Source organism: Rhinatrema bivittatum, chromosome 9 (assembly GCF_901001135.1).
Source record: "Rhinatrema bivittatum chromosome 9, aRhiBiv1.1, whole genome shotgun sequence".
NCBI classification, from domain to species: Eukaryota; Metazoa; Chordata; class Amphibia; order Gymnophiona; family Rhinatrematidae; genus Rhinatrema; species Rhinatrema bivittatum.
In genome coordinates this window covers 53,641,895-53,786,073 of record NC_042623.1, presented here as the reverse complement: position 1 = coordinate 53,786,073, position 144,179 = coordinate 53,641,895, and the positions used below count along the sequence as shown (strand labels likewise).

Below are 144,179 nucleotides of genomic sequence, written 5' to 3'. Positions count from 1 at the left end.
AACTTAAGAGGGAAAAGTCACATTAAAATAATAAAGACCAGTTAACAAAAGTATGTTTGCACTCTGACTTAAAGGTTGCATTTTCTCAATGTACAAAACATAATATATTTGTTTTAGCTGTATTAGCTGTTACCCAGAGAAGGTGTTTTATGAACATCAAACTGTATGGTTTTTTTTCCTATGCCGTCATCAGAAAATCTGTTTCAGTTTTCTCATGTCAAGAGAAGAAAGAACAGCTTTAGTTTAATAAATTGGAGCCGTTTTGCCCTGTTCAGTAGAGATTTCTTCCATTTTGTTCCTGTGGAGGAAAGTAAAGACTTGTTTCATCGAAATTAAAACTATTTATGACTGGAAGTGATTTGATGAGAATGAGGAATAAAAGCAGGCCCTATCCTGTGCATATCTGAAAAGCTGAAGAAATGCCTTCTGCCTGCCCTTTCAGACCAGCCCTCGTTTGGAATCACTTTTATTGCCGTGTGCAAAAGTCCCTTAATAGTTTTTCTGATGTGGAGCCTTTGTAGGTTGTTCCTTTTATTGCTCCTGAAGAAAATGTGAGGAGGTAGTACAATGAGCTTTTCAGACCACATAGGTTTGTTTGACTGCAGGGCTGAAGAAAGAAAGCTTTATCTATAGCTAGAGAATGCTGTAGCCAGGATCTTCAATTTCGGTTTTGGGTTTTTTGGGGTTTTTTTTTTTTTAATTTTTCTGGCGAATTTATCAGGGTTTATTGCGACAAGAAAAAAAAAAAAAAGGAGCAAATCAGTGGAAAAATTTGACTCTTTATTTTTCTGGGTAAATATCAGAGTTTATTTGGGTGGACAGAAGCCAGTAAAATAATACAATATTAAACAGATTTTCCTGTTCAACCATTCAGCAGCATCTCTGTCTCTCCTCCCATTTCCTCTTTCTCTCCTCACACCCCTGGGAATCTCCCTCTTCCCCACCCCCCGCTCCCATTGCAGCCGCATTTCTCCTTCTTAGAGATGGCTCCAGGCCTCTCCTCTCTCGCGTATTGGGGCCCCCTTCGCTCTCCAGCGCTGCACCTCTGCTTTTGTGTAGCGCCAGGGGAGCCTGCCAGGAAGTGCCTCTGGTGTGGGCATGGCCCACTTCAAATGCTGCATTGGCGGCAGCAGGCACTTTGGCTGCTTGGAGGGGGAGGCAGTGCCACATCAGCAAGGCTGAAGAGCGAGCGCTTTTGCTGGTGGAAGGTGGGACTTGAAATGCTGCAATTGCTTTGGCCCACACTGGCTTCCAGCAGTTGCTGTAAGCATATGGAGGTGCCCTTTAATCAGTGTGAAATTAGGGTGAAAATCGATCTAAACCGATTATCACTTTCAGAAAAATCTGGGAATTTATGAGTGAAAATCTGTGTAAACCTCGTAATACATTCTCTTCACCCTGAACTGCATACCCTCCTCTTCCAACCTAATAATGCTCTCTGGACTTGATATGCTTTTTTCTGATATTGTTCAAATTGTTTTTTATTGTTGCACAACTGCTAAGAAAAATGTATATTTTTGTAAACAGTTATTATGGCTCTACCGAATGACGGTATATAAAACTCAACAAACAAACAAACAAATAAATAAATAGATGAACTGAAACAAAGGACCCCTGCTTGGGATCAGAAATTCCCACAATAAAGGTCACTAGGAGTTGTTGAATAGAGATTGGATTAGCATCGGTTAATATGAGTTAGCGAAAGTTTGGTTGCTGAAGGTGCTAGACATATAGGGGTAGATTTTCAGAGCCCTGCTCGCCTAAATCCGCCCAAAACCGGGCGGATTTAGGCGAGCAGGGCCCTGCGCGCCGGGAAGCCTATTTTACATAGGCCTCCCGGCGCGCGCAGAGCCCCGGGACTCGCGTAAGTCCCGGGGTTCTCGGAGGGGGGCGTGTCGGGGGGCGGGCCCGGTCGTCGCGGCGTTCCGGGGGCGTGTCGGCAGCGTTTTGGGGGCGGGTACGGGGGCGTGGCTACGGCCCGGGGGCGTGGCCGCGCCCTCCGTACGCGCCCCCAGGTCGCGGCCCGGCGCGCAGCAGGCCCGCTGGCGCGCGGGGATTTACGTCTCCCTCCGGGAGGCGTAAATCCCCCGACAAAGGTAAGGGGGGGGTGTAGACAGGGCCGGGCGGGTGGGTTAGGTAGGGGAAGGGAGGGGAAGGTGAGGGGAGGGCAAAGGAAAGTTCCCTCCAAGGCCGCTCCGATTTCGGAGCGGCCTTGGAGGGAACGGGGGGAGGCAGCGCGGCTCGGCGCGCGCAGGCTATACAAAATCGATAGCCTTGCGCGCGCCGATCCAGGATTTTAGTGGATACGCGCGGCTCCGCGCGTATCTACTAAAATCCAGCGTACTTTTGCTTGAGTCTGATGCGCAAGCAAAAGTAGGCTGATCGCGCTTCTTTTAAAATCTACCCCATTATGAATAGAGTATTATGGGACTTCCAGCAGGTTAAAATCTAATAGATGGATTATGTTTTAGTTCCCAAATTCTTTTTTTCTGCGTGTTTTTAAAATTGCCCTTAAGAAGCCCCAGATACTTTGGAGACTATTTGAAAGAGGTGTGTTGGTGTTTGGCTCTAATATATAGCATTTCACTGGTGGTACACATGGTTTGCTAGGCCTGGCTGGTCTTTCCCACATGTTGCTTGTTTGGATGTTTCTGGTATTGCTGCATTTTACAAGAAAAATGATCCATGTACTTTCATGGGTTTGTGGGACACTGTGGGAACAGTAGATTATGTGCACACATGTTTGTAGAGTAGATGGTGGCAGAAAAAGACCAATTGACCCATTCAGCCTGCCCAGCTCTTCCCACGCAAACTGCTACGGATATAACCCAACAGCCAGCCGCCTAGCATGACCGCTCGTAAAATACCACTCCTTACTTGGGATATCTTTTATATTCTGCCACAATGGTTCCCAACCTGGGGTCTGTGAGACCATCCCAGGGGGTCCTCCAGGAGGGATGCCAGGAAGTTTAGGTAGGGAGAAAGTGAGCAGGCTGCTGCTACCTGCGATTCGCTGAGCTGCTGCCATAGGGCAGGAGAGTGAGAGCGGGCCCTGTTGTGGCCCCCCAAAACCTCACCCCCACATTGCTGCAGACCCAGGAGGAGGAGGGACAGAGAGGGGTCATTCACTCCCACGAGAAGCCTCAAACCGCATTGCGCATGTTTAGCAGAGGTGGGGAAGAGAGGGGACCGATTGTAAACCCCATTGCTGTACTTCATGAGGATGTGGAGAAGAGAGGGGGCTGAATGTGGCTGTCAGAGCTGTGTAATGAGGAAAGCTGGCTTATCAGAGCAGTGACAAACATTTCCCATTACTGCCCAGGCTCTGCCTCTGGCCTGACAGAGAGAGAGGAGACGAGAGCTGCACTTCAATAGTGATTAGAATGGCTTCAAAGGAGGAAATGGGACTGGGGTTGACAGTATGAGGGGGGAAATAGGAATGAGGCAGGAATGGAGGATAAGGAGGGGACAGGAAGCTATGTTTGACCTGGCTAAGGGGAGTGAGAGTGGATGGCAATCTATCATCTGACGATCACAATGGACTCTTATAACTCTCTCCAGACATACCACAACCACTTGTAAATTTCCCATCAACACTATGTAATTAATTGTAACACTTTGTAAATAAGTTAATTTATTCTGTTCATTCTTATTGCCTAAATTATTCCAGCTACTCTTCTTCTTACCCAAGTTCAAATTTCCCTTGTTTTATTGTAACTTTTTATATCTACCTATAAACACCAGTTTTTCGTTCAATGTTATCACTCCCCTGTTTCCTGTAAACCAGCATGATGTGATTTTATCATGAATGCCGGTATAAAAAAAGCTTTAAATAAATAAATATAAATCATGGGAGAGAAGGAGAGGACCCCCAGGAATCATACTGGACAGAAGCAGAGAGAGAGGGGGTGGGATTTAGGGCCATGGAAGAAGGGAAGGATGACCGCCAAGGAGGAAGGAGGACGAGACAACATTAAACACATTAAGTTATTTAGGGGACATACAGACAGACAAGGGAGCCTTCTTCACTTTGCAAAGCAGGCTAGTGTTTTGCTTTTTCTAAAATGTGAATTATTTTGTGACTATCATTTTCTGTATGTGTTTTTAAGAATCATAAAAGAAAAGCAGGCTAAGGAGAGGGTCAATGTTTAGGGAGGGAGAGTTTCAAAACCTTTGTGGGCAGTTTCCCTTTGAAAATGAGATTGCAGGTCTGCAGGTGCCGGTGCTGATTTTCTGCCAGGTCACACACAATTGTCAACCCGGAACGTTTTTGAACTCGCTTCCTTTTCCCAAGCGCAGCTGGACTGGAAGGTGACGTGGCCTCAACCTTTAGTTATGAGGGCAATTTTTAAGTAGCTTTGGAAATTGCCCTCTCTATGCATTCAGTTTAGATCAGAGTTTTTTTTACAGTATGAATGGTTCTGGAGTGCATCCTGTTATTTGTTTTGTTATGGCATGAAAAACTTAGAGACGTGTGCGAAGGTCTGTGAAACCTTTTGAAGCTGAAGAAGGGGGTCCGTGTCCTCTGAAAGGTTGGGAGCCCCTGCTCTACCGCCCTGGGCAGATGAGCATACAAGATCCCCTGTTTAATTTATCCCCAGCAGCCCTCCCTTCCCCATGTCTAACCACAAGGCTGTGGAATAATCCAAACTGCTAACAGTACTAGAATGGCTGTGGGCCCTCTGACCTACTAGATCCTCTGCTTAGCCTGCCAGACAGACCCAGCCATGTGAGCACCTGCATTTCCGCTAGGACGTCTGTACTTGCAGCCTGCCAGACGAACCCAGCTGCTAGTTAGTCCTGTCATTTCAGCCTGCCTGAGAGAGCCAGCTCCGTGGTTGCTTGCATTTCTTCTAGGACTTCAATCATTTCATAGTGTTCACTTGCCATTCGTTGTGGCAAGCCCATTACTAGTAGTTGAATTGTTTGAGTAAGGCAATCCATTATTGTTTTAAATTCACCACTTGCTCCAGGAGGGCCGTTCCACAGAGCCATCCTCCTGATGGAAGCTAAAACAGGAGGTCTTGCATTTCTTCTTAGCACAGAATAGAGTACCTATTGGTCCCGTTGCTGTTTGGATGATATTTTGTTCCTAATAAGTGGTTGAGAGGTTGTTTATAGACTGATAGGTGACTCCTGAATATTTTTCATGGTTTTATCCAGCATAGGTTAAATATCCTTAATACAGTCTTTAGTTGTAATATTATAAGTTTGTAAGTAATAGAGAGAACTCAATCTATTTTTCTCTTTGTACTAAATCAGGGTTGCTCTGGAAATCTGTGTGACATGTTCCATTTCCGTAATAGTCTAGCAGAAAGGGGCCCTGTTAGAGAGAGGAGAAGTGTCTGTTTCTGGTGTCTTCATCATAATAAATTCCAAGGTAATGAATAGTCCTGTACATCAAGGAAACATTCAGACAACTGCTGCTAGTTCCTCTCCCCTTTCACTGCAGAGAGGTAGTTGAAAACATGGCTCTTTAAAAAAGCCTTCACTAAAGAGTCTGGAGGGTAGAGAATGAAAGTACAGGGTAATGCAGATGAGAATGAATTTACTCAATCCTACATTTAAGAAGTAATATCTCAAAGAGATAGTAACTCAATAATATACCTGGACTTGACCAACATTACTCAAATAATGATTTTATTTATGAAATTGTAACTGAACTTTATTGGCACCTGTTAGAATGTACGATATCCTAGATTTACTAATCTTAGTCTATGTGCCTATTTGTAAACCATTGCGATGGTATATAACTTAGCGATGCTATAGAAAAGTTTTTAAATAAATAAATAAATAGTAACACAAGTGAGGCAAATAACTCTCTATTTAAGCTGCCTGGAAGAGCATTTAGGAACATGTGAGTCTGAGTATGACAGAGGCAGAGTTGTATGAGCGAACGAAAGCTAGATCCTAGAAGACCTAGAATCTCAAGTTTGGTTTTCATTCTTTCTAGATAGTAGTTGAGCAGGCCTTTTGGAAGGAGACAGGAGTTTCCACATATTTGTATATTAAAGACAAGTAACAAACCTTGAATTCAGCAAACTGTAAGAAAAGGTTCTGTTCAGCCTTTGATGTTTCAAAGGCTTTTCTGGGGTAAAATGATATAAAACTGTTGTGTGCATGTCATGTTCACAGTTAAGTTTACCCGGACTGAACGAAGACATTCCAGGGGGGCAGATTAGGGAGGGGCTTGCACTTATGTGCACATACTCTGTCATTTTGAAAAGTAAAATGCATGTAAAATTTCCCCAAACCGTCTCTGCCCAATTTAGCAGATGCGAATTGTATGTGAGCAGTTTGTGTGGAATTGTTTTCAAAAGGGAAAGCATGAGTGCATGCACATGTACGTTCCCTTCGAAAATCAATGTGACTTAGCATGCGTTTGCCATTTAATTTGTGCAGGATGTTGCAAAATTACCTCTGTCATGTAAATAACTTTGATATACCCTTAAAGGAGTAATAGATAAAGGATGTGAGTTTGCTCTGAGGAAGAAATTCTGATGAAATGGGGTAGACCTCTGCCTCCTTGTCACATCCAACTACTGTACATCCAGAAATAGGAAAGGGCTGCATGATGCTCGGCCATACTGATAGCAGCTGCTTGGAAATCCTGAAGTTGAATATTCAAAGGCATTTAGCTGGGTAACTCACAATTTATCTGGCTAAATGGCCCTTTTTGAATATTGGGCCACTTATCTTGCTAAACTTTAGCCAGATAAAAAAAGGAGGCGTTCTGGAAGTGGATAAAGTTGTCTGGCTGACTTAGCCAGTTTTCAGCTGTAAGTCATTAAGTAGCTGATTCACTAAGGGGTTTTCCCATAGACACAAAATGGGAGAAAAGCCTTAATGAAGCTGGCCCTAAGTTAGCCAGATAACTCTAGGACTGCTTCAGAGCAGTTGTAAAGCTTTAGGGCCACATATGGCCACTTAACTGAATGTATTCATAAGATGGCTGGTTAAGTGGAAGCAAACTAAAAGGGCAGAAAAACTCCTGGGGCCTTCAGACCCTGTCCTGCAGCCCCCTACCCCAGAAACACTTAAAAACAAGTGCAGGCCCAGTGCCAAATTCCCACTCCCCTCCCCCCCCCCCCCCAGCCACAAAGCCTACCACATACAAAATTAGAGGAGCCTCTTCTACCCTGAGGCTGGCCCCCCATTCCCCATTTGTTTTTCATAAATCACGTTCACTCCTGCACCTCCCCATTCTCCTCCCACCCACCCACAATCTCTCTTTCACCCTCCCACCTCCGGACCTCCTATCCCGTCTGATACCAAAACCCCCAGCTAAGAGTGAGGACTTGACTTGCCCACTTCCAGCATTTGTCTGACAGCAGCACTGGAAGCATAGGCTAACAAAGCACTACTAACAATCCCTTCAGTAAAGTCAGCAAAATTAAACCAAGTGAAAGGGCTTTATCATTGTCTGGGCCCATACTATGGAACACGATGCCCCCTGAACTCAGATTACAGAGTAATCTCAAAACATTTAAGAAAAATCTAAAAACATGGCTCTTTAAAAAAGCCTTCACTAAAGAGTCTGGAGGGTAGAGAATGAAAGTACAGGGTAATGCAGATGAGAATGAATTTACTCAATCCTTCATTTAAGAAGTAATATCTCAAAGAGATAGTAACTCAATAATGCACCTGGACTTGACCAACATTACTCAAATAATGATTTTATTTATGAAATTGTAACTGAACTTTATTGGCACCTGTTAGAATGTACGATATCCTACATTTACTTACCTTAGTCTATGTGCCTATTTGTAAACCGGTGCGATGGTAAATAACTTAGCGACGCTATAGAAAAGTTTTTAAATAAATAAATAACAGGGCTGTCATCAGAGCAATGCTGGAAGGGCCAGGAGCAGGTAAGTCAAGACTTTGCTCCCAGATGGGGTTTTAGGGATCCATTTGGAGCGTCCCGAGGGGGGAGGAGGAAAGGTGAGAAAGAGGTTGCAGATGACTGGAGAGTGGGCAGGAAAGATTGCAATTAATGAAAAATGAAATAGGGAAGGGAGAGGCTGGCCTCAGGATAGTGCAACTCCTCTTTGTATTTGGTGGGTTGCAGGGTGGCGGGGAATTGGGCACTAAGCCCACACGTGTTCCTGGATTGGGCTCCCAGACTTTTGTTTTGCTTTTCCTTTCAGTTTGCTGCCACTTAACTAGATATTGTTTGAATATATCCAGTGAAGTTGGCACACGCAGCTTGAAAACTTAAAAATTTAACCAATAGCCGATTAGGTTTAAAGTTATCCAGCTACATGTAACCGGATAACCTTAGGCAGGTGTATTCAGCAGGACGTTTATCCTGCAGAATATCTGGGACAAGTTATCTGACTAAAGTATTGCTAGATATCTTGTCCACTGGCCATTTTATTGAATATTGGCCTTCCTCTCTCCCCCTCCCCCCAAAAAGCGGGGAGAAGCTTGCTTGCTATGGCGGTTACTACCCCAAACCAAATAAGCTGATACTTCACTTTCGATGCATATCCAGCATAGCTCTCTGCTTCAACAGCAGGGGAGAAATTCTGATACTACGTGCATATCCAGCATAGCTCTCTGCTTCAACGGCAGGGGAGAAAGTCTGATACTTCGTGCAAATCCAGCATAGCTCTCTGCTTCAATGGCAGGGGGGATGAAGAAAAGTGGATCTATATACAGACAACAACCAACAGGGACTGAGTCGCATAGTCTGGGTAGACAAATGGGCAAGGGTGTAGCTTGCTTATTGTGGCGGTTACTACCCCTAACTAATTAAGCTAGATATTACACTTAGATGCAGCTCCAACACTGCTCTTTGCATTAATGGTGGGGGTAGAAGGGAAATAGAACCAAAGGGTTACTAAGAGCCAAGAGTAACAGATAAGTATGAGAAAAAAAAAAGAGTGTGAAGCTTGCTGGGCAGACTGGATGGGCCGTTTGGTCTTCTGCCGTCATTTCTATGTTTCTATATGTTTCTATGTTTTGGTGCATAGAATGACTGTATCCTGAGGTTTATAAACATCTTTTTACTGTAATTATCTAAAATCTGTCCATTCAGATAGATGTTCTACTTTGTTATAAGGGGTCAACCTTCAGCCAATGGACTATTTTTGTTTTTTTTTAATTATAGATGGAATTGGCTATTGCCCCACTCTGCAGACGTGTGTCTGATCTAGGAAAGTCCTACAGATTATTGAGATCATTCAGGTATGTAACGCTGTCTAACAGAAGTGAAGATGAAATGATGCACATTCTTTGCCTTTTATTTGCTAATTCTTGGCTAATTCTTGGCTCCATGCTTTTTATTAATAATGTTATCCTGGTGAAGTCATAACACAGATTACCAGCATATTCTTTTTCTTCTGCTTTATAGTAAATAGAATTTGGTGATTTTTTTTTTTATTGCTTATGTCTGCCAAGTCATAGTGTGCTCTAATTCTATTAATCATTGTTTTAGGAGCCTAGTAGGGTTCTTTTCAAAGAGCAAGTGTAGTGGTGAAGAATAAAGTCCTTTTTTTGTACATTGTAAATAGATAGAAAATATAGAAATAACTTCTATTGGAGCAGTGATATTACGAGCTTATAAGCTCTGAGCATGCATTGTGTCAAAAATACTTTTTAAAAGTAATTTCCAATAAAATATTCTTTAAAATGGTGAGAAATTAAATCTTCTTTTCAGACTGGTATACATGAAATAAGCAAATTGTTTGCTATCTTACCCAAGCACTTTTCATCATATCAATTATACTTTTGTAAGGGTCCCAAAGGTTCAAATGACCATATGTCTCCATCAGGGGGTATATGTGTTAAGAGGAAAAGCATTATCTCCTACCCCTATGCCACCTCCTCTCCGACCTAGGCCTGAAATTCTTCCTATATGCAGATGACGTGCAGATCCTCATCCCGTTTCAAAGGTCCATAAGCGAACCTTTGCAACGCTGGGAATCCTGCCTTACCACCATAAGCGCCTTGCTATCTGAGCTCCACCTAGCTCTAAACACTTCAAAAACAGAATTGCTCGTTATCTCTAATCAGCCTGAACGTTTCACCCTCCCCACGCGACAAAACACTCCCCAGAATTCAACCACAGCCCTCTCTCAGCCCCAGTCTGTAAGAGACCTAGGAGTCTCCATAGATCAGCACCTAAGTTTTAAACCCCACATCAAAGCTCTCCTAAAGGGAGGTTTCTATAAGCTAAACATCCTAAAAAAACTCAAACCCCTCCTCCACACACACGATTTCCGCACAGTCATACAGACCACTATGCTCACGAAACTAGATTATTGTAACTCCCTGCTACTAGGACTTCCTGCCACCACCATCAAACCCCTGCAGATTCTACAAAATTCCATGGCGAGAATCATAACCGGTACACGTAAAAGGGACCACATCACCCCCATACTAAAGGACCTACATTGGCTGCCCATTTCCTTCCGCTCACAATACAAAACTCTCACCATCCTTCACAACTCCCTACATAAATACAATCACACCTGGCTCGATGAAATGCCTCGTTTCCACGCTTCTGACCGCCCTACAAGAACAACCCAGACAGGCACTCTCCACACCCCGTCCCTCAAATCAGCACATTCAACTTATACCAGAGGAAGAGCTTTCTCCGTCGCTGGCCCCACCCTCTGGAACTCCCTCCCCACCTTCCTACGCCAAGAGACATCCCTCCACATGTTCAAGAAAGGAGTCAAGACATGGCTTTTCCGACAGGCCTACCCCGACACTAACCAAACTTAATTTCTCCCCCCAGCTCCACCCGCCTGACCTTTCTCCCCCTGCTCCCACTCCTCTCAGCCCCCCCCTGCCCAGTCATCCACCCTTACTCCCCCTCCGCCCGACCCATCCCCATCCCCTCTCCCCCCCCCCCCCCTAGCCATCCCTAGATCCCTGGGCCTCCCGGCCGCCACCTTCTCCCCTAGTACTCCTCTCTCCATTTACACCTCCAGTTTCCCATTAAATAAACTATATCCTAGTGAATACCGTCGCCCAATTGATACGGCCGGTTTCCCAACACTTCCGTAGGACTACTTAAGTTAATAGTACCTGTACATACTTCAACTGTACATAGTCTCCCTCTTTTCTATTTTATATTTGTTTTATACTTCATCTAGCTATGCCTTTCCCCCTCCCGCTCCCCATCCCCCCTTTCCCACACCCCCCTACCCTCCCTCCCTCCCCATGCCCTGCCCCCCCTGCCTATCCTCCCCCACCTCTCCCTCCCCCTTCCTCCCCCCTTTTTGTTATTGCTCCTTTGGTTCATTTTGTATTCTGAATTTTGTTTCTGTTATTAATGTTATATTGTTATATTGTTTTATTGTATTTCCCGCCTGAGTTCTTTGTAAACCGGCATGATGTGTTTCACGAATGTCGGTAAATAAAAAGTTAATAAATAAATAAATATTGGACACACACCAATGGATGGTGTCTTGGGAATAGAGAAATAATAAAAATAGAGGCTCAGACTTGTACTAAGGTAGTTAGCAATTATGTTTTATTTTAGGGTTGTAATTCAAAGCCTTTAAATAAAAATTAAATTGTGGGAAAAAAAGAGGCCCAGAATGTTCAGGAGCCTCTTTACGGTTGTACCCTAGAGTTCCTGGAGGGAGCCTCTGGGTTTTTGTACTCTAGAGATAGCCTTGTGTTACCTGGTGGAAATAAGACACACAGTTACTGGCAAGTGTGTGTGTATATATATATATATATATATATATATATATATTCTGAAACAGGCAGTGATTATAAACATGCAATATATGCAGCAACAATATACTGATAAGCGGCATCATTGTGATTATGTAGGAACACTCGTGTTTGGTCAGATATATGTAAACGTTATCCCTACATAAACTAATAGCAGTAATATAACCCTAACAAAAACTTCCCACAGTTTTAAACAATGTAATTAGTAATGTAATGCAATAGCAAAACATCTAATAATAACTTAGCCTAGCTTGTAATCTGAATGTAACAAGAGCATATAGATATGTATACAGGGCCACTTATGAGAATGGCTCAGACAGAAAGGATATATACAAGAGTCACTTCTCTGACCAGTAATCCCCCCTGGCACCGAAAGCAATGTCTCTGGAAAAGATAGTCTCGATAGGGGATGGTTAACACACTGGACATAGGGGTCATCTTGAACAGGTCTTGGGGTTGTCGTTCAAGCTGTGCCAACGGTACGTCACTGTGATCTCCTTTTATGCTTCTTAGACCGGATCTGGCTTGATGCAGGTACAGTTCTATTTTCTTTGTTCTCTGCTACTCAGAGCCACCACCCCAATGAGTAAATACTGTGTGGGGGCGGGGGGCAAGAGAGAAATACATGGGTCCAGCAGCTACATGCTAGAAGTCCTGTACACTTGCTTATCATTTCTTACTAAGGCAGGAAAAATGATTCCTCCATTTTAAGCTAAAGTGACTACCTTCCCTTTTCTGAAGTACAGTATCTCTTAAAACTTAAAGAATTTCCTTCTAAAATATATTTAAAAGAAGTTTCTGTCATTTAGTTATAATATTTCAAGACATTCTCTAGCTACAGAGTCTCTTCCTACCTATCTAAGCTTGTGTTCAACTATACTATTCCTTAGACAAGCATTTACTCATTCTTTAACTTCCAATGTGTCTGTCAGGGACTTATCTTGTTGCAACAGAGGAGCTCAGCTGAAACAGTCATTTTTCAAAATAGCTGAAACTGTCACTAAAACTGTCATTTCAGCAACTGTTATTTTCTGGGGGCCTACATGTTGGCAGTTACATTTATAATGGTAATGATGCTGTTGTTTCCCTGATCAGGTCAGGTCATCGTATTTGTACTTCTCTCTCATTATTATGAGATAAAACTGTCCTTCTCACATAACACTAAATTTCTTCACATCCTCTCACCCTAAGACAGTTTTCAAATATTAAGCTTATGGAGCAGCCTGTATGGGGTTCCAGGAGGAATCTGGGAGGCATTCCTACAAAGAGGAACTGTAGGAGGCTCCATGCTGTGCTGGGGATTTATGCTTTATGAGTGATTTATGAAAGTTGAAGGGACATAAGGGGTTAGTGGGTGTCCAGTGTTTCTGAAACTGTGGAAAGTCTGCAATCAAGTGGAAAAAGGCAGCAGGACTTTTCCAGTTGGTGATTGGATCAAGAGCAAAGACAGAGGAGAATTTAAGGAATGATTAAGCCTCCAAGTTCTTACCCCTTGTTTGAATGTAACTTTGCCTCTTCCACATCATTTGCTTATTTATTCTAGTTGTCACTCCAGTTTTTACCCTGTTCGATGTAAACCGATCTGATATGGTTTTTATCATTCTTAATTCTATCCTCCTAGCTTTCAATGTACATTATCTATATTTATATTAACTATAATCCTCATGTATGCTAATTATAATTGTATTTAACTATGTTTTTATGTTAACCCATATGTACAGTATAACCCTGGTTTCCCACACCCTCTAATCCCACTCCCCCTCCTCCCTGCCCCCTCCTTTTTCATCCCCTCCCTTGTTTATTGTATCAGGTTCATTGTAAAGCCCTGTTGGCTATTTTATTGTTCTATGGAAACCGATGTGATGTTTTCCTAACGAATGTCGGTATACAAAACCTTCAAAATAAATAAGTAAAATAAATAAATCATGAAGGTCGGTATAGAAAAGTGTTAAATAAATAAATAAGGAAGAAAGGAGTAAACATCTTGTCCAGGGTGTCCTGCTCTATAATTTGTTCCTATTTCTGTATCTCAGAAGAGTTCACATAATTAGAGTCCAGGAGATTCAAGTACAAAGGGGAGTCCCAAAGAGTCAAAGATAAATTCCTGAAGTATCTAGAGTCCAGAGAAGCCTCTGCGTGTCTTTATTCTGTGCACATGGCTTTGTAAATGTGCTTCATGACAATCACAAGGACAAACTGTGTGTTCTGTCAACTGATCTGCAGCAATGTCGGTGATTTAACAATTGCTATGCATTTCCAAGGAGGAGAGAATAGAGTAAATTTCTCTCTCTAAGTCTTGCTGAGTACCTTAATGTGGTGACTTTGTTGGATAACATCTAGACTAAATCTCAGCAACTTGACCACTACTATTGAAGTATGAAAGGAAGGAAAATTCATGCTGGTCACACGTCACCCAGGATTTAAAAAATGCCCACCCTTAGCCTCAGCACTTGGACTAACAAAGGTGGTAGTGATAATCCAAACCCTTCAGATGAGGGTAATACCCACATCTGAAGGGTTTGGATTATCTGAAGGGTTTTGGATTATCTGAAGGGTTTTGTCTTCTCCTGCACTGGGTTCACCATGGTCTGGTGAACCCAGTGCAGACAGAAGCTAATGACATAATACATTTACATAGAGACCTGAAGATAAAAAGGCGATATTATATGCCACAAACTCTATATTTAAATCAAGAGAGTTTACAAAGAGATCATGTCAAAAACCCAACGGATCCAATTTAAGATCTCTAATTGGAAAAATCAAAGCAAAGGCGTACGTAAGTTATGATATCTTAAAACAGTTGAGGGCTGGTGCAGAAAGAGAGTGAGGTTTTGAGAGAGGTGCCGGAATAGCCAAGGACCACCAAAAGAGGTGTGCCAGACCAACTGGAGGTGAGAGACAAGTGAATGATGATTAGGGCTTCTGATTTTAGGTTTTAACTGATAAACCCGGATAAAACATCCCAATGCAAAAAATATATATCTTTTTTTTTTTATTTAACATCGGAAAAACACCACTTTCCCTAGTACTCTCTCAATCCTTCTTTCCCTACTCTGGATCCTTCTCTATGGGGTGATGTAATAAGACCACTGTGAAATCTGGGCTATTTTTCAGTGCGTATTTTCTTTTAGCATGCATGGCAAAAGCAGGCCCCTCCACAGGATGTAATAAGGAGATGGCATGCAAATGAGATGCACACAGAAAAATCTGCACAAAACAAATAGCTGCAAAGATATGCTCACTACAACGTTGTGCTGAAGGCCCTATGCAATAAATCCACATTAATATGGTGACCCGTGATTGACTCTCTGTTGAAAGCCTTTAAGTCAGTAGTGAGTTAGTAGTTTGGGAGTGGTTCTGAAGGTGGGTAGAGCAATGTCTAACCCCTTCATGATCCATCACCGACTGCATGTGAGCTATAATGGCGGGAACTGCAGCAGAGATTTGAAAGGGCTACAAAAAAGCAGTTAGCATTTCTAACATGTGCCTGTTCCCTCTCAGACCTCTCTTCTGGCTTCTGCCACTTAATTTTGCCTACACCTAAAAAAACCTGCATTAATGCCAGCACAGCTCTGTGCATTGCCCATGAATAGTTAATTGCCTCCTTTGTATGGCATTAGCATGGTCTCATGCTAAAGCAGCCGCGGCTTTTTCAGCAGGTTTGTGCATGCGTTTTTCCATGCTAACCGCGGTATTACATACATGCATAAGTTTCGCACAGGAAAATGCACATAATACCATGCTCAGAAACCAATGGCAGGTGTACAGCGGCCCCTTTTCTTTGTATCTTTTCCACACTAACATCTCCTCAACTGCACAATTGTATGGATTTCATTCAACTGGAACAGGTACCTAGCAATAGTACCTGTGATGGGAAAATACTGATTTTTAGTATCCCCAGGGAACCCCTAATTAGCTGGAAAATAAACATCTAAATTTACACAATTTATAAATAGAAGCCCTAACGATAATAATGCAACACAGTAGGGCAAGATGAATGAATATGAACCAGGAAGAAGAGTGAAGAGAACAGGCAAGAGCTGGCATTCAGTTCCTGGCCTATGTGGAGACAGATATGTGTGCTGGGGTCCAAGAGAGGGAAAGACCTCCCGAACTAAACCTGATATCCAAAGTAAATCTATTGCCCTCTTCTGTCAGATCATATAAAGATAACACATTTTTCAGGAAGCAACGTAAATCTATCTTTTTAATGCAAGCTTATGCTGGTAATTTGTGAAACACAACACAAATATTTTAGGAAAATTTTAAAACAGGATCTTTTTAAACAAGCTTATGGGGAATAATATGAAAAATGTTAAATACTGCAAAATCTTTGTGGTATGATAAGTTTATGTATGTTTTGCACTGTAATCCGCATAGATCAACAATGTTGGATATTGCGGATAATAAATGTAACAAATAACTAGTTACCATGCAATGTCCGTGAAGAAATATGTTACATTCTGTTTTTATGAATGTTTGTTTTTGTTATCCTCACAGATCAATGTGTAATTGGATTTTGTGGGTTACAAGTATATTAAATAAATAGAAAGCATGATAAATGAGATCAAGGCCATAATCTGCATAAGAAGATCTATTGCTATCACGGAAATAAATTGGGTACAATATGGTACAGCAAAAATCATTGCTGAGAGAGTCTTAGCAACTAGGATGCAAGGCCAGAAGAAAAGGCAAAAGGCAACTCTTTGGGGGAAAAGGTGTAGAGTAAAAAATGAAATCACTGAGTGCAGAGATGCCAATGATAAACAAGTACATTAAAGAACTGACCCCACCAAATATAATGAGAAAAATCCAAAACATCAAGCTGAAACATGCTGCACTAACCGAAGGAGACCTTAGATTCATATACTTGATAACAAATTGAAAATAACAGCAAAAGCACAATATGAGATTTGAAGGAAAAAAATTCATTTAGACATAACCCAAAGCAATTCTGCAGGGAACACGGAAAGAATATTAGTGCAATTAAAACACCACAAACCCAAACTGAAACAGAAAAGGTCTGGAGAAATGTATATGAACACAACAGGGAAGCAGAATGGCTGCCTAGCATACTGGAGAATATGAAAATAGCAAACACCAAAACTATGGAATGGCCCGCAGTAACAACAAAGGAGCTGGAAACCAGATTCAGAAGAGCTCCAAGTTTAAAGAACCCAGGCCTTGATGTGGTACCCAACGTTTAGCTGAAACATATAGCACCTCTTCATGAAAACCTGGAACACTGCAAAAATCAATTAATCAGACAGCCAGAATTAACTCTGCAATGGCTAATAACAGAAAAAACGTCTCTCCTGCCAAAGGGAGACCTAAGTAATACCCCCAAAAACTACTGGCCAATGGCTTGCCGATCCAGAAGCTGCTCACTGCAGATAGAATAAGCAGTCACATAGACTTTAATATATCCTGGCAACAGAACAGACGGGCAATGAAAAGGGACGTTAGGGATACAAATACCAGTGGATGTTGAATAAAAGCCTTCCTGGCTAGTTGTAAGAAAATGCAAAACCTTGCTGTAGCATGGACTGACAAAAAAAGAAAAAGCCTTTGATAGCATCCACTCCTTTGGATAACAAATTGACTTGAAATCCAGAGTGAACCCCAAGGTGATCAAATGCATCGTTTATCATGAAACTGTAACAGACCACACACCATCTGAATTATGAAGATGGACATTGTCATTCCTAACATTAATATGCAGCAAGGACTCTTTTAGGGAGATTCCTTTTCACCATTCCTATTTTGTTTGGCATGAAATCCTCTAAATGCTATTATGGCCTGGGCTATGGGTTTAGCCTTAATCTTAGAGACGCTAATGATCAACAGATAACATTCTTTGTGTGTTCACTGCCTGCAGATGACTTGAGCATCACTTAGCGGTATATCTCTGCTGCTCAGAGGACAGGATGACATTTGGCCTGGACGAATCTATTAAGGCGATCTTGCTTAAAGGGAAACCAAGTAAAACTGACAAACATCTCTTTTATTACCGTAGAAGAAATCTTAGTCATATATACTTTTGCCAAGGTGGGCATCAATTCTTCAATGAGAGGGCACCTGAATTAGATCTAGATCTAACACAATTTTTGGAATCATCAAGGGAATTAAAGATTAGTAAGAGAGGAACTTTGTTTATACAATGTGTATTTGCACAGGATAGAGAAATGATTCTAAGAGCTTTTTTTCGAAATAGGAAGTTACTTTTCCTGGGTCAATCTGTATGGATTTTCCCAGACATCACTCGTTCCACTCAAGACCGAAGGAAGTGTTTTCTAGCAATGCGTGACGAGGTAGTTGGTATGAGAGCCAAGTTTAGTCTTAGATTCCCATGTCAATGTGTAGTGAATAAGCAGGGTGTTAGAAATGTATACTTTGAACCTGATCAATTACGTAAATTTCTGGATTCAAGATCTGCGGTGAACCCAGGTTTAGAGTTATCTTGATTACGGTATAAGTAAGTGATAAGTAACACTGTCTCCTTCTAATCCTATTATTTTCCATTATTGAATTTATTTCCAATTACTGAATCGCTCCTATTAGGATTTGTCTTTTATTTCATTAATATTACATTGGAAGTTGTTGCAGATTAGTTTAGTTTACTTTGGTAAAGATTGCACAATTTGATTTGAAGTGTTAATCTGCACAATCCATATGTATTTTTCTTTAAATGTACCTGTATTAATGGTCAAAGCTTAATAAATAAATAATAAAAAAACAAAAAAAAAAACCATCTCTTTTAGTGTAGACCAGGGTTGGGCAATTCCGGTCCTCGAGGGCTGCAAACCAGTCGGGTTTTCAGGATATCCTTAATGAATATGCATGAGAGAGACCTGCATACACACTGCCTCAGTTGTATGCAAATCTATTTCATGCATATTCATTAGGGGTATCCTGAAAACCCGACTGGTTTGCAGCCCTCGAGGACCGGACTTGCCCACCCCTGGTGTAGACGGTAACATAAAAGCTCCTCCTCCCCCCTCCCCCCCCCAACCACACTCAGAGATGAGGAAAGGGGGGGGGTGCAAACTGGAGATTGAGAGATGGAAAAAGTACCCCAGCCATACACATCCACCCCTCTCCCCCACACTCAAACACCTCATCTACAGCACTCCCCACCCCCCACCCCCACACATAATGGGGGTGGGAGAGGTGGAGAGAGCTAAAAAGTGAGAGTGTGAGGGGGAAAGAGTATGCACACACCCCCCCCCGATCTCCCATCATCACCATCACCTTCCACTCCCTCCCCCCGCACAGGTGAGTAGAGGGAGAAAGAGTTACTCCTACCCATATACACACCCACACTGGGGGGGGGGGAAGGGGAGAAAGTGGAGAATACGAGGAGGAGGTGGAGACCATGTGGAGAGTGCAAAGGGGTGAGACCCCTCACCACACAAACACACATAAGGTTGAGAAAACAAGGACAAAATGGAGAGTGTAAGAGAGCAAAAGAATACCCCAGTCATACATAGACACATCACTTAGTCACCCCCCTCTCCACACCATCCCCACACCCCTTCTGATAGGGGGGCGAGCAGGGGCACAGCCCCTAGTAATAGCAGAAACGTTCTCCAAATCCATGCATCCTTTGTACTGTGTAAAGCATGTCTGAAGTGAAGAAGCTGTTCTTAATGAACCAATGCAGTCCTGATAACAGTATTTATCATATCTTAACATGATTTCAGGCTTCAATCAAAGGTAAGGCAAGAAAAGAGCAAAAGGACCTACAAAGTCCAATTTTGTTGCACAATTTTGAAACAGCACATCATTTGCCCAAGGATTCAATGGTCTGCATCCTAGGGAGAAAATAAAAGCTACACAGCAAAGACAGTGACTTTAAAAAAAATAAAACCGCTGTGGGACTTTTGTCCAGAAGTGCTGCATTTAAAGATTGGACAAATGTCTCTCAGTGCTTTGTGCACATGTTTTTACTTACTGTACATGGATTCTTCTGCGGAATTATTTTTCCTTAAAATTTAAAGCTTTGAGCAAAAGATGCACTCTTTCTAAACTGTGCGAGCAAATGGATTTTGCAGGCTGTTTGCACTTTTTTGCCTGAAACTTGAATCTGGCCAGAAGTTTGTTTAGGAATACATGTTAGGGATGGGTGAACTAGTTCAAATTTAGACCCATTCTGCTTCCGGTTCAGATTTAGCCTTCGTGAACCTCAGACCCATGGTTGACCTGCTTTCCTCAACGTGACCATGTCGAGGCTTTCTAAAGGATCTTGACGCTCCAACACAGACTTTCAGATTTTTATTTCCCAATTCATACATCAGACTTGGGTTAAGCTGGTGCTACATTCTGACCCGCATTCATTATCCTGAGTCGGATGTGACCCCCAAGAATTAATAATCAGCGTTGCAAACAATCCAGCCACTCATCTGTGATATATTTACTGTACCTGCAGATTTATTTATTTCTAACATGTTCAAACTGCTTTTCTGTAGCAAGGATCAAAGCGGTGTACACTGTACAAACAAGTAAAGCAGAACAATAATAGCCAAAAGCAACTAAAATACAATAAGAGCATATTTACAACATTCCATGAACAGTTAAACATAACTAAATGGACCTGAGCAGGTGCAAGTGTTTGCATGTCTTTAGTTTTCTTGACCCTCTCTTTGCCCTTCTGAAAGCAAGTTTCAGTTCGCCTGCAGAAGTGCAGAGTCCACGATATTTCTTACCTCTGGACTTTGCACCAGTTTTTGGACAGAAAACGTTCCCTTTGCACCTGCTTTTTATGCAGGTGCTTTTGCCATGTCGGTACGCCAGTGCTTTTGAAAATGTAAAAGAGTTGGAAGTCCCCACCAGGGGACATTTTCAAAGTCTCCATTTCTGTGCATAAATTTCTCCTTGGAAATGGGTTTAGAAAATTTCCCTCCCTGTATTAAAAAAAAAATATATATATATATATATATATATATATATATATATTTTGCTTAAGGTAAACTTCAGTGGTAAGGAGGCATTTCAGTGGATCGAATTGGGATAATTGTGAGTTTTAAATACTCCCCAGTAGATGTAATACTAAAATACAGCACTCTGAACCCTCAAAAGGAAAATGTAACTTACAGCATGTTTTCTTTATTTGGGGCTGAGCATACTCCAAGGGGATTTTTGCTTCCTCCTCCAAGATCCTGCCGATCCTCTCAGGAAGCCGTGTGTGAGGCTTTGCTAGGGGTTAGAGGGCAGCCAAGGGTAGGCCTGTTATTTGTTTTATTAAATTTTTGACCGGCAGTTCCCTTCCGTTACTTTGTGCATCCAGCTCAGTTGGCCTGAGCCGCTGTTAGCTTATGGTGCCGTGAGCCTTCATTTGTAATTACCTGGGGTATTTTCTCCAATTTTATAGCCTTTTCTCAACAAACTTAGCCCAGTCATTGCATCGACAGTCCTCAGCCCGTGGCCACGCACCAGCCTCCTTTCGGAAACCTGCAGTCATGATCCCTAAGTCCGGCCAGAAGCATTTACCCAGCTAACACAGAAGTTAGCCAGCTAAATTAATATTTGAGTACATATTCAGCTGAATTCTAGCCGGCTAATAAGTTAGGTGCTTAGAGTTTAGCTGAATAAGTTGGGGCATCTGGGGGCATGACTGGGAAGAGTTGAATTAGCTGGCTAAGTCTGGTCGGGCTAAAGAGCTAAAGTTATACGTCTATAGTTAGCTGTCTAACTTTAAGAAGGCCAGCAGCTACACTATTGAATATACCTCCAAAATTAGCTGGATATGTTTATCCAACCAATCCCTAGATTCATCAGAATGCTGTAATATTGCAGGCCTAATGCCCACAATAAGGAAAAGGGGCATGTTTAGGGTAATTTTTAGAATTACCACACCACGCGGTAACATAGCGCTTCACATAGGTAGTATCACATGATAGTCTCTCTCTCAGCGCAAGATACAATCTATAAAGCCTTTTCTATATTCAACTATTTATATGCCTATAGGAGGGACGGCTAACAGCTCGAGGTGAGGTGTTGGTGGTGGTTTTGCGTTTAGGGGCCAGTTTTTCATGCACAGTTAGATGTACGAACAGCACAGTACACCTCGGTGAAGATTTGACGTCATTTGGAGTGAGGAAAGTCTCAGAAATCTGACATTTCTACTATGTTCTCTCGCCCTAGCTTGATGGACTCTGTAACAAGGTACCATCAAGCTAGGGCGAGATAAATTAGTACAAAATTTCATCTTTGTGAGACTTTCCTCACTCCAAATAACGTCAAATCTTCACTGAGGTGTACTCTGCTGTTCATACGTGTCACTATGCATGAAAAGTTGGCCCCTAACCCACCACCTCACCTCGAGCTACTAGCTGCCCCTCCTATAGGCATATAAATAGTTGCATACTGTGAAGGCCTCCCCAGAGGCACACTCTCTCTTTCTCTCTCTCTCTTTCTCTCCCCCTCTCCCTCTCCCCCTCTCAAGCCCAGAAATGGCCGAAATGCAATTAAAAAAATTTATCGTGAATTGCATTACAATCGTTTCAGTCATATCGTACAGCTTAACACTAGGAAAAAAGGTGTAGTTATTTCCAGCATTAAAACAGTGCGATATCATGGTGCGATACTGCCCATTTTCATAAATCCTGCCCATTCTCAAAATTTGCATTCGCACCGTGCGCTAGTGCTATTATCGCATGCATTATGGCATTGACGCGTTATCGCTGTAACACATTTTGTTGAATGACCCTGTTACTTTGCTATCCGGACTCTAGCTGTCTCTATCACATGTTGGCTGATGCTCCCTCCTGCTACAGGAGCTGTGAACGTTGCCTTCGGAGCACCCCCATCCCCAGCTAACCAGGGGAATGGAAAGCCTGTCTCAGGAATCAAACCCGGGTCCTTCATGTTCAGTTTGAGCCGATTTTTTTCCAAAGGTGATAATCTGTTTAGACCAATTTTTCACCCTAATTTTAGGCTAATGAAAGAGCAACTCCAGAGCTGCGGATGCAGTGTTTCAAGACCTTCTGCCACTGCTGGAAGCCAGTGCAGGCCTAGGCAGATGCTGCATTTCAGTTTCTTGCCCCCACCTCCCCCAACATGTGAAAGCACTCGCTGATGTGAAGGTTTAAGTCCTGCATCCTCTCCCCGACAAGTCAAAGTGCCTGCTGTCCGGTGCTGCCAGTGCAGCATTCGAAGCTCTCCTGGCCCCGCACAAAAGCAGATGAGAGTGCTAGAGAGCACAAGAGCCACAGCAAGCATCCTACCAAAGAAGGAGCCAGAGTCAAAACCAGAAGTCAGGCAGAGGCAGACAGACAAACAAGGACTAGACACAGGGGACCAAAACAAGGCAGGAATCAGCAGGGCAAGACAGGACAAGGCACAGGGAGGCAGAAACCACCACAAGGGGCCTGGAGCCACCACCAGTAAGGATGGGGGAGGGGGAGAGAGGGAGATTCTTGGTCAGTGACTAATTTAGGATTTTGATGTCCCTAGGCACTGTTGGTGCTGATGATACCCTTTTTACCCACATCTCCTCCCCCCCACCCCCCACCCCCTACAAGGGACAATAGAGCAGAAGGTATAAGGCACAGGTTGGGGTTTTTTTTTTGTTTTGTTTTTTGCTCTCCTCTGTCTGCTTCAGGATTACCTCCTCCCCTCATGTCCCTAAATAACAAGAGGAGACGTGGGGTGGGATTAAGGAGCAGAGTGGCTTTTCTTTGCTTCCTGCTGTCTACTGTGGCTTCACCCTTCTCTTCTTGCTCTCTGTAGAGACCAGGAAGGGATGGGATGGACTAGGGAATAGAGCAGAGTTTGTCTCACCCCTCCCCTCCAGCAGGACGCGGAAGGCTGTTCTCTGATGAGTGAGATTCAGCACAACTGGGAGGCCCTGCTGCCCCTCCCAGACTTTTGCCGCCCTAGGCACAGGCCTAGTGTGCCTGTTGGGAAATCCAGGCCTATTCTTGGTGGGTATAACCAATCACACAGGGGCTCTATTCTCCCGTCACTGTACTGTATTATATTCTCTAAAATTATTTTTACAAAAGATATTTTTGGTTATATATGTGTATATTTTAAGGATAACACCCACTGTGTTGTCACCATAAGAAAACTTTAAAACATTCTTTAGTGAAATTTCAAAAAGAAAATATATTTTACTGACAATTCTTTTTTTTTTTTTTTTTTTTTTACCTTTACTAGAGTCTTTAAGAGTATAATCCCATCAACCCTGATAATAATCCTGGATAGATGTAAAAAAATCCCAACATGTACATGTTTCAAACAAACCGTCCTTCCTCAGGGGATGTGTAGCCTCTGTAAGTGCTGCAAAAACAGGTCCTTGCCATGCTCCTGCATTCCTTCAAACAGCCAAGCTTGATGTACCTTCTGTGTTCAAAGAAGACGCCAGGGAAGTTAAGCAAATTCTTGGTGGTGGCACTGAGAAAGAGCTACATTCTAGGCAGGGGTCAGAGATAGAGAGGGATAGGCTGCCGAGTGAGTGAGAGGGAGAAGCTGCTTAATATTGTTTTATAATCCAGACTTCTTTTTCTTTGTAACTCTGTTTATTTGAGTCATGTGCAACAGTATAAAATCAGTCAGGAAACAACAAAACCAACTGGAAAAACGAACAGAACCATTACAGAATATATCAGTGTACCCACATATTCTCAACTTAACTTGTTTTCAGTTTCTTCTCCCCCCATACATACTCACTACCGCATCAACACACAATTATAGTTCAGACTTCTGGCCACGTCACATGTAATTTCTAATTTTCCATAGTTAATGGTTACCCCTGTTCAATGTAAACCGATGTGATATCCCCATGAATGTTGGTATAGAAAAAGTTTCAAATAAATAAATAAATATTTACACAGAAAAATAGTCATTTCTTCCCACTGATTCTCCCCTGTTTTTGCTCTTCTTATTAAAAAAAAACAACCCCTGATAAATTTCTGAGGAAAATAGAGATCCCTATCTACAGTGTACAGAATTCTATAAAGCCACCAGTCTGGCTTATGTTTTGTTTTTGTTTTTTAAGTTCGTGAAGCTGAACTAACTCTTTTAAAATGATGACTCGGTGATGAATGATGCACATTGCTAAGCAGGAGGCCTGGCTCAAACTCTTTCCCTGGAATTGCTGCTGAAATAGTAACTTATGTGACAGGGTGGGGCTTAGCTAAATTTGCCTTACATGTAGGGTAAAACACAAAAAAATACTAATGGTTGCATGTAATTAGTTTCGTCACAGGAGCTGGATGGGAAGGGGCCTTGCAAGCAGTCACATTTAGGGAGATTATACAGAGCCTCCTTCAGACTTTCGCTGCCAGTGCATGTTGTCAGATTATTTATACATTTCTCCTTTATGTGACTTCAGAAGGCTGAATATGTCCCACATGGAGTTCAGATTTCCATGTGGTAAATTAATTTTCTAATGTATACTGAATTTGCATGAGTATTTGCAATATTCTGTTAAAAATATTATTAGACATGATGTAATGCAGTTTGGAGGGGCTTTTTCCCCAGCACCAAAGCTTTCACACTGAGAGAGTTAAGCGCATTCTGCTCTAATTATTCTAGACCACTCCTGTTCCAGACAAGCGAACATATTGCCAGCAGCCCCGCTGTTGGAGACATCATTCCGTTCAGCACGATCCTTCAGTTCTTTTTTACAAGAGCGCCACCTGAACTGAAATCTCCATACCAGGTAAAAATGAATCTGTCTCTGCAAGCTTTTTTTGTTCTTCTTCTCTTTAAATGTATCATGTTACTTGATCTTTTCTGTTGAATATAGCCAGAGATGTTAAATGCCAAAGAATCAAATGTAAAGGAAAATCTTGCAAATTGCAAAGTATAAAAATAAAAACTTTGCTCTCCAATTTTGTCTTCACTGGCAATTTGATGATCTTCTGATGCCTTGGGGCCAGTGCATTAAAGTGTGTTGCATCTAACGCAGTGTTAACACAGATTTAACATGCATTTATCACTATGTTAGACTTCACACATTGGGGTAGATTTTAAAAGGGTTATGTGCATAAGTTATGCGCGTAACCCTTTAAACACCCCCTCCCCCCCCCGCGCACGCCGCGGCTCGGCGGCACGTGCAAGCCCCGGGATGCATGTAAGTCCTGGGGCTTTGCTAGGGGGGCGTGTCGGGGGGCGGCGCAACATTTGGGGCATTCCGGGGGGCGTGGTTCCGGCCCGGGGGCGTTTCGGGGGCGTGGCAGAGGCCTCCAAAATCTCTCCCCGGCCGGGTAATCGCGCGGCAGCAACCGACTGGCGCGCACGAGTTAGGCAGGCGTAACTTTCGCGATAAAGGTAGGGGTGTGGGGTGTAGATAGGGCTGGGGGGGTGGGTTAGGTAGGGGAAGGGAGGGGAAGGTGGGGGGAGGCCAGAGGGAATGGGCAGCACGCGCAGGGCTCGGCGCGCGCAAGGTGCACCCCCTTGCACGCGAACAAAAGTATGCGCGGGCGTACTTTTCTAAAATCTACCCCATTGTGCGCTAATCTCTGCTAATGTTAAAGTGGACTAACATAATAGAAATATGAGCTGTGAAACATGTAAATATGTGCAAAGCAGCCTATTAATATTAACCTGTGATTAATGTAAATTACGTAAAGCCATGCAATTTACATTAACCTGTTGGTAAGGTAAAAACATATCCAGAGCCCTCTAAGATATAGTTACATTTTTACATTAGCATCCAATAACACAAGACCTGATGTGGGCTGCATTTGCCTCCAGTGGCTAATTCAAGGCCTTATCAGGCCGATACAGAAAGAAACGCGGGAGTGCGGGCAAGCACCTGCTCTCCCGGCGCGCGCACAGTAAAGAAAAATATGCTAATTAGGGCCCGCAGTAAAAGGAGGAGCTAGGGACATTAACGCGTCCCTAGCGCCTCCTTTTTGACAGGAGCGGCGGCTGTCAGCGGGTTTGACAGCCGAGGCTCAATTTTTCCGGCATCGGTTCTCAAGCCCGCTGACAGCCACGGGTTCGGAAACCAGACGCCGGCAAAATTGAATGTCCGATTTTCAAACCGCGGTCTGATTTAAACATTTTTTTTTTTATTATTTTAAATTATTTTTTACTTTTGGGACCTCCGACTTAATATCGCCATGATATTAAGTCAGAGGGTGTACAGAAAAGCAGTTGCCGGCAGAAATTAACGCTTACCTTTGGGTAGGTGCTAATTTCTGAAAGAAAATGTGCGGCTTGGCTACACATTTTACTTACTGAATCGTGCGGGAATAACTAATAGGGCCATCAACATGCATTTGCGGGCACTATTAGTTTCAGGGGGGTTAGCCACGCGTTTTCAACGCGCTATTACCCCTACTGTATTGGCCCGTATGTGATTTGCAGCGTCCAACCCCACTCCCTTGGCTGATCACTCTCCTCCCCTCCAGCAGAAGCAGGACCCCCACCCAGGTTGATTACCTTCAGGAGGAGGCTTCACTGGGCTACCAAAAGCTCTCTCTTCCATTCCTTCCACCCAGGCCATGAGACCCTTTTACTTACCCCATTGGCTGCTGTACCAAGTACTGTGGATAACAGAATGGCAGAGCTGGCAGGAATTGCTCTGTCCTGCTTCCATCAACCAATAACAGCAGCTGAAGAGGTAGGTAAGGGTAATCCTAGCCTGGAGGATGTGGGAGAAGTTCATGCAGCCTGGAGGGTGGGCGTGGTACTGCTGGGGTGGGGAGAGTGAGTGGCCTGATGGGGGGGGGGGGTCTGCAACTTTCAGGAGGAGGGGGCATTGCGGCCTTCATCGGGTCTTGAACTGCTGGCAGCAATAACACGTCAGAGTGATCAGGTGTTCAACACGTTGTTTTGTAGGAGATAACACCTACGTTAAAACTGACCGTTAATTTATGAGTTTAGTACACTTGACGACCTTGTTTTGACGAAAATGTAAAACTTTTCAAGAACAATAAAATAGTGTATGCATGGGTTTCCAATAACTTGCATTACAGATATCTCTAGCCCAATGCTGAAGGAGGCACATATAAATGTCAGGCAAGAAAGAGAACATAAAAGACAGATTATTTTGAGGTAGTAACTAGGCTAGAAAAAAGTTGATATCTTGGAAACTGAACTCTAGAGGTGTCTACAAAGATGAATAAAACATATTACTTTGGTTAGTGATAGGTACAAATGGTTTTATTGGCAATAAAACAGTCCTCCACTTGTTCTAGTTCACCATCAAAATAATTACATTGCCATTAATCAGAATGCCCTTACAACAAATAGGTATTAAGCTGTAAAATAAAAACAAAGATAAAATCTTTAAAAGAAGCTGCAAATGAACAGAAAAGAGACCTACCAAATATATTCTCGTGTATATGTTGAGAAATGTAAGTCTTAAAATTAATCTTAAAAAACAGGGTCGCCTTATCCATGGGGCAATGCTAGTTTCCTCCTCCCCCCCCCCCCCCCCAATAATTATTCTGATGAGTATCCCCAGTCATTCACTCCTTCCATCCCTACCCCATGGCTATCCCCGCTCATTCACTCCTTTCCTCTCTCCTCCTTCCAATCGCTGAACTCACCCGCTGCTAGCAGGACCACGGGATTTGCAGCTGTTCTGATGCGTCCTCCCCTGCCAGGGCCTGATTGATAGACTTAGAACCATGTGGTTCAACACTGGGATCCTGTGTGCGAGGAAGGTGGATGCATCTGTACAGCCGCAACTCCCATCGTCGCCCTGCTAGCGGCGGGTGAGTTAAGGGAGGGGGAGGGAGGGAAGGAGTGAATGAGCGGGGATAGCCATGGGGGAGGAAGGGAAGGAGTGAACTACTGGAGATAGCCATTGGGGGGGGGGGAGAGAAGGAGTGAACCACAAGGATAGACATAAGCACCCTAGGTTTTACCCTAGACATATCCACGGGTCACAGCAATTTTCTTACTTTGGTGGCCCAAATAATGCCCTCGACTTAACCACGAGATCGACTTATTCATAAGTGTATAGGGTTTTGTTTTGTTTTTTAAAGACCTCCATTCATGCTATCATGACTCAAGGCAGGTATTTTTGTACGATGCTTGTGTAAATTCTCTGTGTACATAGTCCAGCATTCAAAATCAGCTTCATGCAAAATAGTATTAAATATAAAACAGTAACTTTTCTTAAGTAGCAAAGAAAGCTCCTGCATTATTAGAAGCAGAAGATCTTATTCTACCCTATAGGTAGGATCTCTGGAGGCTAGAGTGGCAGACCGGAGGAGCTGAGGCAGACAGAGAGGTATATAGATGAGACCTTCAGGGACATAGTAGTCAAGTCCCAACTTCAGACTGGCAGCCCTGGTGCTGCCTTGGAGGAAGAAGGTCTCATGATTGTGGAGCATCAACCTGGTGCAGCAGGAAAGGATCCTGTAGCAAGGACCTGCTCTCCAGGTGGTGCATTGTCCTTTCGCACCAAGGATATCTCCCCAAGGCCTACTGCCCAGGAGGGAAGGGTTAGGTCGGCCATCATAGTTGGTGATTCGATTATTAGGAATGTAGACAGCTGGGTGGCTGGTGGGCATGAGGATCGCCTAGTAACATGCCTAACTGGTGCAAAGGTGGCAGACCTCATGCATCACCTAGATAGGATTTTAGGCAGTGCTGGGGAAGAGCCGGCTGTCGTGGTATATGTGGGTACCAACGACATAGGAAAATGTGGGAAGGAGGTTCTGGAAGCCAAATTTAGGCTCTTAGGTAGAAAGCTTAAATCCAGAACCTCCAGGGTTGCATTCTCTGAAATGCTCCCTGTTCCACGTGCAAGTCCCCAGACGCAGGCAGAGCTCCAGAGTCTCAATGCATGGATAAGACGATGGTGCAAGGAAGAGAGATTCAGTTTTGTAAGGAACTGGAGAACCTTTTGGGGAAGGGGGAGTCTCTTCCGAAGGGATGGGCTCCACCTTAACCAGGGTGGAACCAGACTGCTGGCGCTAACCTTTAAAAAGGATATAGAGCAGCTTTTAAACTGGAACAAAGGAGAAAGCCCACAGTCGCTCAGCAGCCCATGGTTCGGAGAGAGGTATCTTCAAAGGATACTAATGATGCATTAGAATTAGGGCATCCCGACAGTGAGGTTCCAATAATAAGAAAAGTAATCCAAGTGCCTGTAACTAAAAACTCACCTGAGCTAAAAAATTCTAACTTATCCCTATCAATTAAAAAGCAGAATGAAAATACAAACAAAAAACAAACTTTGAAATGTTTATATGCTAATGCCAGAAGACTAAGAGTTAAAATGGGAGAATTAGAATGTATAGCAGTGAATGATGACATAGACTTAATTGGCATCTCAGAGACATGGTGGAAGGAGGACAACCAATGGGACAGTGCTATACTAGGGTAAAAATTATATTGCAATGACAGAGAGGAGCACCCGGGAGGCGGTGTAGTGCTTTATGTCTGGGATGGCATAGAGTCCAACAGGATAAACATCCTGCATTAGACTAAATGCACAATTGAATCTTTATGGGTAGAAATCCCTTGTGTGTCGGGGAAGACTATAGTGATAGGAGTATACTACCATCCACCTGGTCAAGATGATGAGACGGACAGTGAAACGCTAAGAGAAACTAAGGAAGCTAATCAAACTGGTAGTGCAGTAATAATGGGAGATTTCAGTTACCCCAATATTGACTGGGTAAATGTATCATCGGTACATGCTAGAGATATAAAGTTCCTGGATGGAATAAATGACATTTTTATGGAGCAATTGGTTCAGGAACTGACAAGAGAGGGAGCAATTTTAGATCTAATTCTCAGTGGAGCACAGGATTTGGTGAGAGAGGTAACCATGGTGGGGCCGCTTGGCAATAGTGATCATAATATGATCAAATTTGAATTAATGACTTGAAGGGGGTCAGTAAGTAAATCCACAGCTCTCGTGCTAAACTTTCAAAAGGGAAACTTTGATAAAATGAGAAAAATTGTTAGAAAAAAACTGAAAGGATCAGCTACAACAGTAAAAAGTGTGTGGAAGAGGAATGGTGGTTATTAAAAAAAATACCATCCTAGAAGCACAGTCCAGTTGTATTCCACACATTTAAGAAAGGTGGAAAAGAAGGCAAAATGATTACTGGCATGGTTAAAAGGGGAGGTGAAAGAAGCTATTTTAGCCAAAAGATCTTCATTCAAAAATTGGAAGAAGGATCCAACAGAAGAAAATAGGATAATGCATAAGCGTTGGCAAGTTAAATGTAAGACATTGATAAGACAGGCTAAGAGAGAATTTGAAAAGAAGTTGGCCGCAGAGGCAAAAACTCACAGTAAAAACTTTTTAAAATATATCCGAAGCAGAAAGCCTATGAGGGAGTCAGTTGGACCATTAGATGATCGAGAGGTTAAAGGGGCACTTAGAGAAGATAAGGCCATCATGGAAAGATTACATGATTTTTTTGCTTCGGTGTTTACTGAAGAAGATGTTGGGGAGGTACCCGTACCGGAGAAGGTTTTCATGGGTAATGATTCAGATGGACTGAAACAAATCATGGTGATCCTAGAAGATGTGGTAGGCCTGATTGATAAACTAAAGAGTAGTAAATCACCTGGACCAGATGGTATACACCCCAGAGTTCTGAAGGAACTAAAAAAAAATTTCAGACCTGTTAGTAAAAATTTGTAACCTATCATTAAAATCATCCATTGTACCTGAAGACTGGAGGATAGCTAATGTAACCCCAATATTTAAAAAGGGCTCCAGGACCGATTCGGGAAACTACAGATCGGTTAGCCTGACTTCGGTGCCAGGAAAAATAATGGAAAGTGTTCTCAATATCAAAATCACAGAACATATAGAAAGACATGGTTTAATGGAACAAAGTCAGCATGGCTTTACCCAAGGCAAGTCTTGCCTCACAAATCTGCTTCACTTTTTTGAAGGAGTTAATAAACATGTGGATAAAGGTGAACTGGTAGATGGTAGTGTACTTGGATTTTCAGAAGGCGTTTGACAAAGTTCATCATGAGAGGCTTCTAGGAAAAGTAGGGATAGGTGGCTTCTAGGAAAAGTAGGGATAGGTGGTGATGTCCTTTCGTGGATTACAAACTGGCTAAAAGACAGGAAACAGAATAGGATTAAATGGACAATTTTCTCAGTGGAAGGGAGTGGGCAGTGGAGTGCCTCAGGGATCTGTATTGGGACCCTTAGTTTTCAATATATTTATAAATGATCTGGAAAGAAATACGACGAGTGAGGTAATCAAATTTGCAGATGATACAAAATTGTTCAGAGTAGTTAAATCACAATCAGATTGTGATAAATTACAGGAAGACCTTGTGAGACTGGAAAATTGGGCATCGAAATGGCAGATGAAATTTAATGTGGATAAGTGCAAGGTGATGCATATAGGGAAAAATAACCCATGCTATAGTTACAAAATGTTAGGTTCCATATTAGGTGCTACCACCCAAGAAAGATATCTAGGCGACATAGTGGATTACACATTGAAATCATCGCTGCAGTGTGCTGCGGCAGTCAAAAAAGCAAACAGAATGTTGGGAATTATTAGAAAGGGAATGGTGAATAAAACGGAAAATGTCATAATGCCTCTGTATCGCTCCATGGTGAGACCGCACCTTGAATACTGTGTACGATTCTGGTCGCCGCATCTCAAAAAAGATATAGTTGCAATGGAGAAGGTACAGAGAAGGACAACCAAAATGATAAAGGGAATGGAACAGCTCCACTAGGAGGAAAGACTAAAGAGGTTAGGACTTTTCAGCTTGGAGAAGAGATGGCTGAGGGGGTGGATATGATAGAGGTGTTTAAATTCATGAGAGGTCTAGAACAGGTAGATGTGAATCGGTTATTTACTCTTTCGTATAATAGAAAGACTAGGGGGCACTCCATGAAGTTAGCATGTGGCACATTTAAAACTAATCGGAGAAAGTTATTTTTCACTCAACACACAATTAAACTCTGGAATTTGTTACCAGAAGTTGTGGTTAGTGCAGTTAGTGTAACTGTGATTAAAAAAAGATTGGAAAAGTTCTTGGAGGAGAAGTCCATTACCTGCTATTAATTAAGTTGACTTAGAAAATAGCCACTGCTATTACTAACAACGGTAACATGGAATAGACTTAGTTTTTGGGTTCTTGCCAGGTTCTTATGGCCTGGATTGGCCACTGTTGGAAACAAGATGCTGGGCTTGATGGACCCCTGGTCTGACCCAGTATGGCATGTTCTTATGTTCTTATGTTTATTTATCTGCCTATGATAAAGAGAAAAGTTGCCCTGCACCTGCATCGCCAGTATGCAAATTGAGCTCTTCCCCCCCCCCCCCCCCCCGTCCCTGTACTCTCCAGCTCCACCCTATTTTTTTCAATTGTCGAATCCACACTCTACTACCACATATGAAAATTGAGCTCCGCCTCCCCCCCCCCCCCCCCCCCCCTCTCTCTGGCTGTACGTTCCAGCTGCGCCCATTTCTCTCCATTGTCCAATCCCCCTCTTTTACCACACAGTGCACCCGAGCTCAGCCTGCATTCTGTACTATTACACATCTCAATTACACACTTCCTGCATGTCACAGTATTTCCCCATCCTTGGATGGGCTTTTATTACTAGCTTATTTATAACTTACATTTAGAGGTAATTTTCAAAGGCAATTCCTGGGCTGAAATGGTGCTTCACTGGGGGAAATGGTCTGTTATAAAATTGCCCGCCAGTATTTATGTGGGCAATTTTGTAACAGAACATTTCCCCCGGATGCACACAAGTTTACCCAGACTCAGTGGAGGCATTCCTGAGAGGAGTTTGTACTTATGCACATAATTTTGCATTTTAAAAAATGTTCATGCAAATTTTCCTGAAAATTTCCTGCATACAAATTAGCTGTGCAGATAAGTTTGGAGGGATAATTTTCTCTTTTGCCCTGTATGTTTGTCTTGATTAGATTATAAACTCTCCCGAGAAGGGACTGTCTCACATGTATTTTTGGACAGTGCTGCGAACGTCAAGTATCACAATTGAACTGATTAGTAGTAGTAAAATAAAATATAAGAGTTTGAGCAAACTTGTAAAAGAAAAAATCTGGGGACATGACAAGGAATTGCAAGTGAATCCAGAAGGGATCATGATAAATTAATTGAGCAAGTCCAGTTATGCACTAAGTATGTGACGTGAAAACAGGCGTATTATTCTATATTTATTTATTTATTTATTTAAGTTTTTTTATATACCAACATTCAAGACAGTAGTCCCATCATGCTGGTTCACATGAATAGATTAAACTTCTTGTACAATATGTATACTAAGCAGTGCATCATTCCTCATTTTTTTAATTCAACACATCGTTTTATACCTACCCAATTAGCTTTAACTGTGCATGAATTCGCATTTTCCATATTGTTGAATAAATGTGTACATATTCTGCATCTATTAGTTATTCCATGCCTTTTCTCAGTGGTGTGTCAGAACCACAAGAATCATTATTGTCCCTGGATGTCATTTAAGTACTTTGAGATCGATGGTTTTTACAAATCTTTTCTGTGGGATCATTTCCTTCCTCAAAGGTTTAACCAAACTTTTTTTTTTTTTAATTTCCTTTTTTAATCTGATATTTTATAATCTTGATATAAAATAATGTAATAGCTATAGTTGAACTTTAATTTTTAATAGTTTGAACTTTATTTTTTTTAAGTTTGACATTCATCTTTGTAAAATTTGTTAGAGAGCAGAATGGTCCATCGCTCGATATTCCCAATGGCTTGATGACCATCCATCTGAAAAAGACAGATTAATTCTTATAAGGTAAATTGTTTCTTTGTTGTTTTTTTTTTAATTAAGAAAAAGTATTAAAACAGTGTATCCATGTTATAACTATAGTGTTAACACAAAGCTCGTTCAACTAGAAACTAAGGTTTACCTAGAAATCTAGAATATGAGATATGCAATTTTTTTGTTGACGTATCCCCATAGTTGAAAAACTTTGGATTATCTTCAGTACTTAGTAAAGATGGTAAGAATGTATGCTCACTCTTTCATACTGCAAACCTATACAGTAAACCCACAACTTTTGATTACATCATCATAAATCATATAGAGAATGTGGAGACTGAGCTTAGATCGGAGGTTCCCAAAACTGTCCTGGGCAATGCATGCAAATTTATCTCATGCACATTCATTGTGGATATCCTGAAAACCCAGCTGGCTGCGTGTCCTCCAGGACAGGTTTGGGAACTACTGCTCTAGATTTGTTAACAATTTGTTTTCCCTTGGATATAAACCCTGGGATTCATCATTCCGCTATAAATTAGCTTTTACTGCGCATGAATTGGCATTTTCCAATATAGCAGAATGATGGCCTGCGGGAAAAGAAGGGGGGTGAAAGTATGCAGCCAGCCACACCGCGGCGATCAGTTTTTGCCCGCCGCATTTGTGGCCGGGCCGAACACTTGCCTCCATAACGCCACGGGAAAAGGTGTTGTTATTTTCCGCGGTACTGCCGGTGATAATGTGGAAAACATTATCGCCCACAGCGCTGCCGGGCCCAAACCCCGCCCACACTCCTCCCCTTCCCCTGATTTAAATTGTACCGCCGCAAGGCGGCCAGTATCGCATGTGTTAGGGCCTTATTGCATGTGATAACGGCCCATTGCAGTTTGAAAAATGACCCCCAAAATGAGAGAAGCACTTTGATGAACCTGATCCTGTGCCAGGTGTACCCATGTGTGAGCAGTAACTGAAAGTGAATGTTGGTCAGTTTTTAAACTTAAGGTACTGTTTAAAATATCAGTTGTTTATTCATTTTGTTCATGGAAAATTATTTTGCATTCACAGAACATGACTTGATAAGTCATTAGATCTTTCAAACTTTGTGCTGGCTCTCTGCTTTGCCAAGTCTGCTCACTGATTCTTCTTTCATCTCTCCATCCTGCCCAAAGAAAAATCCATGTAGGTGCTTATAAAAGTCACCAAGTTTACCTGTGATAACCAAACATTCCTGTCTGTGAAAACGTGAATAAAATACATTAAATTTGATTAAGGAGATCTTGTTATGGCCAGTACTACTAATTGTTTAACTGGAGTATCCTGTGCTGAATATGTAGAGAAATATGAGATCAGTGGTTCCATTATCTGGGTAACTTATACAGGATATTCAACATTGCGTAGCTGGATAACAGTCTGACCAGTCAGGAAAGGAGGAATATAAATGTAAATGGTTTTTTACTAAATATACTCATATAACTTTATCAGGGTAAATTTATCCAGCTATACAGTATTTAGGACAGCATTTTATCCATTCAGATTTACCTGGCTAAGTTTATCCGCTGGTGCTGAATATTGGCGCTAACTGGATACATTTTGCCTCTTTTATATCTGGCTAAATGTAGCCATATAATAATTTTCTTAATTGAAATTTTTCTGATGAAGAGGCAGGAATTTCAAATGTCAGAATTTGTCTGACCAGTTTAAAAGATAACTGGATAAAGCCTTTTAAATATTGACCTCTAGGTTTATATCAAAGATACTGCCATATTCTCCAAGGACAAGCAAGAAGGTAGTTCTCACACATGGGTGACATCATCAGATGGAGCCCCGATATGTAAAACTTATTTCAGAGTTTCTAGAACTTTCACTTGCCACAATGGGCATGCCCAGTGACCTTCTTCAGTCTCTCTTTTTCGCAGAGCTGCAGCATTGCAGTTGGTGAGTTCACTTGTGCCGTTTTTGGCCTCTTGGAAAACTTTCATTTTTTTGCTGTAACGAGATTTTCTTCACCTGCATTCGACGCCAGGTCCCTCTCGGTCCTCCTCGTAGTATTCCTAGTAAGAGTTTTCAATGTTTATTGGTAAGTTTCCTTTCACGGTCAATTCCACTGCAGCAGTGCATTGTTGCCATTGATTATGATATTGCTTCACATTTATTTTATCCTGTCATGGCCGTGTCCGGTTTTAAGCAATGCCTTCGGTGCCCAGAGACCATATCTGTCACGGCCGCCCTTGATAAATGTGCCTGGGGGCATCGCATGACATCCGGGTTTGCCATCGGTAGCATCGGCATCAAAGGACCATGGAACCACACCAGTGGGCACCGAGCCATCAACATCGGCGGGACCATTGGTTCCGTCGGTGCCAACAGCTGATAGGGGTGACAGAGACTAGCCATCATCGGGCTCCTCCAGGCCAAGGACATCAGGTTCTTTGTCATTGGCTGCAGCAACAGGGAAAGACCTTGCCGAGCATCGAGGGAAAATGAAGAAGTATCGGCATTAGTCTCCATCGATGCAGGGTGCCGTGCACGGGGGTGCGCCAGCTCAAGTTGTGATGCACCAGAAGCGATCCCGCAGCAAGGAGTGCCAGTCCTCCGCCTGTGCCGGAGGTCTGCAATGGTCGCCACCAGATGCCAGTCAGCAATCCACCTCTCAGTTCCAAAGAGGATCTGGCCACCCCTCCTTCCTCCCAGTCGGTGTTGGCATCGGCAGTTTTTGAGGAGGCGTTCGAGTGATGAGTACAGCTGGCAGTTGAGCAAGTGATATGGGACATTATTCCCATGGCACTGGAGCTGGACTGCCCATTCTGGAGCCGCTGTTGGAGAAGCTCCATGTGCTCATCAGCGTGTTAGTGACCCAGCTGGCATCAGTTCCCAGGTTGGCGTCGGTGCCTGTCGGGGTCTCCCCCTGTCGATATGGTGGCCCATGGCCAGTTCCTTGGAGGAGGAAGCTCCACCTAGGCCGGCTGAGATGCTGAGGCCTGCAGCCCCCCCCCCCCCCCCGAAGAAGCATCGGCATCAGTTCCCATCAATGCACGGTGCCAGTCACAGGGATGCACAAGCTTTGACTGCGATGTCCCCAAAGCATCCCTGTGACGAGCACCAATCTTTCAGCGATACCTGAGGTTCACGACAGTCTCCACCAACTCCAATGCCCACCACCGATCCTCCTCTCAATTCTGAAAAGGATATGGTCACATCTGAATCCCAGTCAGTATTGGCATAGGCGATCTTTGAGGAGGAGTTGGAGAGGCATGTGGAGAAGGTGATGTGGAGTCTGGATGTCATGGCACAGACGACCCTGGAACCGGCAACATCCCTTATCAAGCTGCTGTTGGAATCTCTGCATGCGCTCCTCGATGCCTTACTGACATAGCCAGTGTTGGTTCCCTGTGTGCCACCGATTCCTGGCGGGGCATTGATGGCACCACCAACCGATCCGGTGCTGGTTCACGGCTCCTCTGAGAAGGAAGCTCATCTGGAGACCGTACAGAGCCTGAACCCCAACAGCCAACAGAGCCAGTATCCACAGCCCTGGCTGGAGGCAGAGCGCCTAGGGCCTCATCCCCACCATCAGGCAGTGAGGATGAGGGCCATCCCCCCTCCCCATGACCTCTGGGGAGGGGGGATGAAGCCTCCGATGTTTCTGACGATACCTTGGAGGATCGCCCCTTGGAACCATCTCCTCTCACTGACAGAAGGAAGAGTGTGAATTATTTTATCCTTAGTTTTAATTTTTGGGTGTTATTTGCTGTTTTGAAATATTGAAAGGTTTTTGGGGAAATTTAAAACTAATTGTATATTTTAATTATTGGCTCTTCCATTCATCGGCTGTTTTGAAATATTCTTTTTATTAGTATGTTTATACTATTATCATTTATGTATGTATTATATTTCTTGATTTTATTGTTTAATGGCTGAGGATTGATGATGGTTCTGTTTTTCCATTGTTGTACTATATACAGAGTCTGATGTAGCAGTTTCCAGTTCAGTTTTTGCCTGCATGTTTCTATTATACTTTATGGTTTCTATTTTTCTGTATATAGTGATGGTCTGTCTGTGTTCTGCATCTGTGACCGAGGGGAGGTCTTCAGCTAGTGAATAGGAACCTATAGCAGCTTGGTTTCTTCTGTTTTCCTAATAGAAGGTGAATTGGTGTTTTAGGGCCTGGTGCAGTATTTGCAGTGTTGCCTTTTCATAGGTAAACTTGTTACTTTTTAAGTGCTGGCAATTAGTGCTGTTTTGGTGTGGTAGGTTTGATATATTTTAATTGTAATTTACTCATGGCTTTCTGAGGGTGCCCACACCTATCATGCATTGCAATAACTCTAATGCCATATCGGTTCCAAGTGACTTTTTTGCAGGCTTTTCTTGTTGGCCCATAGTAGCACATGCAAGTACAATATACATGTTGTGATATTTTTATCTCAGAAGACTGTACTTTGAATATTCTTTTTATTGTAAAATCTGTTATAAATGCATAATTCTTAACTGTGTGCATGGAGTGGGGGGGGGGGCAATGCCAAGGATATAAGGTTTGCCCGGGGCCATCTCATACTCTTGCACTGGCCATGGCTTCCAGGGGAGGGGGTAAAGACCTGGAGGGTTGTGGGTGACAGTTTTTACAGTTTAAGTCGCTGGAAGGAGCTGGGATTTTTTTTGGTGGCCCAAGACAGAGACTGAATGAAAGCAGAGGGAAGGGGGCAGCACAATAATTGTTCACACAGGGCAGCAAAAAACTAGCACCGGCCCTAGGAATAAGCTGTAACTGTTTGCTTTTGTAATGAGTCATGCAGAGAAATGATCAAAGGCTGTACTGCTTCCAGGAGCTTAACTAGGGTTGAAACAAGGGAGATATTTGCTTCTGAAATGTTTTGATCCCAACAGGACTCTCGATGTGACAGAATTCCAAGCCACTAAATCTTGCTTTAGTGAAAAATGATTTAGTGTCCTTGTTTCTCCTCAATCTCTTTCCACAGAAAAACTAGGCTTCACTATGAAAACCATTTTTAATAGAGCCAGAGAGAAGACTGTTTGAGAATAGAGTTCCCAGATGTTTGATAAACCAATTTCAACATTTTTTTCCTTGAACAGATAAGAGATTTCTGAAGTATTAAATTATGACTAAGTTGGGGTGGTATGAGTTCTATAATCCTGCTTTGTTAAAGTTTTACAAGACAAAGCCAATTGATGTTCACAAAAGGAGGTAGAAAGATAGGCTGCGGAGGCTTTAAGAGGGAAAGTTTGTCTTTTTGCGCATCATGACACCCATACCTGGGAACTCGCTGGATTTGACCCAGAGAATGCAGAATTCTAATGGAATTGCTGGGTCTCCAGGCCAACAGCTGTAATCTCCGGGTGCCCTGCTGCTGCTTCGCTAGTGAAACAGCGAGCTTAGAGGGTATCTGATTGGTCTACACGGGCCAATAGAATGCCTCCTTCATTTTCCCTGTTCTGTGACCAGTCAGAGGCCTCATTTCTTCTTCCTGAGCCTGCGGATCAATGCTGGCAGGGAGGAAGGGAGGAGGCTTCCAATTAGCCTGTGGGAACAGGAAGCAGGGAGGAGCCCAATAGCAGAAGCAGTTGTAGAAGATGCTGCTGCTGCTGTTAACTAGAAGAAGGAGTCTTCCTATCAACCCCAGGAAGAGGTTGCTGCTACTGGTGAGTTTGGGGTGGGGAGAGGTAGTGAGTGAGGGGGTTGTATTTGTGTATGCATTGTATTTGTGTATGCATGTGTGTATATGTGAAGAGGCAAGTATATGTGTATATCAGGGAGGGTGTATGTGTGTGAATATATGTGAATGGGTGTGCATGGGGGAGGGAGTTTATCAAGGGGAGGAGGAAGAACATATCTGTGTGTGTGTGTATACAAGGAAGAGAAGTGAAAGTGTGATTAAACATGGGTGAGTGGGCATGTGTGTGTGGACGAGGAAGAGAAGTGAATGAGTAAGCCATTTGTGTGAGGGGTTTATATGTGGGAAAATGAGGAGTAAAGCTGTAAGTGAACGTGTGAAAATGTGTCAGAGAATGAGGAATGAGATCATATAAGAATGAGCATGTATGTGTGGAAAATGATCGTGGACATGTGAGTGTTAATGTGTGTGGGTATATGAGAGTAAGTTTATGCACATCCGGTGTGTGTCCCCCTGCATTCACAGTAATCTGAAGTTCCCAGGTATATGACACTAAGATCTTCAACAGAGTTAGACACACCTGAATAAGCAGAGATAATGAGAAGTGATCTAAGAAACCTTGAGGAGTGGTTGAAGATTTAGCAGCTGGGATTCATTGCAAAGAATTGAAAAGTCGTGCATTTGCAGTGCAGTAATCCAAAGGAGCTCACATGAATGGGGGGGTGAGAGACTGAGGTGCACGGGACTGGGAGTTATCGTGTCTGATGAGCTGACGGTAGTAAAGCAGTGTGACAAAGGCCAGAGGGATGCCAGGCTGCATAGAGATCTATGGTATAATCACACAAGGGTCAAACAACAACCAACCTCTTCACCAGAGTAATACTAAATATACATAAGAAGAGGATTTAAACAATGATTACATTCATTTTTTATTTTTTACATTTATTAACCTATCTAACATTAAAATCTATCTAACACACTCATCCTTCACACATGCACACACATATAAAAACAGAATTCATCAATAAACATGAAATGCACAATGTATATAATAATGTAAGTGTACAGTCTCAATTCCTATACAGTTATTTTTCAATTATTTAATAATTTATATATTTGTATCGGATAGGTAGTCGTTGAATATATGACTTTTCTTAGCGATCGATTGCGCATTAATCAATGTGAGTGAGAAGAGAGTTAGTCCAAGGAATTGAGTGAGTGGTGTCAGTAAGATGGGCCTGAGCCTCTGTTGACGATTGTGATGGGGGAGGGAAGGGGGGGGCTTTGGTGTTCTCCATTTGGGATTGTGGATGATGGGAATTGTGAGGGGGTGCATGTTGGGATGTAAGTGGCTGAAGTGGAAGACTGTGGGAATTGTTACGGTTAACAGGAGTGCTAGGCGAATGCTGTCTGAAGAGAGCTGGATGAATGTGGTTTGAAGAGTGCTGGGTGGATAATGTTAGAAGAGTGCTGTATGTATGATGGGGTATGTTGGGTGAGTGCAGTCCGGAGAAAGATGGGTGAATGTTAAGTGGAAGCTTAAGGAAGACCTGGTGGTATTGGGTGGTCGTATAATGAGATATTACAAATATGTATATTATACAGGAACCTCCGGTATATAAATTAATTTAAATAAATAAATAAATAAAGTGCAAATGCTCAAAAATTTTTAAATATTATAAACAAACCAAATATAAGTCCAAAATATCCAACAAAGATCTTCGTTTCGCCAAGCTTATCTCAATGGCTTCATCAGGGATGGACTTAACTTAATAAGCAACCACTTATACCTCACCAATATTCTCTTAATGCTTTTCACAACAATAATAAGCAACCACTTATACCTCACCAATATTCTCTTAATGCTTTTCACAACAATGTGTTTGTTCGTGTTGCCAATTCTTGAAGAGCCTTCCAACAACAAACATCTGAAATGAATCACAATTGTTGATATTGTATCCCAACAAGGACTTTATAATATTCAAAAATCAATACCTTCAAACATTCTCCAAAAAATGTTTTCACACGAGCAGTCCAAGTTGTTCATATCGCAACCAACTTTAACAAAATACTTCAAGGGAACAATTATACTCAAGGTGTAACATCTTTTAACTTCTTGTTTCCCCAAAAAGGATTCATCACCCGGAAGTGACGTCTACTTCATGTTTGAAAAAACTTTTTCAAACATGAAGTAGACGTCACTTCCGGATGATGAATCCTTTTTGGGGAAACAAGATGTTAAAAGATGTTACACCTTGAGTATAATTGTTCCCTTGAAGTATTTTGTTAAAGTATTTTGTTAAAGTTGGTTGCGATATGAACAACTTGGACTGCTCGTGTGAAAAAATTTTTTGGAGAATGTTTGAAGGTATTGATTTTTGAATATTATAAAGTCCTTGTTGGGATACAATATCAACAATTGTGATTCATTTCAGAAGTTTGTTGTTGGAAGGCTCTTCAAGAATTGGCAACACGAACAAACACATTGTTGTGAAAAGCATTAAGAGAATATTGGTGAGGTATAAGTGGTTGCTTATTATTGTTGTGAAAAGCAATAAGAGAATATTGGTGAGGTATAAGTGGTTGCTTATTAAGTTAAGTCCATCCCTGATGAAGCCATTGAGATAAGCTTGGCGAAACGAAGATCTTTGTTGGATATTTTGGACTTATATTTAGTTTGTTTATAATATTTAAATATTTTTGAGCATTTGCACTTTATATAAATTATTAAATAATTGAAAAATTACTGTATGGGAATTGAGACTGTACACTTACATTATTATATACATTGTGCATTTCATGTTTATTGATGAATTCTGTTTTTATATGTGTGTGTATGTGTGAAGGATGAGTGTGTTAGATAGATTTTAATGTTAGGTTAATAAATGTAAAAAATAAAAAATGAATGTAATCATTGTTTAAATCCTCTTCTTATGTATATTTAATAGGGCTGCATAGAGAGGCATATAACCAGCAGGAAAAAGGTGATGATAATGAGACCTCACCTGAAGTACTGTGCTCAGTGCTGGAGACCGTATCTAAAACAGGACAGAGACAGAATAGAAGCAGTCCAGAGAAACGCAGCCAAAATGGAGTGGGGTCTGCACTGAAATAGTTATGAGATGAGACCGGAGGACCTAAATATTCAGTATATAAGCTGGAGGAAGAAGAGAGCTAGGGGAGATATGATACAAGCTTTTAAATACCTGAAAGATATTAATAATGCCCAATAATCTAACCTATTCCAGTGGAAAAGAAGCTGCAGAACTCGAGGTCATAATATGAAACTCCAGGAGGGTAGACTCAGGAGCAGTGTCAGAAAGCATTTCTTAATGAAAAGAGGTGGTGAAGACAAGAATGGTAATGGAGTTCAGAAGGGCATGGAATAACTACGTAGTATCCTTAGTGCTTATAAAGGATAGACATGAAGAGACGGGGCAACCTGTAGTAACTTAAGTGCAACATTTATGCATTGGAGTAATCTGCACAGAGCAGCAGTTACAATCCTGAACACTTTGCTGGGCAGACTGCTTGGACCATTTGGGTCTTTATCTGCCATCATTTACTCTGCTACACAAAATGCCATGACGCTATCGTGGTTCTTGCCCTGTGAGTGTTGGATGCCATTTTGGAAGGGATAGCAAGTGGGGAAAAACCAGTTAAAATAGGCAGGCAGCATGAGGGAATGCAAAATGATTTCTATCTGGACACTAGAATACAGGTAGGAATATAAGTCCTCGTGTATATGCTGTGTTAAAATTTGGATTTATAGCAATACCTTACTCCCATAGCCTCTAGAGGCTTTCCATAAAACTGCTCACAGAAATTTAACAGTAAAATAATCTTTGGTGTGATAGATGAAATGCCACTATATTTTCCTCCCTAATGCTTCAAAACTCAAACAAAGTAGATAAACTAACTTCTTTTTAAAAAAAACAAAAAAAACAACCTGCTTTTAGTCACAATCTTTTCAGGTATAACAAACTGATAGCCTCCCTCCAGCTTGCTTTCCTGCTGGACAGAATAATGTAATACCTAACCTGGCAGACTGCAGAGCTTCCACTCGGTTTGGTCTTATCAAAGATCAGTCGTTCTTCACTTGTAATGAGCCATCTAAAATTCTGCTTCATTTTCTCGGTAATTACTTTCAGGTAAGGGAAATCTCTTTCTCCAGCAGCTTGAAAAGCGACTCTCAACATCCAGATGCAAAGGAGATTTGCTGGTTTCCACCTGATGTGCCAGTTGTTGCTTTATGATGTACAATAATGCAATATAATGTACAGGACATTTACAGCATGGTCTACTTCTGTTTCATCCTCAAAAGAATATCTCCATGTGCCTTTAGGACGCGGTCCTGTTAAATATTCCCGTTTAGAGAAAGGGCTTAATGCTTTGCAGGAACACTTTGACATGGTGCTAGCTGGCTGTAATTTAATCAGCTGCAGAACTCCAAGATAGCCGATATTTATGGCCCAGCAAGGAAAGTAAATTAGCAAGCACTTTAAAATCCTGTTCTGTTTCCCTGTGGAATAGGAGTTTTAACATTGTCTTTTTTTATGATAATGGTGTTAGTTTTGCTAAGATATTAATATATGCAGCACTCAACCAAAACTCATTTGTGCTCTTTCGTTTACATTTTATTTGAAATGTATATTGTGTCTTTTCATTTAAAATAGAGCAGCTAAACAGATTTACATTTGTATTAGAAGACTTTGGGCTGCTTTGTACAGGATAATGTTGAGTTTAATTCTGCAAAAACCAGGTACTGAGCATTAGTTACATAATGGAGGTTGCTTGCATTTTCCTTAAGCGTCTTTTAAATGCACATTTTGCTTAAAATAAGCCTGTCTACTGGATATAATTCATACCACCATTCTCTGTTTTCCCAGCTTCCATTTCTGTTATTAAATTTTACCTGTTAACATTTTTTTGAAACTGACTAGTACTAAACTTTTCTAAATTATTTATTTAGGATTGCCATTGCTGCTAGTGTGATTACTTCTGGCTTTTCTCCAGTTTTGTTTCTCTGTCCTGTGTGTGTTTTTTTAGTACTTGGTTATTTATGGATCGTTGTATCTTACCTTGGGCAGTCACTGGAAAAGGCGTGTAGTAAGTATGAACAAACAAAACAAAGTGCAGCCAGGCTTGGATTTAGGCAGATTTTTAGGGACACCGGAGTGTGGCCAGGGCGCCACCTTCTTGGCCTCCAGGCCTGCCTCTGTGGCATCTGCCCCACGGCACCAATTCAGTGCAGGGTCTCTTGCAGTCGGCGCAGGCTGACAGGCTTATTAGGGGACCCCCCGCCCGCCGCCTCCTGGCACAGGTTTCCATGATGATAAAGCCTGGGCAAGGGGAGGGGTGCCGCAGGGCCTGAATTTGTCTGGTTGCTGATGCTGCAGAGCCAGCGCAGATATAGAAGGGAAGGGGGGAGGGGGGGCCTGCACTGAGGGGAAGATTTGAGCAGGTGTGATATGGGGGCGTGCGTCTTCTCCTTGCCCCCAAGGGGGGGAAAAAACAGGGGTAAATCAAATTACATCATAAATCCTTGCAAATAGGTTTTATTACAAAAATGTTTAAGGCTATGCAAATACTTAAAAAGCCATGAATTAATCATGTTATACATATCTCAAATAAATTCTTTGAAATAATTCACACAAATTATGTGTTCACAAGGGGCACGGTATCAGCTGTATCTTTTGTATGGCCTTCAACATTTTTGTAAGAAAAACTGTTTGTAAGGATTTATGATGGAATGTGATTTACCCCTGTTTTGGGGTTTCTAATGCTGATGTGTATTCAGAGGGTTAGATAGATTTCCCGTGGTTGCACCTGATTGCACCCAACATAGTCCAGCCCTGAATGCAGTAATAAAATGTCCTTTTGGCCAAGAATTTGCTAATGTTATCCTACTTTGATTCTTGATATGCCAACTTTATTACTTTATTGGGACTGGGCTAAGTGTAATTTTCTGTTTTCTGGCAAAAGCAGAACAGGTTGTTCCATTTATATACTTGTAGGATTTGTACTTTTTTTGTTTGCTCTAAATCCATTTTTCATGCCCTGTGGGTTTTTTCTTTCTCTGTACCACTCAATACATCCTTGTGTTTCAGTTATATAGATGGGCATTTTAGCTGTGTGCGTACACTGCTGAACAGAAAAGTAAAACATCCAATTAGTGTCACATTACAGCTGTTTAAAAACAAAATCTCCTGTGGTTACTCTCATGTAAGCCTCAGCTCAAAGATAAATTGCTCTGCGTGCAGATGAAGATTCTGAGTTACAGCGATAACGCCATGCAGTGTTTCCCCACCCTCTCTTGGAGGCACACCTAGGCAATTGGGTTTTCAGGATTGCCACAACGAATATGCATGAGATCAACTTTGCAAAGATGCAGAATAAAGGAAAAAAGCTAGCCGAAGTTCTTTGCCAATTTCTGTTTGCTTGCTGTTGCTTCACTATGTCTCTAAAACATTTTTAGTCGCTGCGATATACCACATCAAGCCTCTAAAATGTGAACATGTTCATGGGAAAGGTTTAAAAAGGGCTAATAGACAACAAATGGTCAGTTCTTGAGTGTAGATTAAAACATGTTGTACTGATGGTCCTGACCTTTCATCATGCTGCTTCTGTTGTTACGGGAAGTTGTGCTAATGGAAGAGGGGGGAGGGGGGACGCCATCAAAGGATGTGGTTTCTATGTAAGGGCACCCTGCGGGCTACGTGAACACGACCAAAGGGCAGTCCCCACATTGACACAGACACATTCTTTATATTTCTTTAAATGATTTATTACTGCTTTATAATGCTTATCAGAGTGGTCAGTGTGCAACCCATGCTTAACGAGCCTTCAGACCAGGGCCGGTGCAAGGGTATTAGGCAAACCTTACAGTCTGGCGTCCCCTCCCCATACACAATTTTAAATTATGCATTTATAACATATTTTACATGAAAAATGACATTCTGAGGTAAAATTAATATACAAGTTGTTGTGATAATTTCATGCACTGTTGTGATGCCAACAAGAAAACTTTGCATCTTGGAATACATATGGCATGGTCCTCCCGTATCAACACAGTACTATTTACCAACGCTCAAAGAATAACAACCCCACCTATGAAAAAGAATATCACAAATATTACACCAGAATCTAAAATATCAACACACCTCCTATCAGGAAAACAGAACAGGCCAAGCTACTACAGATCCCTACAGAGAAACCACATGCTAAAAGAATGCTTCATCTCAGTCTTTGCATGCAGAACACAAACCCTCAACAAATACAGAATAAAGCCACATAAAGTATAAATAGAAATGTGCAGACAAAAACTAAACTGTAAAACGTATCACGCCAGACTCTATACAGTGCAACAATAGAAAAACAAAAATGTCACCATTCCTCATGAAACAAATAAATAAAATCAAGATATATAAATCATTAATCATAATTATAAAATCATACAAATAAAATAATTTCAAAACAGCTGATGAAAAGAATATCCAATAATTAAAGACTCATGCAAATTTTGAAAGCTTTACCAAACACCAATAAAATATTTCAAACAGCAGACACATCACATACTACCCAATAATTAAAATGGTAGTCGAACAGTATTCAATAGGGGGGAGGGCTGATGTGCATGGAGCAGGAGAGAGACCTTGGGGTGATAGTGTCTAACGATCTGAAGTCGGGAAAACAATGTGATAAGGCGATAGCTAAAGCCAGAAAGATGCTGGGCTGCATAGAGAGAGGAATATCGAGCAAGAAAAGGGAAGTGATTATCCCCTTGTACGGGGTCCTTGGTGAGGCCTCGCCTAGAGTACTGTGCTCATTTATGGAGACCGTATCTCCAAAAGGACAGAGACAGGATGGAAGCGGTCCAGAGAAGGGCGACCAAAAAGGTGGAGGGTCTTCATCGAATGACTTATGAGGAGAGATTGAAGAATCTAAATATGTACACCCTGGAGGAAAGGAGGAGCAGAGGTGATATGATACAGACTTTCAGATACTTGAAAGGTTTTTAATGATCTAAAGACAATGACAAACCTTTTCCATTGGAAAAAAATCAGCAGAACCAGGGGACACGATTTGAAACTCCAGGGAGGAAGACTCAGAACCAAGGTCAGGAAGTATTTCTTCACGGAGAGGGTGGTGGATGCCTGGAACGCCCTTCCGGAGGAAGTCTCTGTCCCGGTTCCCGCAAATCTTTCGAGACTTGGCGTCCTCTACATAAAGAGTTGTGATTTGATTTTACCCTGAAGAAGCTGCAATCTTGCAGTGAAACACCGGCCGCTGTTGGGCGGGTAAAATTTTATCAACATTGACGGGACTTAACATAAAAATATTGGGACACAGTATGCAAAGATTTGCCAATTAATACTGTCATTTAAACATTCAAACAGGAGTTGTCATCTAGCCACAAATGATTAATAGTCCGGGCGGTTCTAGTAAGATATTACAGAGCACGCCGTCAGGCTTGCTGATGCGGCGCCTTATAAAAATTTGAAGTTTTATTATTTCACTTCTACACGGCTCACAAACATCTGGTGTTTTGATGGAAGAGCTATTGTGAAGTTTATTCTTGTTGCTGGTTCCTCTGTTTGTCACATATACACCACACACATACAGAAGCACCCTCCCTGTCTCACATACACATTACACTCTCACAGAAGCGCCTTGCTTTCAGACTTGCATGATTTTTCACTTTTACTAAAAGTGAAAGTGATGCTCCCAACCCTTAAATAAGAAAACCACATTCCTATTAGAAGGCAAAATGACACCCTTCCTTCAGGTTCTGTCCTCCCAAGGGGCAGCCACCCACACCGTACAGCTTCTCTTGTTTTACCGCTTTCAGGCAATAAAGCAAGAGTCTTTCTTTAAACTATCAGTCATATGATTATTCATGTGGGAGATATGGAACAGAAAGACTTCCTTAGTCAACTTCCCTTTTAAATGAGAAGATTCCAGTCTTAGTCATTTAAAAATATACATTTTCTAAAGGTTTAAAAAAAAAAGGCAAAACCGTTTCAGACTGGAACTATTCTAGTCTTCATGCTTAAATTATACTTAAAAAAAAAAAACCAAACCCCACCTGGCATCAGTATCTTAAATTTGTGATTTTGCTGAGATGAACATTTTAAATACTTTAAATTTTTTTTCTTTAGTATTTGTCTCTACCCACTTTAAGTTAAATTTTATTTTCCAGAAGAGGGATGCTTAAAATTCAGTAATTTCATCTTTCATCCAACTTTTCAAAAGTTGCGCTACCAGCACAAAAGTTGAGGTATATGTATTATCATATTTCTTTTTTTTTTTAACTGGCAGATTCCTTTCACACATACACTCCTTTCACACATACACACTACATACACCCACACAGAAGTTCCATTCCTTTCTCACATACACACACACACACGGAAGCGCCATTCCTTTCTCACATACACACACACGGAAGCTCCATTCCTTTCTCACATACACACACAGAAGCTCCATTCCTTTCTCACATACACACATACACACACACACACAGAAGCACCAGTCCTTTCTCACATACACCCACACAGAAACAAACACACACACGCACACAGGCCGATACAGTAAGGAGCGGTAGGAAGAGCTGCGTTAGTGCCGGGCACACCCGCGGTTCCCACACGCACAGTCCGGCTCACCTACCACTCGATACTGTATGTAAATAGCTTGCAAATGCAAGCTGCGTCCAAGAAGCGTCCGTAAAGCGTTAGGCCCACGCAACCCATTTTACTCTATAGAGCGCTATACAGTATCCTGGGTGCGCTGGCCTAACTCTTCACGGACACGCTGGTATCTGTCATTTCAAATGACAAATGGTACCTGTCATTTCAAATGACATTTGAAATGACAGGTACCAGGAAGTGGACGGTTCTCCTACGCTTGGGATTGCCAGTCCTCTCTCCCCTCCTCCCGAAGCAAGGCGCGTAAAGCAGCCTTGCTTTGGGAGGAGGGGAGAGAGGACTGGCAGTGTAAAGCAACTAAGTGACTTACTCTTCTTGCAGCCCCCCTCCGGAGAAGGACATCGGCGGAGACGGACATCGGCGGAAACGGACCGTGGCTCCCCTGCCTCCAGCTACTGGCGAAGACGGATGCCTGCACGGGCGAAAGCGGCCCCTGTGCGTGCAATTGGGCCGCTCAAGACGTGACATCACATGCCGTGACGTCACGCCTTGAGCAGCCCAGTTGCACGCACAGGGGCCGCTTTCGCCCATGCAGGCATCCGTCTTCGCCGGCAGCTGGAGGCAGTGGAGCCGCGGTCCGTCTCCGCCGATGTCTGTCTCCGGAGGGGGGCTGCAAGACGAGTAAGTTGCTTCGTTGCTTTACACTGCCAGTCCTCTCTCCCCTCCTCCCGAAGCAAGGCTGCTTTACGCACCTTGCTTCGGGAGGAGGGGAGAGAGGACTGGCAATCCCAAGCGTAGGAGAACCGTCCGCTGCGTTGCTACTTTTTTTTTTCGCTTTTTCAATTTTTTCCGCTTTTGTTGCTTCGGGAGGAGGGGAGAGGACTGGGGCTGCCCCGGAGATCAGCACCCATGGACGCGGCCAGGGCAGGTGAGCAAGGGCTGGGGGAAAGTTTGCCGCCTACCCTTACCCCTGCCTCTAACGCAGGGGTAAGGGTAGGCGGTAAGTTAGCAGGTTAAACGCGTGGCAAAACGGCAGGTTAAAAAAGCGATAGTCGGGGGCGCATGTTATTGTATGGGAGGGAATAGCTAATTCGATCGTTTACATCTAATATACATGCCGCGGGCGGAAGGGGTTACCCGGTGATTTAAAGAGGCGGTAGGAATGGGTTAAAGGGGATAGTGTATCGCGGGTTGAACTAATGCGGCCGAAAAGTGAGTAGAAAGCGGATTAGGAGCAGGGTAACCGCGGCCGCACTTTACTGTATTGACCTGACAGAAAGAAGATCGGCGCAGCCGGAGACTTCGGCCACATGATCAGCTAGACCGGCCCACCGGGGGAAGCCCGATCCCCTGATAGGCCAATCCGCCCCTGGCGCCGGTGGCCTTCAGCCCCTACCATGTGACAGGGGCTACCGGTGCCATTGGTTGGCCCCTGTCACATGGTAGGGGCTAAAGGTCACCGGCACCATTTTGGTTAGTGGCAGCCGAGGCCCCGGGAGCGGCAGATCGCTCCCGGGCCCTCCACTGGACCACCAGGGGGGCGTCAGGAGGGTGGCACTGGGGGGTGGGGGGGGAGGCAGGGCGAGTCGGGGGCTGGCAGAATTTTGAAAGGGCATTTTTTGCCCTTTCAAAATTCTGCCACCTGCTGTGGCGCCCCCTAAGTCTCTGCGCCCTAGGCACAGGCCTAGCTCGCCTAGTGGTTCCTCCGGCCCTGCTTCAGACTCTTGTCTACTTCCCTTACAGTTACCTCTCTCTCTCTTACCCTCCTTGCACCCATTCTTCAAAGATGCCTTTCAGCCTCTGATCTTCTGTTGGATGAAGATCTGACTTAACTCCCAAAAACCTCTCATTTTATAGAGGTTTGGTCAGTAGGCATAACTGTCTCTTAATGCATTGGTGGGTCTTGGGTGTGGTCTCTTGATAACTCCTCCAACATTGGCTGCTCGGGTTAGAGTGCCTTGGCACGCGTCAGTTCCCCCATCATAATTGGTGGGTTGGTTTTGGTATATGTCAATAGCGTCATCAAATGGTGGGCCCTATCTTGTCATATGTCAATAGCTCGGATCCTTATGAAATCTCTGCTATCTTGGGTTCCACAACTATTTCATTGGAGTCCTTTCAGCCCCCAACATCACCCATGCATTTCAAGTACTATAAGGTGCTGGCTTGTTTCCAATGATGATGTATTAGTCTTTATCAGAAGTTTCAGCTGGGCAGAGAAACTTAGACAAAACAATTCAGTTTCTGTGGAAAGTCCCCATTTAAAATGTCATTTCTGTCTTTGGTTTCAAATGTCTGTCTTCCTTTAATGTCTTCTATGAGGCCTGTTCCCTGGCTTAGGTGCAAAGTACAGGCCACCCCAGGGGTTTATCCTAAGTTACTCTACTTTTATGTACTAAATCTATTATCCAGCCCATGCTCTGGCATAACGCTCTCTCCATTCACAGCTTCCACTGGGATAATGATGTTCTCATCAAAGGCCTGCTATACTCTCTGTAACTGCAGGTGCACTCACTGATTTAAATAATTTCTTTGTCTGGTACAATAAATTTACTCAGCCTTTGTTTTGTTAATGATTGCACTCTTGAAGCTTTATTTTTCCCTTTTTTTTGGTCTAACACTAAGTAAAATAGGGCCCTGGCTCTGCTGTCCAGTATTTATTTTATCATTTGTAGAAATCAGACCAGATTTACCCAGCACTCTACCTTATGTTGCTCCTGATTGAAATTGACTTTTTATCAAGGGAGTTGCAAAAGGTAAACCTTTCATGTAATTAGGAAGTCAATATTCAGATGATTTGTCTGGGTAAATTTGGGACCTAGCTGGGTTTTAAATTTTCCACCACTCTGAACAGCTCCAATGTATTTGGCTAACTGTTTAGCCAGTTAAAAGCTGAATAAGTTGGGGGTATTCCAGAGCGGACTTAGCGCCAATAATCACACTTAGCTAGATAACTTATCTGGCTACGTCTGGTCATGCTGGAGAGCAGGCCTAAAACTAGCTGTATAAATTATCACAGATTTTCAGCGTAGTAATGCCGATTAGGCACTCTGCTGAAGATAGCTGGGTAAAGTCTTAGTTATCTCGAAAAGTTTATCCGGCTAATTAGCAGGCCGATGCAATATCGGTGTGTGAAAAACGGGCACTCATGATTGAGCACTCGCCTTCCTAATGCGTCCCCACCCATCTCTCCCGGGCATGTGATGCAAATGGGTAATGAGCTGCCGCTTAAAAAAGCAGGTGCTAGGGGAAATTGTGCGTCCCTAGTGCCTCGGGTGCCTAGGAGACGTGGCTGTCAGTGCAGGTTAGGAAAACGGACATTCAGTTACGAACATCTGTTTTCTTCAGCTGCCAGCACAAAAAATATGCACAGTATATATGGCCTGGACCGTGCTTGTATATTGGGTTTCCAAAATGTTTTTTCAAGATTTTATTTTTTGCACGATGCAGCTCTCTGTGGTTCCTCCTATTTTTGTATCACAACGATACTAATAGGAGGAACCAGAGAAAACAGGAATTTTGGTTTTTTGCTCTAGTCCTAGACCGAGGCAAGCCTTAACGCCGGCTCTGGGGCCGGCATTAAATTTTACGCATTGCAATGGCGCATGGGCCACATGGGAATTTTTTAACTTGAGCGGTAACAGCTAATAACCTCATCTACATGGAATTTACAAGGGATGAGCGCTATTAGCTATACGCTGGTTTGCAGGCGCGTTTTGGACGTGCTGAACCCAGTATTGTATCAGCATGTGTCTAGCGTGTCCAGCTGTGTGTTCAGCGGCGTGCTGACCTCAGCGCCCAATATTGCATTGGCCTGAAAGCACATAATCAACTGCACTAACTTAAGCCCGATAAATTGTCCACTGGCCATGCTGCTGAATATTGACCTTTAGGTCTGTTGGAGAAATGTACATTTTGGGGACAATTTTCAAAAGGATTTACGTGCTTAATACTGGGATATTTGCATTTGAATTGTCAATAGGTTATACACACGTAAGTGGGCTTTAGAAAAGTGCTACGATATATGCTACTTTTATGTGTGTAAGTCCTTTTGAAAATTACCCCCATTGCCATGAAATTTAAGCGCTTTTTTTTATCTTTGCATATTTGTTTGGATTGGTAATGAGCATTTGTAATTTACTGAACTGTCCCCATTGTTTAGCTATAACACTTTTCAAATGATAACAGTATAGCACTATATAATGAACGCTTCGTCCCATTAGTATAATACAAGTGGAAACTTGTGAACGATTGCTGAAATGTTTTGAACAGTTGTGTTGAGTGTCTTTCACTTTTTTTATTTCTGTGTTTGAAGATAGTCTAGAGAGTTAGCTATTTCCTTTTGAGAGAATTGTGGCGAGTGATTATAATACTATAGTTTTTAGGGGATATGAAATTTTATATATATCTTTTTCTTTTTAGAAAATTAGTCTAATGGTAGTCATTTTCACAGAAGGCCAAAGTGCTGGGCATTGACGTTTTCTCATGTCCACTCTGTGGGTCTGCAGGAGCCGAGGGTCACCACAGTTCTCTGCTCTGCTCCCACCAGAGTCAGATTTACCTAATAAGTGCCCCTATGAACAGGAGAAGGAGGGGGGTGGGGAGGGTCCCCTCCAGGACTGCACAAGTGAGAGGAGTTCCCTCCAAGGAAGCAGTCTTCCACCAAACATGCGCCATGCTGTCCCAGCAGGTGGCAGCACTTTTTCACAAGCACTGCTCAGTCTGAGCATCCTTGGCAGATCTAGTCCCTCAAAGGCACAGGGACGGGCAATTGTTGGTTCTTGTTTATGTGCTGAAAACATATTTTGTGCACATAAATTTATTTTATTTATTTAAAAGTGTGTTTAGTCCATATTATAAAGTAAAACTTGTAAGCGAATAAAAGCATTAAAATAAAAATTGTTAAATACAACATAAAGACCAACATAACAAACTGTAAACAAGTTATAACAATTATCTAATAAATAAATCTATCCTAGTAGAGAAAATAAAATCAATGGAAATGTATATATCTCGCTTCTCGTGAAAAGATCTTTCCTCCACAACACTGTCAATCTCCAAACTACATGAGTGTGATGATTGTGAGATTCTGTTGTTAGGCCATAGTAATGCATATTCAGTCTGAAGGCAGTCAAGCAGGCACCACTGTAGCACTGAATTCTTAGAAGATTCTGTGTTCCAGTGTTGAGTGAATCATATTTTAACCATTAACCGACTCTGACTTTACCTTATCATGGTAAACAATATCCCTGCAAAAGTCCATAACTTAGTAAATACCATAAACTTTTAAATTTGTAAATTCTTTCTCTTTGTTAAATTCCTATCGATTTTCACTGCTCCCAGTTGTGTATTTCCCTGTTATATTGTAACTGCGTTTTTCGTTCTGCACCTGTTAATGTTCTTATTGTATCTTCTTTTTACACCCCTTTTCTTAATTGTAAACCGGCATGATGTGATTCTTATCGCGAATGCCGGTATAGAAAAACACAAAATAAATAAAATAAATATTTTATGTATAAAAACAGATTTATTTGCAAAATCATGTTTTCTATGCAGAAATGGTTTTTATGCATACTAAGCATTTTTAATGCACATGTTCAGGTCAGAGTGCTTTTTTTTAAACCACAGATACATTAGCATATCATTAACTCAGGATTTAGATTTTTTTTTTTTTTTTTAGCATGTGCATTAAGACACTGTGCTGGATTTCAGCACACAGTTTATTACACAGACCTCTCTATGAGGGATGGGCACTATTCACCTCACTTATCTTCTCCCCTCCCATGGCTCTTAGTGACAGCGAAATGAGATGGTACCGAGTCGGTTTGTTGTGAAGAATTGTGGGAAGGGAATGATCAGAGACAAAGTTATTGATGGGTTTAATTTTGGAGAGTTGTGAAGAGTGAATGTGAGTCACTGATTTCATTTGAGAGTGGTGACGAGTGAGTAATTATATAGTATGGGCTTTGAAGGTCAGTTAAATGTCTGGAAAATACCCGTACAGTAGGGTTTTTTTACAGCTAGCATTGCAAAGAGCAGCAGCATAACCAATGCTATTAATTATAATGCTAAGACACTACGGGGCGGATTAGCAGGGCCTTGCACGCCGGCGCGCCTATTTTCCATAGGCCTGGGGGCGCGCGCAGAGCCCTGGGACTCGCGTAAGTCCCGGGGTTTTTTGTCGGGGGCGGGGCCGATCGACGCGGCGTTTTGGGGGCGGGACGCGGCGTTTCGGGGGTGGGCCCGGGGCGTGGTTTCGGCCCGGGGTGGTCCGGGGGTGTGGCCGCGCCCTCTGGAGCCGCCCCCGGGTTGCGTCTCGGCGCGCCAGCGGCCCGCTGGCACGCGTGGATTTACTTCTCCCTCCGGGAGGCGTAAATCCATGGACAAAGGTGGGGGGGGGTTTAGATAGGGCCAGGGGGGTGGGTTGGTAGAGGAAGGGAGGGGAAGGGGAGGGGAGGGCGAAAGAGAGTTCCCTCCGAGGCCGCTCCGCGGCTCGGCGCGCACCGGCTGCCCAAAATCGGCAGCCTTGCGTGCGCCGATCCTGGATTTTAGAAGATACGCGCGGCTACTTGCGTATCTACTAAAATCCAGCGTACTTTTGTTTGCGACTGGTGCGCCAACAAAAGTACGCGAACACGCATTTTTTAAAAATCTACCCCTACATATATGTGTCTGACAGAAAGGGAAGTGAGCTAACCTCACATCCAGACAACCAGAAACTTTGTTGTTAGTGTAAGGATTGAAAATAAATCCATCAAAAGCTACTATGTATTAGTCACAATAAACTGGGAGTGGAGTAGTAGCCAGGGTTCAGTTCCCACTCAGGGACTACCAAAGGCAAATTACCTCTCCCTCTAGAACAAATAATTGCAGGAATAACCTAAATTGCTGAACATATAGATAGGCAAAGTCTTACCTCATCTACTAGATTTTTTTGAGGGCATAAATAACCATGTAGATAAAGGTCAGCCACTTGATATAGTATATCTGGATTTCCAGAAAGCATTTAACAAAATCCCTCATAGAGACAAGTTAGGAAATGACTTGAACAGGTTAATGTAATTGGTTATTTACTGTCTCAGATAATGGAAGGACTAGGGGACCCTCCATGAAGTTAGCAAGTAGCTCATTTAAAACAAATCAAAGAAAATTCTTTTTCACTCAGCACGTAGTTAAGCTCTGGAATTCATTGCCAGAGGATGTGGTTAAAGCAATTAGTGTAACTGAGTTTAAAAAAAAGGTTTGGATAAGTTCCTAGAGGAAAAATCCATAAACTGCTATTACAGTAATTAATAAGCAGTAGTAGCTTGTGATTTATCTAATGTCTAGGTACTTGCCAGGGACTTGTGACTTGGATTGACCACTGTTGGAAACAGGATACTGGACTTGATGGACCCTTGGTATGGCAATTCTTATGTTCTTATGAAGAGGTTTTGCAGCATAGGTCACACAATTTTACCTGCTAAAATTAAGCGCCTGGATGTGTAAACTAAAAACCAAAAAAAGGCTTCCATCTCCTTGAAAAGAAGAATTAATATGATGGACATTTTTATAAAATCTAAACTGATGTAATAATTTAATGAGAATATTCAATACTAGATTTGGGAGCAAGCTTTTGTTCTCTCTCCATCTGCTCGTAGGAGAGAAAAATCCATGCATCTGGACTGGTCTGGGGGACAGTAACCAAATTCGGTGTTCTATTTAACTGTATTTCAAGTCATTATTTATAATTAAATTGCACTAAAATGTATTTTCCTAAATTTCAGCTATCATCTAGTGATGACAGTACAAGCTTATGCCAGCATATTGGCAGATGTATGATCTAGTCCAGTGTTCCCCAACCCTCTCCTGGAGGCAAAAATAACCAGTCAGGTTTTCAGGATTGCCAACATGAATATGTATTAGTTAGAAATGCATACCCTGGGTCTGCAATATATGCAGATTTATCTTATACATATTCATGATGGATGTTCTGAAAACCCGACTGTTTAGGTGTGCCTGCAGGAGGGTTAAGGAACACTGATCTAGTCTTGGGTATATTTCACTACCTATTTCATAATGCTGGTTACTTATTGATGGCTAAATTAACTTATCAATCTCCACTAATGTGGCCACAACTGTTATATCTAATTGTACATTGTCTAGCTTTCCCTAGGACTAGGGCTTTATGTGACAGTCCCAGGCCATGTCTGACCTTCCCGGAAAGGAAAGCAGCAGCATCAACAGTACCTAGTGAGGGAAAAATGTAAAAGCTTTCATAGAGTATGGGGGATATATTTGTTTCAACATATTTGTATTGCTTAACAGGGGTACAGAAAAGACAAATGTTCATTCTTATGTAAAAACAATGCAAAACAAAGTTCTGCTTTAAACATCTTAATTATTACATGTCATTTGCATGATTTTCAGAGTACAATTGCTTATTTCTACTAAAACAAATATAAGGCATAGCCAAGTTTTTCCCCTTCTGCTTATCACTCATGCGTATTCATTCCTTATTCCCAGTGTGATATTTTCATTCTTCAGTGGTGTATTGCATTACTTTATGGGATAGACTCTTTTGAACATAAGAACACACTTAGGACATTTTGAAAGACTGCTAATGGTTGTCAAGATCGTAAGCATTTCAGGCCTTGAGACAGAAGGCTTCATATTGGAGCTGTGTTTGCAGAGTGGTGAAGGTTGAGTATTTGGAAAAACTTAGTGCTGAGAACGTCTGTTTGTAATATCTATTCACGAATGACTCTTTTTTTGGGTGCCGTAGTTCTCCTTTCTTTGTTTTCTTCCAGCTCAGTCAGAACCAATGCTAGGATCCAGATGCCATGGGTCTTTATTCACAACTACCCAAGGATTCCCCCACCCCTGTTTTAATAGAATGTTTTGGTATTTGTTTTCTTTGAATCAAATAGCCATATTTGATTTGCACTGTGCGAGATTAGCTTTTTTGTACTGAATGTGGCAGAAAAGCTATGAGCATGGGAACTGTTGGTTGTGGCCTGTATGACAGTAGGTTTGGCCAGTCTGTCTTGAGGAATCTCTCTTAAGGTGCAGAACCCTGCTCCATTCATTTGGTTCCAAACTAGCCCCACAAAATTCAAAATGGACTGTTGCCAGCACAAATGGCTTTTTCTCCCCCTTTTTTCATTCAGGGAAGTCTGTAGCTAGGGGTTCCCCCTGTGTGAGGACTGCCATCCTGCTTGCCCTCGGAGAAAGTAGAGCAGCCCTCCCCTTGGAATTGGTTTCTCCAAGTCTAAGATAAATGATAGACTTGCACCGTAGGCTGCAAATGCCCAGTAGGGCACGCTCAAAATTTCATCCACGATGATGTCACCCCTAGAGGAAGACTGCCCTAGGGGTATTTTGATCTACTTCCAGTCCTGGGTGTCAGTAACCATAGATTTGTGTTGATTAAGAAGATGAGAGCTATGTAGGTGTAAAAGGGTTTCAATTCAATTATTTATTTATTTATTTAACAATTTTTATATACCGGCATTCGTAGGACACATCATGTCGGTTCACATTTAACTGAGAAAGGAAATTACAATGAACGAGGATAGAGAGAGTCAACGATATTACAATGAACTAGGAACAAGGATAGAGAGAGTCAACGAGCAAGGATACAACTTTGTAAAACGAACTGGATGATGATTATGCATGTTAAGAGTAGGTATGCATCAGGATGTAAAGGATGCATGTACCCTTAAGAACTTAACATATGAAATTATTTACAATAATAATATTAAATGTAGGGGCAGGGAGAAGGGGAAGGGGGTAGCGAGGAGGGGAAAGGAGAGGAGGGGGTAGGGGTATAGGAGAACGTTAAGGCAATGGCACTTTCAAGGAAAGGCTGTTTGTAGGAAGGGAGGGGTAGGGGAGAGGCAGCAGGGTGCTGGGGAAGGGTGGGGGGAGGGAGCAGGGGGGGAGCTGGGAAGGTGAGGGAGCTAGAATGGTAGGGGAGAGGGGGGAGCTGGGAATTTTATTTATTTTGGGATGGCGAAGGGGAGGTTGAGGAGGGGGTGTGTAGGCTGAGCGGGAGTATATGGAATGCAAGTGTGGGAGGGGAGAGAGGATGTGTAAAGTTGTGAAAGAAAGATAAATGAGGCTTCGGTTACAATAGTAGACAATGTGTGACTGTTGTGTTGGATAATGCAGGTATGAGGGTGGTTTTTAAAAGCCCAGAATTGAGATTCCAGGTGCAAGTGGTGCACTAGACTTTTAAAAGCTGCTTTTACATGAGAAAATTTAGCCAGAGTTTATAAAATGGGGAAAGTTGTTGAAATTTCTATAGGGGCAGTATTTGGTAGGGGGTAAATGAAGGAAGTTTGTTTCAGCTACCTTTGTTATATTTTTCCGAAACATAAAAAAATGTAAATGTTAAAATCCCTCCCACATGAGATAATAGCCGACTCGGCTCAGGCTTGCGCCTACCTTGAGTGGGTGTAAATAGCTGCAGTTCTGAGGATTGCTGGAGATAAATAAAAGGCATGTTTATTTTGTTGAGGAGTTTATGGATTTGTCTCTGGGCAGAGAAAAGAGCCGTAATGGAATGCCTACGATGATGTACTCCAAATCTGCTTTCTCAGGTTGTGATTTTTTTGTTTGCCAAATACCTCACAGGTATTTTCTTTTACAACCGTTGTTATATGGGGGATCCCCATCATTTGCTGTCTGTGGATGGATCAAGCCCAAAAAGTGCAAATATTTATCACATAGCATTTTGTTTTGCAACCTAAGATGGCTTCTCTGTCAAAAAGCACAGCCATTGCCATAACTATTAATTTTGTAATTGTAGTCATGACTTACCTGTGAAATTCTTTAACAAATTGTCATATTATCTTCATACAGCAGTTTGTTTTATTTTTTCAGGGGGGCATTGGAAGCTTACGTTCAATCAGTCAGAGCAAGAGAAGGCAAGGAATTTGCACCGGTATATCCCATAATGGTTCAACTGCTTCAAAAGGCAATGGCAGCTCTTCAATGAGTGTATACTCCTCCCAGTGCATGTAATTACAATTCCATGCATCTGGTAACCGGATTCATTTAATAAATTAATGCTATGCAACTGAAATTGTTTGTACAGTGCTTCCTATTGCGAAATAATCGTTGCTTTATTGAAGAAAGCTGAGGTAAATCATTAAATACGAAACCTGGCCTGTGCTCATGGCTTATTAGCAGTTCTCTGCCCTGCCATGAGGGAGATCTGGGTTTGATTCCTGAGCCCAACTTCTATTTCATGGTCCAGCTGCGACTGAGGATGTTGTAGAGATGGCTTTGTCAGCAACACTTAGGGGCCAGATTCATGATGCATGCATATTGGGTTCTGGAGGGAGATGTGGTCTGTGGCACTGGTCAAGGACTCTTGCTGTAATGACTAAATCAAATGGGAGGTGGGAGAGGGTTAAAAATAGAAAAATAACCCAGGTAATTATGAATGAAGGCTCATGGTGCTGGTCCCAGTTAGCTGGAAAACCAACAAAACTGCCAGGCCAGAAAAAAAGAAAACCTTACTTGCTGCATTACAGTGGGCTATATGGTGACATCATTTCTTTCCTGATAATTTCCTTTCCACTAAGGAAAGCAAGCCAAACCCACACCAGTGGGTTATGCATTCCTATCAGCAGATGGAAATGAAAAAAACTCACTCATTGACATCACCTGACATACAGCTCTGTCCCAAAAACAAAAAGAAAATACAGCTGTGCCCTGACATCAGCCTGCCAGTATCTCTAGAAAAACTATGGACAAACTTATTATACTTGAACCATGACTATGAACAGCCAACAACTCATTACTTCCAGCCAACTTGGAAGTACTGAGCTCAGTGAAAAAATTTAACATCAACTGATCTTAGGAGCTGGTTTTTCACTTACCAGTCCTTCAAACGATTCATAACAAAGAACATTTTGCATCATCTCTGAATAAAGGAAGAACTGAAACCAAAACCAAGTAGGCAGCCCAGGGCGGATTGTAGATTGACCTGCCTTCCTTAGAGGAAAGGAAATTATTAGGTAAGAAGTAATTTCACCTTCCTCTGCATTCAGACAGGCCAATCCACACTGGTGGGATGTACCAAAGCTACTCCCAAAATCGATGGGAGGCTGCCTGTGTTTCCATCAACACCTCCCGCACGAAGGCCACATCCTCTTGAGCCTTAACATCCAGACGGTAATGCTTGGAGAAAGTAATAATGAGGACCACGTTGCTGCCCGGCAAATTTTGATAGAAGAAGACAACTGAATCTCCGCCCACGAGACCACCTGTGCTCTAGAGGAATGCACCTAACTTACATAGGCAATGGAGTATCTGCATCCACATAGGCAGCTGTGATGATCTCTTTAACCAAATGGGCTACTGTCGCCTGCGATGCCAGATTCCCTTGTTTATCTCCAGCTGGAAGTTTGGAGAACAGCAGATCGGTCTTTCTCTAGGAACAAGTAACCTTCAAATCCCGCATCAGATGCTACTTCACATCTAAGGCATGCAACAACCGATAATTCTGCTCATCTCTGGGTCTGTCCAGATGGACAGACACAGAGACTGATTCAAATGGAACTGCAATACCACCTTCAGCAAAAAAGGAAGGTAGAGTCCTGAGCCACACCGCTCCCAGAGTTATTCATAGAAATGGCTCATGGCAAGATACGCCTCACCAAACAGATCATTACCAGAAAAAATGTTTTTCAAAGTAAGCAGCTGCAAGGAGAGAGCACGCAGCAGCCAAAAAGTAGGACCCGTCAAAAATGGTGAAACTACTACTTTCCTGATAATTTCCTTTCCTTGAAGGAAGATAGGCTATGCACCTCTACCAGCAGATCAAGATGGAGTAAAGCTGACGTCACGGTGTATATATATATATATATATATATATATATATAGCCCTGCACTAACAACAGCCTGCCAGTATTCTCTGCAAAATCCAGTTGTGGACAAACTGATAATACCTGAACATAACTATGAACAGACAACCACTCATGCACCCAGCCAATAGGAAACACTGAGCTCAGATAAGAATGCAATGACACTACCTTAGGGACTGGTTCTGTTACTTACCAGACATCCCGGGAACCATGGTTACCTAAGAGGACAAAACTGAAACAAGCAGGCAGGAAGGTGGATCAGCCTGTCTTCCTTCAAATAAAGGAAATTATCAGGTAAGTAGTAATTTCACCTTCCTTTGTACTCAGAATAGGCTAATCTACAATTAGTGGGATGTACCAAAGCTACTCTTGAATAGAAAGAGAGGTTGCCCGCGGTCCAACCAAAACTGCACGAGCAAAGGATGTATCCTCCTTGGCCTGCACATCCAAGCGATAATGCCTGGAAAAGGTATGTAAGGAGGACCACGTCACTGCTCTGCAAATCTACAGCAGAGACACCAAATGAAGCTCCACCCAGGATATGCCTGAGTCTTGGCAGAATGCGCCTTAACCTGTTTAGGCAAAGCCATCTCGGTATCCACATACATGGTCATGATAATCCCCTTAATCCAGCGAGCAATCGTTGCCCACATAGCCAGCTCAGTTTGTTTATGTCCACCATGGAGCACAAACAGACAGACTTCCTGAAAGGTCTAGTAACCTTTAAGTACTGCATCAGATGCCGTTTGACATCTAACACCTGCAAAAGCCGATACTCCTTACCCTCTCTAACTCTGTTCAGCATTGGCAGGGAAATAGATTGATTCAAGTGAAAAGGTCAGAACAGTCCGAAGCTGTACCGCCCCCAGAGTCATATGCAGGAACGGTTTGTGGCAAGAAAGAGCCTGCAATTCAGATACCTGATGCACTGGACAGATTGAAATCAGAAAAAACGTCTTTAATGTAAGTAACCTCAAGAAGAGGCTAAGTAGCAGCCGAAAGGTGAAACCTGCTAAGAAATCCAGAACCAGATTGTGGTTTCACAAGGGCTCCAGCAACCACAAGGGGAGGCCAAAGATGCTTCACTCCCTTTAAAAACCGGGAAACATCTGGATGGGCCGACAGGGATCGACCATTTACTTGACCTCTAAAACAGGTGCGAGCTGCCACCTGCACCTTCAAGGAATTAAGGGCCAAACCCTTAAGCAGACCATCCTGCAAAAACTCCAAAATTAATGGGATTTGTGCCGAATGAGGTTGAGCTCCATGCTTCTCACACCAAACCTTAAACACTTTCCAAACTCTAATATAAGCTAAGGATGTAGAGAACTTCCTAGCTCGAAGCAAGCTGGAAATCACGGCGGTGGAACACCCACACTTCAATATCTGAGCCCTTTCAAGGGCCATACTGTAAGATAAAATGAAGTTGGTTTGTTGTGAAGCATGAACTCCTGCCGCAACAAATCCCTATGGGCCGGCAGCCTGAAAGAAGTGCCCACCAAGAGCCTCTGCAGATCGGCATACCATGGCCTCCTAGGCCAATCCGGAGGCACCAGATGCACCAGCACAGCGTGCCTCGCAATTCTCCAAGTCATCCTGCCTAGTAATGGCCATGGCAGGAAGACATATAGCAGCCTGCCACTCCTGAGCAAGCGCATCAATGCCAAGGGCCATCGGATCTCTCCAGCAACTGAAGAATCAAGGAACCTTCGCATTGACCGAAGACAACAGCAAATCTAGATACGGGAGACCCCAATGCTCCACTATGAGTTGGAAGGCTAGGTCTGACAACTCCCATTCTCCTAGATCTAGACTCAGTCTGCTTAGGAAATCAGCTCTTATGTTGTCCTTTCCTGCTATGTGAGAGGCGGATATGTATAGAAGATGCACTTCTGCCCACTTCATGAGTTCGTCTATCTCCTGTGTCACCTCCTGGCTCTTGGTTCCTCCCTGGTGATTGATATAAGCCACGGTAGTCCTATTGTTCAGCCTAACTCGGACTGCTCAACCTTGCAACTGGTCAAAGAACCGCAAGCATACCAGCTGAACCGCTCATGCTTCCAGACGATTGATCCTCCACTGAGACTCCTTGGTGCTCCAGTGCCCCTGCGTTACTGATTCCTGACAGTAAGTCCCCCCCACCTCTGGAGGCTCGCATCTGTTGTAAGCACCATCAACTGCAAGGAGATTCTTCTTCTCAGATGTTCCTCCTGCAACCACCACTGCAGGTGGACTCTGACTTTTGTGGGTAAGTGAAGCCTCATCAAGTAGTCTTGAAACTGTGGACTTCACCACGAAAGTAGGGTGCGCATATGCACCCTCGCCCAGGGAACCATCTCCAGGGTGAAAGCCATCAAACCAAGAACTTGAAGGTAAGACCACACAATTGGTTGAATTGTCGTTCTCAGTCTCAGCACCTGTGCCATCAACCTCTGAACACAAATCTCTGGCAGAAACACTGTCCTGCTTCATGTCGAACTGAATGCTGAGATATTCCAGCGATTGGGATGGCTGCAAGTTGCTTTTGGCCAGGTTCACCACCCAGCCTAACTCTTAAAGCAAGGAGAACAAGAAGCAAAAATAATTTCTTCCATGTTCCTAGCCTGGATCAGCCAACTGTCTAGATACAAATGGACCAGAATGCCCTCCTGCGCAATGACACTGCTAGCACCACCATAATCTTTGTGAAGGTCCTGGGAGTCGTGGCCAAAGTGAAGGGCAACACCCAAAACTGATGAGGACATCTCAAAATGGCAAACAGGAATCATTGATGTTCCAGCCAGATGGGGATATGGAGATAAGCCTCTGACAAATCCAGAGACGTCAGGAACTCCCCCAACTGCACCGCCATTATAACTGACCGCAAGGTTTCCATGTGAAAGTGAGTCATTCACAAATGCCGATTGACTCCCTTGAGGTCTAGAATTGAACAAAAGGAATCCTCCTTTTGGGGTACTACAAAATAAATGGAATAGCAGCCCATATTTTCTTGCAGTGTTGGAACAGGCACCATGGCCCTTGAAGCCAGCAGCCTGTTCAACATAACCTCCACGGCTGACTTCTTCTGCATGGAGATATCATAATAGTATCGCAAGGAATGCAAAAAAGACTCTAGAGCATAGCTATCCCTTATCACCTATAGAACCCATTGGTCCAACATGTTATGGACCCACCCATGATAAAAGAGAGAGACAGCCACCTATCTGCTGATCCAGCAGGTAGGTTGGCACACCTTCATTGCGAGGCTCAAGGGGCTCTGTTATCGGAGCCTGTGCTCTCTCTGGACTGTCTGGGCCAAAAGGACTGAAACCTATCAAACAGTTGTGACCTCTGAGGATCGACCCCTCTGTAGGGACAAAATCACCTGTAGCCTCTGGTATGGCCCCACACTCTGAAAGGACACAGGTCCGACTTCTTGTCCTCTGGAAAAATGAAGGACCTGAAATTCACCCCACCTATATACCATCTTTTCCAACTCACTACCAAACAGGAGAGATCCCTTAAAAGATAACCTCATAACGTTGGACTTCGAAATTGTATCAGCCAACCAATTCCGCGATCACAGCTGCTACCGTGCCGCTATCACTGAGCCACATCTCTGGTTGCCATACGGACCAGATAACAACCACGTCCGCCAATAATGCAGCTCCCGGTTCCAACACTGCTCTGGTATTCAAACTCGTTTCGTAATCCTCCTGAGAGAGACAAAGACTAGCACGAGCCACCAGGGAGCAGCACAAGGCGATCTGCAAATTCATCACCATGGCCTCAAAGGCCTGCTTAAGGATAGCCTTGATTCTCCTATCCTGCGCGTCCTTCAACCCTGCTCCACCTTCAACCAGGATGGTCATTCGTGGAACACACCAGTGCATCCACCTTCATTCCCTTGCTGTCTGATCCAGAGTTACAGCCCCGCCAAAGTGTGGCCCTCTTTAAAATTAGTTTCAGAAGGGCCCATTCTAGGTCAGTCAATCTTGAATCACATCCAGTATCGGAAAGAAGCACAATGCCTTGCAAAGAGTAATCAAAACGGGATCCTTCTTTGGCGCACTCCTGGAATCCAACCCAGGCACTCTGTGGCTTCAGAATCTGGGTCACCAGAGCTGGCAACTCGTTTCTATGAAAAAAACATAGCATCATCCTATAAAACTCCAAATCCAGAGTTTCCCCTTTTCCAAAGAGTAGGGATCCCCATCTCCATCATTGTGGCACTCAGCAGGCTGCAACATATCCCGGCACTTACCCCTGGAGCTAGCCCGGGGATCCGGAGTCTTGGCTGGTTCTGCCAAGTGGGCCTGCAGAAAGGACTGCAGCCCTTGAAAAAAATTGCACACAAGAAAAGATGGAAGGGTCCATTCCAACCCCTGTGGCCCCTACTGTGGCATCCGCCAATCTAAACTCCCCCAAGGACGAACCAGTCAGGGGGGCAGCAGATCCAGTCAACACTCCGGATAGGCCACCGAACAGTCCCACTCCAGCTGACTGCTGGGAAGGACCCGCGAACGTAAAATCTGCCAAAGGCAACTCGCCTTAATTCTCCCTAATGTGCTGACAAAGATTAGAGGGGGCGCTAGGCTGTGATGCCCGTATATCACAAGAAGTACATATCGCCAAGCGCTTGGGTTTCTTCACCACTGGCACCATCTCAGCAAGCATGAAAAACTACCATAAAATAGGCATCCAGCCATTGTTTAGTGCAGAACATCCAAAACATGAGCGCGCACAGCGGTGATAGATGCCCGTCCTTGAATATCCAAACTCCGGCTCTTATGGCCGCAGTAGGTGCCCGTGCTAACAAAAAAAAAAAGACACAGTACTCTTCACCAGGACGCCCAAAAACTAGGTGTCCCAGGAGTCCCTTCAACTAGACCCACAACCCAGATGCACAAGTGCAGCCAATGTCACTCCAGAGCCTCCGGCAAACTTGTGCAGAAGAAAACATGGGAAACACTGCCACAGCCTAACACGCGGTTACCTCAGGCAATCCTGAGCATGGGGCCTAGCCATCCGCCAAAAACAGCTGCAACACACTAGCCCCCCCCCCCCCCCCCCCCCAGAGTAGGAAAACTGATCAGATGTGCTGAAAAACAGGGACCCACACCTCTCTACCTAACACACGCAATGTGCTTTTTTTTTTTTTTTTTGTTGTGTTACCTGAGCTCAGCCCCTCCTGGCTGAGCAGACAATCAGGGGAGAGGACTAAGGCCTTCACCACCATGCTTCCATGACCTGCAGCAGCTAGGCCTTTTTAAATTTTTATGTTCATGCTGGAACCAGACACCAAACCAAGGCACTCGACTTGAGGGAGGGACCCTAGAGTATCACCTCAGGACTTTTTTTTCCCCCATTAGTAATCCCTAGTAACAAAATGCACATTCACCATCTGCTGGAAATGAAGAATACTGGTGGACAAGTGCAGGCCTATATATACAGTGACGTCAGCTTTACTCCATCTCCATCTGCTGGTTGAGGTGCATAACCCACTGGTCATGGATTAGCCTGAGTGCAAAGGAACTCTTTAACATGGGCAATTCCCAGTAGGGAGATGCATGTCCACCTTCTGCTTGAGCCAGAGAATACTTGCAGGCTGATGTCGGGGCAGGGCTATATGTTAGGTGACATCAGAGAGTCCATTTTCTCTGTCTCCATCTGCTCCATTTGCTGGTACAATTGCATAACCCACCGGTGAGGAGTGGCCTACCTGAGTGCAGAAAAATCTTTTTTCTTCAAATTTAAGAAGATTGTTTGTCTAGTATCTACCTTGTTCTGTAGGAATATTATAGCTTTAAAAAAATAGTCCAAGAAAATCATTTTGAAATGTTATCTGAACGGAGAAATTGAAATTGACAATTTGGACCAAATGTTTAATCATTTTGAAGCTTTACAATAAATTCCAATTAAATTTCAATTAAAGATGTACGGTATTTTGTTTTGTACTGTTTTTTGTGCCAAATGTATTTAGGAAAATAAATACTATTTGATGGCCTAGCTTATATTTGATACTACGCATCAGTCTCAAAAAAACGTATGTATGGTTGTATTACAATCTTCATTAGAAGCTATAGCAAAATGTGTGTCAGCCTAATGGCAATGCTGCCATACAAGGGTCTGGTTCAGTTCCCAAGCCCCGCTCCTGGGGGATGTCCTGGAAGCAGTCTTTACAGCCCCTGCAAGAAGAGCATGAGGGGGAAGTCCCAGCCATCTTCCAACAATGGCATCTACTGGCCAGGTGCAGGGTGCCCATGTGCAAGACTACAAAGGAAGCTGTGATCTGTGATCCCTGGACGATGACTGAATTTGATGGGAAAACATATGAAATGCCATTCTGGGTTAGACCAAACATCAAACCCAGTATCCCTTCTCTGACAAGTGTCCAATCCAGGTCACAAGTACCTAGCAGAATTACTGTGGGAAATATGCGCTTGCCAGCAAGCCATTTCATCAGGGTTTAAACATTAACTTCCCTTCTCCCTGACCTTTGCCTGAATAAAAGCATCACTTGTGCTTAAGCCTCTCTGCCTAGGAAAGGATACCTGACTATCATGTATTTCTCTGGCTTGTGCTTAGCCCTGAATTCCTGGGGGAGGGGCTGGGTGTTCCCTAGACAGAGGCAGGACAAAGTCAGGAGGTATAGATTTCAGCAGCCAATGAGATGATCCGTGCACACCCCCTGAGCCAAAGCCAATAGTGTAGGGACTCGTCTGTTGCTATGGGAAAGTAGCCAATCATGTAATGACACATCATCTGCCTTTGTATGAATGTACAATAAAAGGAAGAGCCTCGTGAGGGCTCACCCCTTCTCTTCCTGCCTGCGATGAAAGCTGCCTCAAGTGGGTTCTATGCCTCCATACTCTACAATTACAAAGAATAAATCCAATTCTTCTTGTTGATAACCAGTGGCTTCCTCAATCCACACGGTTAATAGTGGTTTATAGACTTTTCCTGCAGGATCTATGCAGTTACACTATGTGGTAAGGGTGGGAGAGGGGAGGACCCAATTCAACTGAAGCTTCATGGCACTGTAGTCACAGTAACAGAAATAAACTTCTTCCACTTACAAAATAAAGGACTTTGTTGTGTCACTTTGAATTGTTTAGGCCCTGATTTTTCTCCAAAACTATATGCTTTGAAAGGTATACGTTTTATTGGATTAACATTTGTGTACATAAATAGTGAAGCATCATGGGAACGGCTCCCCTATGAAGAAAGGCTAAAGAAGTTAGGGCTGTTCAGTTTGAAGAAGAGACTGAGCAAGATATGATAGAGGTCTACAAAATCATGAAAGGACTTGAACAGGTTAATGTAAATCGGTTATTTACTCAGATAGTAGAAAGGCTAGGGGGTACCCCATGAAGTTAGCAAGTAGCTCACTTAAAACAAATTGAAGAAAATTCTTTTTCACTCTGTGCATATTTAAGCTCTGGAATTCATTGCCAGAGGATGTGGTTACAGCAGTTAGTATAACTGGGTTTAAAAAAAGGTTTGGATAAATCCCTAGAGGAAAAATCCATAAACTGCTATTAATCAATAAGGAATAGTAGCTTGAGATCTATTTAATGTTTGGGTACTTGCCAGGTACTTGTGACTTGGATTGGCCACTGTTAGAAACAAGATGCTGGGCTTGCTGGACACTTGGTCTGACCCAGTATGGCATATTTTATGTTCTTATGAAGAGGTTTTGCAGCATAGGTCACACAGTTTTACCTAATAAAATTAAGTGCAAGGAGAAGTAAACTAAAAAAACAAAAAAGGCTTCCATTTCATTGAAAAGAAGGATTAATATGATGTAACATTTTTATAAAATCTAAACTGATGTAATAATTTAATGAGAATATTCAATACTAGGTTTGGGAGCAAGAGTTCTGTGAAGTTTTTGTTCTCTATCTGCTCGTAGGAAAGAAAAATCCATGCATCTGGACTGGTCTGGAGGACAGTAACCAAATTTGTTTTTTATTTTAACTGTATTTCAAGTCATTATTTATAATAAAATTGCACTAACATTTATTTTCCTAAATTTCAGCTATCTAGTGATGACAGTACAAGCTTATGCCAGCATATTGGCAGATGTATGATCTAGTCCAGTGTTCCCCAACCCTCTCCTGGAGGCAAAAATAACCAGTCAGGTTTTCAGGATTGCCATCATGAATATGTATTAGTTAGAAATGCATACCCTGGGTCTGCAATATATGCAGATTTATCTTATACATATTCATGATGGATGTTCTGAAAACCCGACTGTTTAGGTGTGCCTGCAGGAGGGTTAAGGAACACTGATCTAGTCTTGGGTATATTTCACTACCTATTTCATAATGCTGGTTACTTATTCATGGCTAAATTATCTTTTTTTTTTTTTTTAATTTCTTTATTTGTCAATTTTTCAAAATATATTACAAGGAACAGCCTTGCAAGGAAATACAGAAAATAAAAATATTATCAAGGAAATTTACATACATTCCCTTATGTAAATAATACTAAATACATATCAATCTCTGCTGTTTTTCATTGGAAATTAGAGAGGGAGGAGATAAGGAAAATCAGAGAAGACTCCAAAGGAAATAAATTACTAAATACAGGCTTGTAATTCTCTATCATTTTTGCCCCTGATTAACAAAGTTATGTCCCCCCATTCCAAAAACTGTCTCAACTGTTCGGGCAGGAAGAAAATATATGTATTTCCAGCTGATTTTACAAAACATTTGCAAGGGAATCGAAGGAAACTCGCTCCCTTGGCCAAAACCTCGGGACGCATAGCTATAAACATTTTCCTACGTTGTTGAGTGTGCCGTGAGAGATCTGGCTAGACCCTCACCACTCTACCCCTAAATGCATTATTTATATTCTTAAAATATGCTTTCATCAACTGTCCTTTTTCCGCTTCCATGAAAAATTGGACAAAAAGAGTTGCCCTTTCTGTGACTTCCATATTGGAGTTTTCCAAATATTGTGTTAAATTTATGAAATCATCCCTATTTTCTCCAGAGGTAATCTGTAAACTATTCCTTCGGGGTGTTAGAACAATTTCTTTACAGAAGGCACACTTTCTGAATCAATCTTTAGGGATTCAATCACAAAACGTTTGAAAGTCACTAGAGCTGGTTCTGCCAAAACTTTTGGAAAATTGACCATCTAACATTTAAATACCGAAGATAATTTTCTACAGACTCAAGTCTTCTCTGTGATATAATACAATCCTTCATAATGGATGAGTTAAGCGACTGAGCCTGATTTAATTTCACAGTCAAGTCCTGTATATTATTAGATTGGTCTTGAGTTTTCTTAAAGTGTTCTTTTTCCACGGTATCCAATTTTTTTTTCAAATTTACCCAGCTGTTGAGACTGAATCTTCAGGGTACGGGCCATAACAGCCATTAGATCCCATATGGCCTGTAATGTAATTTCCACAGGTTTCTCAAACTCCAGGGGATCAAGCATATTTTCTCCTACCTCCTCCTGTGGTCTTTCTCTCGCTGTCTCCAGCGATTCATTTGCTGCTCCAACCAAACTCCTCGCAGGTATTTCCTGACCCTCGAACAGGGGTGATAGGGTTGTCCCAGCTCTCGCCTGATCGACGGACCCACCATGCTGATCTCTACCGGCTGGCGTTGCTTCGGGGAGTCCAGCTCCGTCAATGAGGCGGAGGGGAGAGCTACACAGCGGACCTCGGGGTTCTGGCGGGCTCAAGGTGACTTCGCCTGGCGAGAGAACCGCTTCTTAGCTCTCCCGCAGCAGCGCTCGCTGTCCCACCGGGCCAGGTGAGTCCGGGAGTATACCCTCACCTTGCCCTTCCACTTATGAGGCATTTTCAGGAAAAATATCCTTAATTCTCGCTTTCAGATTCCAAGGAAAAATAGCGGGTGACGGAGCAGCTTGACTCAGCGTCCTCAAGCTGTGGCCATTTTCATTCCTCCCCCTGGCCTAAATTATCTTATCAATCTCTAGCTTTCCCTAGGACTAGGACTTTATGTGACAGTATAGAGTACCAACACAGTTCTCAGTCCAGTTCAGCTGAAAACAGAAGGAAGAACAGACTTAAACACAGAGAACACGCTTTTCCTTCTCCACCTCCACTCCATGCAGCTACTCCGGTCCCACAATCCGCTTTCCACATAAAGAAGTGCCCGAGAGAGGGTGTAAGTATAGGAAGCACAGACTGTCCCCTATAGTGCTGGTGTGCTGCAATCCAAGAGGAGGACATAAAATTACTACTTACCTGATAGTTTCCTTTTCTTTAATAAGGGCATGTGAATCCAAAACCAATGGGTTATGCACCTCTATCAGCAGCTGGAGATGAAGCAAAGCTGACATCACAGTATATATACCACTGCAGTGACATCAGCCCTCCAGTATTCTCTGCAAAAGCCAACTGTGGACAAACTAACAAAACTTGATTATTAATAAATAGCCATTCCAAATCCATAAACTGCTATTAATCCATAAGCAATAGTAGCTTGAAATGTATTTAATGTTTGGTTACTTGTGACTTGGATTGGCCACTGTTGGAAACAGAATACTGGGCTTGATGGACCCTTGGTCTGTCCCAGTATGGCATGTTCTTATGTTCACTCAGCCAACAGGAAAACACTGAGCTCAGACAAAAGTATAACAGTAGTCTAGGGCAGTGGTTCTCAACCTTTTTTCTGTCGGGACACACCTGACAGATGGTTCTCACATGCGTGACACACTGACCCATGATCGTCACGGGGCTAGATGTAAAAGTACAGTTTGCATCCATGGGAACCCCCCTGACCCACAATAATGGACGTAAAGCAGAATTATACATTCCCCATACAACTCACCCTACAAAAAAGATATTCTGGTTCTGGTGTCATCTCAGTAACAGCAACTCAAACTCCTTCTACTTCCAGGCTCAATAGCTCTACTTATGAAAAGACAGCAGTTTACCACCAATGCATGTCCTCTTGAGAAAACACAACAAATAAGACTGATACAAATGCTTACATGCTAGTAAAATATCTCATCTCGGTAACAGATACAGAACCAACCTAACATACTCCCAGGATTTGTAGTAATGCACATAAACTAATCCGCACACAGTTACACCTGTATTATGGAATACACTCAAACAGGAGCAACCCTATCTATGAAAAGGCAACATTACAAATATTAAATCAGGCCCTAAAAACGAATACACCTCTTATTAGGAAAACAGAACTAGCAAGCAGCTATAGATCCCCACACAGAAATAATTGTAAAACTATACTAATAAGCAGAATAAATGTTACAAAACAGCTATGAACAGAATAACATTCAACAATTAAAAACTCATAAAAACTATTACAAATTCTCCAAACACCAATAAAATATTTCAAAAAAGCAGACATCACATAATATTAAATAATTTAAATGGCAGTCAATCAAGAAAAATAAACTTAAAAAGCCACCTTTACTTACCCCTTCCAGCAGCTCTCCTACTCCTCTTCCATGCAGGCCGTAGCAGTAGTGGCTAAGCTCTATACTCATGGTCCTCTTCTTTAGGGCCCATGTCTCTCACACACACACACCATACCAGTCATGCCCTCATGACCAGTTTCTGTGTCTCACATACCAATCATCTCCCAAACAGTCTTTGACACACACACACACACCAGTCACCTTCCTGAACAGTTTCTCTCATGCCATACACACACACAGGCTTCCCACTCCCATGTTCTACTTATATATACGGGCTTCTCACTCTCTCATAATCACTTTCTCTGTCTCACACACACAAACACTCACCAGTCTCTCACTCCCATGTTTGTTCTCTCCACATGCACAAGCTTCTCATTCCCATAATCACGTTCTTTCTCTCACACACACACACCAGTCACCTGATCTCTCTCATGCATATACACACACGCATACACAGGCTTCCCACTCCCCTGTCTCTTTCAGATATACAGGCTTCTCACTTCCATGCTGTGTCTCACACACACCCAGGTTTCTCACTCCCATGCTCACTCTTCACATGCACAGTCTTCTCATTCCCATAATCACTTTCTCTCTGTTACACATAAACACACACCAGTCTCTCTCTCATTTCCATGCTCGCTCTCCACGTGCACAGGCTTCTCATTCCCTGAATCACATTCTCTCAGATTCACACACACCAGTCTCTTTCTCTCACACACACCATCACCTTACCAACCAGTCTCTCTCTCATGCATGCACACACACAGGCTTCCCACTCCCATGCTCTCTCTCACATAATCAGGCTTCTCACTCCCATGCTTTCTTTCATACACACCTCCACAACACCAGACGACTTACTCCCATACCCAGATTTCTCACTTCCATGCTTTTTCTCTCTCTCACACACACACACACCAGTCACCTCCCTGACCATTGTCTCACACACTCACATACACATCAGTCATCTCCCTGAGCAGTCACTTTCACTGTCTCTCACATATACACACACATCAGCTCTCTGACCAGTTTCGCTCAATCACACACATGCTCTCAATCAAATACATTATCTCACCTACACACAGGCTCTCAATCACACTCACATTCTCTCACTTACAAACAGGCTGGCTGGCTGCTTCTCTCTTTCTCTCATTCACTTCCCCCCCGAGCACAAATGGTAGCTGCAGTAGCCTCTTCCTCCAGCCCCCGCAGGCCAAGAAAGAAGAATCCCATTGGCCACAGGAGGCTTATGCTGCATTACATGGGGGCCAATGCTGCTACCACCGCTGCTACTTGTCCAAAACTAGATTAAGACTCCACAAGAGCACCGGTAACCGCAAGGGAGGACAAATATGCTTCACTCCTTTCAAGAAACAAGCCACATCTGGATAAGCCAACAAGGGCCAACCATTCAACTGACTTTGGAAACAGGCAAGAGCCGCCACCTATACATTTAAGAAATTAAGGGCCAACCCTTCACTCAATCCATCCTGCAAAAATTCCAAAATGAACGGGATCTTAACCAAACAAGGAAGAACCCCTCAATCTTCACACCAAGTCTCAAACACTCACCAAATCCGCATCTAGGCTAAGGAAGTGGAGAACTTTCTTGCTTGTAGCAAGATGGCAATCACCGCAGTAAGATATCCATGCTTCAGCAACCATCTCAAGGGCCATACCATAAGACAAAACTGATTCTGAACTTCATGAAGAACAGGCCCCTGCCATAGCAGATCCCTGTCCACCAGAAGCGTTTGCAGATCTGCATACCATGATCTCCTGGGCCAATCTGGTGCCACCAGAAGCACCATTCCCTTGTGACTCTCAATCCTCCAACTCATTCTGCCCAACATGAGCCATGGGGGAAAATCATACAGCAGCTTGCCCTCTGGCCACTCCTGCAAAGGGCATTGATGTCCAAGGACTTTGGATCTCTCCTGCGACTGAAGAATCGAGGAACCTTCACAATGCGAGAAGTCACCAGCAGGTCCAGAAACGGAAGGGACCAGCGATCCACTATTAGCTGAAATGCCTCGTTTGACAATTCCCATTCTCCTGGATCCAGACTCTGTCTGCTGAGAGAGTCTGCCCTTACATTGTCTTTTCCTGCAGTGTGTGAGGCTGAGATCTCCTGATGATGCACATCCGCCCATTCCATAAATTGGGCTATTTCCTGCGACATTTGCTGGCTTTTGGCTCCTCCCTGCTGATTGATATAAGCCACTGACATTGCATTGTCCAACATTATCTGGATCAACTAATCCTGCAATCTGTTGCCGAACTGCAAGCATGCCAACTGGACTGTATGGGCTTCTAGCCGACTGATGTTCCAGAGAAACTTTCCACACTCCAGAACCCTTGCACTGTCAGCTCCTGACAGTGAACTCCCCAACCCTAGAGCTTGCATCTGGGTGAGTACTAGCCAGTCTAGTGATCTTATGGAAACCCCCTTTCTTAGATGATCCACTTTTAACCACCACTATAGTTGAGAACAGACCTCCATCAGCAGGTGGAGCTGAATTGAATAGTCTTGAGACTGTGGGCTCCAATGAGACAACAGACTGCACTGAAGAGGATGCATATGTGCCCTCGCCCGTGGCACCACCTCCAGGGTCGCCGCCTTCAATCAGAGCACCTGAAGACAGGACCACACTGTCTGGCATATTGTGTTCATCAATAGACACACCTCTGCCATCAGCTTCTGAATATGGCTCTCTGGTAGGAACACCCTGCCCCATTTTGTGTCAAACTGAACATCTAGATACTCTAGTGACTGTGACGGCTGGAGATTGCTCTTAGCCAGGTTCACCACCCAACATAACTCCTGCAACAAGATCACCTTGTGCAAGACCCTGAGCCTCTCTTCCAGACTCTTGGCCCAAATCAGCCAGTTGTCCAAGTACGGGTGTACCAGGATCCCATCCTTTCTCAACTCCACCACTACTACCACCATAACCTTGGAAAATGTTCTGGGCACGGTGGCCAAACCAAAATGTAAGCGCTCAAAACTGATGATTTCACAAAACCACAAAATGCAGAAAGCGATGATGCTCTAGTCAGATGGGAATATGTAGGTACACCTCGGATAGATCCAGAGCCGTTAGAACTCCCCCGACTTTACTGCCATTACACTGGGCAACAATGAAAGTGTTACTGACCTAAAAAGGTCCTACTCTGTAGTATCTTGATGTGCTGAACACGAATATGACCATGAAAAGTTTTTATTGGCTCTCGTTTTGAAGATATTTAATATAGTTCACTTTCTATGTTTAGTCATGTAAATTTATCCAATAGGACTGTAAATAAGCCTAGAATGATGTAATATTGCATCATGTTGCATAATACCATCATGCACACATCATCCAGAGTTTATTACATCATTTTCTGATGCAATGCAATTCTACTGCCATGCTGCTGCTGAGTAAGCTGACGTCAGCAGTGTACTATATGAAGCCCAGTCAGAAAGGGTGAGCATTTGAAATATTCATGCTGGCTGACTACTGCTGGACAGTCCGCAGAGATGCTCCCGAACAGGTGTACAAGAGACAAGCAAAGAAATCTAAGACGTAGTCTATGACTTAATTTTTCAAATGGTATTAACCGTAGGTCTCCTACTATTGGCATACAAATCAAGATGTAATTATATTATTGCATATTACAAAAAAACTAGAGCCAATTTTGCATTTTCACAGTCACATTCATGTTTAGCACATGGAAATGTATAAGAATTGACTAATTTCATTTCTGTAACATGACTTTTGTGAAAATGTGTTGCCCAGTGAGCTATTGGCATACAGTTCAAGATGTAATTATATTATTGCATATTACAAAAAAACTAGAGCCAATTTTGCATTTTCACAGTCACATTCGTGTTTAGCACATGGAAATGTATAAGAATTGACTAATTTCATTTCCGTAACATGACTTTTGTGAAAATGTGTTGCCCAGTGTTATCACTGAGCACAAGGTTTCCATGCGAAAACAAGTCACACGCAAAAGATGATTGACTCCTTTGAGATCCAGGATGGGATGAAAAGAGCCCTCTTTTTTGGGCACAACGAAATAAATGGAATATCGCCCCATATTTTCTTGAGATGTGGGCACTAGAACTACAACCACAAGCTGAAGTCTTGAGAACGTACACTCTACTGCCGGTCTCTTCAGCGGAGAATTGCAGGGAGACACCATGAACACATCCCAAGGAACACTGTGAAACTCCAGTACACAGCCATTTCATATCCCCTCCAGAACCCACTGGTCTGTCGTGACCTCATCGAACCTCTAACAAAACAAAAAAAAAAGAGGCAGGCGACTTATCTCCTGATCCCGGAGGTGGGTCGGCACACCTTCATTGGGAGGCTCGAGGTGCTCTACTACCTGAGCCTATGCCCTGTCTGGGCTGCCTAGGACGAAAGGACTGAGATCTACCCAAAGGTGGAGTCCTCTGAAAAGCCACTCACATGTAGGGTCAAAAATATCTGAAACCTAGTACAATCTCTTGTGCTGAAGGATCACGGCATCTGCTTTTTATCCTCTCATAATCAAGTAACTAGGGATTCACCCCACTTATTGGCCATTTTCTCCAGCTCACTCCCAAATAAGAGCGAGGCCTTAAAGGGCAACCTCATAAGGTTAGACTTCAAAGTTGTATCAGCTGACCAATTTCTCAGCCATAGCTGACGCCTAGCTGCTATTACTGAAGCCACCTCTCTGGCGAAAGTGTGGACCAAATTACAGCCCACATCTGCCAAAAAGGTGGCTACTGGTTCCATCACTGCCCTGGACTTTACACCAGATTTATTGATCTCCTAAGAAATCAAGAGAGCAACCAGGGAACAATAGGAAGCTATCTGCAAATTCATTGCCATTGATTCAAAGGTCTGCTTAAAGAAAGCCTCAATTCTCCTATTCTGTGCATACTGCTCCTTGTTCTACAGGAATAGTCATCGGCTTGGTAACAGCACACACAAGCATATCCACCTTCAGAAAACTTAACTGCTCTCTCACAACTGGCTCCTGGGTGTACTGTCCTTCCAAGATCCATCCCCCTTTAAAATTAGGTTCTGGGATGCCCCATTCAAGATCAATTAGTTTTTGAATGGCCTCATAATAGGGAAGAAGCATAAGGTTTTACGCAAGGAAATCAAAATGGGATCTTTCTTTGGCTCAGACATGGATTCAGTCCCAGGTACTCCCAGCATCTTCAATGTCTGCAAAATCAGAGCCAGTAACTCATCTCTATGAAAGAACCTCAACATAGTTCAATCAGTCCTGGAGGAAGTTCCCCATCCTCCACGGAGTAAGGATCAGTCTCATTATCCAAGCCAGCTGGGTCCCTATCAGGAAGACTGGCTGCAGGCATACCCTAAGGCTTACCCACAGCACCAGGCATGTGGGATTTCACCGCTTGCGATCCTGACTTGTTAAAATTGTCTGGGGCTGGAAACTGCACCTGAAGGAAGGAGTACAGTCCTTGAAAACAATTTCTACCCAGGAAAAGGCAGAAGGATCCATGACAAAACCAGGGGGCAACTGTCCTGTGACCAGTGAACTACCTTCCCCCGCTGCCGAACCAGTTAGGAGAGCTCCAAAATCAGGCGAGCCTTCTGGCAGCTTTTTTTCTATTCCTGCACCAGGCTGGAAAGAACCAAGCTTAGTAAAATCAGACAGAGGTAACTCTCCCTTAGCCTCCAAACAGTGCTGACACAAATTAGAGGGAATGTCAGGTTGAGATGCCAAAACATGACAAGCATCACATAGGGAAAGGCGCTTAGGCTTCTTCGCTATGGGTGCCATCAGTTTGCCAATACACCCTAACAGGCGTCTGACAATAGTGCACCCAAAAAATTAGGTGCTCACAATAAGACGCACAACACTGTGACTTTATAAGTGCCCAAACTGAGCTCCCCCAGAACGCTCAGATAATGCGTGCAAAAAAGTACATGTGTATGTATACAGAAAAAGTACATGTGCACCCTGGTAAACGCTCCTGTGCACCCAACTAGGCGCACAACAGGCCACACATTCAGACGCCCAAGCATGATTCATAGGCGAGGTACAATAAGAACATAACAAAAGTACAGACAGCTTACAATAAAACAGCTCCCCTATGAGGAAAGACTAAAGAGGTTAGGACTTTTCAGCTTGGTGAAGAGACGGCTGAGGGGGGATATGATAGAGGTACGGTATTTAAAATCATGCGAGGTCTAGAATGGGTAAATGTGAATCAGTTATTTACTCTTTCGGATAATAGAAAGACTAGGGGGCATTCCATGAAGTTAGCATGGGGCACATTTAAAACTAATAGGAGAAAGTTCTTTTTTACTCAATGCACAATTAAACTCTGGAACTTGTTGCCAGATGTGGTTAGTGCAGTTAGTATAGCTGTGTTTAAAAAAGGATTGGATAAGTTCCTGGAGCAGAAGTCCATTACCTGCTATTAATTAAGATGACTTAGAAAATAGCCACTGCTATTACTGGCATCAGTAGCATGGAATAGACTTAGTTTTTGGTACTTGCCAGGTTCTTATGGCCTGGATTGGCCATTGTTGGAAACAGGATACTGGGCTTGATGGACCCTTGGTCTGACAAAGTATGGCATGTTATGTTCTTATCCAACGGAAACTGAAGAGGGCAGTCTGCAGTGCACAACAAACACGCAAAAACACCAAGGTGTACCACACAACAAACCAGACAAGCTTTAAAGCAGGGCATAACTGTAAGGGCTGCTGAACCCACCAGCCTGCCTCCTGTCCCCATGGAGGTGGGGACGACTGTCGGATCATGCGCTGAGCATGGAGACTGGGGGGAGGAATCCCTACTCAACTCCCCTTCTCTTTATCATTTTTTTTAAATTACCTTTTACCTGAGTGCTGCCCATCCCAGCCGAGTACAAGGTTGATCTCTGGCTACAGGGGTAGCGGGCATCAATCTTCACAGTCCTGCTTGGCTTCCTGCGCCCACTTGCCTTTCAGCTGTGTGTGTGTGTGGGGGGGGGGGGGGGTTGTTTTTTTACAGCTAAGTCTGTAGCAGTTGGAAAAAACAGCTACCGGACTAGGGCACTCAGCTGAGGGACCACAGAGATCACCTCAGAAATTCTCAACTGAGGGAGGGACCATAAGGTATCACCACAGGAAAGCAGAGTGAATTACATTTCCTTCTTTTCTCCTTCTAAAACTTAAAGCAATCTCCAATAGAGATGCACATCCACCATCTGCTGGAGACGGAGAATACTGACGGGCTGATGTCACTGCAGGGGTATATATACTGGGATGTCAGCTTTGCTCCTTCTCCATCTGCTGGCAGAGGTCCATAATTCACTGGTTTTGGATTCACCTGCAGGAAGCTGGGTTAACCTGGCAGGAAGAGATGGGAAAAATAAAACCGGAAGGCGTGGGTATTGGGAAGAGAGAGTCAGGAGAAAATGTGCAAAAGAATTAAATAGGTAACAGAGTGAAAATGGATCAAGTTGCAGGCAGCACACTGGAAATGAGATACAGATAAAGGGTGAGGAGTGGGTGGCAGATATTCAAGGACCAGAACAGAGGGAGTACCCAATTTATCCACTTTGATACCCTGTCCCCTCCCCAAGCACTAGTTTCTTGTGCTCCAGTTCTGTTGGATGCCACAGCTCTGCCAACTTTTCTTTACTTTTCAATCCTTACCTCTTCTGTTTGGCCCTCTTTAGCCTTTATGGTAAATGACAGCCAAATATGACTAAAAAAATTCAATTATTTATTGCAGAGCTTCTCAAACTAGTCCTTGGGACCCCCAGTTAGGTGGATTTACAGGATATCCAGACTGAATATGCATGAGATATAAATTTTATAAATAAATAAATTTAACTCCCCTAGCAAGCATTCATAGGCAAGGTACAAGAACATAACAAAAATACAGACAGCTTACAATAAAACAAATGCAATAAAACCACATCTACATAAAATGCCAGCTAAAGTATGTCCACATCATAAAGGGCACCCCTAATAAATGGCTACTACCAACAAAGCTTGATTCAGATATCTTTTCCTATCTAACCCTAGGGCAAAAAAGCTTCCTGCCAAATGCCTGTTTAAACCCCTTGACCTTTTATCCTAAATCATTTTATGCACACCTCAGTGCAAGTGTCGTTGGGAAGGATACTGCAAAGCATTGGTCCTGCAACCACAAATGTTTGGTCGCTGGTCTCACACAAGCAATATTGTTTTATAGATGGTACCTCCAATTAGTTTTTTTCCTGAGATCTTAGAGAATGAATAGGTATATTAACTTTCAAAGACGCACTCATGCAGGAAGGGACCACAGAATGCAGCACCTTGAAAATTAAGCATTAAATCTTAAATCTCACATGCCATCCCACCGAGATCCAGTGCAATGAATCAGAAATTTGCATAATGTGATGTCTTCTTGCTGCACCACTAACAACCCAGGCTGCCACATTCGGGGCAATCTGAGGTGCCCACACACTGGACACCCTAACAGAACAGAATTGCAATAGTCCAATCCATTTAACACCACCAATATATGGAAATGTTTCTCCTGCATATTCATTGTGGATAATCTGTGGGTTCTGCAGGACGGGTTTGAGGAGCTCTGCTTTTAGTATCAATTCAAACCAAAAAAGTGGATTTTTTTTTTTTTTTATGGGGGGGGGGGGTAAGTAGCAAGATATTTTACATGTGTCAGATTAACTGAAAACACATTAATAAAATATTTCAGTAAATACTTGGTAATAGCAGCAGATGGAATTCTTTGTTGTAAAAAGCAAACCCTTCCTCAGCTCCCGTCTTTCTGCTAAAGAAGGTCGACCCTACAAAAGGATTCAGATCTGGAATAAGGAACTAGGGGTGATGGGAGAAGCTATTAATACCCAGTGCACATATACTTTACAAAAAAAACTCTCCACAAAGCACATTTTGACATTTTATTTGAAATATACAAGAATATAATGTGCAAAAATCTGAGGGGTAACATCATGTAGACATGAGCCAGGAACTGAAATTAATTTACAGCTGTGATTCTGGAGTAGAACACCATTGGTTTAGTAAAACAAAGCCATAATTGGAGACGTTCACAATGAAGCAGCTGTAAAGATAGTGCATCTGTTCTCATTTTATTGGACAGTTGCAAGAGAAAAGTAAAGTGCACGTGTTGCACGCAGAGTAAGTGCAAAGTATGCCTCATCATAAAGTTGTCTTCTATGGCAAAATAAAATATCGTCAGAATATGTGGCCAGAAGGTTACAAGCAGGTGACTCCCTTGCTATCTCTCCATTATCCACCTGCCACATGGTAATGTAGCCCAATGGCGGCAGGCAGCGCTCCCAAATCAGAGTTCATGTGTTCTGCATTAACATCATGAGAGGGAAATCCCAATTTCCAGCGTCCGAGTAAATTAGGTTTGTGCAATATATATTAATAAGCAGTAATGTCAATGTATAAACAGCAGTTATGTAGTTTAAAATTCAACTTTTATACATTTTTAAATTCATTTATACACTCCTCTTCCTACTTAGCACCACAGGATATCAGTTTTCAAGCCTACATTACCTGATACATATATGATGTTTGGAAGAAACATAAGGCAATTTGGTTTAAAGTATTGATAGCTTTAACTTAATGCTCTATTTTAGAAAGCAAACCCTCACTCAGATTGACAACGCTACCATTATTGTATGGTCAGACAAGTTCACGATGAATGGTGATATCTTGCAAAACCATTTTCTTAAGTCTTCTCTCCATCAACGTTGACAGCAGTTTTAAAAATACGAACTTAAGAAAAGTCAAAGTTCCGGTTTAATGTTGTTGTGAGCCCTGTGAAAACCAAGTCCAGAAAAAAAAAAAAAAATTGTAAAACACTTGCACGTCAAAGATAAAAAGATATTTCAAAAGATATTTTCACAAATGTGAAAATCACTAAGTGTGTCAGAGATTAAATTACAGAACCTTATCTACTACAAAGCAGAAACTCATCTATTGGGACCACATAAAAGCTAACTTTTTTCATTCTTCCACATAACAATAATATAACCTGTAAGGTAAACTACGGTAGAACATTTTGTTCTTGTGAGAGACTAGGGCAACACTAAACCCAACGCTTTGCTGCTTCTATTGGAAGGGAGGCCAAGGAACCCTCTCTTTTTGTGTATCTGCCTTTTCCCTCTCAGCAGAAAGTTACGCAGAGCTTTGCCTCTACCCTCAGTGCTCATTAGAAGAGTAATCAGAGTGACAGCTCTGTGCATTTACTGGCAAGTAATGCTCATTAATACAGCACCCCAGCCCGGGTCCTACTCGAACTGTTTGCCATTAATGAGACAAACTGCAGTACTGTCTGCGGCGCTTGAAATACATAAATCCACAGAAACAGCACACAGCAGGAATTCCTTCTTTAACAAAAAAAAGGTTTTAAGATTCTTGTCACAATATGTCCCTTTGTTCTTGGGAAAGAAAGGGCCGCGAGGTGGCAGGGAAGTAGGATTTAGTTCCGTTTCTGCTCTGACCCGCAGCACAGCCAGCCTGCCACGTGGGGAGGATGCGTCTCCTCTGCCACCATTTAAATACAGGGAGCAGAAGGGGAGGCCACCCATTCTGAGATCACGGCCAATGCTGCTAGCAGCACCATTTCAAGAAAAAGAAATAAAAAGGAGAGATTTCTGAAGAGGAGGAAGGATCAAGGTGGGGGGGGCTAGGAATGGTGACAGTGAACCCGTGCTCTGGTGCTTCCACTACCAAAGAAATCACTGGGGCCATTTAAAACGCCTCCGGGTTCTTATTTCTAATAAGTAGTTATGTGGTTGAAAAACATACTGAATTTGTTCTTTTCCTTTTCCAACAGTCAGGATTTAAACGTTTTTGTTCTTCAGCTAGTGCCTTAGCTTCTAGAGTATACATCTTCCTTTCTTCATTCTTCATTTTCTTCCATCTGTCACCCAGTATCACACTTATGGCTCTGCAGAATAAATATTTACAGAGATGTTAAGGCAAGAAGCTTGCTTTCCCATTTTTTAAAGTGTATTTTCTAAAATACTATTGTAACAGAAGCGGGGATGAGAGAAACTGCATGATGAGGTACTAGTGCCAGTAGAATCCCCGTTTCTGTGGTGCAGGAGAAACTGCAGGGCAAATTCAAGAAGTTATAGTTCATAAAACAGAAGGAATCATGAAATTCAGCCACCGGCTCTTAGGTTGGTCACTGTAGCATATAAACCCGCCACAGGACTTAATCAGCAGGGGCGCCAGTCAGCAACACCTTGATCTTCCATACTGATGCTATTTCTCATGTGTGCATTTTTCATAAACATTCAGCACTCAATGATCTTAAAAAAAACAACCTTTCATTCACTTATCTCATGCTTGGGTTGGTATAGGGGGTTAGGGAATCCAAGCTCTGGATGTTTAAAGGTTGCAATAGTGAAGACAGAGTTTGAAGGAGGATGGGCAAAGCAGGGGATTGAAGAACAGCATTTTTTTTTTTTTTTTTAGTTGTCAAAGCATCTTGGGGAACAAACAAACAGGAAATATCATATACAAAATACAATTATCATCATATACAGGCCTGGTTTTGGGCATAGGCATCTGCCCCCCCGCACTACTCGAAGACTTTTCATATTTTGTATTTTAAAGACTCATATGTGAAAAAAAACTAAATTAAATAGCTTAAATAAAAATGCTAATGTTTCAAAATTGGGTTCAAGCTAACTTCAGTCCTCTTCAAAACGTCAGAGAAACCGAGCATCAGGAATGTGCTCGCTCCACCCAGAAAATATCCCTAACACGACCAGTGAAGCCGGTAGCTGGGCCCTGCTCAGCATCTTCCAAACTGCATCGCGTGTGCCCACATGTCCACCAGAGCTAGAGAGTTAAGGAACCATGTGCTTTGAGAATTTTTAGAGTTCCCCCAAGTTTGGAGGAAACCAGCTTCAGCTGCGGCACCTTTGCCAGAACTAAAATAAGCATTTTCACAAGCTTGGCGCTATGAGTTGGAGCAGTTTTGGCACAGGCACCATTTCTCTTTCAATACATGGGAGATACGTTACACTCTTCAGCGCTGAAGGATAGTGGAAGTGTGCCAAGAGGATTAATAGATGAGGACAAGGACAAGAATTCCTCTACGACACATGGTAAGCGATCAGTGCAGAGACAGATGCCATTAACAATCTCTCCTCAGCCCAGATCTTCCACTGCTGCCATCCACTAGCAAAGACACCAGAGGCTCAGCAGCACACAAGGCTTTCTGGCACAGAGACACTTCGACTGGCACCAAATAAACAAAACAGATGGAAACTACACCTGCAAAATGGAAAAATTCCTTTGTCTATACCAATTCTGATTCCAGAATAGGATATTTTTTCCTCAGCTATTCCTTTCATCTATTTTTAAACTTATATTCTGCTGCTTCTAACACTGCTGTTCAGTGCAGATTACAAATAAACATTCATAAATTTAAAATACACAAACAAAATGCATCACTTAAAACTGAATCTTTAACACATTCTGTGGTGGACTGGAATTTGGGAAAAAACAAGACTGATGTGGAAGGCTTGCTACCACCAGTGCCTCCAATTTTGGAAACCGTGCCTTCCACGTTGGACGTTCAATCCATTATTCTGCCTTATCACTGTAGAGATGAAAAGATGCAAACACAAATCCATTTGTAATCTCATGACTTCCCTTCTTCAAGAGAGAGGACAACTCTAGAAGACCCTTCCATTTTACTGTCTGCTTCACAGGAAGGCTCCAAGACATCTTACCTACTTCTCTATCATGCCATTCAAATGATGAAGAGTCTTCCATTGGATCTATCCCCTCAATATCATACATCTCCTCCTAAGGACATGACTTCCCTTACTTAGCGGTATGAGACGCTTTCGTCTGAATTTTTGATGGCCCGCACGTGCAAATATCGGGGTTTATGCGCGTAGCCGGGCCCTGCGTGCACTTTCAAAGGAGCTCGGCCACGCACATAACCCCCGGTACACGCAGAAATGCCGGGCCATCAGAAAGGGGCAGGCTGGGACAGCACCATTAGAATGTGTCCCAAGGAAGCGCACGCCGGCAGCCGGCTGGCACGCAGAAGTTACTTCAGCTCGGAAGTTGAAGTAAGTTTTAAAACAAAAAAAACCTAATCGTTGAGGGGGTAGGAAGGTTAGGTAGGGGTTTAGGGAAGCCCTACTTGCGTCGCTGCGCGTTGCTTTTTGAAATTCACCCCCCCCCCCCCAACCCACGTGCATAAGTCCTGACCCACCCGCACAGATTGTAAAATCCAGCACGTATGCGTGCTGGGAACCACGCACACATGGACACATGCATGGAGTTTCTGAACTCTATCCCTTTGTCCTTAGACGTAGCTCTTGGAGATCTGCATGCAAACCTTTTGCCAGGTAAATTTTGTTTTGTAATTTTGTTTGCACGTTTGCTTGCTAGGTGTGTAGGGATTTTCTGACTTATGTTTTTTAATTTTTAGATTATTGTCCTCTGACACAGACCAATTATTTTCCATTGTTAATGTGCACAAGACAGGCTGATGATAAAAGTTTCTATACCATTTACCAAGCTCGACTGCCCCTTGGTTTTTGTTTACATACTTTGCTAAGTTTTTGAAAGCCTGCCTTTGTTCCAAAACCGGCCAAAGAAATTCCATTCAGTTTGCAAGAGGCAGAATCTATAGAACACGTTTGAATTGCTCAAATACATTGACAGTAATGACGACAGAAAAAGACCAAATGGTTCATCCAGTCTGCCCAGCGAGTATCTGCTGCTCCGTGCAGGGTACACCCTAAGGGTAGTAAATGCTGTTCCGTTCCAGCTACCCCCAAGCCTTATGTTCAGGGTAGTAATAGTTACAATCAAAACCAAGCAACTGTCAAACCTGTAACAAAGTGACTGCTACCGACATTTTTATGGGGTAAGCAGCCTTCTTGATAATTCAGACACTGCTGTTTGAACATGCTTTCCTTTTCAACTTGCAATCACCACACAGAAGCCTCTATCCCCTCAAAATTATCAATAACCAATCATAGAGAGGAAATAACTTATTTATTGTCAAACCATCATTATGCTATTATTTAAACCAAGAGAAATTCATCAGAACTTAGTGTAAATCTTTTTTAATCCACTGTCTCTCGCTACGCAATGGGCCACAAACAGTATCAGCCGTTTGTCCAGCACTTCACTGTAATCATTTGACGTTGTCTCTCACAACTCACCCACAAATTTATTTAATCCATTTAAAAACCAATTTCCCTAAACCCAGAAAAATTTTATTTTATTATCAATTGTTCTCCATAAAAAATATACTTAGCTCCCACTTTTCAACTTACCATAGAAGCAGTCCTGTGCTTTTTCCCTATTGTCTACATATCAATATCCCGAACCAAAGAAGCTGGGACCCAGTGTTGGTTGTCATTTGAATCTAACTCCCCTTCTTGCCCCCACTGTCGAAACAGAGAGCAATGATGCAGTTGCTTCAAAAGCATCAAGGCTAATTGGTTAAGGGTAGTAATCCCCATGCCTTCTGTTAAGGGTAGTAAGGTTACCCCCATACACCCTTCATTTCCAATCTCTAGCATTTAGGGATCTGCATTGTTCATCCCATGTCCATTCAATCATCTAATCAACTAGCAGCAGTTCCAGTGTAAAGCAAAGTTGCTTACCTTGTAATAGGTGTTATCCCAGGACAGCAGGATGTAGTCCTCACATATGGGTGACATCATTGATGGAGCCCTATCATGGAAAAACTTTCTGTCAAAGTTTCTAGAAACTTGACTGGCATCCTAAGCCCACTAAGCAAGCCCAGCATGCCATGATATTCTCAGCCACAAGGGTCTCCCTTCAATCTCGTATGTAGCAATAAGCTTTAGCAAAAATAAAATAAAACGTATCGGACCCAACTCTGCGGGGCGGCGAGTGGGTTTCGTGAGGACTAGATCCTGCTGTCCTGGGATAACACCTATTACAAGGTAAGCAATTTTGCTTTATCCCAGGCCAAGCAAGATGCTAGTCCTCACATATGGGTGATTAGCAAGCTAGAGGCTGAGTCATTTGGTAGAGAAGCAACACTGAAGAATTGTTGGTGAAAATGAGGCAGCCGAAAATCACAGCAGGCTGGATGTAGAAGGAGTTGGGGTTATACTGGAAACAAGTTCTTTAAGACAGATTGTCCGTAGGCTGAATCTTGTCATCCTTTGTCCAAACAGTAATGAGCTGCAAAGGTGTGAAGAGAACTCCATGTTGCAGCTTTACATATGTCGAGAACTGGCACTGAACGATAGTGTGCTACTGAGGTTGACATTGCTCTTACTAAATGTACTTTTACTCGCCCTTGGAGAGGAAGGCCTGCTTTTTCATAACAGAACTCTATACAATCTGCTAGCCAGTTGGACAGAGTGTGCTTGCCCACTGGGTTACCCAGTTTGTTTGGGTCAAAAGAAACAAAGAGTTGAGTGGATTTCCTGTGGACTGCAGTGCGGTCTAAGTAGTATGCTAGCACACGCTTACAGTCCAAGGTATGTAAAGCTCTCTCACCTTGGTGAGAATGAGGTCTTGGAAAGAATGTGGGCAAAACTATGGATTGATTTAAATTGAATTCCGTAATTATTTTGGGAAGAAATTTTGGGTGTGTACGGAGTACCACCCGGTCATGTAGGAATTTTGTGTAGGGTGAGTATGTGACAAGTGCTTGTAACTCACTAACCCTTCTAGCAGATGTAATGGCTATTAGGAAGATAGTCTTCCATGTAAGAAATTTAAAATCGCAGGAATTCATGGGTTCAAAGGGAGAACGCATGAGCCTTGTTAACACCAAATTATGGGCCCTTTCTGTGACTGGTGGCCGTATTGGTGGTTTAAGGTGAGTTAAACATCTCATAAATCTACTGACAAAAGGTTGTACGGATATTGGTGCATCTCCCATCTTATTATGGTAAGCAGAGATTGCACTTAAGTGTACTCGCACAGATGAGGTCTGGAGACCAGAGTCTGAAAGATGACATAAGTAGTCTAGCAAAGAAGGTGTGGGGCAGGAGAAAGGGTCAATGTCCTTTTGCGTGCACCACAAAGTAAATCTTTTCCATTTGAAAGAATAGTTCTTCCGTGTGGAAGGTTTACGTGAAGCTATAAGCACTTGAGAAACATTAGTGGAAAGATGGAATGGTTGTAAGATCAAGCTTTCAACATCCATGCTGTTAGAGATAGGAATTGAAGGTTGGGATGGCGCAACCTGCCCTGATCTTGAGTTATGAAAGTAGGAGCTACACCCAGGCGAATTGGCTCTGAGATCGAGAAGTATGGGAAACCATATTTGTTGAGGCCAATGCAGGGCTATAAGTATCATGGATCCCTTGTCCTCTTGTAGCTTCACTAGAGTTTTGGTTATTAGTGGTATCGGAGGATACGAGTATAGAAGGCTTGAGTTCTAAGGGTGAGCAAAGGCGTTCTTGGCTGGCTGGTGTTTCTGTTTGTGCAGAGAGCAGAACCTGTCCACCTTGTGATTCAGGTCTGATGCAAAGAGGTCTATTGTTGGTCGCTACTAAAGGATCCAGGGACCATTCGTGAGGTTAGAACTAACGACTGAGGCGATCTGCAACTACGTTGTGGATGCCCGCTAGATAAGTGGCCCGGAGAAACATGGAATGTGTCAGGGCCCAGTCCCAAATCTGTGCTGCTTCTTGACAAAGGAGATATGAGCCTATACCTCCCTGTTTGTTCAGGTACCACATGACTACTGTGTTATCGTTTGAATTAGAACAGTCTTGTGTGAAAGGCAGTCCTTGAATGCATGTACAGCATAACGAATAGCTCGAAGTTCCAGGAAATTGATTTGAAATGTTGCTTCGAGTTTTGTCCAAGTACCCTGTGTTTGGAGATTGTCTATATGAGCTCCCCAACCTAAGGTGGATGCATCTGTAGTTAAATTTATCTGTGGGACTGGTTGTTGGAAGGGTAGGCCCTTGCGCAAGTTGTCTCTGTTTGCCCACTAAAGGAGAGATGAACGTAGCTTGTGGGTTACTTGAATTGGAGACGACAGTGGTTGAATGGCTTGTATCCATTGTGACCTTAATGTCCATTGGGTTATTCTCATGGCTAATCTGGCCATAGGAGTGACATGAACTGTGGAGGCCATGTGACCTAGTAAAGTGAGAATCTGATCAGCTGTCGCTTGTTTCTGCAAGTGTAGCGAGTTTGCTAATAAGGAGAGTGTTTCTGCCCGATCCTCGGGTAGGAAAGCTCTTGAAAGGATGGTGTTCAATTCTGCTCCGATGAATTGAAGCAGGTGAGACAGGATGAGATGGGATTTTTGGTAATTGATGAGAAACACCATCGAGTGCAGCAGAGTGATTGTTCGTCTGAGAGAAACAAGAGCTCCTTGTTGAGACTGACTTCTGATGAGCCAGTCGTCCAGGTATGGGAAAACGTGTACACTTTCTTTGTGTAATTGAGCTGCTACTACTGCCAGGCATTTCGTGAATACTCTGGGTGCTGAGGCAAGTCCGAATGGTAGTACCCTGTATTGGAAATGCTGTTGACCCACCAGGAAACGCAGATATTTGCGATGAGGAGGGAATATTGGAATGTGTGCATAAGCGTCTTGTAGATCCAGAGAACAAAGCCAATCTCCTGTCTGAAGAAGGGGAAGCATGGTGCCTAGAGAAACCATCCTGAACTTTTCTTTCCTTAGAAATTTGTTGAGATTTCTGAGGTCTAGGATGGGACATAGGCCTCCTGTTTTCTTTGGAATGAGGAAATAACGGGAGTAGAATCCTCTGCCCTACTGATTCCGGGGTACCAGTTCTACGGCTCTGGTTCTCAGAAGGGTGGATAATTCTGCTTGCAGATGAATAATGTGATTTTTGTTTATCGAAAAGGGCCTTGGAGGAGAGTCTCTTGGAATTGATAGGAAATTGAGTTGGTAACCTCGTGATATTATTGAGAGTACCCATTGGTATGTTGTCAACTGGAACCAATGATTGTAGAAGAAGGAGACTCGACCTCCTACTGGTAAGTTTGGGTTGGGATTGTGGAGATGGCTTTTGCTCTCTGGCGCCCGCCTCAAAAACCTGCAGCTGGTCCTTTCTGCGCTGGCGGTTGAGGCCTAGTGGTTCTAGGCTGTCTGGGCTGAGATCTTTGCTGTGGACGACAAGATCTACCCCTAGATGCCGGTGGATAATACCTTCTCGGCCTGTAGTATGGTTTTCTGGCATCCTTTCTTGGTGGACGGTGGGACGCTGATGAGGAAGAGTCTTGTGGAACCGCAGATAATTGACGCAGTGTCTCTGTGTGTTCTTTAAAGTTGGGCCACTGCGTCCTGTACCTTTGACCCAAACAGGTTATCGCCCACGCAGGGCAAGTCCACCAACTTATCCTGTACCTCAGGCCTGAGGTCAGAAGCTTTTAGCCAGGCCCAGGGGCGTGCACTGATCCTGAAGCTGCAACCCTTGAAGAGGTTTTGAAGCTGTCGTAAGGCGCACGGACTTCATGCTTTCCAGCTTCTAGTCCCTTATGGATTATTGTTTGAGCTGCATCTTGGTATTGCTGAGGTAGGGAATCAGTGAGCTCCTGCATTTGCTTCCATAGATTCCTCTGGTATTGCGTCATATAGAGCTGGTAAGACGCTATCCTGGAGTTAAGCATAGTTCCTTGGAATACCTTTCTCCCTAGAGAATCCTGGAATCGATGATCCTTCCATGGTGGTGCAGAGGAATGAAGTCGTACTCTTTTAGATTTTTTCTGAGCCAACTCAACTACTATGGATTGGTGTGGTAGTTGTGACTTTTTGTAACCAGGGACATGTTGTTCAAGATATGTAGTGTCCACTCTCTTATTGATTGGCGGAACGGAACATGGATGTTCCCAAAGCCTAGGTTTTAATTCCAGGAGGACTTCGTGGATAGGAATGGCCAGGACTTCCTTGGGTGGATCCATGAATTGTAGGACTTTTAATGTCTGCTGCCTTGTATCTTCCTCAGACACTAAATTAAAAGGAATTGTGTCTGCCATATCTTTGATGAAGGTAGTGAAAGACAAGTCTTCTGGTGGAGACTTTTTCCTTCCTTCAGGAGGAGATGGCTCAGACATGAAGCTTTCAGATGATGAATCTGTATTTTTCTCCTCCCATGTGTCGTATGGTACCTGTTTGGAAGGAGAGGTAGGAGAAGACCTCGGTGGAAGTGATGGAACCACTGGTCTGAAGAGTCCAGGTTGAGGTTCATCAAGTGGGCCTTGTCCATGAACGTCCCCTAGTCGTGCAGGCTTAGTAGGGAGAGGTTGTGGTGGGATGGCACTGACAAGGGCGTCAAGTCTATCCATTAGCATTTGAAAAATTGAGATGTCCGATTGCCCTGGAGCCCCAGGCGTGGGTACTGGCATCGGGGATGTCATCAGGATCAGCGCTGGTCCTGGCATCGGTGCTTGTCTTGTCCTCAGGGATGGCCCAGGCATCGGTGTGGGCACCAGCATCGGCGGATGCACTGGTATCTGTGTGGGCACCGGCATCGACAATGGTGTCTGCTTCGGCAAGGGGGCATTGGCGTCGATGTTCCTGGAGCGCTTCTCACACCGCTTGGCGGATGAACTCGCTCAGTTCCTCCACAATAGCTGATGCAGGCAGAGCAGCTATACGTGGTGGCGGTGGGGGGCGTCATCGGCTCTACCACAGGGCCCTGTGGAGGCTCGATGTCCGGCACTTCGAGAGGTGGAGAATGCCTCGGTGTCTCTTGCAGTCTAGGTTGCTTGGCTCCCGACTTTTCCAGAGATAGTAGGGATTCCGGAATTGAAGAATACCGATGCCGATGTTTAGAACGTTGCTCCGTGGCTTTTTCAAGGCCCGATGTTGACTTTGTCGATGCCGCGGATGGGGGTCGGTGATGACCGGTCCCCCAAACCCTCCAGATGACGCTTTTTAAGAATTAACCTTTTCGATACTCTGGCCGGAGATGAATGGGTGGACGTCAATGTGGAAGGTAGCAGTTGGATGTGGAACAAAATGTTCCATCTTTTCTTGCTGTGCTTTCTGACCTTTAGCAGTCATTTCCGCACATTTTGGGCACGATGAGACATCATGGGACTGATCCAAACAAAGAACACGCTCAAGGTGTGGATCAGTAATCAACATCGTTCAATTACATTTGGGGCATTTTTTAAAACCTGTAGCCATGATCACAATGACAGCAGTCGATGGATGTGTGACTAAACGTTTTGTAAACTCGACAAGAGTCAGAAGGAATATTCCTCTCACTGGCCAGTGGTTAAAGAGAGACCCCGATGTGGGAGTGAGAAAAAATGAAATTTTAATCTGATTTTTAGTCAGAATTGTGTGAAGAATTTCACACAGGGTTCCTCAGCGCAGAAAAACGAAGACTGAAGGGAGACCCCTGTGGCTGAGAATATGGCAAGCTGGGCATGCTCAGTGGGCTCAAGATGCCAGCCTAAAGTTTCTAGAAACTTTGACAAAGTTTTCCATGATAGGGCTCCATCAATGATGTCACCCATATGTGAGGACTAGCATCCTGCTTGTCCTGGGATAAAGACTTCTTCAGGAACATCAAGCAAGGATCTGGCAAACACCTTTACCCACCTTCCCAGTAGTAAGAAAGATCTCAAATAGAGAGTTCACCCATGGCCAGAAGATCATAAGCTCTAGCTCCTGCATCAAGCAGTAGTAGTAAAGTCAGCTTTGAAAAAACTAAAAGCTCTAAAACATTCCAATACCCCTCCTAGAAAAGATGTCAGGATAACGCTGTAAAAAAAAAGGTGTTCCATGCAGCCACGGTCAATGCCGGGATAGTGGCTCAACAGTTGCATATAGCGCACTATATGTATTCCTGCCTGCAAACACTGCAGTCTATGGCAGAAAAACTTCCAGGAAATAAAATGGACCAATTAATTCCAGTAATACAAGAGGCTGAAGAACATGGTAAACATCTAAATCAGACTGGCAGACAATGCCTATGATACCTCTTCCAAAACTTCTGCAGTGGCTATTGGAGCCAGAAAGCTGGCTATGCTGCTTGCACTCAGATTCCATGAAGATGTGCATAAGAAACTGGCAGATGCTCCATGCACGGATAATTTCTTTGTAGAAAAGATAAAGGGGACTAGATCCTATTAAAAATCACTGTGCTAACCTCCTTTCCTTTTCGGCAATTATGACTGAACAACCCTCTACATCCAGACAGGGTCAGCATCAACCCTGCAGGAGAAAATACGTCTAACAATACACCTATCAGTGCCCGTGTCTTCAGTAACAGCATCAGAACAGGCCACATACTAAGGATAGATCACAACCTAAACATACGCAACACATGTAGAACAAGGCTAATCCACATTTTGTGACTAGTCAACACAAATCCTTCCTATTAACCTTTCACATCCTTCCAGTGGGGGGAAGAGGGAAGATTTCAGTATTTCAAAGCAGCATGGTCTTTGGTAACAAAAGACATTTTGATACTGAAGATCATACAGCAGGGAAACAGACTGATTTCAAATCTACTCCCCCAAACATAGAAATGTAGAAATGACAGCAGAAAAGGACCAAATGGTCCATCCAGTCTGCCCCGCAAGCTTAAGGTAGTAACTGCCACTCTGAGGTTTCGCTCATCTTTCTCTTAAGGGTAGTAACTGTCGATCTGTGCAGTTATCCCCAAACCTTATGATATTCATAAAAATTTCAGCCAGTAGCATTTTTTACTGGGTGATGAGATTCCTTGAAAATTCAGACACTGTTGCTTGACGTGCTTTGCTTAAGGACTTCTTAGCTATCGAACAAGTCAACTCAACTTCAACAAGAGCTGTCGTCCCATTTAATGGCCAGTGTAGTAGAGCTTTTTCCATGACAACAATTCTCTGGCAACTAAGTTCATAGCTTAACTGTGTTGACTGAAAAAAATACGTTCTTAAATGTTTTTAATCTATCAGTTTCATAGAATGTCTGTCCTCTAGTGTTAGTACTATCGAAATAACACTTTATTAACTTGTTCCACACCCCTCATGATTTTACGAAACCTCTCATTATTATCTGTCTTTTCCAAGCTATTTCGCCTTTCTTCATAAGGGAGTCATTCCATTCCCTCGTACCATTTTTATGGCCCTTCTCGCTGCATTTTCTAATTCTGCTATATGGGAGAAGTATCCAGAAATGCAAAAAATACCTCCCTCATTGCGCCCTTTTTCAGATAATTAATGAATATTAAGCACTGGTCCCAGTAAAAATGTCTGAGGCGCTCCACTATTCACAACTTTCCATTGGGAAAACTGATCATGCAATACTGCGTTTGTTTCTATCATTTAACTAGTTCCCAATCCCTCCTATCCCATGACTTTTTCATTTCCTGAGGAATTCTGCATGGGGGTTATCATCAAATAACTTCTGACAATCCAGGTACATTACATTAACCAACTCACCCTTATCCATATGCTTATTTACACCTTCTTAATAATTCTAATACATAAGACTTCACTTTGAGGGTCTTCTCCCTTAAGTCATATGCACAGTAATTCTGTTCTTAACATTGGCATCCACTATTTCACCTGGCACTACCATCAAGCTCACTGGTCTGTAATTTCTTGGATCACCCAGGAGCACCTTTAGAAAAAACTGTTATACTGACTACCCTCCCACCTTAGGTAATTTATAGAGGAGGGTTTTATCTAGGCCCACTGCACTGGGAGTCTATGTTCCCTTGTATCAGTTGCAGTCACTTTATTTATATATTTAGTTAGTGCCTTTAAATACAATTTAGTTAACATCCCAGGCCAGATCTTATGGAAAGCTCAATGCCAGGAATTCCAAATGAAAGGAGTGAAATGGCAGAAATGGACAAGGTCAAGAATTGAAATGGCTAGAGCCAGGGCATACAGAAACTAGTATTTAAGAGGCAGCAAAGGTAACAAACATTCGGTAGTGGATGGATAAATCAGAATTTCCAAAAATGAAATGGCCATTACTGAAAATACCCCAAAACAGTTCCATTTTACTAATTATCATGCTACATTAATAAGTATATGCAAGATCAAAAGCCTGGGAGCCAGTGAAGAAGAGTAATGAGGTTGTAATGGAGGAAATGGAAAACAAAATGCCATAAAGGCCAAGTGTAAGTGTGAGAGAGCTCAGTTAGCAGCTTCCTTTTTAATGGCCAGTGGTGGCTCTTCCGCAGTGCCTGCTCAGTATTTTGCTGCTTTGTCTCATCATTCTCTCTGTATTTTGCCTCAGTGTGCTTTTCACAATGAAGCCCTTGACCTGACTTCTTCATGAAATGCTGGTCCATCAGATACTGGCCTGAATCAAAGCTCGGGGGGCTCTGGATCACACAAATTTCCCAAATACTGATTTGGGTATTTAAGACATTTTAAGGAACAAAACTCTTTACAATTTAAAAATTCTTCTGATCAAATATGAAATAAACAATCACTGCTCTCTCAACATGGTATCAACTATAGATGTAAAGCATAGTTCAAAAGCATACTCTATTGATGAATGAGGCAACATCTTAATATTGTACTAAACTAAAGCACACACAAAATGATCAGTTTTAAATAAGTACTGTATTTCCAGAACATAAAGCATATGAAAGGGGATCCAAAAAGAGAATCCCTATCAGGATCCTGTTTGATCTTCTGACATACTGAGAATGTAGGTCTGCATTAAAACTAAACTCAGAAGTTAAGGGGACCCACACACAGCGATCCCATGAGCTTGTTTTTCTTAATTGGGTAAGAAGGCTAAAAAGCTGCATGTACATCAGAAAAATGAACTGCAAAACGAGTTTTTCAGTATTTGGCAATAACCTTTCGGATGTTTTGTAAGCCTTCCTAGTAACGAAATAAAAATAAATTCTACCCAGCACGCAGTTTCTCCAAACCAATGAAATCTTCGACATTCATTTCTTGACATGCACCTGTATTATTAAATTAAATTTGTTACCTGTTATCTTTCCCTGGATACATCTGAGTATACTCGACTCTGTATTTTTTGGCAAAAAGCATGAAGGCATTCATTGGTCTTTTGCACTTGTTGGGAGAAGTGGCACTCACAGTGCCGGCAGTCCCTGAGCTGTGGCTTTTGACAGTTTTACTACACAAAGAGTTGGAAGAAAGCTGTGCTGAGCCCATAGACACACAGTCTTTACTGTACTCGGTTCTCTCCAAATCAGGACTGCTCGCTCCTCCACCTGATAGCGAGGCGCGCCGCTGACGTGCCATGCTACTTAATACATAAACTGCTGAAGAATCCATTGGGGTAAAATCATAGCTAGAATGACAAAAAGCAATCAACGTGGGAATTAGGATTTCAAGACAATTAGCCAGAATAAAATGAAGATGTGATGGCATACCCAATACAAATAATGCACGCAGACAAACTAATATCCAGCATTTACGCACCTGATACAAAACGTGCTCACTGGGTAGTCCCACCTTACTCCTTCCCTTTAGGTGAGGGAAAAGGGTAACCAAATAAATTTGTCCCCTGGTGAGTACACATCCCACACTGGTGGAGTCCTCATTCCCTTCCATGTTATCCTCCTTCCTCCTCTTGGGAGTAACTCTCTCCCCCTCCTCCAGTCACAGCTCCCATAAGCCCCCCTCTTCCCTTCTCCATCCCCTTCAACCACTACTCTTGCTTTTTCTCTACCCTGCTCCCTACAGACCTCTCACTCTCTCTCCCCCCTCCCTATCCTCATTCTCCTCCCTGGCCCTCGCACACCGGCTTCCTTCTCTCCCCTCCCCAAAGAGTCTGATCAGGGCTAAAAACATATCCTCCCCTAGAACCTCAAAAGTATTTCAGCCCAATGCTTCTGCACCAGGGCCTGCCAGCTAAGACAATGCAGCTGTCCCGGATGACCGGGCAAGTGCATTTTCAAACTTCTGCTGATTTTGTTTCCATCTTTTAGCACGGTGAAGGCCATTCATCCCACTGCAGCATAAAAGCTTCTAAAACTTCAAGTGTAGTACAGATAGTCTTATGCCATCTAGTGGCTATAAATGGATCATCCGTGATCTCAACTCCATGAGCACGGCTTTCTGCTTGGGAATGACAAACCATCTTCCCTATGAAATGTTTTATACTGTGGATAAATGGAAGCTCCTCCAGCCATTGCAACGCTTTACTTCCACCTGCATTTTACATTCAGCACCCAACGCTATCGCTCTTAATACAGTATTTCCATGTGTATATAAGAAAGTTTGTATTTGCTTAGTAAAGTCCAACACAGGACAATATTTCCACTCAATCCATATAGGACTCCTAAAAAGTACCCTCTCTATATTCCTGAGTCTACAAATACTGCATATCACTCAACTCACCCTCGGAGCAAGACAATTATCTTAATCACATTATTTGCTTGCAAACATCACAGCGACAGCCATTAACTTAAACATTTAAAATGTATCACCCCTGCCCCCAAGTCCCCATATAGATTCATTACTACTACTAAACACCTCTATAGCAATACTCAACCTATGCAACACTGTACAAAAAAACATATAAGGGATAGTCCCTGCTCAGTAGAGCTTACAATTAAATCAAGACAAACATATAGGCAAAGAGAGACTTGGAGAATCTCATTTATTAAGATAATGGTTAAAAATTAATGAGGCTGTAAGAAGACCAATCCAGGATTAAGATTTGTAATGGCATAACCTTTTTACATATCAGAATGTCACAAACTTCTAACTCATTATGCTTCTGTAGGTTGAGGAGGAGAATACTGGTAAAACTAGCAATGTTACAACTAAACTTTAGTCCTCTGCTGGATATACACATCCAGTGTGGGCAACAGACTTATTTCTGTACGCAACTTAGAAACTGAAGGAAAAACAAACAGTAAATAATGTACCTCTTAAAGGTATCAAAAACACCTGAATCATCAAAGTTAATGGCATCAGGGTGTCCAGGAGGTAGACAGATATCTCCAATGTGCATTTCATAGCAGGGAATGCCATGCTGAACCACAGTCAGACTTGGATAAAAAGACGACCAACCTGCAAGAATAAAGAACACAATTCAACTTTTTCAGTACTCTACCCATTCGTAAGCACTTGCTGTAACAGAAACCTCTAAGAAAGCTAGAAGATGTCCACAGATAAGGACCATGCGGTCCATCCTGACCACCTGTGCTATCAAAGATGCAACTCAATTGGTAATGATCTCCCTCTCATGCTAAATACATTAATAAAACAGAGCGTGTATGTGTTTCTGTCCCAAGGATTAGTAACAGGCACGTGCTGCACAAGATTATTAGAACAGCACTGAAGGACTATGCAACATGAATTTCAATGCCAAAACTTCCAGTGTTCAGGTGCGCCCCAGACAATAAATGCAGCCGTTCACTAGGTATCAAGAAGGAAATACACAAATTAGATCATTGCAGTAGCAACCCCTTCTACCACTATAAGCATCAGTGGGTTTTCAGACCTGATCCTCAGAGCCGCTTTATTCCTGGGGGACAACCAAGGATAGCAAATTATGGAGTAGAGCCACACAGCCAGCAATTACTAAAATTAATTCATATTTCTTCAGTGATGAAAGTACTATTTATTTAAAATCATTCAGAGGCCATACTTCCTCAGAATCAAGGCAGGTAACAAGGTACATTCATAACATCACATCCAGACATCACTAAATACAAAGTTAACTATCTGATGATAATTCCCAATGTATGCCCAAGTCTGCTAGCTGTCCTTACTAAACAGTATCCCATTATAACAGCAGAACAAAATGAGCTCCAAACCAAAAAAGGATGCCGGTCACAAAGCATTTCATTCAAATGCCATCTTAAATAGCAGAATTTTTAAGGCTCTCTTAAAAGTTAGTACAAGTTGTCATTCGCAATTGGTCTGGTAGAGTGTTCCAAAATAAAGAGCCAGCAGCAGAGTTTTTCTGTCAGATGCAGCCAGCTGCAGAGGTGAAACTTCCAGAAGCTGGCATCCTGCTGAGTTCAATGCTTGTGACAGTTGATAGTTTTGTGGCACTGCGCAGACCCATGGGGAGGAGTTGCTGCTCAGGGGTGACCTTATGAATTAAGATCACAATCTTATACCTTATTCTCCACTGCTCAGGAAGCCAATGGAGTGCCTGTAGCATAGGGGTCACGTGATCACATACAGGTGCCGGACAATATCCGAGCAGCTGAGTTCTGAATCTGAAGTGCTGAAATTGCATTTGCTGGAAGCTCCCATAGTCTACGGGGCTGCGTCAATTACACCACAGCCTAAAGGCCTTACACCCATGCCAATCATCACACAGAGCTTGTAATAATGAACGAAAATCATAGTGGTCGTGATCAATGAAACATCCAGAATTTACAGAATGAGGCTCTTATCTCACTCTACACAAGTCATTAGAATCTGACCTGTTATGACATCTTTGCACAATTCTTGCTGCTCTAATAAAAGTATTAGGAGCTACAAAGAATCCTATTTCGTATAAAATTTGCCACGTCTATACTAAATCTGCTTGTAAGAAGCTAAAATTAAAGCACTTAATGTAGACATTTAGCATGAGATCACAGAACACACCCAACATCTAGGAGTTTTCAATAAAATCGGTATTCCTTTTGTTTATTCAAAACTTCAGATTGTTCTGTCCAATAATGATCTATAAGTTTCCAGTAATGTCATTAATAGTTATAAACGGCTGCTATACAATAGCTTCTACTTTTGGAACTAAAATTCAAAGTTACAATAAACATTAATATGAGTTGACAGTTTCTTTTCTGTCAAGTAATTAATCTGCATATACTATACTCCTTACCTTTATTTTTAACATAGAAAGGGTGATCTAATCGGCACTCTACTGTCAGCAAGCCATCATTCACCGTACCAGGATCAAAGGTCAGTTTCAACACAGACTCGCCAAACGAAACACTTTCTTCATGCGATATCAACTTTAGACCATCAGATCCATATCCCTGGGGAAGCAAGCATGCAAGAAGAGGCAGATTTAAACAAAAAGAAAATAGCAAAATGAACGAGAATCACAAGAATGGTAAACTTAAGGCACACATACCAATCTTACATGATTTCATGCTCTGCGTATGTTGCAATGCTACTTTAAAGTAACTGCAATAGACCTGGTATGTTTCCATGTCTAACTGTTTAGCTTTCTTTTATGAATCTTTTGTTATTCAGAGTCAGAAAATACTGAGCATGGACAACAAAAATTATGAGATGTACATAACTAAGAAGTTGTTCCCAGCATCACAGTTGGTCCAAGAGTTCATATTTACCCTGTAACTGTCCATGATGATATCCTCAGTTTCACAACCTTCTGGCCTGGCAAAGTCTTCAACGTTTTGCCATTCTTTCCTGCGTCCCTTATGAAAGCGCAAACGGGTGCCTGATATTTAGAAAGTATGCATGCATTAAAAGCAAAGAAGCGAGTCTAGCAGAGAATCCATCAGGTAGCACGTGTTCTCTTACCTTTTAAAAAGCAGTGCCAAAGAGTTGAAGGCCAAGAATGGCACCAGCCTAAATCATCATCATCTGACAAGGATGACATGCAGAAGATGCCAGACTCCGATTCACTACTCGCCTGTTAAAAAAAAAAAAGAAGGAACCTAAGCAGTCGGCCACAACTATTACTATTTAAATATTTTAGGAATCTAACGACAAGGTACTGATTTCAGTAACTTAGTAAAAGGTGCTCTTCCCTGAACTAATGTTGCACAGTATAATAAAATAAATGTTACCACATCAGTGGGATGTTCAACCTGATCCACAGATCATTCAGACCATCTCAGCTGAGTCTGAAGCCCCCCAATTTAACCAAAAATATATTTTACCGCTCTTTTGTTTGCTTGGGGAAAAAACTTCCAATCTTGTTATACTAGTCTGTCTCTAAAATATTTAAAGGAAGGTTATATGTACCCTCTTGACTGGATACTTTTTTGGGGAGGTTTTATTTTTATTTTTACAAAAAGGATAAGTCTGTTGAAGAACCAGCTTTAAACTGCTTGTCAGTTGCAGGCTACATCCATCTTACCCTACAGAAGATACAGTCTGAGGTCGGTTCACCTGCCATGCTGTATACATGAGCTGCTTGTCAGAAAATGGATATGCCCAGCAGCTGAGAAGAAGGATTTTAAAGAAAAATTGGTTCTTACCTGCTAATTTTCGTTCCTGTAATACCACAGATCAGTCCAGATAAGTGCGTTTTGCATCCCCACCTGCAGTCCCTCAGTATTGACCTGTACTCAAGCCAACAAGTAGATAGACCTTCCCCTTTCCCAAGGCAAAACAGAAACCCAGGGTTTGGGTCCCCCTGAACTGGAGACCAACATACCTCCAGCACCAAAATAGTCTGTCAACCGCTTAATTCAACACAAGTTTTCAAATACAGTGAAGAATCTCTGATATACAGAGTATAACTATACCAGGAAAATCAGTCTTTCGGCAACAACAATGGGTGGATCTCTGGACTGATTTGTAGGGATGTGCATTTGTTTCATTCGTTTAATATTACATGCTTGTATAGGAAACGAATGAAACGAATGCATATCCCTACTGATTTGTGAGATTACAGTAACAAGAAATGGCAGGTAAGAACCAATTTTCCTTTCCTGAACATATCCAGATCAGTCCAGAAAAGTGGGCTGTACCAAAGCACCCCTACACCGGGCAGGAACCCGAAAGACCCGTTCTCAACACACTTTCACTGAAAGTCACATCCTCCTGTGCCCGAATATCCATTCAGTAATGCTTGGTGAAAGTATGAAGCAAGGATCGCACCGCAGCCCTACAGATCTCTTGAGGAGACTCCAACTGACACTCCGCCCAAGAGGCTGCCTGCGCTCTAGTCACAAGCACCTTAAGACCCGTCAGAATTGCCCGACCCTTACAAATATAGGCCAAACAAATGGCCTCTTTCAGCCAACATAGCTGTAGAAGCTCTCTCTCCTTTCTTTGCTCCAGTGAACATCACAAAGAGATGGTACGACTGCCAAAAATTATTAGTGATCTTCAAATAATGCAACAGAATGCGACGCACATCCAGAAGATGAAGATCTCTGTCCTGTGAAGAATCCCCAGACCACTCAGGAAAGCCTGGTAATTCAACTGTCTGATTCACATGGAAGGCAGAAGCAACTTTTGGCAAAAAAAGAAGGAACTGTATGCAAGGTCACCCTGTCATCAATAATATGCAAAAAGGGATCTCAACAAGACAAAGCTTGAAGCTCCAAAATCCTAGCAACCAGAAACACTGCCTTCAGTGAAAGGTCCTTCAAAGAAGCTTGCCTCAAAGGGTGCCCAACTGAGAACCCTCAAAACTAAGTTGAGGTTCCAATCCGGACACACCTTCCGAGCTGGAGGCTGCAAATGCTAAACCCCCTTCAGGAAACGAATGACATCGGGGTGAGAGGCCAAATACCTTCCCCACAATTTGCCCCTGAGACAACCCAAGGCTGAAACCTGGACACAGAGTGAACTATAGGCCAAACCCTTGGACAAGCCCTGTTGCAGAAAGGACAAAATGTGCGGTACTCCCTCTGACAGAGGATGCAGCTGCTGATGAAAACACCAGGACTCAAAAACCTTCTAAACTCTGACATATGCCATAGAAGTAGAAGGCCATCTAGCCTGAAGGAAGGTGGAAAGTGCTGGTTCCAAAAATCCTTTCATGCGCAACTGCTACCTCTCAAAAGCCATCTTCCCAATCCAAAAATATGGGACCTTGTCACAGCAATCCCGGCAGATGAGCCAATCGAAGAGTCTTGTCCATTGTCAGATACACCAGATCTGCGAACCATGGGTGTCGTGACCACTCCAGCCCCACCGGACCACTGTCCCTGGAAGCATCTCTGTGCGCCATAACAATCAAGGAGTGGCCAAGGAGGAAACACATACAGAAGAACCCCCATTGGCCATGGGCACTCCAGAGCATCCAGTCCTACTGAACTGGCCTCCCTTCAGCGACTGAAAAACCTTGTCTTGGCTTCAGCCCCCGTTGCCATGAGGTCCAACTGGTGAACGCCCTACCTGGCACAAATGCTATCCCAGGCTTCGGAACCAATTCCCACTCACCAGGATCTAGCTGTTGCCTACTGAGGAAATCTGCCTGCCCATTGTCCATGCCCGTGACATGCAATGCCACAATTCTCTCGAGATGGCACTCTGCCCACACAAACAGTTGCAAGACTCTTTGTTCCTCCTTGTCGATTGATGTATGCTACCGTTATTGCATTGTCCGAAAACACTCCAACCCTCGATCCAGGGCAGGAACACCTCCAGGGCCCTCATCTCCAGACGACTGATGGACCAGGGAGCCACTGTCACTGACCAAAGGCCCTGGGCATAACAACCCAAGTACACCCCCCCCCCCCCCCCATCCCTTGAGTCTGTCATCTGTAGTCACTACCACCCAGTCTGAGTCCTCCAGATTTACTCCCCTTTTCAGGCTGAGTCATGATAGCCACCATAAATGACTGGATCTGGATTCTCCCAGAAGAGGTAACGGCAGATGATACTCCTCCAACAACGTATTCCACCTAAACAAAAGTGCTCTTTACAAAGGCCCACGTCACCAAATCCAAGGTCGAGGGCTTGAAGCCCAGCAATTGCAAGTAATCCCAGACCCTTGGAAATGGCAGGCTCAGTCGCGTCACCTGCACCTGCAACTTCAATAACCTGTCTGCTGTCAGGAAAACCCTGCGCTACTGGGTATCTAAGCAGGCTCTCAAATACTCCAACGATTGAGATGGAACCAGGTAAGTCTTCGCTACATTGATCACCCAACCCAGAGAACTCAGGGTACCCTGCACTCGCTGTATGGACCGAAGGCACTCTTCCTCCGTCTTTGCCCAAATCAGCCAGTCATCCAGATAAGGGTGAACCAGAATCCCCTCATCTCAAGGCTGCTGCCACCACCACTATCACCTTTGTGAAGCTTCGGGGAGCCGAAGCCAACCCGAATGGGAGAGCCCAAAACTGGAAGTGCTGACCTATCACCTTGAAACGCAGAAACATATGATGATGGTCTTTGCGAATGGAAATACAGATGTAAGCTTCGGTCAGATCCAATGACACCAGGAACACTCCTATGCGAACTGCCACTATCACAGTACACAAAGTCTCCATCCAGAAATGCAGTACCCACAAGACTATGTTAAACTTTTGCAAATCCAAAATGGGACGGAAGGATCCCTCCTTTTTTTGGGAACCACAAAGTAAATGGAGTACCTCCCTCGACCTTGTTCATCCAGCGGAACCAGAACTATGGCTTCTAAGCTTAACAATCTTTGCAGAGTCCTTTCCACCGCATCCCATTTGCTTCGCGAGGCGCAGTGAGACTCCAGAAAAAGGTTTCGTGCCCAGTCAGGGAAACCTAACTTCCAGAACCCACCTGTCCAAGGTGATCTTGGCTGACTCTTCATAAAAGCGGGACAACCTGCCCCCTACTGCTTCCACTGAGGAATGGGCGATCCAGGCTTCATTGTGAGACCTTACTCTCTCCGGTCCCCTGACCGTAAACGTTTCTGGAGGATCTGCGGGACCCCTGAAAGGACTGCTACCATCCTGACGACTGTTTCAAACCTGAGGCCAAGGCCCCTTTGCCAGACCGAAACCTCCTTGAGTCCCAAAAATGGGATCGAAGAAAAAAGACCTTCTTATTGTTCTTCTTATCCTCCGGCAGTCTGTTCCCCTTGGATTCCCCTAGGGACTTCATCATCTGATCCAGATCCTCCCCAAACAAAAGCTTCTCTTTAAATGGAAGATTGCACAGCTGGGCCTTGGACTACATGCCTGCCACACACCACAGAAGCCTGCACATAGCCACTGCCGAGACCATACTCCTGGCGGATGAGTGCACCAAATCATATAACGTATCTGCCACATGGGCACTCTGGCCTTCAGACATGCCGCCTAAAGGCTGAGCGTACGTTGGACGCCTGCTCTTGTAGCTTCTGAATCCAGCACAAACAGGCCTTCTGCGGCTCAAAGACTCAAGGCCGACACCTCAAACATAAGCTTCAATTGAATCTCTAATTTGCGATCCTGTACATCCTTCAGCGTGATGAAGCCCACCACTGAGATTGTGGTCTTCTTAATCACCGTAGAAACTGTCGCATCCCCCTTAGGAGTCTTCAGGCGATCCAAATGCTCCTCTGTCAAGGGATAAAACTTCACCATCGCCCAGTAGCGGCCCCTCCTCCTTTCTGCAGTGGTAGAATGGCCTTCACAGGATGATGCAAATGGATAAGTTGGTTTCCAGGATTTCTCCCCAGTTACGACGGAAATTCTTATCAACATGGAACAGTTACATACAAACTTTGTCTCTGCGAGCTGCGAGTTTTGTCCTGAATGACTGAATGCATCACTGCCGGCACCACTCACAGCACACAGACTGAGATCCACGAGTTGTAGTTTCAAGGGGGGTGGGAGTTGATCTCTTTGTTACTGTATTTATCGTCAATGTAAACAAAAAATTATCTCTGTGTCGATGTACCCCATGTTGGACTAAGATTCCAAGTCCTTCGGGATAATATTGTTAATTTTGCTAATAAAAATTGTTGAACCTAAACTTCACCATCGCCCTACCAGCCTTCAAGCCCACTTCCGTGAAATCCCACTCCCGGCTGATCCGCTTTTGAATCTTCTTAGGCAACAGTAGCAGGACCCTCCCTCTGGAATTCTTTACCTAATCCTCTTCGCTTAATATCAAATCCTCTTCACTTCAAAAAAATCTCTAAAAACATCTCTTTCAACTTGCATTTAATATTTCATCAAATCATTCTACCTCAACTATTCAATCCTCCACCACCCCGCCCCCCACCTTTATGAAACTTCTTTCAGAAGATCCATTATCATATAAACAGATTTCACTCCCCCCCCTTCTCTCCCCCCCCCCCTTACTAGAGAATTCTTCCTACACCCTACCTTGTTTTTCTCCCCCCTTCTTGCTCTTCCCCTTCCCCTCTGTTTATTTTCTTAAACAGACCTAGGGCACAGCATCTTTCTTTTAATAAGATTTTTGTTTAAGGCTAGTAATCTATCCAGCTATATATCAATTTTACGTATTTTTAAATCTAATTTTAATTTGTTTGTTTTTTATACTTTGTAAACTGTTTTGACAAAATCTATTTTTAAAAGCGGTATATAAATACTTTTAAATGAATGAAATGAAATGAACAGAAAAGGCACTAGGCAGACCACGCAGCCCATCCAGGACCGGATTCATGCCTTCATTGTCCGACTCTTCCTGAGTCAACTTAATCCCCAATTCTTCCAATACCTGAGGAACGAGGGGGGTCAGAGCACCTCCTTCTTAAACAGGCGACCACTCAAGGGTCTTCCCCCTCAGTCACGGACCCCTCATCAAGCTCAGAATCATCCTTGTTTAAATCAGGATCAGGGACCTGACCCCTATCCTGACCTATGTCCGGGTCCACCCCCTGCATCTCATCCGAGTCGACCATACCCTCCGCACAAGCGCCTCGCAACCCCAGACTCTTAAGCAAGTCCCCAGAACCACCTGCCGATGCCATGCTTGGTCTTGTGGGCAGAACTGATCTTCTCTCCCTGGATCTCCTCTCTCCTGCACCCTTCCTAGCCAGGAAGACTTTGTGCAAAAGCAGGACAAAATTAGGGGGCAAGACCTCACGATCTTCAACTCCTGTTCAATGAGACTCTCCTCTGATTCCCTCCTGACCTTCCTCAGGACCCTGCACTGTAGGAGAGAGTGGAGGAGGGGAGTCACCAGCTTCCTGATAAAACGGAGTCTCCTGGCAGCAATCCCCGTGGGTGCAGCTGCAACAGAGACACCCCCCCTTGGCCATCGCTGCTGCCCCCATGGATTGGGAGGTCCTACTAGCCTTTGGACCCCCTCGTAGAGGATCCCTCCTCCCCTGAAACACAGCCTGTGCACGGGCATTAAGCTGGGCCGACCAAAGCCCACAGGCCCTTTAAGTCTCTGTGTGCGGTTTGGCTGCCATGAAGCACACGGTCGCAACGCGGTCAGAGCGCACCGCTCCAAAGAAGGCAGTACCACGTGACTGCCCTGCTGAACTGCACTGACACCCACGGCACATGGGAAACGGTGGCCCGAGCACCACGCAACAAGTTTGCCGCACATAAAGAATTCCCCGGCGGGGAAAAATAAACAGAACATGGCATTCCTCTCACTCACCCTCCTGCCAAACCTGGCAGGATCCACCGGTCGATTGCCTCGGCACTGAGCCTCAGGCAGATTCTCCTATCTCTCTCCTCTGCTCAACCTTTCAGCTCCTTTTCTTTCTTTTTTTTTTTTTTGAAACTAAAACAATGCAAAGGAACACATTAGGGATACTTCCCTGAATAGAGACAGTGGCTGGCAGGAGGGGACTTCGGAAACCCAGAGTGAACCAGTCCCCTGGCTATCAAGGTCTCTGGAGGCAGGGGCCACAGCAGTCAGGGATATCCTACCTCCCCTGGTCGTCCGGCTCAACCCGAGGGACGGTCCACAAAGGAACCTAGCACCTCGGGGAGCTGATCCAAGATTTCACCTAATCTCAGCTTTCAGTCAGAACTGCAGGTTTGCATTTCTACCATCTGCTGGAGACTGAGAAATACTGAGGGACTGCAGGTGGCACTCTTGGTTATTAGCAGTGCCTCAAAGCTTTTGTTCTCTGCCTCCATTTGCTGGTAGGGATGCAAAACCCACTTGTCTGGACTGATCTGGGTATGTTCAGGAAAGCCGAAAACAAAACTATGTGTCCATGCAGGAAGGATTGAAACTTAGCTGGATGCTAAGGCTGTCGTCCTGTGAAATATGAAAGTTGTCCCTTAACTTGAAAACACTTAGGCAATTAAATATCCAGTTTATGAGCAGATCCTGGAATAAACACCAAGGCTTCCAATTCAACAAACTCCCCCCCCCCTTTCCCACAAGACACAATAAATCAGGCCACAAGTCTTTTGACTAGAATGTAACAGAATTCTTGTTGTCAGCTTTAACTAGTTTCCCAAAGCTCTTTAAAATCAGTTTCCTTGTCTTTCTACTACATCAGTTCAGAACAACTGGGTTTGTCCCCACTTCCAGCTGATGGAGGCAGGTTTTTTTTTTATAATATGACATCATCTCTACTATTTATTCTATGAAGTCCGTATTCTCTGCCTCCAGCCGACGTAAAAACCTTTTCATACTGTAGCAGAATTTCTTTAGAAGAAGGATATGTTTTAAGAATGATCTGAATTTCAAAAGAAAATAGATAGGAACATGGCCCAAATGCCTCTGCCTCTTATCTGTGGATCAGTGTAGCAAGCCCTTATCATAGCAGGTTTCAGTTCAACCTGTTGAGATATGAATTCTAATCTAACAGAAGTACCTCTGAGAGCTTTCCTTCAATGCACCGAGCCTTTATCGGGCAAAGTTCCCTTTCTCATAACAGATGTTTCGGTTAAGGCTGTTGAGATTTAATTTCTAGTCAAACAAGGTGAAGTTCCTCTTAGAACTTACCTTGAAGACTACTTCATCCAAATTGTAGAAAGTTATGTTTTATACAAAATACCAGCCCAATTTTAAAAGGGCCAAGCACATAAAAACCGGGGTTACACCGCACGCATTTTACAATGGGCCCGTTACGCGCAGAAGTACCAGGTCCTGTTAAAGGGGAAGCACGCACTGGCAGCTAGCCGGTACGCGGAAATTACTTCTGCTCCGAAGGAGCAATAAGTAGGAAAATAAAAAAATTGGGGGATAGTAAGGGTAGGTTTAGGGGGCAGGAAGGAGAGGGGATGAGGGAGGAAGGATAGAGTTAGGGGTAGGAAAGTTCCCTCCCAGTCTGCTCCTTAACTGCAGCGGACTGGGAGGGAACTGGGGGAGATCCGATTGCATCACCACACATTTTGCTAAAATTCCCCCTGCCCTGCACACATGCGCATGGCAGGGGGAATCCTTCCCTGCACACATGCGCAGAACCGATATTTTATAACATGCGTGCGCCGACATGTGCATGTTCTAAAATCAGCACGTCCATGTTCGCGCGCCAGTAACTGTACGCACATGGATGCGCTCGCGCGGGTCTTAAAGTCGACCCCTTAGGGATGAGTTCTTTTCTCATGGGCCAAAATCAATTTGCTTCGAATTTCTGTATTTATTATTGCAAGCCACTACCAGATTAAGCAGGAATACACCAATACATTTAAAGGACTCTAATTTACACATTCCCACTCTCTTAGCAACCTAAACATAATTAAGAACTCAACAAAATTAAGATGAAGGCAGCAGTCCAGCAGCAGGGGGGGGGCTTACTATCTTTTTGCATAAAGTGCCACATGTATAATTTTTTACCCATTGGTAAGAAGTTGTATGTGTACATCCAATGCAAAGAGCTCATGGCTCTCAGAGAACAAGTCCAATCTCTGGAGGTTAGAGTGACAGACCTGGAGGAGCTGAGGCAGACAGAAAGGTATATAGAGGAGACCTTCCGGGACATAGTAGCCAAGCCCCAACTCCAGTCTAGCAGTCCCGATGCTACCATACAGGAAGGTCTCCTGGTCGGACAGCATCACCCTGGCATAGCCAGAAGTGATCCTGTAGTAAAGACCTGCTCTCCAGGTGATACACTGTCTTCTCACACATAGGACAAGTCTCCCAGGGCTACTGCCCAGGAGGGAAGGGTCAGGTTGACCAACAAAATTGGTGATTCGATTATTAGGAATATAGATAGCTGGGTGGCTGGTGGAAGTGAGAACTGCCTGGTAACTTGCCTGCCTGGTACAAAGGTGGCGGACCTCACACGTTACATAGATAGGGGGAGAAGCAGGCTGTCGTGATACACATGGACATGAACTACATAGGAAGGTGTGGGAGGGAGGTTCTGAAAGCCAAAATTTGGAATTTAGGTAGAAAGCTGAAATCCAGAGACTCCAGGGTAGCATTCTCTGAAATGCTCCCTGTTCCATATACAGGTCCCCATAGAGAGGCAGAGCTCCCGAGTCTCAATGCATGGCTGAGATGTTGGTGCAAGGAAGAGGCATTCAGTTTTGTAAACAACTGGGAAATGGGGAGTCTTTTCTGAAGAGATTTATTTTATTTAATTTATTTAAAGAGTCTTTTATACCGATGTTAGTCGAAACATCACCTCGGTTTACATGGAACAAAAGCAACGGAAATTACAAGTAACGGGAAGGGTAGGGGGTACAAAAAACCAATAGGAGAGCAGAGAAGCATAGGAACAATTAACAAGTGAACTATAATGTCATAAGAACAAGTTCATAGTCAAATTCAGGTCATGATCCATCACAATTTAATATTCATCAAGGGTGTTGGGGAAAGGCTTGTTTGAATAGCCAGGTTTTGAGCTGGGCTCTGAATTTGGTGATGCAAGGTTCGAGTCTGAGGTGGGTTGGGAGTGAGTTCCAGTGCATAGGTCCAGCAATGGAGAGCACCCGATCCCTTGTAGCTGTGAGGTGTGCTTTCTTTACGGATGGCACATGGAGGGACCCTTTGTTAGTGGTCCTTGTCGGTCGATTCGAGCAGGCAAATTGGAGGGGATCTACCAGCCAGTTGGAGTGATGGGAATATAAGGCTTTATGGATAATGGTCAGGGATTTAAAGAGGATGCGGGAGGGAATAGGGAGCCAGTGTAGGTCCTTCAGTATAGGGGAAATATGGTCGTATTTATGAGTGTTGGAGAGGGTTCTGGCTACAGTGTTCTGTAGCATTTGGAGGGGCTTTAAGGAGGAGTAGGGTAATCCATCTTGAATGCCAGTGTAGCCTGGATGACAGTGCGGAAGTCACTAGCGTGAAGGAGAGTTTTCAGGTTTTTTAAGACTTTAAGTTTAAAGAAACCCTCTTTGAGTATGGCACTGATATGTTTTTTGAAGTTCAGTTGTTGGTCGATTAGGACCCCCAGGTTCCTTGCGCAGGGCTGTGCATGAGGAATCTTGATAGCAGAGTCAATTGTGAGTGCAGGATTGGTAGGGGGGTGATGGGATATGAGGAGGAGTTCAGTTTTGGCAATGTTTACAGCAAGGTGGAGGTTGGTAAGTAAGGAGTTGATGGCAGCGAGATGGTTTCCCCAGGTTTCAAGGGTGTCAGAGAGGGAGCCTTGAATGGGTATGATGATTTGCACATCATCAGCGTAGAGAAAAAATTTGAGGCCAAGTTCTGATAAGAGTTTGCACAAGGGGGTGAGATAAATGTTAAAGAGGGTAGAAGAGAGGGAGGACTCAGCATTGCCTGTTTTCACGGTGAATTTCCTATTGTCGAGGTAGGATGAGAACCACTTAAGGGCTGTGCCGGAAAGGCCAATGTCGGTTAGGCGGGCAAGGAGGTGGGTGTGATTTATGGTGTCAAAAGCTGCTGAAATGTCCAGTAGAGCAAGAAAGTAGCTGTGACCTTGATCCATTCCCCTGAGTAAGTAGTCTGTCAAGGAAAGTAAGAGGGTCTCAGTGTTGAGGTGTTTACGAAAGCCAAATTGAGAAGGGTGGAGAAGGTTGTGAGTTTCAAGGAATTCTGTAAGTTGCGAGTTGACGACCTTCTCCATGATTTTTGAGATGAAAGGGAGATTGGAGATAGGGCGAAAGTTGGCAGGGTCCTTGGGGTCAAGTGCGGGTTTTTTGAGCAGAGGTTTGACCACAGCATGCTTGAGTGGGTCAGGGACAATGCCTGAAGAGAGGGAGCAATTGATAACATCTGCAATGGGTTTGGAAATGATGTCAGGTATGGTGAGGAGGGCTTTGGTGGGGATAGTGTCTGATGGATGAGTCGCAGGTTTCATCTTTTTGAGGATAGATGTGATTTCAGTGGATGAAACGAGTTCAAGGTCGTTAAAGGAGGACAAGGGTGGGACAGTGCCTGTGTCAGCTGGAAGCGAGGAGGGAGTAGAGGGAAATCGGAGGATGGTTGCGATTTTGTCATGAAAGTAGCGTCCCAGTTCTTCACATTTGCTGCTAGCTTCGCTGTCAGGAATGGGGGGGGGATGTGTGTTTGGTAAGGGAAGAAAAATAGGTGAAGAGGGCTTTGGGGTTATATTTGTAATCGTGGATTCTTAGGGCGTAGTAGTCTCGTTTGGCTTTAAGGGTGGCTAGCCTGTAGAGATGTAGTGAGGATTTGAATATGGATGCTTTTTGCGGGGATGGGTCTTTACGCTCCACCTTAACCAGGTGGAGCGTAAAGACCCATGGAACCAGGGTGGAACCTGGTTCCACCCTGGTTCAGGTGGTTCCATTTCCACCTTAACCAGGGTGGAACGAGGCTGCTGGTGCTAACATTTAAAAAGGAGATAGAGCAGCTTTTAAACTAGAACAAAGGAGAAAGCCGACAGTTGCTCAGTAAGCACATAGTTCAGAGGGAGGTTATCTTCGAAGGCTACTAATGAAACAGCAGAGTTAGTGCACCCCAATAAAAGCAAAAATAGTCCATGTACCTATAAGTAAAGAACTATCCGAGTTAAAATATTCCAAAGTATCCCTGTTAACTGATAAGTAAGATGTTAATACCAACAAAAAAATATACTTTGAAATGTCTGTATGTCAATGCCAGAAATCTAAGAAGTAAGATGGAAGAGTTAAGAGTGTATAGCACTGAATGAAGAGGTAGACATAACTGGCATCTCAGAGACCTGGTGGAAAAAGGATAACCAATGGGACAATGCTAAACCAGGGTACAAATTATACTGCTTGTGGGCAGGGTGATGCTTTATGTTGGTGATGGCATAGAGTCCAACAAAATAAAGATACTGCAAGAGACAGCCACATTTTCAAAGGTCCACGCATGAAAAAACCAGGGTTTACACGCGTGGCCAGGCCTTGCGTGCGCTGCACACATTTTCAAATGGGCCCAGCCACGCAAGTAAACCCCGGTATGTGCACAAGTGCCGGGCCAAGTGCCATTGTACGCTGTCCCTAGGAAGCCCACACCGGCAGCCAGCCGGCGTGCATAACTTGCTTCTGCTCCTGAGGAGAAGTAAAAAAAAAAATTTTTTAATTCGGGGTAGCTAGGTAGGGGGTAGGGAACTGGGGGAGGCCTGATTGCGTCGCCATGCTTATTCGTACAAAATTCAGCCCGCCCAGCACATACATGTGTGGATTTTAAAATCTGCATGTGGCCAAATTATATAACATGCCGGCGCACGCATGTTATAAAATTGCCGCATGCATGTGCACGCATCAGGAACCGCGTACATAGACAGCCAGGCACTGTTTTGAAAATCTACCCCTTAATGCACAATATTTATGAGTAGAAATCCCATGTCTGTTGGGGGAACAGTATAGTGCTATGAGTATACTACCATCCACCTGGCCAAAATAAGACAGACGATAAAATGCTAAGAGAAAGAAGATTAGCAATGCAGTAATAATGGGAGATTTCAATTATTCAGCTTGGATATAAGGAGTCAGTAGTTATCCACAGCAAACCAATCCAAAACAACAAAATATGGAACACAAATGTCACTTATAGATTTAGCCTATGAAGGTGTCAGCAAGCCTAACGTTGTGTGACTTTAAAAATGACACCAACCCGTCTTCTACTCATTCACCATTATTTTATTGATAATTTCCAAAAATATTTTTTCATTTTTTCAATTTTTATATAAAATGTATGTCCTCCAACCACGAGGGGTATCCAAAAAGGCAGACTCTTAAATGTAAAACAAAATATAACCCAACACAGCCAGTGTTTCGCTATTGCAGCTTCCTCAGGGGCATATGAAAATTAGTCACAAATAAGAGTCCTTTAACCTAAAAATGACAATATAGGTATTAAAATCAATTTGCTCAGAAAGAAGATGAAGCAATACTTATCTTAAAGTTGTAGTGGCTACCATTTGAAAAATGGACACTGAATCTCGATTTACATGTTTTTCTGGGATAACTAATCACCTATGTTTTTGAACTGTTTAGGATCATTCAAAAAATAAGACGCATTATTGGTTGCTTGTGTTCATAGTGACGTCATGCGTGAGGAGAAGATTTAAAGAGACGCCAGCCTCGGCTTCAGTTCCTCCTCCATTGTTCATGATGACATGATCGAGACTCAGTGTCCATTTTCTTGCTGAAAGGAAAGTCGATTCAGTCATACTCTATAACAGCACAACTGAGTGGTATATATCCTGCAGAAAGTTAAACAGCAGTTTCTTAATAGTCATCGCACACGTTCATTAAATACTATAAGCTGAGTATATCTGCCAAAGAAGCATTTAGACTATGGAGCAAATGCCTCAACTGTGGGTCTATCAACCACCCACCCAGTATAGTTGGACTTTGGTACCTCCCAATCATTCTGGACTGGTGTAGCAGAAAGACAAGGAAGAAAAAAATTTAACTTATCTAATACATTTTCTTTCCTTTATTTCTGTTACACCAGACCAGAAACCCACCCAAATAAAAAAAAAAAAGGGGGTTCAAGAGAGGGCTTCTTCTTAATCAATTAAAATTATCACATTTGTTAGATTCTGAATAGATTGCACAAAGGATTTTATTAGCTTTGTCAGAAGAATACTGGCTTTTCAGGTACCATTCACAGAATAAGTAATAGAGGTGATATATTATTTAAAAAAAGCCTCTGCCTCCATCAGCTGGAAGTGGAGAGAAACCCAATCATTCTGGGACTAGTGTAGTACAAATAAAGGAAAGAAAATTATCAGGTAATAGGGATGTGCAGAGGGACGCCATACATTGCATTCGGAATTCAGATTCGTCGGGGGGGCGGATACGTTGCATTCGGCCGTATGGCACCCCGATGCGTTAATACGTCGCTTTCTATTAGTTTCCCCGCTAAAATTAAATTAACTACAACCCCCCCCACCCTCCTGACCCCCCCAAGACTTACCAAAACCATCCCCTGCACTCACACCCTCGATGCCGGTTCCAAAATGGCGCCGATAGCCCCGCTGGACTTTTGGCAAGTCTTGTGGGGGTCAGGAGGGTCCCCCAAGACTTGCCAAAAGTCCCTGGTGGTCCAGCGGGGGTCTGGGAGCGACCTCCTGCACCCGGACAATCGGCTGCCAGTAACCAAAATGGCGCCGATAGCCTTTGCCCATACTATGTCACAGGGGCTACCGGTGCCATTGGTCAGCCCCTGTCACATGGTAGGAGCACAAGATGGCGCCGATGGCCATGTGACAGGGGCTGACCAATGGCACCGGTAGCCCCTGTGACATAGTAGGTCAAAGGCTATCGGCGCCATTTTGAAACCGGCATCGAGGGTGTGAGTGCAAGGGATGGCTCCCAGACCCCCCCACTGGACCACCAGGGAGTTTTGGTAAGTCTTGGGGGGGGGGGTCAGGAGGGTGGGGGGTTTGTTTAAACTGGTTTCTTTAGGCGGCTGAATAATTCAGCGAAGATTCGTGTATTCGTGGGGAATCACGATAAGTTTTGCTTCCCCACAAATACAACGAATATGGTCACATCCATTGCGGATTGACAATACGTAGGGACCGAATGCACACCCCTATCAGGTAAGTTTCATTTTACTATTATATTACACCATGCCATGCTTGGTTGCTTTATTTGCTTTTCTTTGGTGTTTTTAGCAAATTCTGGTGTATTACAAATGTTTTTTTTACCAAACAGTTTTGACTTGTACCATCATAAAAAATATGGTCTACATCATTTTGATTCTTGGGTCATGACCTTGAACTCTGACACTGCTCTTATCTCATCATTTCCCTATGCCTCCTATCGTGTACTGCCTAGAGCGAACTTTTCAATAAAGACGTACCCGCTCGTGCCTGACTGATGTCGCCTCCTTCCAGTGATGCTTGGAGAAGACAGGCTCACTTGCACTCCTTGAGGACACTGGTGGAGGTCGGGCATAGGAATGTAAACTTTTACTGGTGGCTATTATGTGTACAGGAGATGATCTGAAATAACAAACATGTTTCAGCATGTTTCTACTTTAGAGAAGTAGAAAACTATTGCAAGAAATCTACACATATTCCTCGTAGCCCTATTTTCTTTATATTTTATTTTAAAACCTCCCTTCTGTATTAAAAGTTGCAATCTCTTAGTCCTCTCTGCGAATATAAATGCACTTGTAGTGCTGAAGATGTCTCCCTGTGACCTTTCTGGATTTTAAAGGAGTTATAAAACAGGTTCTTTTATCATCTCTCTGAGTAACCATGGTTCTCTCTTTGCTTATATGGAACTTCCTGTTTTTGATATCTTGATATAATGAATGAAATATTTCCAGTAACAAATGTTGCCACATACGTTGGATATTATACATACAAAGAAATAGGGTACTACCTGTTATAAAATGAGCATTGCATAAGAGGACTCTGTGGGCTAGTGGCTATATTGGCCAGCTCAGTCAACCAGTTCACACTACTGTCACATGCATGGGCACTTTCAGACATATTTGAGGTATGCTGGCTCCATGAAGGCCTCATATATTCTTGGTGTGAAACATCTGTACTAAAGTGGAAGACTGCAGGCGGGGTGGAATCAGTCTGAACAGCTTGCAATTCAGGCAGGTCATCTAGAAAGACATAACATAGCAGCAAACATTAGGATTAGCTGTTACAGAACACTTCACATCTTTCATCACCAATCTGCTTGGTTAATTTGGCCTCTATGGCACATAAACGTTTCTCAAATTGGCCAAACATCCACATAAAAGCTGTGAATTGGATCCAAAGTAAATAGAAAATTATGCAACAAGAAAGATTTTGGTCCAAGTCATTTGTTTTATTTAACCAAGAAGCATGTCACTAATTACTGTCAAACCATGGGTGGGTTCTGAGGCTAAAACATGGTGTCATGCCTTCGAGCAACCACAAAAAAGCAATATTCTCAAAATACATGAGACTCTGGGGTACCCTATTACTTTCACTAATTCTGAAATATGATTTTTTTAAAATATTTTACACTTTTAAGTTTTTCCTATTGCAAGTTAAGCAGCTGAAGAGTCCTACTTGGAATACCTCTGTTCCACATACATTTCATAAAGCAGAAACAAGACGACTTGGGCCAATAGATATGTACAAATGGGAGGATAACGATGAGCTGTTATCCCACAACAAAACCACACAACAGGGAAGATCTGGGGAAGTAACTGCCAAGAACTGCGAGAGCTGCAGTGAGAGGGACCATAATAAGGGCATTAACGCTCCCAATCTCACGAGATAAAGAGGGAGTCAGGGCTGAGGGTTTATTGCAGAGTTCTGGATCAGATATTTCCCTTCCTACAAACTCCTTTCTGCTTGGCTGCTCTGAAACGAGATTAGTGCAACCTGCAGAAGCTTCCCCTGCTCTCTGCTTCAGAGGTTTTTCAGCCCTCTTCAGAGGCAGGCCAAGCTAGTCCTGGGATCTTCAAGAAAGCAACCTGAGGAGGAGATTATTCCTCTCTGTCTGGCAGTGATTCAGGGCCTTCTTAAAGATGGCGTGGATCTCGAGGCCCATTTCTCATCATTTGGAGGTGACTTACAAACAACTCAAGGTACCTTTCAGTCCCTTGTAGATTCTAATGCTAGTCTGACTCATAACATGGGAGAATTTGATGCCTTTCTGGCTGCAGTGACTTAGGACAATACAGAGTCTTCAGAATTTGGCCCGTCAAAGGAATGTAAGTATTGTCAATTTTCCATGTTTTTCTGACATATCTGGGCTAGAGTTTAAAAACTATTTAGCAGAATGTTTTAATTTGTCCTGAGACACATTACCATCTATTGTGAAGGCAATTTAAGTTTCAAAAATTACTACTTTACAGATACTATTACCATAAGAACATGCCATACTGGGTCAGACCAAGGATCCATCAAGCCCAGCATCCTGGTTCCAACAGTGGCCAATCCAGGCTACAAGTACCTAACAAGTACCCAAACACCAAGAAGATCCCATGCTACTGACGCCAGTAATAACAGTGGCTATTCCCTAAGTCAACTTGATTAATAGCAGGTAATGGACTTCTCCAAGAACTTATCCAAACCTTTTTTAAACCCAGCTACACTAACTGCACTAACCACATCCCCTGACAACAAATTCCAGAGCTTAATTGTGCGTTGAGTGAAAAAGAACTTTCTCCGATTAGTTTTAAATGTGCCACATGCTAACTTCATGGAGTGCCCCCTAGTCCTTCTATAATCCGAAAGAGTAAATAACCAATTCACATTTACCCGTTCTAGACCTCTCATGATTTTAAACACCTCTATCATATCCCCCCTCAGCCGTCTCTTCTCCAAGCTGAAAAGTCCTAACCTCTTTAGTCTTTCCTCATAGGGGAGCTGTTCCATTCCCCTTATCATTCTGGTCGTCCTTCTCTGTACCTTCTCCATTGCAACTACATCTTTTTTGAGATGCGGCGACCAGAACTGTACACAGTATTCATGGTGCGGTCTCACCATGGAGCGATACAGAGGCATTATGACATTTTCCGTTTTACTCACCATTCCCTTTCTAATAATTCCCAACATTCTGTTTGCTTATTTGACTGCTGAGGCACATCGAGCCAACAATTTCAATGTGTTATCCACTATGACGCCTAGATCTCTTTCTTGGGTGGTAGCTCCTAATATAGGAACCTAACATTATGTAACTATAGCATGGGTTATTTTTCCCTATATGCATCACCTTGCACTTATCCACATTAAATTTCATCTGCCATTTGGATGCCCAATTTTCCAGTCTCACAAGTTCTTCCTGCAATTTATCACAATCTGCTTGTGATTTAACTACTCTGAATAATTTTGTATCATCTGCAAATTTGATTACCTCACTCATCTTATTTCTTTCCATATCATTTATAAATATATTGAAAAGTAAGGGTCCCAATACAGATCCCTGAGGTACTCCACTGACCACTCCCTTCCACTGAGAAAATTGACCATTTAATCCTACTCCTGTCTTTAACCAGTTTGTAATCCACAAAAGGACATCGCCACCTATCCCATGACTTTTTACTTTTCCTAGAAGCCTTTCATGAGGAATAGTTAGAGTTACTCTTACTGCAGAGGCAAAAGGGCATCTTCTGGTATCTCTTGTCTTGGAGCCAGATAAAAGTATTATAATGCACCTTTTCTTTCAAGCTTTAGATTAAAATGTTATGAGCACCAGGATAAGAATTTCTCCAGATGTCTCTCAGACTACTCAAATTAAGCATAAAAACTTATGTCCATTGCAGAATGCAGTACAACAGAAAGGGGCTACTTTTGCCCTTAAATCACCAAAGTGTTGTATTTTCTATCCAAGGATTAAAAAAACAGTAGCCCCAAAAGATCCTCTAACAATGAATACAATAACATATAACAAACAATGAGGATCCTAAGTGCCTCGTTGGCTTAGGTTTGTTCGGTGGGAGTACACAGTGAGAGTAACTTTTATACCTACTCGCTGAGATATCTTCCCTCTGTTTTTATTCTTTAATCAGTGCTTTTTTTGCTTGTTTTTATTTTTTATTTCTTTTAATGGCTCATAATTCTTAAAAAAGAGTAGAGCGAACACAGTGCATATTACTTTCATCTGGTTTCTCCAGCACCCTGAAGAGGAGATTATGCCTCTCTGTCTGGCAGCGATTCAGGCCCTTCTTAAAGATGTTGTGGATCTCGAGGCCCGTTTCTCATCATTTTGAGGTGACTTACAAACAACTCAAGGTTCTCCAGCAAAAGCACTCGCGAGCCCCCATGGCAGGCGGCAGTGTCCACCGAAACGCCGTCAGTGTCGGGCATTAGAGGAGCGCGGAATGAAGCAGGGAGAGAAAACACGCTGTGATAGATTAAAGTAATATGCATTGCGTTCTCTCTACCAAAGCAAGGGTTACAATACAGGAGAGGTTAAACTGTTTTTAAGAACTATGAGCCATTAAAAGAAATAAAAACAAAAAGCACTGATTAAAGAATAAAAACGGAGGGAAGACATCTCAGCGAGTAGGTATAAAAGTTACTCTCGCCGTGTACTCCCACCAAACAAACCTAAGCCAACGAGGCATTAGGAACCCCAGTTTGTTATATGTTATTGTATACAATATATATTTCAGATCCTGAACAGTTGTTTCATTTCCTAGCTAAGCTTGAAGATTCTCCAGCTGCGTCCTCTGTGCCTCCAGAATGTAGTTCTGTAGCAGCAGGAGAAAATGTCCATTTTCCCCAAGGGCTGTTTTTTGGTTTTTTTTGCTTGAGTAACAGCTTGGGGCCTGTTGTACGGGGATGCCTGATCATTTGCTGTTTCTAGAGCTTATTTTCTTATGTAACCTTCTGCTTTTGTTAAAGTCCGCATTTCTTTTCTTTTTTACACCTCTTGGAATATGTTTGTGTGAAATTACATATTATAAACTAATAAAGAGAAAATTAAGAAACACACACACACACCCATATGTCCTATTAATATAAAAAGGATTACACTAGCCATGAAAGCATTCATCTGAGAGAAAAGTCTTCAAACTATTCATTTAAATCATTGCAAGTCTAGTGTTGCTACATTAAGGGATACTGCAAAATTTAAGGGAGAAAATCTTAGAATGATAATTGAAAAGAAACCTAATCTGATACACAAGATTGACAGAAACCTGCTAGGGAGCAGCAGGTGTGAGAAATGGCAACTAACTCCAACCGGCCCATCCTCATCCTCCTGCTCCACCAGTCCAGGCCCTGGGTTTTCTCTCCTTACTAGCAGATCGTCCCTGGTAGTTACCATGCTGCAGCTCCAGCAGTATTCTGCGTCTCTGGCAGATGGCAGGATATACTGGTCGGATGCAGCAGGAGCTCGACTCCCAGGCACTGCCTCCTTAACATGCACATTTTTCTCTCATGCATATTCTTTGTGGATATCCTGAAAACCCGATTGGCTGGGGGGGTCCCCAGGGCAGGGTAGGGAACCACTGGCTTAGAGAGTGTGAACTTGTTTTTTGGCCCAGGAGGAGCTTCTGGTTGAAGTTGTCTTCCTCTTTCCGCTTCTTCAGCAGAAGCAAGCAACTGGAAGGAGAGGTAAGTCTCCGGTGTAGTTTGAGGCAGTTTAGGAGCACAGCCCGCCAGGCCAGCAGCCTCCTCCTTGTCTTTGGGCTTGCAGCTTCTGACCACATTGTAATGGAGTCACTCAGGGTAGGAGTTTGGGTGGGCCAGAACTTCTGCTATGGTGCCAGTTCCTACTGTCCTTTTTTGCATCAGCAGCAGTGATTGTAATTTTTTTTTTTGGAGAAGCCTGCGAAAGTCTTGAGACCAGCAGCGTAAGTTCAACAGAGTTTGTGGTCAGGCCCTTGGATCCAGGAGCAGCAGCTTAGTCCAGCACTAGAGTCCATTTTTATTCTCAGGTTGACATTTTAGTGAAGACTACCATTTTACATGTATCCTGCGAGTCATTCCCACCCATGTCTCTTCCCGAGCTAAGGCCTTGAGTCCTCAGGGGAAGGGTCTTGTGGTGTTCTCCCATGTGGGGGAAATCCGTGCAGAAGCTATGCCAGGCGCCGGTCCTCTCTCTTTAGGGGATTTCTCCCCAGAATTTGGGTTTTCATTGGCATTTTACAAGTGATAATTTTGTTTTTTGTTCTGTGATGATTTTATGTGGATGTTTTTATTTTGGATTTTATGTAATAAGTTTATAATATGTTATTGTATTGTGTGCTAATGTTTGTACAGCGCTCAGAGCAATTTTTAAATCTGGAAAGGGCGATTCAGAAGTATTCTTAAATAAACAGAGCTTCTGAGTTTTCAGAGACCTGATGAAGAGAGGGGCCCAGCAACCACCATGGGTCGGGGCTCTGACCTGGTCATTTCAACCGCTGGATGGAGGGTGACTAATTATCCAACATGGTGTTCGGAGCAGGGGACTTTGTGGGTTTTTCTGTCCTGAAGGAAAATGTGGATGAAGACAGTTGTCAGTCCTCAGAGGAAGAACAGCTGGCATCAGAGGGTAAGAATGACACTGTCTTCTGCCCATTTGTTTAAAAAAAAAAAAATTCTCCTATCTCATGTGGTCATGCAGTTTTTCCCATAGAGAACCCAATTCTGCAAGGAATCTGTAGGTCATTAAGCGCCTTCCCTCTTCATTCAGAAGTGGAGCGTATGTTCCTATGGTGTGGGAATCCTCTGAGAAAGTTCAAAGGTGTCAAGGTTTCACCACGCTGTACTCTTTGCCATTGGAGTCCACACAATGCATTTTTTTCAGATGCTATGGGAGGATGCCCTGGTTTTGACAGGTGCTGCAAACCTATTCTGGTAACAGATCACCAGGATATTAAGATTTAGATTCTTCTGAAACACGTCTTTTCATCTACATTGTTACTGGTGCAAATCATTATCTGTGATATTGACGTAGCTTGGGTGCTTGTGCTGGGTACAGCAGCTCCCCATTAGGAAAAAAAGGTGTATTTTGAAGTCTTGCCTCAAGCTGTGTTTGTATTGTCACTGGAAGAAATCACTGAGTAAAGACCTGGCGTATGCCTTTGAATTAGCTACAAGCCTTATCCTTCACAACAAATCTTTACATTACCTGCAGTGTTGTAAACGAGGAATTATTTGTGTTTACATCCTAATAAAGTCCTGTGTCCGTGTGCTGCAGGGGCAGTCGGTCCTATCACTCCCTGACAAGCAGGGGGCGGCTTGGCTGGACTCCAGAGCTGCTTTCCTGAAGGATGCCTTATGTGAATCTCGTCTAGTTCTGCAGCATGAAGACTATTGTGGCTACAGCATTGGATGGCAGATGCTTCCTTCAAAGCCCATCTCAGCAAGTTTAAATTTCAAAGTGGGAAACCTTTTTTTTTTGCAATGATTTAAATTTGTAAAAGGACCTAAGACATGCAAAACCTCACAGAAGCAGTCAATTCCCCAATTATGCAGGTTCAGAAGAAGAAATCAGACCCTACAAGGGGTCATAAAGCCAAGAGATGAATCTAGTTCCACTGTGTCCAGCTGTTCCCCTGCAGAAGTTTTACCAGGAGTGGTCCCACACTACCTTCACAGTTGCATGTTGGTTCTTGCCACTTCAGTTCCCAATGCCTATGTGGTCTCTCCATATTTTTCGCCTGGCGGGAGTGCAGCTTGCAGGCAGTTGCTCCAGTCCATGTGAAGTGCAGGGGCAAGGCTGATATACCATTTGTTTGGCAGTTCTAAAGAAAGATGGATTCTACAGATCCAGCCTCAATTTGAAAGGGGTAAGCAACAGTCTTTGCATTTCCCATTTCAATATGGAACTCCTCCAGTCCATATTAGTGACTGTGTGCCACAGTGAGAGGTATCTTCAAAGGATACTAATGATGCATTAGAATTAGGGCATCCCGACAGTGAGGTTCCACTAATTAGAAAAGTAGTCCAAGTGCCTGTAACTAAAAACTCAGCTGAGCTAAAAAATTCTAACTTATCCCTATCAATTAAAAAGGAGAATGAAAATACAAACACAAACTTTGAACTGTTTGTATGCTAATGCCAGAAGACTAAGAGGTAAAATGGGAGAATTAGAATGTATAGCAGTAAATGATGACAGACTTAATTGGCATCTCAGAGACATGGAGGAAGGAGGACAACCAATGGGACAGTGCTATACCGGGGTACAAATTATATTGTAATGATAGAGAGGTGCACCCGGGAGGCAGTATAGCACTTTATGTCCGGGATGGCATAGTCCAACAGGATAAACATCCTGCATGAGACTAAATGCACAATTGAATCTTTGTGTCGGGGAAAACTATAGAGATAGGAGTATACTACCATCCACCTGGTCAAGATGGTGAGACTGACAGTGAAATGCTAAGAGAAATTAGGGAAGCTAATCAAATTGGTAGTGCAGTAAAAATGGGAGATTTCAATTACCTCAATATTGACTGGGTAAATGTATCACCATCGGGACATGCTAGAGAGAGTAAGTTCCTGAATGGAATAAATGACATTTTTATGGAGCAATTGGTTTAGGAACCGACAAGAGAGGGAGAAATTTTAGATCTAATTTTCAATGGCGCACAGGATTTAGTGAGAGAGGTAACAGTGGTGGGGCCGCTTGGCAATAGTGAACATAATATGATCAAATTTGAATTAATGACTGGAAGGGGGACAGTAAGCAAATCCACTGCTCTCGTGCTAAACTTTCAAAAGGGAAACTTTGATAAAATGAGAAAAATAGAAAAAAACTGAAAGGAGCAGCTACAAAGGTAAAAAGTGTGCAAGAGGTGTGGTCATTGTTAAAAAATACCATCCTAGAAGCACAGTCCAGATGTATTCCACACATTAAGAAAGGTGGAAAGAAGGCAAAACGATTACCAGCATGGTTAAAATGGGAGGTGAAAGAATCTATTTTAGCCAAAAGATCTTCATTCAAAAATTGGAAGAAGGATCCAAATGAAGAAAATAGGATAATACATAAGTGTTGGCAAGTTAAATGTAAGACATTGATAAGACAGGCTAAGAGAGAATTTGTAAAGAAGTTGGCCGTAGAGGCAAAAACTCACAGTAAAAACTTTTTAAAATATATCCGAAGCAGAAAGCCTGTGAAGGAGTCAGTTGGACTGTTAGATGATCGAGGAGTTAAAGGGGCACTTAGAGAAGATAAGGCCATTGCGGAAAGATTAAATTTCTTTGCTTCGGTGATTACTGAAGAGGATGTTGGGTAAGTACCCATACTGGAGAAGGTTTTCATGGGTAATGATTCAGATGGACTGAACCAAATCACGGTGAACCTAGAAGATGTGGTAGGCCTGATTGACAAACTGAAGAGTAGCAAATCACCTGGACCGGATGGTATACACCCCAAAGTTCTGAAGGAACTCAAAAATGAAATTTCAGACATATTAGTAAAAATTTGTAACCTATCATTAAAATCATCCATTGTACCTGAAGACTGGAGGATAGCTAATGTAACTCCAATATTTAAAAAGGGCTCCAGGGGCAATCTGGGAAACTACAGACTGGTTAGCCTGACTTCAGTGCCAGGAAAAATAGTGGAAAGTGTTCTAAATATCAAAATCACAGAACATATAAAAAGACATGGTTTATTGGAACAAAGTAAGCATGGCTTTACCCAAGGCAAGTCTTGCCTCACAAATCTGCTTCACTTTTTTTGAAGGAGTTAATAAACATGTGGATAAAGTTGAACCAGTAGATGTAGTGTACTTGGATTTTCAGAAGGCGTTTGACAAAGTTCCTCATGAGAGGCTTCTAGGAAAAGTAAAAAGTCACGGGATAGGTGGCAATGTACTTTCGTGGATTACAAACTGGCTAAAAGACAGGAAACAAGAGAGTAGGATTAAATGGACAATTTTCTCAATGGAAGGGAGTAGGCAGGAGTGCCTCAGGAATCTGTATTGGGACCCTTACTTTTCAATATATTTATAAATGATCTGGAAAGAAATAAGATGAGTGAGGTAATCAAATTTGCAGATGATACAAAATTATTCAGAGTAGTTAAATCACAAGCAGATTGTGATAAATTGCAGGAAGACCTTTTGAGACTGGAAAATTGGGCATCCAAATGGCAGATGAAATTTAATGTGGATAAGTGCAAGGTGATGCATATAGGGAGAAATAACCCATGCTATAGTTACACAATGTTAGGTTCCATATTAGGTGCTACCACCCAAGAAAGAGATCTAGGCTTCATAGTGGATAACACATTGAAATAGTCGGTTCAGTGTGCTGCGGCAGTCAAAAAAGCAAACAGAATGTTGGGAATTATTAGAAAGGGAATGGTGAATAAAACGGAAAATGTCATAATGCCTCTGTATCGCTCCATGGTGAGACCGCACCTTGAATACTGTGTACAATTCTGGTCGCTGCATCTCAAAAAAGATATAATTGCGATGGAGAAGGTACAGAGAAGGGCTACCAAAATGATAAGGGGAATGGAACAGCTCCCCTATGAGGAAAGACTAAAGAGGTTAGGACTTTTCAGCTTGGAGAAGAGACAGCTGAGGGGGGATATGATAGAGGTGTTTAAAATCATGAGAGATCTAGAATGGGTAAATGTGAATCAGTTATTTACTCTTTCGGATTATAGAAGGACTAGGGGGCACTCCATGGTTAGCATGTGGCACATTTAAAACTAATCTGAGAAAGTTCTTTTTCACTCAACGCACAATTAAACTATGGAATTTGTTGCCAGAGGATGTGGTTAGTGCAGCTAGTATAGCTGTGTTTAAAAAAGGATTGGATAAGTTCTTGGAGAAGTCCATTACCTGCAATTAAGTTGACTTAGAAAATAGCCACTGCTATTACTAGCAACAGTAGCATGGAATAGACTTAGTTTGTGGGTACTTGCCAGGTTCTTATGGCTGGATTGGCCACTGTTGGAAACAGGACACTGTGCTTGATGGACCTTTGGTCTGACTCAGTATGGCATGTTCTTATGTTCTCTCTTCTCCAAATCTTTCAGATGCTTACTTCCATATACCATCTGGGAAGATCATAGATTCCTCAGTTTTGAATCCTGAAAAAGCATTTTCAGTTCAGGCAAACCCAAGTTTGGTTTTGACACGGCTCCAAGAATCTTTCCAAGACAATAGCAGGGGTTGCAGCTTTCTTATGAAAGGAATGGATTATGATTCATCCATACCTCAGAGATTGCATAACAGGAGAAAGTCCCATAAGAAAGGCCTTTACAGTATCCAACAGAGTTGTGCATGTTAAGAAGGCTTGGGCTGGGCAATCAACTTTGCCAAGGGCAAGCTGTTTCTTCTCTGTCTCCAGAATGCCTGGGATCTCTCTCTGACTCAGGAAAGAATAGGCTCTCCTGCTCATAGGGCTCCCAGATCTTAGGATTATCTATAGCTCCTGGCTTCATGGCAGCCTCCTTAGATCTGGTGCAGAGGGCCAGGGCCTATATGTGTCCTCTGCAATTTTTCCATCCCCCTCAATCTCAGGACTACAAACTTTGTCTTCCTCTCCTAGGGTCAGTGAATCAAAACCTCTCTTGGATATCAATGCCACTGAACTTGCTAAATAGTACAAGTCTAGAACCTCCCCTGTGGGTGCTACTCAAAACAGATGCAATATTGTTGATGTGAAGAGCCCATTACCAGAACTGAATTTCTCAGGATACTCATGGTACATCAATAGGCTGGAAATGAAGTTCTTCACGTTGGTTTTGCTTCATTTCCTCCTCTACATCCCCTGCCCTTGATGAAGAAAATGGCAGCCAGGTTCTCTCTGACAATGCCACAGCAATGGTTTATATTGACAGGGAAGTACCCAGAGTCAAAGGATCTCCAAGGAAATGAGCCTTCTATTTTTCAATGAACAGAGCAGAATCTTCTGCAATTTCCATAACTCACTGCAGGACTGGAAAATATCCAATCCGTCTCTCTCTTCAGAGATGTGTTGGTTCGTAGAGAGAGAAAGCTCTGCCAGGAGACCTTTTAGATGACAGTAGATCAATGGAAACCCCCACACATGATCTTAACATCAACTCTGTTCAGTTGTCACTGGAACGAATGTCTGTCCCTCTGCTCCAGAAGGACGGAATGAATGTCTGTCCCTCTGCTCCAGAGGGACAGACATTCGGATCATCTATGATCAGAGGGAGAGCTGTTATCTGCTTCCTTCCTGGCTTCTGAGGAGGAAGATCTCGAGAGATAGTGAGACAGTTTTTGTAGTTCATTCCAATGGCTCCAGATTGGCCAAGAAATCCTAGGCCTGCAGATCTTTTGAAACTTTAGATTGATTCTCCAAAATAATTCCTAAGGGATCAAGATCTCATAAATCAGGGTCAGATTCTCAAGGAAGGACCAGCTCCATTTATCTTACAACCTAGTTCTTGAAATGTTGCGATTGCACAGTATGTATTTCTTCTAGGTAACATTTATCCTATTGAAGGTCCGTAAGAATGACATTTCACTTGTGTTTGAGTCTAGCATCTGTTCGAAGCTTGCTGCAGGGAGTGATCTGTATTGCTGTGGTGATTGGATACTGCCAACATTTTGGCCTTCACTCAGAGGATTGCATTCCTGTTTGATCGCAAATTTCTCTGAAGTTTCAAGCGATTACCATCTCTGGTATAGAGGTATAGTTCAGGGAGTTTGTCACTTTTCACTCACATTTCTCTTTTTCCTCTGAGATGTAATACATCTTCCACCTCCTTTTGGGTCTTTGGCTCCTCAGTGGTACCCTAATTTGGTTCACTGAACTTTAGGGGCCAGGCTGTATGAGCCTCTTAACAGCGTTTCTCTGTAGGACTTAACACTGAAGACTATTTGTCTACGGGCGATTATTCAGCTAGCAGTATTTCTGAATTGCAAGCCTTGTCTGGCAGAAATCCTGTTCTGGTCGTCTCACTGATTTCACTTGCAGATCAGTGCTTTTTACCCAAACTGGCTTTTCTGTTCCACTTAAATCAGACACACTCTCGACTGGTGTTCACAAGAGGGGAGTGTCATGGTTAAGATAGGCCATTCTGGTTACTGGATATCCGGATTCTTCTTAGAAATTCTAAACTTTTTTCCACAAATCTGACATTGTTTTAATTGCAGAGCTTCATAAAAGTGACAGCTTCTAAAGCCTCTTCAGCAAAATGGTTAAAAAAAAAAGGTGCAATTGATTCAGCTTATTTATTGAAAGGTCAGCATGCCCATTAAGTGATGGCCAATCACTGCATAAAAATTCTCCTGAAGTGGGCAGATTCACTGGCTATATATAGTCAGAATTCCTCTTATTTACCATAGAAATCACACAAGTAAGGGTGTAATGAAAAGGTAAAAAGTCAATGTTTAATGATCAGAATAAAAAAGCTTTTTATTTCTTATGAACATAAACTCAGTTTGCATGTTTCTGAATATCAGCAACATCTGGAATTTGTATGCAATTCCACAATAACTACATAAACTAAAAACTTTACTAAAAAAACAAAATTGTTGTTAGAAAAAAGAAGTTTTCTTTACCAAGTTCCATATGTTCGTCACAAGATAAATATCCAGGTGATGATGGAAGTTTTTCATTACATTTCAGCATCTCCAATGACTCGCTCATTTCTGAAGTTCTTTTGTCCATTACCAACTGAACTTTCTGCACTGCACCGGGCATGTCATTCCTCTTCACTTCCCACACCATATTATAGTACTCCAACTGACCTGACTTAAAAATAAAAAGGACATGAAATGTAAGAGAGCTTCATTCTGTTTCTCTAAAGATTTTGCATTCAATTTCCTTCAAGGCCCAACTGTAATGGTGCCATTAAGCACTGGTTATCACACACGCTCTTCCCCCAAATGCCAAACCAAAATTTTTTTAAATAGATTTTGTTTCTGCAAAAAATGATCTTTTAACTACCTTTAAAAAAAAAAAACAAAACAAAACATTTCAATCATGTCCACTGACCACTGGAATTGGTTAGTGGACATGCATAGCTGCAGAATGGTTTTCCTTTTTTTCTAAAGCTCCTTGGTTGTGAAATTACACCTGAAATGAATATGTAAAAGCAAAAATGTTTATAAACACCTACCATGTTCATTGTTTTAAGAAAGGGCTGGCTGAGCTTCCCTAGACACCTCATTACTATTCACCCACTGATTTTATCAGGCGAAAAAGCACAAGAAGGGGGTGAATTAGTCCAAGTTTGAACTTCTGTGCAGTAGCACCAGTCTTCAGGACTTCAACTCTGGGAGAACAGCAAGAGGAAGAAAGGGCTCTAACACACACCAATGGTTTTTACCTTTTTGGTTCAACTTTCCTTTCTGGATGTTAAGTCTTGTAAATTACAAAACAAAACTCAAAGTTGTATAACATGCCTGCCATCTTTCCTAATTGCATGATGCTGACTCAGCAAGAAATTCAAGCAACGTGCCCAGGGCCATCTAGCTTTCGTGTTAGATTTGGTCAATAAATAATGAAGACAGCAAAGGGAAATCTTCCTATTGTTCAGACAGACTGACAGAACCAAGCAGCAGCCACATTTCTGTTTGCTAATTTTTATTTTTTTTTTAGCAGGGCAAAGCTACAGGTACTCACAATACTAAAAGAAAAATTGTATTATTTACACCATGCTTGAAATTTTGCTTCTCATTGCCAAGATAATATATGTGCAGGTCAATACTCAAGCTGATATAGCACCTGCACACACTGTTCTACCTTGAAAATTGGTATTCAAAACAGAATGAGATACTAATTGTGAGTACTATTCATTGCAGATGTCCTTATCATGAACATCTCCTCCCTTGTTGTACCTCATTTACACAAGTGACCCAGATTAATCATCATTGCCAACATTATTGTATTATCATCCATATGTTCATACAACTATCACAATTTCTTTTGGGACTAACTAATTACCAGCACAAACAGCCTACCAGAGGCACACCGTAACCGCACACTTCCTCCAGACCAATCAGAAGCACATACAGAGGAACACTGCATGCTCCGCAATTAAAATCATCATTGAGCAAACGAGCGCTATCCTCAGCAGGCCCACACCAGTGGAACACGCTTCCCCCAGATCTTAGACTAGAACCCAGCCATCAAGAATTCAAAAAAAGACTGAAGACTTTTCTCTTCCAACAAGCTTTCCCAGACGCTTAATCTTACTGTGACTGACAGACTTCCTAATTACTAGGTATCCCTTATTATGGACACTGTATCAAATACTACTATTAAGAATCTGCAACTGGACAATTATCTTGGAGCTCAAAAATTCACTTTATTTCATATATTTATTTGGCATTGCTTATTTTTATATTTATTGCTACGTTAAATAGTTATACTTCTTATATATAAAATATTATATTTCTTTATTTATTTCCAGTTAAACTATTATCACTTTATTTAGTATTATGTTAAATTGTCAACCAGTTATACTGTTCCATATGTTCTACGGTTCCATGTAAAGCTCCGCTCTCTGTTGAGCAGTTCTTCGTTTTATGTAAACCGGAGTGATTTGTAGTCCCTACAAGAACTTCGGTATATAAAAATTAAAAATAAATAAATAAATAAATAAAATAAGAAATCAAAGTGATTTGTTGGTTTTTTTAAAACCATCAAGAAAGGAAAAATCTGAATAGTTCACTAAATAGCAAGTTCTATTAGATACAGTTTTTATATGATTACTTTTCAAAAGCAGTCAATCATGGAGCAACCTGGAATTGTGATGTAAAAAAAAAAAAGCCAATGCCCTTCCATATTACTGCTCAGGAGGATAAGTAGTGTATTGAACCATTTTATAAGTATAATAGTGAGGTTAGCTATAAAGATATTTGCTCAATCCTGAATATATAAGAGCCACAGCACCGTCGATTGTCTCCTTGCAAATAGTTTAGTCTATTTCTCAGGATGTTCTCAGCAAGCTATTTTGGTTAAATTTTTACTGTGAATGTAAAGTTTATATATAAAGAAAAAGCATACAATGTAATATTTTCAAATTTATGTACATTAAAAACACTAGCCACAAAATTTGGAAATTAACTCATCACAGGGGCAATGTTTTGTTTTAAAAGATTAGTTGTACATTAAGAGTCATGCTTTTCCTATATTTATTAAGTTGTGTTTGCTTATTCTGCTCAATTTTTATTTCATGCTGTATTTGTTGAAATCGGTAAGTCTCCTAGGGGCTTCATTTACTAAGTATTTTTCCCATAGTCACAGAATAGGAGAAAAGCTTTAGTAAATTAGGCCCCTAGAAGCTAGTTTGGATAGGTGAGCCATAAATTGTAATAAAATTAATAGTTCTTATATTCCTACGAAAGCCACTACTCAAAGTTTCTCTTTAAACACCCCCATACAAAGTATGAGGGTAATCTGCAAAGTGCAGCAGTGACGACCCATAAATAAAAATTAAAAAGAAAAAAAAAGCTTGCTGCGAAGACTGGTGCTCAAAGTGCAGAGGAGCTTCCGATGCATGGATGTTTTTCTGACCGGGGGTTTCCACGCCTGGCCTTAGGAATCTAATACGGTCGCTTACGCAATACCTAACATTACATGGCCCAGCAAACCAGTGTCAGAGTACCAACTCCCCACAGCAGAGAAGAAAGCAATCTCCTGCCACTAAACCGGTCATTTTCTAGCATATTAGGTGTATTACAGCACTTTCGATGACAGTAGAACCCCACCGCACCTCTTGAATGAAAAGCCGGGAAGCCCTACAGAGAAGATGCATAGTAATTATAAAGCCTGGGCCGAGCAACTGCCCAGGCAATCGCCTGCTGCCATCCGTGAGCCAGCGACCATTTAAAGCACTCCATCACGTGACGCCATGTTTATAAACTTGTGGTAGGAAGCCAGCGCATGCGCGAAAAGCCCCATTCATTCAATGCTGCGTAACAAACCCTAATGAAGCAAGCTCGCAAAACTGACCAAAGATCCGTGACAGAGCAAGGGGGGGCGCGAGCGCGCCACTGCGCCCTGGCAGCACCCGAGGTGCGCGTGCACTGCCGCGACCCACTGACACCGTGCCCACTGCCTCCAAAGTCCTTCTCCTGCCCGGCCCAACGCCTCTAAGTTACTGCCAGTTACTTTCCGTTCCTCCCTCGCCCGAAATGGAAGGAGTCACGGTCAACCTCCACCCGCCGGGTGTGCCAGTCACCGAACATCAAAAGGCAGCAGGTCAGAAGCGGGAGGTCAGCCTGTCATTCACAACCCGATATTTTCTGAGTCGGACAAGTCATTCATTGGGGCCGAGAGGCTTTTTCCTTCCGCTCCCGCAGTTGCCAGCTGGTAAAAACTTTCTCGTCTCACATTCTCCCAACTTTAGTGCATTCGAACCCCTTCGCCAAGGCTCCGTGGGCCCGAGATGGTTTTTATTATTATTTTTATTTTCATTCAGGAATCGATCAAACTAAATGAATGGGAACGGAAGGAGCCAATGCCTCTGCTGAGTCCCAAACACAGTCGGAGAATAAAAACAATGAACGTCACAGCCGCGCACTCTCCCCGATGTCCCCTATCAGTCGTGTCGACGGCCACAGCAGCCTTCTGCCCACTCTCCTGCCGCCCCAGGCGCACTTCTCCCGCTTCCGTAGTTGACGTTTCGCTTATTCTCACGCAACAACCGAAAGTTTTTCACTTACCAACCCCGTCGCCATTACCAAATTTCTCTTCTTAAAAATCTATGGGGAGGGCAGAGTACTACGTTGCGAGCGAACTCCTGCTCTCATTGGCTTAGATGGCCGTCAGTCAAGATGCAGCCGTTTCTCATTGGACCGAAGTGTTAGTACCAAGTGAAGGCGGAGATAAACGAAGCTTCTGTCAATTGATAGAAGAAGCCACCTATCGAATCAAAAAGTACGTTCATTATGGGGCGCTACCTTCGAGCTTATGGATAGACAGGCAGATTGGCGTTTATATTGGGGATTGTAGTTTTTTAAGGTGTATCCTCTAACGGACATGAACCTAGAACGCCAGAGGGTGAGCTCCAGCAGCAACACTACGTTTCCCGGCGTGCTTAGCATTCGTACTGCAGTGGTAAACAAGAGTCATAGGGACACGTGTATCAAATAATGTTTGTTTTGGAATCTGTTATATGGCAGGGGAGGGGGAGGCCAGTGCACAGGGGACATTTTTAAACGCGGAGTTAACAGTATATGCTTTGTACCGAGACAGCTTCCGCTAATAGAATATATATCTAATTGTACAGTATTGTTTCCTTTAGAAAGAAGGCCCTGGCCTTTGTGTGCAGTTCAGTATTAGAAGGGGACAGTTTGGAACTAGTAACACAATAACAATTAGAAAAGAGTACATCTAGAACACCGCTGCGAGAATTTTGGTGGGCCAAGTTGTTTGATCATGTAATGTTTGCCTTAGAACAACTGCATTGGCTGCCTCTAGCTCACAGGATTAACTTCAAAATCCTATCCTTAGGAAATTGATTTATGGGCCAGGTCCACAAAATGAGATAAAGTTGTACACATTTACAAGAACTCTTGAGGGCTTTTCGAGATTTGCTGTTGACCTTACCGCCTTCAGCGGAAGCCAGATGTGCTAGCAGGAGGAAAAGGGTGCTCTTTTACATAGCAACAACCTAGTGGAATGCTTTCATGAAAGAAGTGAGAGTTTCTGGGTTTAGGACATTATGTAAAACCTGTTTTTTTTAGGGTGGCTTTTTCAGGAGCAAGGGGGGGGGATTACACAGCTATGTGTATTTAACAAAATGTGTATCCTGCTAGTCCACTGAATTTAGGAGGTAACAGTTACTATATTTACACAATGCAAGATTTCACATTAGGAGTCACAACTCAGGGAAAGGATCTAGGCATTAACATAGATATGGTGTTAAAATCTTCTGCTCAGTGTGTGGCAGCCGCTAAGAAAACAAAGAGAATGCTAGGACTTAAAGAAATGAATGGATAATAAAACAGAGAATATCATATTGCCTCTGTGTGCAAATTTGGCTACTGGTGTGGAGGAGTAGCCTAGTGGTTAGAGCAGTGGGTTACAAACCAGGCAAACAGGGTTCAACTCCTGCTGTTGCTCCTTGTGACCTTGGGCAAGTCACTTTACCTTCCATTGCCTCAGGTACAAAGTTAGGGGGTCATTTATCAAAATGCAATAAGGTGTTTAGGCATGTGATAGCACCATATTGTGTGGTGTGATGCAAATTCAGAAAATAGGAGGAGTTAGGGGCAGAGAGTGGGCTGGGTTAGCCTGTCTGTGAAGAGCTATTGCACAGCTGTAATGCTGATTTTAACTACACCTCTTTGAATTGTGTTAGGCTGTGTGATAACTGCCGTGACTGTGTGGTAAGGTTTTATTGCTTTTGTGATGTCTCCTGTAAGGCCTATTTGAGGTGAATTGAAGGGTCCAGAGCCTCTGAGAGAGAGAGAGTGAGCCTGGCCATAATGTCATCCCCATAGGTAGGTATTTGTATCCCTATGGTAGGCCCACCTAGTAACTTGAGGTGGGGTTTAGGTATGAGTGTAGGGGGTTAGGGGCCACTTTGACATTCTATGTGACACATACGAACAGAACAGTGGTCTCTTGTGAAGACTTGATGACCTTCGGAGTGAGGAAACTCACTCCAAGATGAGATTTGGGCAATGTTCTCTCCACCTAGCTTGATGTTACCCAGGTAGAGAGTCCATCAAGCTAGGTTGAGAGAACACTGCACAAATCTCATCTTGGAGTGAGTTTCCTCACTCCGAAGGTCATCAAGTCTTCACAAGAGACCACTGTTCTGTTCGTATGTGTCACATAGAATGTCAAAGTGGCCCCTAACCCCCTACACTCATACCTAAACCCCACCTCGAGTTACTAGGTGGGCCTACCATAGGGATACAAATACCTACCTATGGGGATGACATTATGGCCAGGTGTGCACTCTCTCTCTCTCTCTCTCTCTCTCTCTCTCATATGCTCTTCACATAGGTAATAATTGAAATAAACTGTATATTAGCATAAAACATGCCCTTTTTACTATCACATTTTGATAAATCCAGGCCTTAGATTGTAAGCCCTCTGGGGATAGGGAAATACCTGCAGTACCTGAATGTAATCTGCTTTGAAGTGCTGAAAAAAGTACAAAAAGCAGAGTATAAAAATCTAAATAAATAAAAAGATATAGCAGAATTAAAAAAAGGTACAAAGAAGGGTAACCAAAATGATAAAGAGGATGGAAAAATTCCTCTATGAAGAGGCGAGACAGTGTATTGTTTGAAACCCCAATATACCAGACATAAGCCTGAGATATTTTAGAAATGTAGTTAAATCTTAATTATGTTATACAAATGATTCAGATAAATGGTAATCTAAGTGTCTGGGAAGGAGGAGCACAATCTCAGCAAGTCACTAGATATCTTAATCTCATCCTTCCCTATATCACAATCTTACAAGGATTTTCTTTGCCAACTACTGATCCTTTCTAAATGCATCATTCTGGCTTAGCTTCTTTTCCTTAGACCACCTACACCCAACATTGTTCCTTCCTTTTCCAAAGGGGATATATGATATATAAAATAGTGAGTGGAATGGAATGGGTGAACACAAATGGGTTTACTCTTTCAAAAAGTACAATTACTAGGGGACATGCAATGAAGTTACTAAGTAGTAAATTTTAAAAAAATAGGAGAAAATATTTGTTTTTACTCAATGCATAATTAAGCCCTGAAATTCGCTGCCAGAGGATGTTGTGAAAGATGTTAGTGAAACTGGATTTAAAAAAGGTTTGGGCAAGTTCTTGGAAGAAAAGTCCATAAACCATTATTAAGGTGGACTTGGGGAAATCCATTGCTTGTCCCTGGGATGAGATGCATGGAATCTACCTTTTGGGATCCTATCATGTACTTGTGACCTGGATTTGCACTGTTGGAGATAGGATGTTGGGCTTGATGGACCTTTGGTCTGACCCACTAATGTAAATCTTATGTTTTAATGAATATGACAAATATTGTTAGTTAAAGGTAATGTATGAAATGGCAACATGAACTGAACTAGGATGTCACCCTTTACTACTCACTACAGAAAAAAATTCACATTCTGCTGTCACCTCAGTAACAATGATACAAACTCCCTCCATTACCAGATACTTTGTGAAGTATCACAAAACCCCTCAAAAAGTCACTCAGAACCAATATAGCAAATCTACCATACCAAAATAACATTAACTCACAGAACTCAAAACAGCAACAACCCTATATCAAAAAGCAACACTGCAAATATTCTACCAGAGCACATAGAACACCAATAGAAGTCATACTTCTATTGGTGTTCTATGCCCTTCCGACCCCCAGTTCTCAGTTCTCCACCTCCCCTCCCCCTGTTATTTGTATTTTCTACCTTTTTGTTATTATGTAAACCGATATGATGTGTACTTTAATGTCGGTATAGAAAAACTGTTAAATAAATAAATAAATAAATAAATAAATAAATAAAAATACTGCTACAGATCTTTACACAGAAACTACACACTAGCAGAATACCTCACTTCAGTAAGACATGTAGAACACAGACCTTCAGCAAATACAGAATAAACAACCACAATTTACAAATAGAAATATGCAGACAAATACTGATGCTCTATAGAGTGCCCTCAAGGCTCACCCCCTCGCTTCCTGTCCCTGAATGACAGGAGGGAAAGGTCTGGATTAAGGAGCAGAGAGGCTCTTCTTTGCTTTGTGCTCTGTCTACTCCAGTCTCACACCTCTCCTCCTGTTCCCTGTGTATGCCTCAGAAGGGCAGAGCTGGAGCAAGAAGGTGAGGGTTGTTCTCTGCTGCCTGAGATTCAGGTCACTGGCCACTAGTGTCATCCAGGCAGAGCTTTGTGGGCTCATGCTCAGGACCTTGCTATCCAAGGCCAAGGGCACTTGCCATTTTGCCCATAGGTAAAAACTGGCCCTGGTGGGGCTACCCACATTACTGGATAAGGTCTACAGACCTGGTGGCAATGTTGAATTTGCTTGAAGGTCCTAAGACCAAATATCCAAAATACTGGAGGTCATTCAGCTTCTCATGTTCCTGGGAAACAATCAGTCACAAACACAGTAGTTCTAAACTAAAGAGATTATTATTAAAAGTAGTAACAGTGTACGTAAAAGAATCCACAAAAAACTATGTTGCAGAAGGCAGGGGATAAAGAAAAGGGAGGGATTGTATTGTAACATTTGTATTTACTGAATCTCACTGTAGGACTGAATGCTGTCCCTGTCTCAATTAACAATGATAATCTTCTGTAACCTTTAGCAGTCCTACTCCAACTATATGTCTCTCCAGACTCAGTTGCAGAGTGATGTCATCAACTGGCTCACAGATTAACCCCTTCAGCGCCAGCTACTGGTCACTATTGAACACTGCTACCTGCTTTCAAGTAAAAGGAGTTTTAAATGACCAACTAGTAATAACATTTGCAGTCAGATTACTGCTTCGCCACAACCTGACTCTGTGTTATAAGGAACAGGCTAATCCAGTCCTGGTTTTTACCCTATTGCATGCATGGCTCTCCAGGTTGGATGACAGTCTTACTCAGATCTCATTCCCATGTCATGGGAGATAATTTTCAACTGTTTTGAGCCTAGCTGCTCTCAGGAATTCCATAAGACCAGGTGAAAGAATTAAACACAAAATGATTTAGCAGCAGTATTTTTATTTCTTTCTTTGAATTTATCTACCACCCAGCTTCCTAAAATCACTGATCAATTTACAGATCAAAAACAATAAATACAATACAATTTTTAAAATAAACAACAGAGATATATAATGCACCTGCAACTCATTAAATCCATACATAACATATGGTCATTCTGTAGCCTTATCGAACCGTGCCATACAACGGTAATTTCTGTTACTCTTCCCTAAGTGCATCATTTTGCACTTCTCCACATTAAATGTCATCTGCCATTTGCATCTACAGTATCCCAGTCTTGCAATTTCTCACAATCCTCTTGTGAATAGATAACTAATTAAATAAATAATTATTATTTTAAATACCTTTGTTCCAAGTGAAGATCACAACGGTTTACAAAAGTAACTTTTGTCCTTTAGGTCATTACACTGACCGCCCCTTTGCTCACTCACCACCACCACCACCACTGCTGAAGGTAGAAGAGCCCAGCGGCAATGCCAGGGATAGAGCGCATCCGGAGCCCCAAAGACCAGGGCTCCCCTCTGAAGTGGAGAGAGGCACCATGGGACTGGTGCAGAGGGGGTGCTCCCTCCCCCCCACCCTCCGAAGAGAGGAACCAGTCGCCGGCACCAGCCAGCCAGAGGATGCCCACTGACCACCCCTTTGCTTGCCCACCACCGCTGAACGTAGAAAAGCCCAGCGGCAATGCTAGAGGCACTTGCACCGGCAGGCGCGCCCTTGGCGTGTAACAAAGGAGCTTGCCCCTTTGTGTGTCCCTTCATGTGCACCTGCAGTAAAGCCCAAAGCCATGCCAGGGAGAGAAAGCAGATATAACACAACGAACTGGTTATCATGTGGTATTAACAAACATCAAAAAGTAAAAAACCACACGTTGGAAAACATGTAATTATTTAGAAAGTGGAGAAACCCTCATAAATGAACCAGAGGTATTACTCTTTTTACTTTGTTAGTAAAACTTTCACTTATAAAGGTAAACCAATGTTTTCATATGTTACCAAAGTGACTATATACCCACTCTAAAATGTAATCATTGGGTTCTCCACTCTTAATATTTGTAGCGCCACTTTAATGATGTTAACTAATCGTTTTTTCTAAAGACCAAAATAGTGAAAGACACTTATCATTTATGTTTTTTCCGCATATGGCACTGGTACACCGCCCAACACTGCACGTGTTTCGTGAATCTTCTGGGGCCTTAATAACAATATATTTGCTTTATTCTAAAAAAATGAAATAAAATGTATGATTAAAATACCTAAATAAACCAAATACCATAATAAAGTCAACTAACTTTGCACCTATATGTCTTCAACTGCAAAATGTTTTCTCCTATTTCAAAACAGTGGCCATAGAGTTTCCAAAGGATGCATTTTACTAAACTAAGCTATTAAACCCTCCTATGGCTCAACATTCAACAAATCACTATCAAGAAAAATGGGTGAACCACTAAACCGGCAATAAAAGGCTCTTTAAATCAACGTCATCCACTCAACGCTTTCATTCATGCCGAATGGAAATTCTGACGACAAATTAAAAATCCAGCATTTTTCTTTATAATTCAACTGAGAACGAGTGTCCCCTCCCCTATTTGATGTTTGAACGATATCCAAAATTGTCCATCGCAATTGTTCAAGAACATGTTGTTTCAACAAACAGTGTTTAACTATAGGAGCCTCTGTATTTTGTGTATGAAGACGACTGCGATGTTCTCTCAGCTGTACCTTAATCGGTCGAGAAGTATGACCAACATAAAGTTGAGGGCAAGTACATTGCAACCCATATACCACATTGTGAGAATTGCAGTCAGTATGAAATTTTTTCTTATAATTTCTACCCGTGATTGGATTTGTATTGTAAGTGGTCACATGTCACAATTTCCACATGCTTGATGACCAAAATCTCTAGATAACTGTGCAATGGAGGTGAAGTGGCATGAACCACCTGATTAATGTTAGGTCCTCTTCAAAAGGATATCATAGGTTCCTCAGAGAATACTGGGTGTTATTGTAAAATGTGCCAATGGCGCTGAATACTTTGGACAATCGCTGAAGATTTATCTGTATGCTGTAATACACAAACGGTCTGAGACGAGGAATGTTTTGTCTGATACTCCAACAAGGAAGCCCTGGGTGAATACGACACTCTCTTGTAGGCAATTCGTATGGTTGATAGTGGGTATCCACGTTCCAAAAATCGTATAGCCAGATCATATGTTTGTTTTTTACAATCCTCTCCAGAGGAACATAATCAGCGTATGCGGAAATAGTGGCTGACCGGGAGTCCGTTTTTAAATGCCCTAGGATGAAAGCTGTGATACCTTAATAAGGTGTTCTTTCTTCCTCCATCACAAATAACTACAACTTCTCAAAGAATGGCTGCAATTAATATGCCACCTCCTTATTAGATAAAATATATAGGTTAAAAACACAATTCTCTACTTACTCTAGGGCAGCCTAAAAGGAACTCTTGGAGCACTTTCGACATAGTAACTAACATCGAAATAAATCAAATCATTACCAAAATTAAGCCAGCTATATACCCACTTCACCCTATTCCAGCAAGTACCCTTAAAATAGTTTGCAGCATAATCACCCCAGCAATCGCAACCATAATCAACCACGCACTCTCAGAAGGCTCAGTCCCCTATGGGGCGAAACAAGCTGTGATCAAACCAATTCTAAAAAATAAAAATGGCAGAACTGACGATTGGGACAATTACCAGCCAATATCCAACTTTCCTTTTATTGCTCAAGTTCTAGAAAAAGCTGTGTTATCCCAACTGGAAAATTATCTAGAAGACAATGATATTCTATACCCAAACCAATTCGGATTCAGAAAAGATCGCTGAATTGAAACTTTACTAATATCTGTAATACACCCTGTACTACAGGGATTTAACAATGATGAATATTACTTCCTGGTTGTATTAGATCTAACACTGTGGACCATACCCTGCTGTGCCATCAGATGAAAACAATTGGAATAGTCAGAAGTGTTCTAAAATGGTTCTCCTCCTTCATAGCAGATAGGACATTCCAAGTCAAACTGGACAACAACATATCTGACACATTTCTCTTTATCAACTTTTCTCATTTTCCAGTCTTTTCTCTCATTTGTCTTCGTTTTGTTCCCAATCTTTTCCCTTCACCTCTGTGTATCTTATCTCTATCTCTGGCTTCTGTTTGTCTCTCCATCCTTGCTTCTCAAAAGCTGAATCACTAATGAGTTGTATATGTGTAAGCTTTCCCTCCATTCCAGTGTTCTGGCTCATCAGTCTATCTCCCCTATCCATCTTTCACTCTTTTCCGTCTTTTCTGTCTTGGGTGACATCATCCGGCAGAGCACAGTCTGGAACCTTCTCAAAGTAGCAGAGCTGTGATGCTCTGCTCATGCGCAGCAGTTCCTGCATGATTGTCCTAATCTAGTTTCCTCAGTTGCTTTTTAATTGCATCAAGTACAGATGCACATCTTCTCATTCCTCAGTTTCTTTCTCTTGCTACTGCTATACCCCAAAAACCACTTTTCAGTGCTGAAAATGTCCATGAAGAAGGTTCCAGGCTTTAAATATTTTCAGCACGGATACATTATGTCTGCCACTGACAGGTACAATTATTGTTATCTGTGCCTTGGCCTGGACCATGACCAGGCAGCCTGCAGCCATTGTGGACGAATGACCCCCAAGGCTCAGCAACAATGTACCAAAAAAATAGTCAGGCTGTAGGAAGCAGAGGCAGGTTCGTTGTCGAGCAACTATGTGCCCTTTCCTGGCATTCTGTACACTACTCACTGGGTCCAGCAGCACATTGGCACAAACCTCACAGCAGAGCCTCCTCAATTGAGCCAGAAACATCCAAATTAAAGCAGGTAAAAATTGTTGAAGAAAAAGCCATGGTTGGGCAGCACATCTCCTGCAGTTTCAGTCACAAGGTCACTGGTCAGCCCAGGAAGCCACTTACTAAATCAATCTACTGGAACTCAGAGCAATTCACAGTGCAGTAATAGTATTCAAGCACTTCCTAAAGGGAAAGATGGTAATGAGCCACACAGACAATCAAGTTGCATGTTTTACATAAACAAGCAAGGTGGCTCAGGTTCCTTAGTCCTTTGCAAAGAGGCAAAAACAGCACATCCAATCTCCAGCAGCACTCATTCAGCCTCCAGCAGCACTCATCCCGCACCGATCCAACCTTTTCCAACTATGCACTACCGCCCACGCAACTACAAATCACTCATCCCAATCATGATCTCCCCCACTACACAATTCTTAGGTCTCACTCTATTCACCATCATCCTTTTCAACGCGCAATCGCTCACCAACAAAACTCTGATACTCAACGACATACTGCAGGACACAACCCCAGACTTTTGCGCCATAACAGAAACATGGCTCAAATCCACCGATATAACCCTCATTAATCAACTACCAACACAGACTTACGATTTCTTCTCCATCCCTAGACAAA

General features: G+C 42.9%; 2 protein-coding genes across 6 annotated transcripts in view; one reads left to right on the top strand and one right to left on the bottom strand.

The window, feature by feature from the left end:
* The window catches only part of COG5 (component of oligomeric golgi complex 5), a 585,636-nt gene extending 518,285 nt beyond the window's left edge, over positions 1-67,351 (top strand). The window contains 4 exon segments of the mRNA XM_029617284.1: positions 9,116-9,192; positions 25,237-25,363; positions 34,320-34,399; positions 60,507-67,351. Coding sequence (XP_029473144.1) covers positions 9,116-9,192; positions 25,237-25,363; positions 34,320-34,399; positions 60,507-60,621 — 399 coding nt within the window. The 3' untranslated portion in view covers positions 60,622-67,351.
* Positions 67,352-82,812: 15,461 nt separating this feature from the next.
* On the bottom strand, positions 82,813-134,869 carry HBP1 (HMG-box transcription factor 1). Of its 5 annotated transcripts, none has more exons than XM_029615329.1 (11): positions 134,714-134,869; positions 130,601-130,793; positions 118,063-118,294; positions 117,536-117,677; positions 102,313-102,424; positions 102,120-102,229; positions 101,645-101,801; positions 99,729-99,873; positions 97,817-98,143; positions 84,709-84,850; positions 82,813-83,715 (listed from the first exon to the last, which is right to left on the bottom strand). In XM_029615329.1, exons 1-11 carry the CDS (start codon positions 134,726-134,728, stop codon positions 83,698-83,700), a joined length of 1,593 nt encoding a protein of 530 aa, XP_029471189.1. In that variant the 5' UTR covers positions 134,729-134,869; the 3' UTR covers positions 82,813-83,697. The 5 variants fall into 5 exon arrangements, with proteins under 5 accessions (XP_029471189.1, XP_029471192.1, XP_029471191.1 ...); XM_029615332.1 differs by lacking the exon at positions 134,714-134,869 and adding an exon at positions 134,572-134,694; XM_029615331.1 differs by lacking the exon at positions 134,714-134,869 and adding an exon at positions 134,001-134,138.
* Positions 134,870-144,179: the final 9,310 nt, after the last annotated feature.

What these genes read in the sequence shown, in the direction of transcription:
- HBP1 (XM_029615327.1), bottom strand. Translation starts at nt 131,211, where the DNA reads ATGAGGTGTCTAGGGAAGCTCAGCCAGCCCTTTCTTAAAACAATGAAC. An exon ending in TTCTTAAAACAATGAACATG is followed by an intron (nt 130,794 to 131,160) that starts GTAGGTGTTTAT and finishes TTTATTTTTAAG; the next exon opens with TCAGGTCAGTTGGAGTACTA. An exon ending in GTTTTTGATACCTTTAAGAG is followed by an intron (nt 98,144 to 99,728) that starts GTACATTATTTA and finishes TTGTCATTCTAG; the next exon opens with CTATGATTTTACCCCAATGG.